This window comes from Prenolepis imparis, unplaced genomic scaffold (assembly GCF_030444845.1).
Source record: "Prenolepis imparis isolate NDT839.2.m4 unplaced genomic scaffold, iyPreImpa1.0 SCAF_17, whole genome shotgun sequence".
NCBI classification, from domain to species: Eukaryota; Metazoa; Arthropoda; class Insecta; order Hymenoptera; family Formicidae; genus Prenolepis; species Prenolepis imparis.
The window spans coordinates 1,772,306-1,910,021 of record NW_028141175.1 but is presented as its reverse complement, the minus strand read 5'-3'; the positions used below and the strand labels follow the sequence as shown (position 1 = coordinate 1,910,021).

Here is a 137,716-nt window from a genome sequence, read left to right as displayed (position 1 = left end):
ACCAACCTAACCTAACCTAACCTAACCTAACCTAACCTAACCTAACCTAACCTAACCTAACCTAACCTAACCTAACCTAACCTAACCTAACCTAACCTAACCTAACCTAACCTAACCTAACCTAACCTAACCTAACCTAACCTAACCTAACCTAACCTAACCTAACCTAACCTAACCTAACCTAACCTAACCTAACCTAACCTAACCTAACCTAACCTAACCTAACCTAACCTAACCTAACCTAACCTAACCTAACCTAACCTAACCTAACCTAACCTAACCTAACCTAACCTAACCTAACCTAACCTAACCTAACCTAACCTAACCTAACCTAACCTAACCTAACCTAACCTAACCTAACCTAACCTAACCTAACCTAACCTAACCTAACCTAACCTAACCTAACCTAACCTAACCTAACCTAACCTAACCTAACCTAACCTAACCTAACCTAACCTAACCTAACCTAACCTAACCTAACCTAACCTAACCTAACCTAACCTAACCTAACCTAACCTAACCTAACCTAACCTAACCTAACCTAACCTAACCTAACCTAACCTAACCTAACCTAACCTAACCTAACCTAACCTAACCTAACCTAACCTAACCTAACCTAACCTAACCTAACCTAACCTAACCTAACCTAACCTAACCTAACCTAACCTAACCTAACCTAACCTAACCTAACCTAACCTAACCTAACCTAACCTAACCTAACCTAACCTAACCTAACCTAACCTAACCTAACCTAACCTAACCTAACCTAACCTAACCTAACCTAACCTAACCTAACCTAACCTAACCTAACCTAACCTAACCTAACCTAACCTAACCTAACCTAACCTAACCTAACCTAACCTAACCTAACCTAACCTAACCTAACCTAACCTAACCTAACCTAACCTAACCTAACCTAACCTAACCTAACCTAACCTAACCTAACCTAACCTAACCTAACCTAACCTAACCTAACCTAACCTAACCTAACCTAACCTAACCTAACCTAACCTAACCTAACCTAACCTAACCTAACCTAACCTAACCTAACCTAACCTAACCTAACCTAACCTAACCTAACCTAACCTAACCTAACCTAACCTAACCTAACCTAACCTAACCTAACCTAACCTAACCTAACCTAACCTAACCTAACCTAACCTAACCTAACCTAACCTAACCTAACCTAACCTAACCTAACCTAACCTAACCTAACCTAACCTAACCTAACCTAACCTAACCTAACCTAACCTAACCTAACCTAACCTAACCTAACCTAACCTAACCTAACCTAACCTAACCTAACCTAACCTAACCTAACCTAACCTAACCTAACCTAACCTAACCTAACCTAACCTAACCTAACCTAACCTAACCTAACCTAACCTAACCTAACCTAACCTAACCTAACCTAACCTAACCTAACCTAACCTAACCTAACCTAACCTAACCTAACCTAACCTAACCTAACCTAACCTAACCTAACCTAACCTAACCTAACCTAACCTAACCTAACCTAACCTAACCTAACCTAACCTAACCTAACCTAACCTAACCTAACCTAACCTAACCTAACCTAACCTAACCTAACCTAACCTAACCTAACCTAACCTAACCTAACCTAACCTAACCTAACCTAACCTAACCTAACCTAACCTAACCTAACCTAACCTAACCTAACCTAACCTAACCTAACCTAACCTAACCTAACCTAACCTAACCTAACCTAACCTAACCTAACCTAACCTAACCTAACCTAACCTAACCTAACCTAACCTAACCTAACCTAACCTAACCTAACCTAACCTAACCTAACCTAACCTAACCTAACCTAACCTAACCTAACCTAACCTAACCTAACCTAACCTAACCTAACCTAACCTAACCTAACCTAACCTAACCTAACCTAACCTAACCTAACCTAACCTAACCTAACCTAACCTAACCTAACCTAACCTAACCTAACCTAACCTAACCTAACCTAACCTAACCTAACCTAACCTAACCTAACCTAACCTAACCTAACCTAACCTAACCTAACCTAACCTAACCTAACCTAACCTAACCTAACCTAACCTAACCTAACCTAACCTAACCTAACCTAACCTAACCTAACCTAACCTAACCTAACCTAACCTAACCTAACCTAACCTAACCTAACCTAACCTAACCTAACCTAACCTAACCTAACCTAACCTAACCTAACCTAACCTAACCTAACCTAACCTAACCTAACCTAACCTAACCTAACCTAACCTAACCTAACCTAACCTAACCTAACCTAACCTAACCTAACCTAACCTAACCTAACCTAACCTAACCTAACCTAACCTAACCTAACCTAACCTAACCTAACCTAACCTAACCTAACCTAACCTAACCTAACCTAACCTAACCTAACCTAACCTAACCTAACCTAACCTAACCTAACCTAACCTAACCTAACCTAACCTAACCTAACCTAACCTAACCTAACCTAACCTAACCTAACCTAACCTAACCTAACCTAACCTAACCTAACCTAACCTAACCTAACCTAACCTAACCTAACCTAACCTAACCTAACCTAACCTAACCTAACCTAACCTAACCTAACCTAACCTAACCTAACCTAACCTAACCTAACCTAACCTAACCTAACCTAACCTAACCTAACCTAACCTAACCTAACCTAACCTAACCTAACCTAACCTAACCTAACCTAACCTAACCTAACCTAACCTAACCTAACCTAACCTAACCTAACCTAACCTAACCTAACCTAACCTAACCTAACCTAACCTAACCTAACCTAACCTAACCTAACCTAACCTAACCTAACCTAACCTAACCTAACCTAACCTAACCTAACCTAACCTAACCTAACCTAACCTAACCTAACCTAACCTAACCTAACCTAACCTAACCTAACCTAACCTAACCTAACCTAACCTAACCTAACCTAACCTAACCTAACCTAACCTAACCTAACCTAACCTAACCTAACCTAACCTAACCTAACCTAACCTAACCTAACCTAACCTAACCTAACCTAACCTAACCTAACCTAACCTAACCTAACCTAACCTAACCTAACCTAACCTAACCTAACCTAACCTAACCTAACCTAACCTAACCTAACCTAACCTAACCTAACCTAACCTAACCTAACCTAACCTAACCTAACCTAACCTAACCTAACCTAACCTAACCTAACCTAACCTAACCTAACCTAACCTAACCTAACCTAACCTAACCTAACCTAACCTAACCTAACCTAACCTAACCTAACCTAACCTAACCTAACCTAACCTAACCTAACCTAACCTAACCTAACCTAACCTAACCTAACCTAACCTAACCTAACCTAACCTAACCTAACCTAACCTAACCTAACCTAACCTAACCTAACCTAACCTAACCTAACCTAACCTAACCTAACCTAACCTAACCTAACCTAACCTAACCTAACCTAACCTAACCTAACCTAACCTAACCTAACCTAACCTAACCTAACCTAACCTAACCTAACCTAACCTAACCTAACCTAACCTAACCTAACCTAACCTAACCTAACCTAACCTAACCTAACCTAACCTAACCTAACCTAACCTAACCTAACCTAACCTAACCTAACCTAACCTAACCTAACCTAACCTAACCTAACCTAACCTAACCTAACCTAACCTAACCTAACCTAACCTAACCTAACCTAACCTAACCTAACCTAACCTAACCTAACCTAACCTAACCTAACCTAACCTAACCTAACCTAACCTAACCTAACCTAACCTAACCTAACCTAACCTAACCTAACCTAACCTAACCTAACCTAACCTAACCTAACCTAACCTAACCTAACCTAACCTAACCTAACCTAACCTAACCTAACCTAACCTAACCTAACCTAACCTAACCTAACCTAACCTAACCTAACCTAACCTAACCTAACCTAACCTAACCTAACCTAACCTAACCTAACCTAACCTAACCTAACCTAACCTAACCTAACCTAACCTAACCTAACCTAACCTAACCTAACCTAACCTAACCTAACCTAACCTAACCTAACCTAACCTAACCTAACCTAACCTAACCTAACCTAACCTAACCTAACCTAACCTAACCTAACCTAACCTAACCTAACCTAACCTAACCTAACCTAACCTAACCTAACCTAACCTAACCTAACCTAACCTAACCTAACCTAACCTAACCTAACCTAACCTAACCTAACCTAACCTAACCTAACCTAACCTAACCTAACCTAACCTAACCTAACCTAACCTAACCTAACCTAACCTAACCTAACCTAACCTAACCTAACCTAACCTAACCTAACCTAACCTAACCTAACCTAACCTAACCTAACCTAACCTAACCTAACCTAACCTAACCTAACCTAACCTAACCTAACCTAACCTAACCTAACCTAACCTAACCTAACCTAACCTAACCTAACCTAACCTAACCTAACCTAACCTAACCTAACCTAACCTAACCTAACCTAACCTAACCTAACCTAACCTAACCTAACCTAACCTAACCTAACCTAACCTAACCTAACCTAACCTAACCTAACCTAACCTAACCTAACCTAACCTAACCTAACCTAACCTAACCTAACCTAACCTAACCTAACCTAACCTAACCTAACCTAACCTAACCTAACCTAACCTAACCTAACCTAACCTAACCTAACCTAACCTAACCTAACCTAACCTAACCTAACCTAACCTAACCTAACCTAACCTAACCTAACCTAACCTAACCTAACCTAACCTAACCTAACCTAACCTAACCTAACCTAACCTAACCTAACCTAACCTAACCTAACCTAACCTAACCTAACCTAACCTAACCTAACCTAACCTAACCTAACCTAACCTAACCTAACCTAACCTAACCTAACCTAACCTAACCTAACCTAACCTAACCTAACCTAACCTAACCTAACCTAACCTAACCTAACCTAACCTAACCTAACCTAACCTAACCTAACCTAACCTAACCTAACCTAACCTAACCTAACCTAACCTAACCTAACCTAACCTAACCTAACCTAACCTAACCTAACCTAACCTAACCTAACCTAACCTAACCTAACCTAACCTAACCTAACCTAACCTAACCTAACCTAACCTAACCTAACCTAACCTAACCTAACCTAACCTAACCTAACCTAACCTAACCTAACCTAACCTAACCTAACCTAACCTAACCTAACCTAACCTAACCTAACCTAACCTAACCTAACCTAACCTAACCTAACCTAACCTAACCTAACCTAACCTAACCTAACCTAACCTAACCTAACCTAACCTAACCTAACCTAACCTAACCTAACCTAACCTAACCTAACCTAACCTAACCTAACCTAACCTAACCTAACCTAACCTAACCTAACCTAACCTAACCTAACCTAACCTAACCTAACCTAACCTAACCTAACCTAACCTAACCTAACCTAACCTAACCTAACCTAACCTAACCTAACCTAACCTAACCTAACCTAACCTAACCTAACCTAACCTAACCTAACCTAACCTAACCTAACCTAACCTAACCTAACCTAACCTAACCTAACCTAACCTAACCTAACCTAACCTAACCTAACCTAACCTAACCTAACCTAACCTAACCTAACCTAACCTAACCTAACCTAACCTAACCTAACCTAACCTAACCTAACCTAACCTAACCTAACCTAACCTAACCTAACCTAACCTAACCTAACCTAACCTAACCTAACCTAACCTAACCTAACCTAACCTAACCTAACCTAACCTAACCTAACCTAACCTAACCTAACCTAACCTAACCTAACCTAACCTAACCTAACCTAACCTAACCTAACCTAACCTAACCTAACCTAACCTAACCTAACCTAACCTAACCTAACCTAACCTAACCTAACCTAACCTAACCTAACCTAACCTAACCTAACCTAACCTAACCTAACCTAACCTAACCTAACCTAACCTAACCTAACCTAACCTAACCTAACCTAACCTAACCTAACCTAACCTAACCTAACCTAACCTAACCTAACCTAACCTAACCTAACCTAACCTAACCTAACCTAACCTAACCTAACCTAACCTAACCTAACCTAACCTAACCTAACCTAACCTAACCTAACCTAACCTAACCTAACCTAACCTAACCTAACCTAACCTAACCTAACCTAACCTAACCTAACCTAACCTAACCTAACCTAACCTAACCTAACCTAACCTAACCTAACCTAACCTAACCTAACCTAACCTAACCTAACCTAACCTAACCTAACCTAACCTAACCTAACCTAACCTAACCTAACCTAACCTAACCTAACCTAACCTAACCTAACCTAACCTAACCTAACCTAACCTAACCTAACCTAACCTAACCTAACCTAACCTAACCTAACCTAACCTAACCTAACCTAACCTAACCTAACCTAACCTAACCTAACCTAACCTAACCTAACCTAACCTAACCTAACCTAACCTAACCTAACCTAACCTAACCTAACCTAACCTAACCTAACCTAACCTAACCTAACCTAACCTAACCTAACCTAACCTAACCTAACCTAACCTAACCTAACCTAACCTAACCTAACCTAACCTAACCTAACCTAACCTAACCTAACCTAACCTAACCTAACCTAACCTAACCTAACCTAACCTAACCTAACCTAACCTAACCTAACCTAACCTAACCTAACCTAACCTAACCTAACCTAACCTAACCTAACCTAACCTAACCTAACCTAACCTAACCTAACCTAACCTAACCTAACCTAACCTAACCTAACCTAACCTAACCTAACCTAACCTAACCTAACCTAACCTAACCTAACCTAACCTAACCTAACCTAACCTAACCTAACCTAACCTAACCTAACCTAACCTAACCTAACCTAACCTAACCTAACCTAACCTAACCTAACCTAACCTAACCTAACCTAACCTAACCTAACCTAACCTAACCTAACCTAACCTAACCTAACCTAACCTAACCTAACCTAACCTAACCTAACCTAACCTAACCTAACCTAACCTAACCTAACCTAACCTAACCTAACCTAACCTAACCTAACCTAACCTAACCTAACCTAACCTAACCTAACCTAACCTAACCTAACCTAACCTAACCTAACCTAACCTAACCTAACCTAACCTAACCTAACCTAACCTAACCTAACCTAACCTAACCTAACCTAACCTAACCTAACCTAACCTAACCTAACCTAACCTAACCTAACCTAACCTAACCTAACCTAACCTAACCTAACCTAACCTAACCTAACCTAACCTAACCTAACCTAACCTAACCTAACCTAACCTAACCTAACCTAACCTAACCTAACCTAACCTAACCTAACCTAACCTAACCTAACCTAACCTAACCTAACCTAACCTAACCTAACCTAACCTAACCTAACCTAACCTAACCTAACCTAACCTAACCTAACCTAACCTAACCTAACCTAACCTAACCTAACCTAACCTAACCTAACCTAACCTAACCTAACCTAACCTAACCTAACCTAACCTAACCTAACCTGACCTAACCTGACCTGACCTGACCTGACCTGACCTGACCTGACCTGACCTGACCTGACCTGACCTGACCTGACCTGACCTGACCTGACCTGACCTGACCTGACCTGACCTGACCTAACCTGACCTAACCTGACCTAACCTGACCTAACCTGACCGAATCTGACCTGACCTGACCGAATCTGACCTGACCGAATCTGACCTGACCGAATCTGACCTGACCGAATCTGACCTGACCGAATCTGACCTGACCGAATCTGACCTGACCGAATCTGACCTGACCGAATCTGACCTGACCGAATCTGACCTGACCGAATCTGACCTGACCGAATCTGACCTGACCGAATCTGACCTGACCGAATCTGACCTGACCGAATCTGACCTGACCGAATCTGACCTGACCGAATCTGACCTGACCGAATCTGACCTGACCGAATCTGACCTGACCGAATCTGACCTGACCGAATCTGACCTGACCGAATCTGACTCAATTTGATCTCCCGGTATGCTTGGATTATTCTTACGAAGTTCAATTTTTCCTACTTTCGATTGATTTACATCCCGGTTTTCCTGTCAGGAGAAGTGCAAATGTGCTTGTTGCCTTCGATGACCTGTTGTGTAATTTCAATACGCACCTCAAAATCTTTACTGATGGCTTCAGGGCGCTGGTTGCAGATAGACATAGAGTAGGCTGTGCGTTCATCGCGCCGGAGATAAACAATTATGGTAAAACGCGTATTAATGACCTTGCAACCGTTTTTGATGCTGAAGCTTTGGCCATAGAGGGGGCAATTAATATGATCCTGGATAATGGGTCATCTGAGACCGTCATTTTTTTTTTTTTTTTTTTTTTTTTTTTTTTTTCTTTTTTTTTTTTTCAGACTCATTAAGCGTACTTACCGGTTTACAGGCTCCTGGATGTTCTGTCTCTGCTAATCTTGTGATTTTGTGAATTAAAAAAAAAAAAAAAAAAAAAAAAAAAAAAACCTGCTTTATAACATTCATAAATCCGGTCTGAGCGTCAAATTGATTTGGTTTACTGGGCATTGCGGCATTTTGGGTAACGAACTGGCGGATGCGTTGGCCAGGGAGTTCCTTCATTTGCCTAATCCCTTCTTGATTTGTAAATGTCATTACACGAACCTGTACTCAAAATTCAAATGCTCAGCTAAGCGAAGGGCAGTGGACGTTCTACTAGAGAGGTCTTGCTACAAGGGAGCGAGATATTTCTCCCACATAGAGAAGCCTTTGTCCACCCCTTGGTTTCATAAGATAAAAGGAGGCCTAACGCGCCCGGTTGTTACCTTGATATCGAGACTTAGGTCCCAACATGTTGCTACACATGCTCATCTGTGGATTAAGAACATTGTGGATTCTACCTCATGTCCCTGTGGTGCGGAGTCACAGGATGCTAACTATATATTCTTTTACTGTCCTGAGTTTTCTGATCATTCTGAAATACTTATCACATCCCTTTTGAAGTTTAATCCTTTGATCCCTATGGATATTCTTAAAATAGCATTTTCTAGAAACATAAAAGCCTTTAAGGCGCTTTACGCTTTCATTGTGAATGCGGATGTTTCCATGTAACGAATAACTACGTCTGAAGTAACAAGATTGATGGCGTATAGTCTTATTCCGATAGGAAGCTTAATCGGCCAATAAGAAGAAGAAGTTATAACTTGATGGAAAATTAATTTACCATTCAAATATTCATAGATCAAATTGACTATTAATTGGTAAATCGTATTGCAAATTAAGCCTTGAAGTTGTTTATTCATCTGGATAATAATAATTCAGGGGCTAATTAAAAAAAAAAAAAAAAAAAAAAAAAAAAAAAAAAAAAAAAAAAAAAAAAAAAAAAAAAAATTTGATTTTTATTCATCGTTTGTGAATTCGATGCTTATTTGGGCACCAGGGATATGAAGATTATCTAAGCAGACTATGAGTTGATCTATATCAATAGTTCCTTCTAAAACGTCAGTTAGTAACCCGATAATTATATTTATAATTGAATTTGCGTCGTCGTTTGTTAATCCTCGGACGTCTAATTCAGTACATCTGGATAGCATTTGAATTAATTGGTTGAGGCAATGATGAGAATAATATATTTAATGCACATATAATTAAAGTGTACATATATCAATAATTTAGATAATTGTTATACTCATCTATTTCTAAAGAATTCTCAGGGAGTTGAGCTTTTAGTTGAGAGATTAAATCGTTAGGTTGAGTTTCTTCTTGATGGTTATCTGCAGTGTGATCTTCTTTTAAATAGCGTATGTTCTGACACCATTCAGAGAATAATATTAATTCTGGAGAGTATGAATTTAAGCCTGACGGTGAGTTTATTACAGGCGTTATTTCGTGTTCGTTAGTTAAGCTTCTTGGGGTATTAGTTTGAGAAGAAGAGATCTTTAAGCGACGCAATGTATCGGGAGAAAATGACACTATTTCACACGATTTGACACGCGGCTTAATTTTATGTGCCTTACGCTTAAACCAGCGTAAGGTCGATGCAGCGCGTGCTTCGCGCGCTTTCAAGCCGGCTCGATGATTACTTTTTATCCGACGTGCTTTTCTGTTTCTCGGGTTGCTTATCTACAAAGGGTCATATGATCAGAATGAATGGTTTATAATGAGTTAGAGATAAGAACTATCGTGAGATAACATGAAGGGGAACTAGAGAGAGTGAGATATCAATATCCGATACGTTTATTCTTTTGGTTTTAAATATGAATTCAAAAGGGAGTTCTGGGGGTACGGAGAATGTCTTCGGGCAAGTACGATGGATGCCTCGACAACGACGGGAAGTAGGGGAAATGGCAGAGAGTTGCTTGTGCCTACGGTAAAAATATGCGTTGCAACTATAGGTAAAATGAGGATTGGACCACGTCCAGAGCGAAATTAATTCTAGAATTCTATTTAAGAATTCTTACGCGATATCTTGTCTCTTGTTATCGATTTTATTAGGCGAGAGAAGGTAATGAGAAATTGTCTTCGGGCAAGTACGATGGATGCCTCGTCGACGATGGAGTTACGCAGGGTGTTGATGGGAGCTTTGTCATCGGGCAAGTACAATGAATGCCTCCATGGTATAAGTACAAGGGTATGCTCATTCCGTGTTCACCCACTGCGCAGTCAAAGTTTGACATCACACTCGGGTAACTCTGATTGGACTATAATTAAACACGGCGGCCCCCCGGTGCTGTTTATATCCGGAGAAACGTGATTGTGAAAGATTGTGAATATTACAATGTCCTGTTCTGTGAAAGGTTGTGGCAATTATTATCGAAAGACAAAATTGCTTGATGGGAACAATATAAAATATTTTTCGTTTCCGAAAAATTTTACGATCGCAGTTAAGTGGCTTGCAGCATGCGAAAAACAAAAAGTTAACGTTAAAAAAGGTAAGATTTTATATTTCTTGTAAATGTACAAATATTGCAAAGTAAACTGCATTTTTTTGTTTGTATTCAGCTATGATATGTTCCCAACACTTCGATGCATCATGCTTCGTACAGCCATCGAAAGAAAAGTCTCTTTTCTATTCTCAAAAAAGACTGATAAAATTAAGAGCGGATGCAATTCCCACGTTACGTTTAATGATTGAAGCGCCGCAAGTGAAAGCTGTTCATTGTGATAAAAGATCATTGGCATTAATTGATACATCGGATATGTCAGAATCAGCATGCAAGGACACATCAACTTTGGAATCAAAATGCAACGATACAGTACTACCTGCCACATTTGGCGATGATATACTTGTGTCACAAGGAATTCAGTCGACTCACATAACTACAGCGTTACCATCTACATCAAAGGATGTTACTGCTCTCTTGGAAAAACTGTGAGTTATAAATTAATGTTTAGAAACTTTTCAGTTCATTATATGAATAGAGAATGTCTTGTATACTTTCAGTAATAGTGTTGAAGAGCAATTAGCGGCGACACAAAAGGAGTTGCTTATGTACAAAGAGAAAGAAAGGAAAAGTAACGAAAATGTGGAAGCAAAAATGTACGAGATACTTGAAAAGATGTTTACTCCGGGGCAAATACGGATGTTACTAAATTCGTCTAAGAATCATATAAAATGGTCTTCAGAAGATATAGCAAGTGCTATATCGTTACGATCTGTCAGCCCGAAAGCGTATCGATATTTAAGGAATGTTTTGCACATACCGCTCCCTGGTCTATCAACACTCAGAAGGTGGGCAAGTTCTATCAAAGTAGAAACAGGTATTATATCGTGTGTGCTCGAGTATATGAAACAGAAAGGAAAATGCTTGAAAGATTATGAAAAATTGGTAATACTAACATTCGATGAGGTCTATTTGTCTAATAAAATTGCTATAGATCGCAAATATGAGCATGTCGTTGGACCTCACAAAATGTGTCAATGTGTCATGATACGAAGCTTGTTTTCCAATTGGAAACAGCCAGTGTACTATAACTTTGATGAACCTATGACTAAAAGCACGCTTCTGCATGTTATTTCAGAAATATATAATATCGCTTATACGGTTGTTGCTGTGACGAGTGATATGGGTTCGGGTAATATGAGATTGTGGTCAGTATTAGAAATAGGAATTGCACCTAAAAAATGTTACTTTTAGCATCCTGTTTGTATAGAACTAAAAATATTTGTTTTTACAGATATGCCCCATCTCATTAAGCTTGTGCGTAATCATTTCCTCGATAATGAGTTAAACGTGAACGGAGTAATTGTTAATAAAAAAAGTTTAGAACGGATGTTAGCAATTAATAGTAAGGATTTGAAAGTGGCGTACAAAATATCTCAATACCATTTAGACCTGCAAGGTACTGAGCGACAAAAAGTACTTCCAGCTGTTCAACTACTGTCTGCTAATACTGCTTCTGCATTACGATGGTGTGGGCAAAAAGATTTTCTTGAAAATGTAGAGTGGGTGGAAACATTATGTATAATCAAGTTGTTGAACGACTGGTTCGATATATTTAATTCAAAATCGATGTATGGCAATCATTCAGGAAAAAATGCGTACGGCAAGAACTTAGAGGAACAAAATGCAATACTTCACGAAGTGACGTCTTTCATGTACAAACTAAGAGTAGGATGTCACAAAAGTTTAATGTTATTTCAGAAAGGGTTCATCGTGAGCAATAATTCTTTGGAACAATTATTACCGTACTTGATCGAGAAGTATTCCACGGCTAATATTGAATATGTGATAACAAATCGGTTAAACCAAGATGTATTGGAAAATTTCTTTTCTTTTATAAGATCGAATGGTGGTGGTGCGAACGATCAACCATCAGCCTTAGATTTTAAGTATAGAATGAAACGCTACGTATTAGGAAAATTTTCTACAACTACTTTCTGCAAAAGTACAAATGTCACAGAAAGCGAACAAAATATATCCTGTTTAATATCTCCGCTTAACGATGATAATAATAATAATAATAATTGTGAAGAGTATACTTTAAGTGATATGTTAGTGCCGTACGCAAACGAAGACGAAACAATCTATCATCATGTCGAAGAACAATTGTTAATGGAGAATGAAAGTAATGATAAGGAAAATTGCGTTCCATGTTTTAATTCAGCATATATTCCTACTTTAGAAGAAGAACAGTTACTAAAATCATTAGATGAAATGGAAATTGTCGACAATATTGAGGCTCAAGGTTTATTATATATAGCTGGCTATGTAGCATACAGGTTCAAAAATAAACATGATACACTGGGTATTCGAACATGTGAGCTACCAATTGTTAATGACCAAGATTGGTTACAATTCATTTCCCGAGGGAAATGCATGTACCCATCGCCTGACCTTTTGAAAGCTGCACATGTCATGAACACAGAATTCTCCAAGTATCACGGTTCAAAGCTTAGCAAAGACAAATTCATCTTCAAGAAACTTGCGAATAAAATAGAAATTAAAACCTATCGAATTGCCAAGAGAGGTCTTGTTATGTCTTGTTAGGACAAGAACCTACATTAGAATACGGGAAATTAATCGAACCATTGCTATAAAAAATAGATTTAAGAATAAGAAAAAAAGGTTAACAAAATTTACGAATAATAAATCTTTTTCATAGCACTTTTATATATGTTGTTATTATTATTGTTGTCATTTAACTATCCCTACAAAGTTAGTATGAGGGAGGGGAGCTGTCAAACCTATGTAACCTAAGTTAAAATTTCCACTTCGTAACTTTTCCGAAGTTTATTTCGAAGTTTCAGACGAAAAAAATATTAACATTTTTATATATTCGTTTTTTATACTTTTCTATATTTATTGAGTTTTTAATGTTATTTATTTATATTTATTAATTCATAAACTATGACAGGATATTTATTAATTCATAAACTATTACTTCACAACAAATTTTTCCCTGCAAACTTGAAATCAAAATAATATATCTGACGAGAATGCTGCTAACATAAGCTATTTGGAAACAGCAGTTTTAAATTTACCGCTTATCTGTGACGTCACACTTTGACAATTCTGATTGGTAGCGTGCGCAAGAGCATACCCTTGTATTTATATCATGGATGCCTCGACAACGACGGGAAGTTGAGGAAATGATAGAGAGTCGTGTGGACCTACGAAAGGTACGTCCAACGGCTAGAGGTAAAATGCGGGTTGGACGACGTCCGACCCCATGTTCCGATATTACTGCCAGTACTGAAAATATATAATATACGTAACGTAAACTATAGCTTTTCAGTACTGGCAGTGTATATCGGAACATGCCCCGAGTAATATCAGGAGTATTGTTTCTACGTTAGTATTGCTAAATTCTGTTATTGATACCTTGAATAAATTATGGAAAGGTAGTTGGATTCTGATTAGATAAATATCGACTGATAACGGGAAACTGTTAGCTGCATGCAATGCTTAACAGTGGATTTCGTTTATTTGATTTTAGGAGAAAATAATGATTGAAAGAGAATTGTCAGTCTAGCGCAGCTTAGAATTGGAATTCGCGTAAAGCGGCGTATTAAATAGTCTGGGTAATTATAAGTACTTACCTTATGATAGACTGTGAACTTCAGGCAGTGGATTGTTATACGCTCGTTCACCTTCTTCCCTTCTCTAGGACCTCGGTCGCGGGATGTTTGGCAAAATCAACGTATTCGAGTTTCGATGCACAAGAGTTCTTTATTTAACCTTTACTTTATAATTCTATGCGCGACTAACAAATCGGGTATGTCAACGCAGTTGACGGCAAACGCGTGACTTTATACAGAGTATCGTAAGGCTACAGAAATGATGTGCTGTGTAGAGCTACGGTGAAATCTCGATAACGAGATGCCGTAGTGTTACGGTAAGATGCCGATGATGATATGCCGTAATGAAGTTAAGAATTAAGGGTTTATATACCCATCGAATCGAGAAAAATCTGAGTGTCGTGTGTAATTCCCTTTTGGTGGGGATTTCTAAGAAAGACGTTTTCTTGGAATATGTCACAAGAAATTGTACTAAGAGGTCATGATGCGATGACCCGCAAGAGTGAGCGCTCTAGCTTGTCAACTATCAATTTACGAGTTTTAGATAATCTGGACCGGATATCGAAGTTCGGCGGTGCGCTTGAAATGAGGAGCGACGATTCCAAGAAGCGTCTGATTTATTATATTCTTTTGCGGTTTGAACGCTAGCATCCGATAACGCGAGGGAGATAACGGACGAAAGCGGCTTGTCACCTACGATCAGCACTTAATTACTTGCTGATTTGTGAGCTAATTTTAGAGGGGTCTGCGCATAGATACATGTTAAAGTTTCTTACAGTTCGCCAAATATTCATTAGTACGTTTATGGAATCATTTCTTATATAATTTATTTTATGTTATTTAATTAGAATTCTTAATGATTGATAATTTATAATAAAACTTGAGTTTAATGCAATAGGGTAAGATTAAGTTATTTCTAAATTATAGAATTATGATTCCATAACGTAATATCGAGAATTTCTTCTTCTCGTTTGACTTAATTCTATAATAAAATATTCTCCTTAATTATACCTACATGGGCCTCATTTATAAGTCTCTCCATTTAATAATTTACTCAATAAATCTTAATGATCTTGGGTTCGTTATCGAAATCATTTAATGACTGAAATAAGGCTTTGTAAATATAATTGCGGATAGAATCTTAAAATATTAAGTGTTTGAACACTTTTAGTAATTCATCGAATGCTTGTCGCAGGTTTTGTCATTACAATAATGCATCGCAAGATAAAGATTTATGGGGAACCTTCCTCATAATAATTCTGTCAGTGATTAAAAATACTTCTAAAACTTATTACTGTAAGTCTTAAATTGTTAAGTAAAGTTCAACAAGTTATTATGTTTCTGATTCCATAAATAATATTATTATATTGTTTAATTAATATTGAATATTCATATATAGGTGGGTTAGTCATGATTAAAATATATTCTTATTGCTAAGGATTAAGGTGCCTTTTCATGCTGACGCTCGACGCTCATTTTTAGCGTCAAAAGACGTCACGTGACCAAAAATAAAGATACCAATTCGTCAATTTTGGTCACGTGACGTCTTTTGCCGCTAAAAATAAGCGTCAAGCGTCAGCATAAAAAGGCACCTTTAGTTTCATATAATAACAGCTGGTTAGTTGAAGTATACGCTCAGGGATCTCGGATGACGTTTGATTGATCGGATCGCTAGTTCCTGGTAGCGGCTAGTTAGAACTAGATAATTGAAGACCCTAGATTTGGTATGGTTAATAATTAATAATATAAATGCTTGATTTTAGTCTAAACAATTATATGTAAAGAGGAAAATCATTAATTATCCTTAAATTCCAAGTATCGGCGCAGGAAAAACAGTAGCGCGCAAAAATATGGTTTCGCGAAAATGACGGGACGTTACACAGGCAACAGGCAATAGGAACAGGAAATGAAAAATATCCACCAATAAGAGCAGGGAATAGATATTATTCCCTGCTTTTATTGGTGGATATTTTCTATTTCCTGTTCCTATTGCCTGTTGCCTGGGGGTCGATCATGTAACTTTTCTTTAGAGCGAAGACGTGAAAAGTGAACAATTTCACTATGGAACCCAATGCGTGATTGGCGGAACAGAGCAAAATTTTTCACTTTAGTAACGGGAATCGAACCCGACTCACAATCAGTAACGTGATAACCACGGACTTAAGTGTACGTACTACGAGTCGGGTTCAATTCCCGTCACTCGCACTTTTTTTTTATTATTTATGCAAATTAGAATATTTATTCATGTAAAACAAATTTAATTCAACAATTTTTTAAATTTGCGCTTTCAAATAACAATTTTTTTAATTTACTCAGGAAACTGGATATAATTTTTATTCAACTTATAACCTGCTTTTACACGTTATATTTAATATAAAATGAAACAAATAATAAAACGCTTTATTGATAGTGCAAATTAAAAAAATTGTTGAATTAATTTTGTTTTGACGAATAAATATTCTAATTTGCATAAATAATAAAAAAAAGTGCGAGTGACGGTAATTGAACCCAACTCGTAGTACGTACACTTAAGTCCGTGGTTATCACGTTACTGATTGTGAGTCGGGTTCGATTCCCGTCACTCGCACTTTTTTTTTATTATTTATGCAAATTAGAATATTTATTCATGTAAAACAAAATTAATTCAACAATTTTTTTTAATATACACTTTCAAAAAACAATTTTTTTAATGTACTCCACAAACTGGATATAATTTTTATTCAACTTATAATCTGATCTTACACCTTATATTTAATATATTTAATTTTTTATATATTGCCCAAAGTTTAACGTCATAAAATTTTGTCCTCGAATTACGTGGAACGCTACGGCGAGAGGCGAAATCTCGTGCCTGCCGCCGCACGAGTCCACGAGACGCTCATCGTTGGTGAGACAAAGCCAGAGCGATAAATTGTTGGTCCTTGTCTGACTCATCAGTTTGGTTCTCAACTTGATTCTTATCTGAGAACCATATCACGGATTCGAACCATTTACTACGTTTTTTACCGAGCGACGTTTATAACGTCGTAGTTTATGTCCACTTTCTCAGAGGGCGCATCAGTACACGCGTCCGCTGAATCGCGGTGGCCGCTCTCATGTTTCTCTCTGCTCTGGTTATATTGTGTTCTAGAGGAAGGGCTCGTGAGTTGGCGACACTGATTGCCAGTAGTAAGTAGTAAGTATGTAGTAAGTATGCGCTAGTACGAATGTGTAAATCTATGCGCAACGCTGACGATGTTGACATTTAATTTCTCATCGCGATCGCTACGAATATTATGTGGATTCAACGGATAATGCCAGAGTAATCGCTTCCCCGTAATAAGCGGTGCGATTCCGCGCAATTGCATTTTAATTCGATAAGATTCGCGCGAGTCGCGAGATTCCATGAGCCGTGAACATGCGATCTTTGTTCAACACACCAGGGCTTTGGCTCGATGCACGACACGCCATATTGGTTTGAAAGGATATTGTCCGAGTCGCGGTAGAATCTGTGTGGCGAGCGTATCGTTTTTGAATATCGCGAATGAACCCGGTGTGATACGCACTCCGGACGATGGAAGAGACGAAAATTATCTATCACATGGACGATGAGGAGACACCGTACCTAGTAAAACTCAATATATCGCCGGAAAGGGTAACCCTGGCCGATTTCAAGAATGTTTTAAATCGGCCAAATTACAAGTATTTTTTCAAGTCGATGGACGATGACTTCGGGTAAGTGGCAATACGATGTCGTTCATTCTCATATTTCTCATATTTCTCATATTGCTACTTGTTTTGTATATAGCGTATAGCAATATAGTACATTATGTTACGTTGTGTTAAATTCTACGTTTGCTATGCATGTAACAAATTGTGATTTTAATGCGAGTCTTTGCCCTGCGATATCGGTATTGTGACATTCACGTGTACACACATATATATTTATTCATCGTACTTATCTACTCATCTATACCTACTCTTAACTTGGGATTTATTAGCAATGTCGCAAATAATTCAACTTTCCCATTACAATGTTACGTAGATGATTGAATTATCTCTTTCGTTCGAAGACTATTATTATTCATACTATATTTTGCAATCTATAATATACTCTTACGCTACTTTAAACAATTTAACAAAACTTTGTCCCCTGATGTTGATATAACACGGTAGCGATATAACATTTTTAAAATAGTAAGAAAAATCATAATTACGATACACATTTAAAAGTTGACTTTGTTAAATATATATTGTGAAAATTATGCACAAAGAAATAAGGATTATTTATTAACAACTGTTGTATATTTGTTAGTCTTTAATTAGCAAATTTAAAATTATTATTAGATTCGATATCGATAATACATGCTTCTGTATCAAAAGTTAATTTGTTTTCTTGATTTATTAGCGTGGTAAAAGAGGAAATTATAGATGACGATGCTCATCTGCCATGTTTCAATGGTCGAGTTGTCTCTTGGGTAAGATTATTTAGAATAATATAACATATTTTTTTTTTAGTAATATTAAAATTTAAATTTCAAAACAAAAATAAAAACTTGGACAAAGTAGCGAGTATTATTTTTCAATATTTTCCTTTTCTCTTGACTCTGATATAAAATATGACATGTGTGTATATATACATGTTCTCATAATGGATTATTCTCTCTATTCAAAATACAATTTGATAGATATATATTTAATAAAATGATACTGTTTTATAACAGCTGGTATCCGCCGAAGGTAGCAATGTTTCGGATGGTGCGTCCCAATGTACGGACTCTATGGCACACAGCGAAGCGAAACACGATCGTGTAGATCATATGACTCCCGGACATGGTAACAGGGGAACAGCTCCACTTTCACACGACGACACATTGACAGAGACGGAAAGTATTATAAGCAGTCGACAAGGACATCATTTGCATAAAAGTTCGAGACATCATTCGGAAAAATATGAAAAGTACAACAAATATAATGGTACGCTACTATTAGAGAGATGTGACATTTTTATTAAATCTAGTTTATAGCTTTATAAAATCTAGTCAAATTATTTCATACATTTATAAAAGTTTATATATAAATATTCTTGGACATTAAGAAATATAACAAAAGATATTTAACATGAAATACTTTCTTTTTATATTATTTTGAATTGCAAGAAATTTTGTACAGGACTCCGTATAAATGGTCATTCGAAACATCGCTCTGGTCATGGATATGAAACTACTTCCATCTTGAGTTCGGATTTAGAAACGACAACATTTTTGGAATCTGACGACGACGCGACTAGTCGTATCACGTCGACGACGGGTCGGCACACCAATATGAGTAGCACAGTTGATAGAGGCACTCTGGGTATGAGTAAATTGAAACTATACAAAAAAAGAGTTGTAAAAACTTTTTATGAAATTGTATACAATGAGACCATGTCGCTAATAAATTTTTTTCTTTTATCTCGACATATGCAAAACGCGACTCCATACATTTTTTTTCTCTTACAGATCGACGTCGACCGCAAAGAAGACGGCGGCATAGATTACCACCCATGTCGCGAACATCATCGTTTAGTAGTATTACTGACAGTACAATGTCTTTAAATATTATAACTGTTTCGCTGAACATGGACACTGTTAATTTTCTTGGTATCAGTATCGTCGGGCAAAGTAACAAAGGTGGAGATGGAGGAATATATGTTGGTTCGATAATGAAAGGGTTAGTATGCATATTCCTTTCAAAATTTATTTATATTAGCAGAATAAAATGAAATTCAAGTTTTATCTCACCGATAATTTAGAGTACATAGAGTAAAATGTCTTTGTTAAACTATTGTGTTTAACATGAAACCTCTAAGCGAGTAATTCGAGGTATTTATTAATAATCTCTGTACTAAATTATGTGGGAACAGAGTAGATTTTGTACTTTCGTTTTGTATTATAGTTAGTATTTGTTCGTAGTAAGGCTGGTTGTCACCCACAAATTATGATATTTACGATCAATGCGTTATAAATAATTTTCTACCGTTTGCTGTACAATTTGTCTAAAATAGAGGAGCAGTTGCTTTAGATGGTCGAATAGAACCTGGTGACATGATTCTTCAAGTCAATGATATTAATTTCGAAAATATGTCTAACGACGAAGCGGTGAGAGTATTACGCGAAGTAGTGCAAAAGCCAGGGTAGGTATCAATTATGATATCTCTATAATATATGATTAATTGTTTATAGAATGTAAAGTTATATTCTTGTATCATTGTTTCTAGACCGATAAAACTTGTAGTTGCAAAATGTTGGGACCCAAATCCTAAAGGTTACTTTACGATACCTCGTACAGAACCGGTACGTCCCATAGATCCTGGTGCATGGGTAGCGCATACAGCCGCTATACGAGGTGAAGGTTTTCCGCCTCGTCCACCGAGTGCCACAACGTTAACTTCAACATCGAGCAGTCTTGCGAGCACACTGCCGGATACCGAACGTAAGTTAGAAGAAATAGTGTTTAACGCTCCTTGATTTCCTATTAAATTAACTAAATGTAAATTTTTAATATTAAACATTACAATTAAGTAATTCTACTACTAATTCTTAAAGTAATTAAAAGTTTCACGACTCTTAGATAAAAGTTTATTTTAAATTAAATGAGAGGGAAAGGAGATTTTTATTTTTATTTGTTTCAAACTTTGGATATATTGGTTTTTCAATGTTTTTTCAAAAAGTAAAACAAAATTGTTCGAATGATAGAATAGACAAGGGGGTGGGAAAGGGGTGACTAGATTTTATGTTATACTGAATAGGTTGACATATTTTTACTCAGGACCATTGGAGGAACTTCATTTAACAGTCAACACAGACATGCCGACAGTAGTACGAGCAATGGCTCGATCTGATTCAGGTTTAGAGATACGCGATCGAATGTGGCTTAAAATTACCATTCCAAATGCATTTATCGGTGCGGATGTTGTGGATTGGCTGAATACGCACGTGGAAGGATTTATCGATCGGCGCGATGCTAGGAAATATGCATCGCTCATGTTAAAAGCTGGCTTTATTCGGCATACAGTGAACAAAATCACATTTTCCGAACAATGTTATTACATTTTTGGCGATCTATGTTCAGCCATGAGTAGCATGAAATTAGATTGTGATACAGTTGGTCCCTTGCCACCGCCAAACGCTTGGGACATGCCTTATTCGGGAACATACGCACCACATTCGGCGACTGGTTACAGTCCCATGCCGTTTAATTTCACAAATGAACCTACCGTCTATGGTTATCATCGAGAAGAGAGCGTTCATAGCGGTTCGGGTAAAATTGAACATTCTTTCTTATTTGTTTTACATTTACAAAAGAAATTGTTTTTCCTTAAGACATATTTATATTTCACGCGCGTATATTGATATAAATAGGTGGTAGCAGTGCAGGCAGCGAACGCATATGCAAAGAACCTATTCACGATCTAAAATCGTGCTCTTCGGCATCGGAATCAGAATTACATAATCCATCGATGCCGTCGATGCCGAGTAAAAATTCTGGCAATGGTAATGGATCGAATGGAAAAAGATCTAACGGAAGTCGCAGTCGTTCTAGTGGTTCCGAGCAATCTATTCAAACAGGAACAGGATCGGGGAATCAGCAGAATCAGCAAGACTTATCTGGTAGTAGACAGTCATTTCGCATTGCGATGGGGAATCCTTGTGAATTCTTTGTCGATGTTATGTAGATGTTGTAAATAGAAAAAATAAGTAGTACAGGATATAGCTAACTATCGTGGACAAATACTTTGAATTATTTTACTCGCACACATGCGTTAAATCATCATTCTACAAAATCGATATAAACAAATCTATACTAGAATCTGTATTAGAATTTTTTTTCAGATTTGTTCATACTTTCGCTTACATTTTTCTATCTTAATAAATTGAGTTAAAGTAAAAGTTATTATATCATGCACTCAAAATTCATGCATGATTGCTATCGCTCATTTCATGTTCAAAGTATTTATTCACTAATTTAATTTAGCAAATTTGAGGATAGGAAAGTCTGAACAATTTTTAATTCATTTTATATACATAATATCTTTATATTATCGTTTGTATTTCATTCCGATTGTGCATCTTGCAGTAACGGTATTTTAAAAAGTTGCATTTGTTAAGATTGTTTTGAGATATATTTTGCATGTAATGGAGAAATATTATCTGAAAGTATTATATTTACGATATAAGAGTAAGCGAGAAAAGATAGTGTTTTGTGTTCACGGTAAATTATAGAACTTACGAGTGATTGTTCATTTTCTCGGGTAAAATTGGTATGTAAAATGACGTCTTTCCTATTTTTGATTGTCATTATATATCACTCGTCTAAATATACAAGCAGTTTTATGTTAGTATACTCTGTATCGTTAAAAAAGATCGTGGATACTCGTAATACTGTAATGCTAATAATTATTTAAATAAGAATGTAAAATTTGTATGAACATCAAATTTCGTTCTGACAATTTAATGGCAAAATGTTGTCTCTTTGCATGATGCATCTACTATTCTAAAATGTTTAGTGATTCATTTCCTGCGTCTCGTAGTACTATAAAAACATAATTACAAGTATCTCTATACCGTAACAATTTATTATATATTTACACACAATTGTGCACGCTTTATTGCAAATGTAATGTTATGTAACTATTATGTGGTAATCATTACTTTTTTAGCAGCACAATCGCACAAGACAAAGCACATAAATGATCATGTAAATAACATGGTTTACCTCAATGAATGGTTCAAATATTAAGATTTGCAACAATCTTTCTGCACATGCATGTAATTTATGTTATACGTATGAAGAGGTTATGTGCATATATCTATTAATATTTTTTAATTGATTACGTTTTAGGATTGTCTACGACAATGGGGCAGCTATTTCTTTAAAATCGAGAGGATATTGTTTCTAAATATCCCCCTTCCCCTCTCCATCAATAATTCTTTTTTTTTTATTATTTTGAAAATGTTTTATACATTTGAAGAAACATAAGGTTTGTTCTTTTTAGCTGATGAACTAGTGCAATAAGTTAGAGTGAAACTAAATATATTTGTCTCACTTTAACTTTTAACTTATTGCACCAGTGTGCACTAGTGCACCAGTGCAGCTAAAAAGAACAAACCTATATATGTTTGAAAATATGTATAGAAATTGTTTGTCTTCGTTAAATTGTTAACTGGTCGAAAACTCTTATAATGTCATCCACATATATGGACTTTTTTATATAGTGCGTGTATCCATTGATTATATATAAAGTTGTTATCCATTAAATTTTAATCATAAAACTATAAATTGTACTCTTTATATTATGTGACATTGTATTAAATTCAATGAAATGTACATATATGCAAATTATGCTCATACTAAATGTGCCATTTTATCAACGTTAAAAGTATAGAAAGCTACGAGATTTAATTTATATAGATGCTTGCGAGTGTGCATTCGTAGATTATTTTAGTGTCATTGTCACATGCATATTTTACAATTAGTAATAATACAACTTTCATGATATGTTTTAAGTTTTTAAAAGATTATTTTACTTTAATATCGTTGATATGCAAATCTCTTTTATTTACGCCTTATTATATATATGTATATATATACATATATATATATACACACACACACAGTTGAGCAGAAGAATTTTGTACACGTCAAAATTGCTCCTTTTTTTCTTTTTTGTATACATATAGATACAACATAATAATGGAAAGAAATATTTTAATTTTTGTTGCACATTCATATAGAATATAGAGGAAAGTAAACAATAGTTGGTGCGTATAACGCTCCATCATTTGATAATTTTGGTACAGTAATAATGAAATATAGCTTCACATGCATGTACATATATATACACACACAGTGTGTGTGTATTCATTCAAAAAAATATTCCGAAACTATTTAATATATAAGATATTTTTTATCAATTAGAAATAAATAAATTTAAATAAAAGTTAAATATTTTAATCAAAAAAGTTAAATGTTTTGACAAAAAGATTTTTGTTTTCATCATTGTTTCGTTATTAATTATTAAATTTTCTGAATTTTATTATCATGAAGCTATATTTGTGCGATATAAACGTTATGCAATTTTCCTAATTAATACAAATATATTTTTTATTTATATAAATGATTGTATAACTGTTAATTTCTTCTCTTATAGCATCAGGCGTAATAAAAAAAATTGACGTTTATTAAAATTGATAAATATCTATTCATATCACAATTTTTTTATTTTAAAACAGCACATTTATATATTGTATCAATGTTTTGTGGAAAATTGCATATGATACTTTAATTATAAAAATTACACATTTAATAACTACGATATTTAAATATTTATAATAAATGGATGTACAAAACTTGTGCATTACTGTGTGTCACATAATAATATCAATAATTTTATTATATATAATGTAAATCACACATATATTCATATATTACAGACAGATTGTGCGATACATTTGCGATAAATTTTAAAACTCTATTTTTGCCTTTTGTTGCGCATTAATTTAACATTGCAAATAGATAAAGTATCGATATAGATTTTTCTGATATCTTATTCATTAATAGTTTTTAGATTGCCTTTTATCGTGTTTGTATCGCCTCCCTGTTCTGAAGAAAATCTGTTAAAAATTTGTTTTCATATCTTTAAATATTATATATCGCTGGTATAATACATATTACACCATCTCGGATATGTAACCGAAACATTTTTATGCCTTGTGCTGCGCGTTGATGGTTGATGCAGGGCGACGTATGCACGAGGAGACTCATACGCAAACTAGTGATTTGGACAACAATAGCAGAGACGATATTTGTGAGTGCAAATTTATCATCTCGAGACATTTAATAAGTTTGCTATGCTTTTTACACTCTGTTTTCCGCTCGATTTATATCATCAAGTATATGATCATTGTACATGCACACAACTAAAGATTAAACATGCTAAATTGATTAAAGAGAAGGCAGTTTTTTAAATGTACATGTTATATAGTTTTTATTCGGAATATATCTTTTATATCTGTTGTATATAAATCAGTTATGTAACTTACAAAATTTTGTTTGCTCGATTGTACTTTATGTTCATTATTTTACATTACAATATGAAGTGTTCTTTTTTTATTCTTTACAGATGAAGAAGACATTTTGGAATACCAATTTTTACACAAGTGAGAAGATCTTTGTTAATGTATACATATGTAATGATGATAACATGAATCGAACAAATGATCGAGATATATTTCCATCGACTTTTTATTAATTGGATGGAAATAGCACACATGTGAAACATATATTTATATATATTTAATAGGCCAATTTTGATATCATAGTAAAAAATAAAAATTCATAATTATGATTTATATATACGTATATAAAAATATATATATATATATAACGGCTATACATAATAAAATTAAGACTATATAAAAATATCATTGTGGTAATTAAAGTTTGTTTAAGATGTGTTAGTATAACCCACATTTCATTTTTTTCTATTAAAACATTTACATTAAAAAAAAGAAAAGAATAATAGAACATAATATAAATTAGATATACTTGAGAAAAAAGAAGTACATTTATACATATTTAATGGTATTGAGAACAGGAATACAAGCAAACAATTGAAATGCAAATTATTATATCTAAAGGAGAAAAAGTTATTCGCGTACTATTTTATCATCAATTTTGATGTAATTTTTTTTTATTTTTTAATTCTTACATTATTAATATATTGTCGATAACACGTAAACAAATTGTAAAAATAGAATTGTGTAATTGATAAAAGCGTTTCCTATTTATGTAAATTGACGTTCGCGCGTCGCGCACACGATATATGTATAATATGAGCTGAAATTAAAAATTTCAAATATTTGTCAAACATTAAGCAATTTTTATCACCATCTAACCAAATTTATATATAGCGAGTACAGTTTCAAAACTCGATTATAGATTAGTAAAATTAAATATCAAAGTTTAAAGGATAAAGAAATCTCTGAAAAGAATCTTATATATATAATATATATATATATATATATATATATATATATATATATATATTCTGTACAATATATATATTATATACATATATATAATATGTACATATATATATATATATATATATATATATATTCTGTACAATATATATATTATATACATATATATATTCTGTACAAAAATGATACATTTTTAGTATCTTTCATACAAATTTATTTTAATAGAGTCGTTTATGTAGTCTTCTCAGCTCTACATATATATATTTTAGAATGTACAAAATATATTAAACGTATTATAAATTGATATTCTTTTTCTATTTTATACATTTGGAGATTGCTAGAAACTTTTTTAGGTGAACTAATAAAAGTCTGCTTATGAGCTGCGTTTTATTACGTACGAACTGTACTGCGGATAAATTGTGTCATATCGGTGCGTAGATCAACACGCAAATTGTGTTTCATATATACATATATATATATATATATATATATATATATATTTTACCATACCGAGCATTTGCTAACAGGGTTCATTGGAGAACCAAGAGGACAGTTAAACACTTGAGCAAAGTCCTTGGAATTGCATAGCGTGCCGATCACTCGAAATTTACCAGGTGAATGTACAGCTGTTTTCAGCTTATTTCTAGTTGCCTCGGGACGCATCGAACCGCACCAAACTTGAGCAAAATTTAAAAAGAATAATTGTTTGCCTGTCGCACTCATTCCGGGTAATGTCTCGTCCTCATCCTCTTTATTCAAACGTAACCATCTCTCGTATGCCTGCGGAGATATAAACTTTTTAGTTTGAAAAATTTGAATCTCGATTGTTAAAGATTTTTAAAAGCGAAAACTTGTAAAATTACTCTAAACGCTTGCTTAATACCGCCATTATCGGCAATATTTTCCCCTTGCGTATTAACGCCGTCTATTTGCATTTCAACTTCCGTCACGGTATAACGTGCATATTGATCTGCGAGAAAGAAAATCGATCGAAATAAAATCAAACAAAATCAAAAACATTATCATCATCTTATATCCGCATGTTAATTATTATATTTATATATAGTCCAAGAAAATTTTGTTTTATTTACCGATGAGACACTGCGCTCTTCGATGAAAACCATCGATCGCTTCATCTTTCCACCACCTATGAAGATTCCCATCCTTATCGAACAATCTGCCTTTATCGTCAAATCCATGAGTAATCTCATGTCCAATCACGACGCCAATTCCACCATAATTTAAACTTCGCGGAAAAAATCTATGATAAAAAGGAGGCTGCAGAATGCCCGCTGGAAACACTGATTGTGAGATAAAAAAAAAGCATAGAGAATACAAGTTTAAATAATTTAAAAAGATTAATTTTTCTTTTTTAATACATGTAAACTTATGCGAGAAGAACATGCTTTTTTTCTCAACTGACTTATCTGATTCTTGTTGCGACTGTAATAAGCGTTCACGATCGCTGGAGCGGTATTCCACAAAGTTTTATTGACAGTGTTGCCAAGGCGATCTTGTTCGACTCGAGTCAGGTGTTGCAAGATATTTAGAGTGTTTTCAAAATATTTATCTGGTTGTATTACAACCTGCGTCAAATATTAATAATATATTACTTTTATTTTTTTCATAAAATTATATGCTCTGAGAGAGAGAAAGAGCAGGGAACATATAAAGCACATAGTATTTATAAAAAGTATATATTACATCCTTGTAACGCTCATTCAATAGATGTGGTTGTAGGATAAAATCTGGATAACCGATTTTTAATGACATAGCGTTTACTTTTTCAGTCGCCAAACGCTTCGTATCATCATCGATCCAATTGGTCTTATTAAGTAGTTCTCTAAATGATCGCTGTATCTCTCGAGTCATCGACAATGTCTATATATTATTGATATGAAAACATGTTCTCAATTCATATTTAATAGTAATGATATACGATATATATTTTTTTATTTCTTTAATTTTATGGATATTCTCTCAGGATGAGATACTCACATCGTTTTTACTGTTTTCATCAAAATATTTTTTTACGAACATTGAACCAACCGCCATACCCATATTGGAATTAACTTGAGTTACGCAGTTTTTCCATCTTAATGGTGCTTGCTCTCTACCGAACAGAATGTAGTAAAATTTTTGTTTAACCTCCTGAAAACGATCGTCCAGATTATTCACTCTGTGCCGTACAAACCTCCATAAAAGATAATTCGCCACTGTTCTGTATAAAAATAATAAATTGTTTGTAACATTTTATACATGTTGAAAATATATTGTAAAATATTACAAAATGTATATAAAGAAAAATACTCAAGTTATAAAGCATAATATATTACCTAGGTTGTGTTTTTGAAAGTAAGACAACTAAATTTTGAATGTATTGCAATGCAAAGACGACAACTGGCTCGGAAAAATTTACTGGTCGAGTCAAGACAATCGATAAATAACGACGCCAATCAATTTGCGGCACGAGTGTCCTTAATTCACCTATACTCATTCGTTGATAGAGTTCCGAAAAATTTCGTCTTTCGTCAGGTGACGATGTAATCTACAAAATCCAAAATCAACAATTATAGCATCAAAAATTTAAGTAAAACTATCGCTAACTATAACATATATCGCGCAAAATACAATATGCGCATATATATATATATATGTGTGTGTGTGTGTGTGTGTGTGTGTGCGTGTGCGTGTGCGTGTGTGCGTGTGTGCGTGTGTGCGTGTGCGTGTGAGTGTGCGTGTGTGCGTGTGAGTGTGCGTGCGTGCGTGCGTGTGTGTGTGTGTGTGTGTGTGTGTGTGTGTGTGTGTGTGTGTGTGTGTGTGCAAATACATATAATGGAAACGAATGATATATATATGTACTGTTGCGAGCTGCGTTTCAAATTCAATTAATTCTTCAGCATGTATAGTCGCATTATCTAAAGAAGCACCGAGTAAAGTTGCAATCTTTATTAAATAATCTGTGTAAGCCTCTAAGTAAACCGCATTGGATGGTTGAAGAAAATAGTCCCTCGTAGGAAGACCGAGTGACGTTTGATCAAACTGTAAGAGAAATTTTTTAATATTTTGTGGCAAGACACGACAAGATAAGTTGCCGGTTACCTGTATCACGTATTTATCGCTGTTTTTAAAATCTGGACCGACCCATTCTGAAATTAATACGTCATTATTGTACAATCGAAGTTGTGCAGTCAAGAGAAGCCAGTCAAATTTATTCGAGTCCCAGTCTGGTCTTAGAATCGGCCAACCGCCGAGTTCGTCCAGAAATTGGATAAGTGGTCTTTCCATACGTTGCTCCAAAATCTCTAGCCACATTCTTGTCGTATTAAAAGTGATTCGCGCAAATTCGGCGCAATATTTTTTGTGCTTATATATATAATACCTACCGTATAGTTCATGCAGCTTTGAAACAAATATTTCGCCTTTACCGTAGCATCATCATCGACATCTAATTCATCAACATTATGCGATATCGGATCCTCTAGCAATTCTTTGAGTACAAAATCTAGTGATTCTCTCAACATCTCGAAGGTATCGTAACCAGCTTTGTCTTTCGGGATAGGATTGCGTTTCGCCCAATTACCACAAGCGTATTGATAGAAATCCTCACATGGATCTACACTCTTATCCATATATTTCAGCATTGTTTGTGCTACATTTAATAAATTCTTTGTAGTTCCGAGACAAATAATGTATGTATATATATGTATTATAAATAGTGCGGAATTATAAAAGAAATACTTTCGATATATACCTCGAGCTTCTCTAATACTTTTAGCAGTTTCTTCGCCTTTCCAGAATGTATGACAATCAAACATTTTGTCATCCTCGATAGCATCAGTCAACGATAACCATGTACTTTCGGTGTCATTGGTGAAAATTGAGAATCCATCTTCCTTTCTCAAAACCGACTCCTCTTTCAATTTTTCTTCAATATTATCATATTTATTATAATATGGCATCGCCTCTTCGTTCCTTCTGGAATATTAAAAAATTCATCACGATTAAAAAATTAATTAGAATTTAAAAGAAAAAGACAAAGTCAGAATAACGAATCAGAGTATTGATTATTAAAGTATTACATTGATTCGGAATACTGATGGTGATTTGTTCCACTACTTTCATATGTATCATCAATTTCTACTTGTGGATAATAATCGCTTAAGAAATTATCTAGCTCTCCATCAACATTCTGCACGTTACTCGTTCCGATTGTGTCGTCGTTCCTTCTCACCACCTATATATGTATATCATTGATAACCATAGAATTTTTTCAATCAAACTAATATCATCGCAAACAAATTTTGTTTCTTCACATACAAAATGCATAATAGAAAGAAAAAGAATGGTTGCAAATTAAAAATATGGCCGACTATATCTTTGATGGATTTTTTAAATATAATAAAAAAAAGTATTAAAAATATATAGCTATAAAAGAAATACATTAAAGATATTTTTAAATTTTAAGCAAATATGCTTCTGGTAATTATACATGTAAGAATTACTAATAATCGTGCGAGAATATTATTAAATTTTCTAAGCGCAAGAATCGCATATATTCATGTACCTTATTTATTCCTTCGATATAATTTATATTATGTGAAAGAGATCGTTCCGCCGTATCATTTTTCCTATCTAATTTTTCCCTCAAAGAGGAATCTGTCAATTTGCCGTTAAATAAATGTGCACGTAATGAAGACATCACTCGAACGTCCGGCGATTCGATGCCATCTCTCGTATGATTCTCCTGAAAAGGATCGTCTTCGGGATACTTTCTTGCTCGTGCCGTGTATATGGATAAATGCAGACTCAAGGATATGGAAACAGAACCAGGAAGAAGAAAAAGAACAAATGTGATGAACAGACGCGGTATAAGAGGAAAGAAAATAAAGGATAAAAGAAGGTTTAAAATTTTTTAATTAAAAACCCAAATTTGGGTTTGGGATTGCTTTAAATTTGCTTGGAAGTAAAGTACCCCATCGATGTCTCTCTTGCGTCGCTGGGATGATTGAAGTGGAGGATGCATATCTATAGGCACGTAACTCGTTTTCATATCGGGAAGTAGAACCCGATCCTCGTCTTCGGTTTCTTCAATCCCGTGCTCTATGTCATTGCGACTAGTAGCTGATAACGTAAAATTAATCATTCACAGATGTTCTTCGCAAGAACATGTTTAAGATCTTTTATCCCTATAATGCATTATGGAATGATTCAATATGGAGACTAAACGCTCTCTCCTTTTAATGCAATTTTTTATACAATTTGATATAATATTGAGTTATATTTTTTATATATGCTTTAATATATTTTATATATGTCTTTTATTTATAATTATAGCAAACAGGGGGCTAATTAACTTTTTAGCTTTGCTTGCGTTATGCTGCGTGCGTGGTACGTGCGTACGTGCATGCGTGCGTGCGTGTGTGTGTGTGTGTGTGTGTGTCCGCTTGTATATGTGTTATATAATATCTCTATTAATATATAAGACAAAATACCATTTAATTATCGGAATGAATTTGATTTTATCATAATAGTAATTGTTTTAAAAAAATCGCAAATTTTTGCATGTATATATGTTTATCGATAATAATGGAACTTCTCTTAATTTTGTTTCGGTGTTCATACAACTATTTATTATATATATATACTCGCAACTATAAAACTTACACCAAGAAATGTCATCTTCAATTTTTTGTTTGTCTTGTTCCTGCATTCCATAGATGGGAAATGTTTGCGGTTCGGAGACTTTAGCTGTAGCTTGGAAACGCGACAGAGCGATACACACTATAGTAATCGGCAACAATAAAGCGGGTATCAGGAGCATTAATTTAACACGAAAACGCCATGTTTCACTTCCGCCGGTACACCATCTGCATATTTTACAAAAAATTCACACACATTGATAAAAATACAGGAAGTTTAAATTTGAAATTTGTAAGAAACAATGCAGAACTTATTGGTACACACTTGAGTCTCCCAGTTTCCTTGTTGATAGCCAATCTGCATGATGGGCATGGTCCATCGCTAAAAGAATTATCGTCGTTGAACTGATTCAAACTAGTACCATTTCGCATTTTTTCTGAAAATAATCATATACATGTCATGTTCGTAAATAAAAATTAATATATAATAATTTGTATATACATGTATAGTGTGATCTGATGGAGAGCTTATGCTGACCGAGAATCGCTGAGCGAGATGGATATAAAGAGCGAGCAAAATGAGCTATATATCATTCAAGTATTGCGGTTGATCGAATGAACATAAACGTATATATCTCGAGATTCGCTCGTTCGTTCGAGAAAAATTCCGAGTTTTTCCCCGACCATTTTTGATTTGCTTCATTTTTTTTTATGTTTTTGTATTGAAAGTATTGAAAGTATTCGGTTAAAATTGATTAAAACACTATTAAATTTTTTTAAAAATGTTTTCAATATTTTTTTTCGAAAAATACATTCAAAGACAAAAAAAATGACCATCTTATCAATGACAATATTTTTATTTTTCTTCAAGTTATAAATATTTAAAATTTTCGAAAATTGTTAAAATCAATTTTTTTTTAATGTGTAACTCGGAAACGATAAAGATAAAAATCTAAAAAAATTCATGGAAGCTACTTTCAATGGATACAAAAATATAAAAAAAAAATGAAGCAAATCAAAAATGGTCGGAGAAAAAAGTCGTTGATTTGGCGTGGAATGCCCCATATATACAGGGTGTTTGTTTATAAGTGTCCGAGCAAATATCTCGCAACTGATCAAAGTTACAAGAAAGTTTAATAAGAGAAATTTGCACGGCTTTGAGTCAGCTATAAAGTGCATGTAAAAAATTTTTTTTTACTCGTGACCTTTTCGAGTTATAAAGGTCAACATAGTTTTTTTAAATGAATACCTATAATTTTTTTGCATATTTACATAGTAGAGATTATTTGCAATCAAAATCATATCTAGTAAAAAATTGCTACTATGCATCGTTTACGAGATAATCGACATCTTTATTAGTATGTAAATAGTAAACTGGATTCTAAGGATTTTTGAATTTAGATTGATATTCGAAGAGGTGGAAAGATTGAAACAACTTTTTTATGAAACATTTATTAACTCATAAATTGCTCGAAATTTTGCCCATCATGTTCGATACAGCATTCGACGCGATTTTATTCTTTGGGGTTATATTAAGGACATTGTCTATGCAACTGTTCCTGAAAATGAAGAAGATTTACGACATAAAATCACTAGAGCTGTTGAAGGCATTACAGCAGAAATGCTGCAGTCAACAATGAGAAATGTTATAAAACGCGTCGAATGCTGTATCGAACATGATGGGCAAAATTTCGAGCAATTTATGGGTTAATAAATGTTTCATAAAAAAGTTGTTTCAGTCTTTCCACCTCTTCGAATATCAATCTAAATTCAAAAATCCTTAGAATCCAGTTTACTATTTACATACTAAAGATGTCGATTATCTCGTAAACGATGCATATAGTAGCAATTTTTTACTAGATATGATTTTGATTGCAAATAACCTCTACTATGTAAATATGCAAAAAAATTATAGGTATCCATTTAAAAAAACTATGTTGACCTTTATAACTCGAAAAGGTTACGAGTAAAAAAAATTTTTTTACGTGCACTTTGTAGCTGACTTAAAGCCGTGCAAATTTCTCTTATTAAACTTTCTTGTAACTTTGATCAGTTGCGAGATATTTGCTCGGACACTTATAAACAAACACCCTGTATATGTATATGTATATATTCTTTAATATAATAAGTATCTTTAAAATTAATTATTATATAAATTTTATTTACTCTTTTATAATTATATCTTCTACAATTTTATTCAATGTAATAGTTATATACCGGGTGTCCCATTTTAAAGGACCCACTCAAATATCTCAGAAACACTGCGTTAAATCAAAAAATGTTTCCTACAAAAGTTGTAGGGTTTCGAGGGGGACATAACATAGTAATATTCATATGACCTTGGGCGGCGTCTCCAAGGTTAAGTGAAGGTGAGAATACATTTTTAAAATGGAAACCCATATTTTTTATTATAACATCTTTTTCTACTAATTAATTTTAACAACTTTTATCTGAAGCATTTTTTTATTTTCTTCAAAATTCACCTTCTCACCTTCACTTGACCTTGGAGATGCCGCCCAAGGTCAAATGAATATTACTATGTTATGTCCCCCTCGAAACCCTACAACTTTTGTAGGAAACATTTTTCGATTTAACGCAGTGTTTCTGACAATGAGATATTTGAGTGGGTCCTTTAAAATGGGACACCTGGTATATGTAGCAAAATACAGTAAATTTTTTTCTTATAAGAGAGAATAAAGATACTATAAAAAATTTTTTAAATATTACATTGTTTCGTGAATTCAAAAATTAAGGAAATCAATAAAATGATAAAATAGCTTATTATATATACTCAATTGCCTTATAATTATTATTTCTTATATAAACTTACAGTATGCAGCATTGCTTATTAACTGTCATACATATAAATGCACAATAAGTAATTAATGATTGCGATTAAAAAAATTTAATTAAAAGTAATAAAAAATCCCGATGGAAGTATAATGTATATATATGAATATGTAAGAAAATTCGAAAAATATATATGTATATCCCAAAGCAAATCTCAAATTTGAAAAAGAAAAACATTTACTTTATACGCATAAATTTTCATGTTGAATTTTCTTTAATTTTTCTTAATAAATTAAATTTTGACTACGCAAAAAATAACTGTGATCTATCGAAGAAAAAGCAAAACTTACCAAATCTTTATTTATAGTCCAATTATTCAATTTACTGTCGCGCGAACGCAGTATGTACAATTGTTTATTCACACTTCAAATTAATGAATCTCGGTGTGTGCACTGTACTTTTGAAAATGTCACACGAAATCTGATATTTCGGAAACGAACGAAAGATATAAATATGCGCCAAAGTCGAAAAGACTACTGGACAGATTATTACGCGCACTCGATCAAAGCATGAGTATTAATGGAACGTCGAGTATATACGATATGAGTGCTCGTATGAGAATGAATCTGTCAAGCGGACATTTGTAGAGAGTAATTTACATACATAAGGTCGTCCGTGCGACACCAATAGCGAGAGTACAACAATTAAGCCGGAGACACTTCTTTATATACATATATATAGATACGCATGCACGCATACACGGCGAAAAACGTTTTACGCGCTCCTTAGAACGAGTTAACTCGTCAATCGACCCTAATAACTAGCGGTTATCGTTCAATAACACCCGCCGTATTTCACATTCTATGCGCGACCTCATCATCGTTATATTGATGAGTCTTTATCCCGTCGTAGTGCATCCGCACGATTATTCCCTGTTTCAACTTCTATACATTTTCATCGCGTAACATTTTTACAAACATGATATATATAAAAATTGTATATATATTAATAAACATATATATAACATGTAATGCTAATAATATATTAATATATGTAGAATATTTCTTTTTTTTTTTATTAAAAATTTTATTAAAAATTGTTTTTCTTGGAATTTAAATATTTTATAGACATACGTATTAATATTTATATTTTACTATATTATCTTTCACTCACTTTCAATATTATCATTCTCTTCGATGAGATAATCGTCTCATAGTTGGATAAAATATTCCAACGAAATCTATTGCAATTATTTGTGCTAAACTTTCGTGGGATGACCTTCATATTTTATTTATATTAAAATTCATCTGTGACAGAACTATGAATAATATGTATGTATGTACATACGTATGTACAGTCGTGGCAGAGATTGCGACACTTTTTTTAAAAATTTATAAATATGCAGTAAAATTCAGGATGTGTGTGTGTGTGTGTGTGTGTGTGTGTGTGTGTGTGTGTGTGTGTGTGTGTGTGCGTGTGCGTGCGAATCATTGTCATGTGCTTATATGCGCGATAAATGATCATGATGTTGTCAAATTTGCGTATATAGTGTGTAAATTTATAATAAATTAACATTAAATTCAATAAATATAAAGTGTCGCAACCTCTGTGTCCACGACTGTACATACAAACTACACAAATGTCTAATTTTTCGCACATGCGTATAGAGAAAAACATAAGGACTAAAGGCTGGATTATAGAGGCCGTAAACTTTTTCCGTAACCGTAAATTTAAGGATTCAACCAATCGCGTTGCTTGATTCGGCAACGTGATTCGTTAAATCCTTAAATTTACGGTTACGGAACAAATTTACGGCCTCTATAATCCAGCCTTAAAGCCCCTTGCACAATGCCAGGCAACAGGCAATAGGAACAGGAAATAGAAAATATCCACCAATAAAAGCAGGGAATAATATCTATTCTCTGCTCTTATTGGTGGATATTTTTTATTTCCTGTTCCTATTGCCTGTTGCCTGGCATTGTGCAAGGGGCTTAAGGACCGAAGCCCGAAACACAGGCTTTTGCCTGTGACTTACGCTGGGTCCACAATAGGTGATTTAAGCCCTAAGCCTAAAGCCTAGTCTACAATGGCAGTAAGCAGTATAGAGTAAGCAGTAAGCAGTATGAAATGGGAATTGCCCATTTCGTTACTCCCGGTCTTTACATCCACTAAAAACAGTATACTCTCTATTCCTACAGCCTTGTTATTGCCATTGTATACTGTTTTTAGTGGATGTAAAGACCGGGAGTAATGAAATGGGCAATTCCCATTTCATACTGCTTACTGCTTACTGCTTACTCTATACTGCTTACTGCCATTGTAGACTAGGCTTAAGAAATTGACTAATCACAGTCAAGTATTCTTCTCATACTTGATTGTGATTGGTCAATTTCTTAAGGCTTAATTATCTATCGTTGACCCGGTTCAAGACATGAAATTTTAAGTAAAGTTGTGCATAGCTCCGATTATCTCCTTTCTCCGCAAATATAACTTATATATAAGAAGAACAAATGGATCACTTCAAGACTCTGGGTGCTTTCCAGCAACGACACAGTGCGACACAGAGTATCATTCAATCTTCTTTCAATACGAGTGAACAACAAAGATAGAATGATACTCTGTGTCGCACTGTGTCGTTGCTGGAAAGCACCCTCTATACCATCATCTCCATCATAATTAGTGATATAGAAGAAGTTACTAAACCTCGGCGTTTTCCGTAGTGAAAACCCGACTCCTCAAGATAGTAAAACGAAAACAACTGAAGATAATCTGGCAGCATGAGCAGAACCAAATAAGCAGTCTGCCCTTTGCTAATAAAAGAAGAACTGAACTGAACTTTAAAGTTGTGCAGCCTGCGCAAAAGTAAGCGCGCAGTTTCTATACAGTTTTTTAGGTTACGGTTTGCTGTTTTGTTTGATCCATTTGTGTTGGACATGTATCGTATCGCGTTCTTATTGTAGTGTAGATCTGTAGATTATATCACGCACAGTTCGGATAGAAAATCTTTATAATTGTATTCATTAGTAAAATTATTATATTTTCGTCATAGTTGCATCAGCGGACGGAAATCCATAAAAGAAGAAAAGAAGATTATTATATTATCAAATTACAGAGACTTTTTTGTAATATTTTGATAAAAGAATCTCGCAAAAGACATGGATTCAAACGGCTGTTCGTTAACGTGCACCGTCACGATGGAATGGTTAAATTCTCAGGGATCTATTCTAAGGAAGGTAACTCACAGAACGGCATTACTACGCCTGATTCGTAACAATCAGCGCGAGATGCTCGTCGAAATACAGGCAGAAAAAGCGAATACCTCCTCCACGAAATTACTTCTGAAAAGTATATCTGTTTTTAATAAATTTATGACCGAGGGAAAAGCATCCATAAAATTCAAGGAACAAAATTGCACGTTGTTCTTGTCGAATGCACCTTCCTCTCGATTGATAAGTTTTTTGAAAACTATGTTTATCAAGATGACGGATCGAGAAGGAAAGACGAATCCTATGAAGGAGAAGCTCTTGGCAAATGTACAACTCGGTGTTAAAGATATTAGTCCAGCTACTAGCGCAGAAATCAACAGAGCAAAGGAGCAAGCTATGGCTATATCGCGTACAACAGTCACTACTCCTTCACCGAGTGTTGTCAGGAAACGGAAATATTTTAGCGATGACGCTTCTTCTAAAGTGCCAGCAGCGAAAAAGTTATATTACAATCCTACCGCTGGAGAATTGACCGAGGAACAAATTAGAATTTTAAATGCAGTACTTGGTGGAAAGAATGTGTTTTTCACTGGAAGCGCGGGCACTGGTAAGTCATTTCTTTTGAAGAAGATAATTTCGGCTCTTCCTCCGGATGTAACAATGGCTACAGCAAGTACTGGAGTAGCAGCCTGTCATATAGGTGGAATCACGTTACATCAATTTGCTGGTATCGGTTTGGGTACCGGTACCGAGGAGAGATGTTTTCAGTTAGCTTCTCGCCCGTCCGTAACTTCAATGTGGAGAAAGACCAAACATTTAGTTATAGATGAAATTTCTATGGTAGATGCAGAGTTTTTTGATAAGATCGAGGCAGTGGCGAGACATGTACGCAGAACGGAAAGACCTTTCGGAGGAATACAGTTAATTTTGTGCGGTGACTTTTTTCAATTACCTCCCGTATCTAAAATCAATGACAAAGCAAAATTCTGTTTTCAAAGTGAAGCTTGGCCACAATGTATTCACTTTAACTTTGAATTACGAACAGTCCATAGACAAAAAGATGAGGCATTTGTAAAAGTATTAAATAATATTAGGATAGGTAGAGTTACGGATGATATTGTAAACACTTTGAGAGAAACGGCGAAACAACATATTGAAAGTAATGGGGTATTAGCGACTAGATTGTGTACGCATGTCAAGGAAGCTGATGAAATTAATGAATTCCAATTGAAAGAACTCAAGGGTGAAACTAAAATATATACAGCGTTAGATTCTGATAGTTCTATGACACTCATGTTGGATCAACAGTTGCCTATACCTGGCAAATTGGTTCTGAAAATTGGCGCTCAAGTTATGCTGCTGAAAAATATAAATATTAATAGCGGATTGGTAAATGGAGCTCGAGGTGTTGTCATCGATTTTAAAAATGATATACCAATAATTCAATTGCGTTCTGGAGCTCGTTATGAGGCAATGATGGAAAAATGGACTATTAAAAGCAGTTCTGGTGTTCTTATACACAGAAAACAAATCCCGTTAAAATTAGCATGGGCCTTTTCGATTCACAAAAGTCAAGGTTTAACTTTAGACTGTGTTGAAATGTGCCTGTCGAGAGTATTTGATGCGGGCCAATCTTACGTAGCGTTATCAAGAGCTCAGAGTTTACAGAGTTTACGCGTTTTAGATTTTAATAGCCAACAGGTGTGGGCTAATACAAGTGTACTTGAATTTTATAAAAAATTCAGGAGAAATTTGCAAGAAATAGAGATAATTCCTTTAGGCAAAAAAAAAAATAAAATAAAATTAGAGACGAGTAAAAGATAAATATATACTCTCTTTTACTATCTACATGTACAATTCGTGTGTGTGTGGAAGTAACTTTCGACATACATACGCGCGAGTAAAGAATTATATGACATAATTTCATTAGAGAAAGTAAAATTTTATTTTTATACATATGATTTATACGGCGTATCGTCTCGAGTTTTTCTTTTCTTTTTACAAATATATTAGTATATGATATTGATATTTAAATGGACAGCGATGTTTTAATAGTCATCGACGGTTATTTCGATAGATGGTATATACCGCCATGTATGTCCGGCATTTGCAAGCTCTGAATAAAGTATCGGAGAGGTTGGAGCAGATTCTTTACTAGTGCATTGTATATCTATTTTATATTGACCAGCGGTGAAAAATACTACTCGACATTCGTGGTAGGCTCTGCCACATTCCTGTAACTATTACTTGATTATAATAATATAGGGAACAAGTACAGCGTGAAGCTGCATTATAAAAAGTTATAACTTACAGTAGGTAACATGACCTTATTTGTCCCAGCTATGGATAATCTCGTTTCTAATTGATAATTATTAACTCCATTATGATGATCTTGATAAAAATTAATAGACAATGTAAGATCGTTCAGCGTATGTTCCAAAGCGTTGCACACTCCTACGCCAACGCTGATGCATTCACCTAAAGCGCACGATAACTCATCTTGCGCTTTTACAATAGTATCGTTGATAGTTATTTCTGGAAAAAAAAATAATTTTATTCCATTTATTAATTCTAATTTCATAATCTTAATTTTATATATGGATTGCGTGCGTGCGTGTATGTGTGTGTGTGTCAAGTAATATATACGCACCCCACTGTAAAGGACTCATTCTAACTAGATCTAACATATCTTGAGTTAAAGTAATACCAGATAGGGTTGCTTTTCCCGTTGACTCTGTACCTAGTAATTGCCAACGCAAATCAACTAACGAAGCTATATGTTCGCCGCATATTTTTTGAAGTTCACTGATATCACCAGCACCGTTTAACTAATAAAAAGAAAATGTATAAAAGTAGCAATGTTATATTGCAATGTTCTTTTAAATAAATTCATTAAAATTTATATAATATATATTTAATTACCATAGACAATTTATTGAGTGGACATCGGTCAACTGGAACAGGAATTCTACATGATTCTTTACCTTCCATGGATATACATTTATTTTGTGTATAATGTAATTCCATTTCATGATTTGTCATATTTGTCACATCCAATACGAGATAAAATTGCAATGGTCTATAAATTGTTACAAAGAGATTTTTTCTTATTGATAAAAAACATGATCGTTTGTAAAAAAGAGAGCTACACGAATAAATATTATTTTACAAAAAAATATGCCAGTGTTTCAACTTACGTTTCGGCCGGTAATACATCCCAATTAGTAATTTGTACACTAGCTAGCATCTCAATGGTTACAAAAACGGACGAAGTTCTGCAATAACCAGCTGTTAAGCCTGCACCTCCTGAATATTTTACATTTAATTGACCTTCGATAACATTAGATGTATGTAAAGGTACTGCAAGTTTTGACAAACGTGAGCTCGTTAAGGAAGAATAGCCAGAGTGTGAACTTATTCCTGATCTGAAGGAAGAAGTCAGTTCGGATTGTCTTTTCGTATGATGAGATGGAGAACTTAATCTAGATGGTAGAGAACTGTGGCCCGAATGTGACATTAAGCTGTTTGGTTGACTAAGACATGTACTAGTACTAGGATCTGAAAAAGAAATTATTATATTAAAACGAAACAAAAAAAAAACCAAGACGATAATATACTCTAAAATCTGAATATTATTGCACATGTTACCATTTCTAATAGAAGATGCTATAAAATCTGTTGCTGCAAAGAGATATAAAGTAAGACTCGCACTGTTGCCAGATTGTAAAGGCAATTGTGTCGTCAGATTCTCTTCGCTCCATTTAAAAATTTTACTTTCAGTTACAGCATCTAAAGTAGATTGTACCGATAGTTCGACCATTTCAATGGGAACTTGTCCAATATTCGTTATCGTTATAGTACACTCGGCGCTGCAAACAAAACCATGTTTACACCAATCTTGCATAAAAATGATAACATTAATAGGAACATTTTTTTATTATAATAAATACGAACCTCTCACCACCATAAAGCGATATACTCGCGCTAGTAACTATATTGTCGCCAGAGCTAAAACTGGCAGTCTGAGGCAAACTAGTTGCGACATTGATTCTTGGTAAGGCCGGAATGACTTGGACCGTATATTGAGGATGTAACATGCCCTCCATATGTCTCAATCTACAGTTAGATTTAACTCCTAACGTGTGTGTACTAAAGCCAAGTATCTCTAAATCACCAATTTCTTTGGGTCTGCCTGCTAATGTTACCGCAATTGGACCAGACTCGGCAGGCAAGTTAATACTTTCCGGTATTGATTCAAATACTACACCATTTGTCAAGAGTCTCATATTAGACACGTGCAATTCAAACGGTAAAGGATTTATAAGCTGCATCGAAACTTCACAAACGTCTCCTTCTACCCATAAATAATCTGTTGTAACAAACAAAAAACTTGACATAGAAAAAGAGAGGGAGAGAGAGTGTGTGATCAAGTATCGTATATCGTAATAAATTATTAAGCTTAACAATCACATCGCACGTACCAACTTTACTTTTACAAGTATTTTTGCGTTCCAACGATCCAAAATTAATTGGCGTAAACAAAAATGGACCATGATCTTCCTTTATTCTTTCTATCTTTTGAGGCTGTAAATGTGGCTGCATGTTTCTCAGAATAAATGATCTTGTCTTTGGTATATTTATCAAGTTAGCCGGTGGTATAACAGTACCAGAATCTAAAACCTGTTATAAATTGTTGTCATTGTTTATTCTGTACGAATAAATTATCGATATCTTGATCTGGTATTATTTGTATCTTCATAACATACAAGAGGGACTGGTGCACCCTCGCACTGTTGCGATACATTTTGAAGTTGTAATGCGATATCTTTCCGTTCGTTAAAAGTTAAATGATTGTACATTGTTTGAAGTAGAAATGTTAGATGCCTTGTAGCAAGTGCTGGATTACCCATTCGATTTGCAGCAGCGACAAGTTCATTTATTATTTGAATCTGTATAGCTGGCCATCCTCTTCCACGTCCATCTGTGTAAGAAGAACATGTTTGAAAAGAGATTGAAAAATGTTATTATAATCCACAAAAATAAATAATATTAAAAATATAATTTTGATGCACACATGTTTTATATGCATACATGTGTGTGGGTGTGTAAAATTTGAAAGAGTATTTTATATTTTATATTTTGGATCATATGTGTTTAAAACAAAAAATATGAGATAAGAGTAGCGTGTAATGAAGAGAATATTTTTAGAATAAAAGTTTTATGAAAAAATAAAATTACTCGACAATCAACACATGCATAGTAATTGTAGCCTATGATAACCTGGTGACATATCAACCGGATCCAAGGATAATTTAAATCCACATGTTGCCTGTAACATGAGGTTGTAACATTGCTGCCAGTCTGGATTAGGATTATTTTGCGATACATGTCGAGTGGCAGCTAATCGTAAACAGAATGAAGCTTTTCTATCAAAACCAAAGCTTGTGTATAGATCGGACAATGTGGTGAATCTATCAATCTGAAATATTTTATACATGTAATAACTTATGTCCTTTATATTTTGCAAGTCTCTGCAAATTGTATAATGTTATCGCTACGTACTTTTTCTTGTTCGCTAAGAGGCAGATTAATCAATACAACATTATTTAGATACGACGCAGCCTGTAAGGTACAGTTCTGCTCTATAGAGATTCTTGTAGCTTTGAAACTAGCTTCAGTTTCAATTATACCTGCGTATTGATATTTACTATAATGTACAATGGCTTCGCGATATTTTTTAGATATTTCCTCCGGTAATAAAATATGTGGCATGTTAGCCTTTACTATTTCTATACTAGGTGGAGATGGCAAAACTGTGGCGACGGCTTGTGATCCTCGTCTAGAAATTATTATTAGATTCATTCGCTCACATTATAAAAATCTCAAGTTTTGCGATAAAAGCAGTATAATATTGATAAAATAAATACTAGTATGCATATTTCAATTTTAACAATAATTGACAAAGAGAAAGATAATTTTATTTCTCAAGAAAATAATGTATCATTGCTCAAAGATTATCTCATACCTCTGCTTACTCGGACTTCCTTCCTGTAGAGAGGAATTTCTTTGCAATGGAAGACTTCGGCACATATTAGGATAAAGAATTAAGACCGAAGCGGCACAAAGACCTTCGTATGCCGCTCCTAGCCACAGCCAATCATTGACCGCTTGCAGAATGTTGGCTGCAGAATTATAATTATTCAATCCATCGGCTGGTAGTCCGGCTTGAAGACACAGATCTCCTAAATGCTTTGTCATACGACCCACGCATCTTTTTTTATTATTTCTAGATTCGAGATCTAATCCTATAAAATCTTTCTTCTCAAATGGAGCCAATAGAAGAGAGACACGATCTATCTTTTCCCTAGAACGCTCCAATCTTTTTGATTCCAAGATCCAAAATAGGAAATTAAGATACTCGGCTATTTGTGTTTCCAGATCAGGACAGGTTTCATCTGCGTAGAATACTGCCCGCGTTTTAAAATTGCTGGGCGTAGTACAGCCTGGTGGTGGCTCGTGACGACTATTCGATTCAAAAGGGCCAAAGAGGATAGCTCGAGAATCGTATAAAGTGTTGCCGTATTTTACCTTCAAGGTCTCGTGCACCCTACACAGCTCGTTCAACTCTGCTTGATTATCGTACTTGCCGAATGTGATCAGACCTAGCAATCTTCTATGAGTCTGAAAATCTCCCCAATCGTTGTTCTCCACAGGATGTTCTCTGACAAATCTGGCTAAAATCTCCCGGGTGCCGCCACTGGAATCAGACACGGAAAATCTGCTGCCAGCTTTAATGATCCTTTCGCATAACCTACTAACTGTCTTTGGCTTGATTTGTGTACCGATGGGTCTCAATAATAATAGCAGAGCAGCATGATCGTGAGCAGTTTGCTCGTAATCGGGATGAGACATTTTGTTGTCGGGCACCGGACTCGACAAGATAACGCTGATGGCCGAGCGCATTTATGCCATTGATTTGTTCGAGGGTACCCCCGATTAGTAGTACCTAGGCGCCTCCTCCAGCTGATTCTGTCTCATTTCTCTCTGTCGTCGTTTGTAGCGAAAAACATGTGCACAATGTTTTGTTCATATACGCATAAAAAATAAAAACTTTTATTTCATAACATTAATAATTATTCTCTCATCAGCGGTGAACTGCGCGCTAAAGGTCGCCTTATAAACTCACAATCGCAAGATGCTGTTCTCAGCTTTTTGTATATATCGTATTTACGACTACGAACCTAGTGACTGACGAGTATAGCATATTTATCAGCTGAATGAGACAGGTTGCGGTCAGGGAGACACTACAAATGTTTCGAAGCGTTCGATTGACCAATCGAAACAAAATGAGAATGATTTCTTTATCCTGATTGGCTGTAGCATCTTCCTAAGCGGCCATAGTTACGTATGTACGTCACACGTCACGTGATATGTCACGTGACCTGCTATAGCGGGCATCAACAGTCACGTGATCGCTGAATCGAATGGATTCGTTCGCGACGCAGCAGTGATTTATAAACACATTTTATTAACATTTTTCGCGTAAAAATAGTATTGTGTGTATTTCTTTTCAGAGACTTTTATGTATATATAATTATGGTAAATATTGACAAAAGGGGACCCAGCCCCAATCACCTTGACCTTGACATATGTTGTCAAGATCATAGGACTGACAAGGAAAGGTACCCAATTGTCACTCACGGATTTTAATGAAACTTTGCACACTTGTAAAACTATGCAAAATAATAGACACGTATTTTTTTTTATGGAGGAGAAGCCATTTTAAGGGCAGACTATACCACAAGTAGGGATAAAACAAAAGAAACAATTAATGAATTAAATTCAATATACTAATTGTTATTGAAGAAACTATTATTGTATGCACTGTTAAATTTAATAAAAATTAATTCCAAATAACTTGTTTAACAAGACACTTCATGTACCTTTAAAAATTGTCGACCAATAATACTACAAATAAGAAAAAATATGATTTTCGCCACAAAGTACTCACAAAGTATGGGCGTTATATTTAATCAGCCATTTTGTATTTTTAAATTATAATGACAGATTCGAATTCTGCGACCCCGCAAACTTCATAATACCTCGGTTTTCAAAAAAATTGTCAAGAATGTATTTATAACGTGAAAACCACCCCATATATACAAGGGGTTGTTTCTGCCCTTAAAATCGCTTCTCCGCACATAAAAAGAAATACGTGTCTATTATTTTGCATAGTTTTACAAGTGTGCAAAGTTTTATTATAATCCGTGAATGATAGTTGGGTACCTTTACTTGTGAGTAACCTCCAACAAATTTTAGCCGTCGCTTGTTGTTTAATAAAAAGTTATTAATAAAAAAAATTGCAAAGGAAATATAAAATATCAGAAACGTATATGCACACACACACACACGGGGGGGGTGCAAGGGGGGCATTTGGCCCCCCCTCCCGCACCCTTCCCGCCAGTAGGGGATGCATTGCGAAGAGTTCAATCACAATGGACACATGCTGTAAGTTGTAAAGCGAGGTCCACCCTGCCTACCGGAGGGGCGGGTGCGGGAGGGGGGCCGAAGGCACCCCTTGCACCCCCCCGTGTGTGTGTGTGTGTGTTTAGTAAACTGCCACATACGTTCGACATACGTTTCTACATACCTTTGTATTTATATTTGACGTTTCTGCAAGTTTTTCACTGTTAGACTACGTACAAATTTTAATTTTTACAAATCTTTTTTTTGTTAATAACTTTCTTCTTAAGAAGGAGCGACGGCTAAAATTTGTTGGAGGTTACTCAGGCCTATGACCTTGACAACATATATCAAGGTCAAGGTGATTGGGGCTGGATCCCCTTTTGTCAATATTTACCATAAGTTTATCTATATTTTTATTTTTAATTTTAGAATACGAATTTATTTTTATTATATTACAATATATACGTCTAAAAAATGTATACATTAAAAAAATAACAAAAAAGACACTATGAGCACACTATAATCAGCACACTGAATTCTGGCTGACAAGCACAAGGGGAAGCGGCTGAAGAAAGATTGAAGTGTAATATTGTAACATGGCGATATATATATGTGTGTGCTTGTATTACACAAGCAGGGATAATGAATAAAAGTGGGGTAAATCAGTGACGGATTAATATTTTCTAAAAGTTCCAGATATAAAATATTACTGTATACATTAATTTCTCGATCATAATTTTTATAACCTAAATTTGAACATTTAGAAATATTTGGCAAAGATTTGTATGATTATTATATGTATGAAAGATTTTTATATGAAATCATTTACGTGATATTGCATGATATAAAAATTATCAATGTCATATTTTATTTTTCATAAAATGCTAGTAAATTGATTGTTATAGTATTAAAGTTGCTTTTACTCATATTATTTTTAATATTAATATATAAGTCGCATATAAAATCTTAATATTATACGTATATACATTCGTGTGTGTGTGTGTATTGAAGCAATAGTATATACTTTCATCTATTTAGTTTTTCAAATTTTAATTAATTTTATTTATTCTATTACATGATACTATCTGATGTGGCAATCTAACAATAAAACAAGATCTGGTGAATTCGTCACGAATCTGCTTTGTGGTAAGTCGATTGATCCAGCACTGTGCTGTGTGTGTAGTAGCAGTGTAATATAGTGGGAGAGAAAGAATAGAGAGCGGCTAGCGGCTCTCTGAGCTGTTTATATCGTAGGTAGTGCGCAGTGGTAAAAGCCTTGGTGCGCACGGGCCGTGGTGAACATACACAACAGGTGTCCTGCAATCGGTTCTTTCGCGGTACCGGTTTGGTTCTCCATTTTGCTCTCCCATCTGTTTATTCCTCTTCGCCTTTCACTCTGGAACGAGTGAACAGAGGTATAACAGAGTGTGGACGCAAGAGTGTGCTGAACCCAAGTGTGCGGATCGGCGTAATATGATGTCGGAGACCGTGGTGACGATGGACGGTTCCAGCAACAATGCCAGCAATAATCCACGGCAGGTACCGCCGACGGTGAAGACGGAACCGGGTCAGCCGAACCCCTTGGCCGGCATCAGGTTGAATGTGGCTTATTTCAAGACCATACCCGGTATCCTCAAACTAGTGCAGCTGGTAAGCATGCGGTTTATTTTTTGCTGTTTATTCATGTATAAAGGTCGCAAGAGACGAGACAGTTAGAGGTTTCCGTGCTAATTGCATATGCTGAACTAGTACATTATATAGTTTGATAATAAATTTACGCTCCGATAACAAATTCGAGTATTATTATTTAATAAAATTTTAAATGATACGGGAAGGTACTGATGCTGTAACATTGTGTCTCTATATTATATGGTATCGTATCACTGTTTTTTAAATAGAATAACCTAGCGATACACAATATATGTATATATATACCATAGCAAATAAACTAGTAAATTTTTTTATTTTACAGCTTGCTAAAAAAATAATGCTAAAAAAAATAATAAAAAACTATAGTAAAATTTATATAAATTTGATAATATTAATTGTGATATTACAGAGTTTTAGAATATTATTTCGAAATCATAAAGAAAGAGAGTAATACGATACTAATATATTAATTTACTGACACACACATACACATACACATACACACACACACACACACACACACACACACAAGTAGGTATTATAGAATTATATAAATTATAAATTAAATTTTATATATATATAAATTTTTTAAAGAAATTTAAAAGTTTACTTTTAATAAATTTTTCTTTTTATTTGATTTTTATTCAATTAAATAAATTTTAATTTATTATAATTAAAATTTTAAGTTATAAATATATATTGATAAAATTACGCATGATGAGAACTTGTGTGTAATATGAAAAATATTCAGTAATTTTTTCCGGATATTACAAGAAGACATAAATTATTCTCCGATATGTGAGATTTATTAATTATCTGAAAATAATAATTTAATAATCGAGTGAGAGCAGAATTATTTTTATATATAATAATATATGTTACCATGTTACTCACATATATATATATATATATATATATATATATATATATATGGGAAATAATAATCACAACATGGTAACATATACTTATATACATATCATAAATTCTCTATTTTCAGCTTATAGATTTAGTTTACGATAAATTTGATGCTTATCATCACGTAATGGTTAATAATAGAATAGAAACTTTAGAGTCACTTGGTGTATATTTTTGTAACATTTTGTAACAATCTTTGATATACTAATAGATATATTATAAGGTGCTATGATCTCATACACACGCACACACACACAAAGTCAGAAAACTGATTTTATTTATGATTAGTACGTTCTATTTTATTTATATGAGTTATATAAATGTAAAATAATATGAGATATATAATTAAAAATATACATGTACATGTATATGTACAAATATACATATTTTTTACATGTTAATTTAATGATTATAAACATTTATAATCTATTATATTCTGTACTGAATGTTGCCAATTGGCAACACTTTATTATTAAACACGCGATTCAAGATTAGAATGCTCGACAGAGAAGTTTCTCGCTTTTGCTTTCGCAGATTTTCTCTCTTCATTGTTCCATTTTGGAATATTATCAAACACATACATATTAAATCATCATATAAATAATGATCATATAAATGATCTCGGTTTCTTCTTTATAGCATTTCAGAGTTACCGATCGATAACAATTCAAACGAACAAGGAAAAAGATTTTAGAAATAATTCTCTCGATAATTTTTACATTCAAAGAGATTTTATCTTGCACGCAGACGAAATGATATATGTTACGTAACGCTACACACACGTTATCGTTTACTTAATTCGCAATTCCTTGCTTATGTGATGGATCATATAAAATGACTACAACGGATTTTATTATATCACAGAAAACCGCGGATTTACATTGGAAAACGATATTCTATCTCGTGATCTTTTCTACATTTTAATATTTAATTCCATGTTTTTGTTTCTCTTATACAGGGTGTCCCGGGAGGAAAGGTTACTACTCTTGCTAGGAGGTGATAGTATCGGTCATTTTAAGCAAAAAATTCATATAAACACGAGTGTCCTATTCCGAACGATTTCCGAGATAGAACTATTGTGAAAGTACAGTAGCAAAATTACTGCCAAGAAAGAGATACTTTTCATAAATAAAGTTTTTAATACATAAAAAATTATATTTTTTACAGTTTATAATAAATTTTCAAAAATTCTGCCGCCAACATTTTTAATAACACTTGTACGACAGTTGTCTTCTAAAATTTATTGCCAGTATTGGAAATCTCTATAGTATACGTAACGTGAACTATATAGATTTCCAGTACTGGCAGTGAATTTTGCAACGCAGCCAATATCACAATCAACTGACTTCAGGCGTAATAATATTGCGCACAAATCGTTCGGAATAGGACACTCGTGTTTATATGAACTCTTTTGCTTAAAATGACCGATACTATCACCTCCTAGCGAGAGTAGTGACCTTTCCTCCCGGGACACCCTGGGTTGCGTTCGGAAACGTCACCGAGTGCATTCCCTCTCTTTCTATATCATTTCTCTCTCAGTGATATAGAAAGAGAGGGAATGCACTCGGTGACGTTTCCGAACGCAACCCTGTATGTGCCAATGTGTTTTTAATATTTTCGATATCTTCATATCTCGATATTTCGATATCTGTAGAGAATTTTTTTTTCGACATAATTAATGCACTTTGCTAAAATAAAATTTGTCTATATATAATAAAAATGAATTCATATAAAATTAAAGATTGTGTGTGTTGATTGCCAACAAGAAAAAATCTAAAGATTAATATTTTTTATGACTATTTCCGCAGCCAGTTCAATGATTAAGCTATTTAATTATTCGCGCATGTGTTATTGATTGCTACCTAAGATTTTAATTTCTTTAATCTTGTTACTGATGTCTACCCAGCGAGAAATGATTGGTCGAATCGACATCGATTCGACCACCATTTCCCACTGGGTATAAAAAAAGTTAATTAAAAAGTTAACGATGCTTGATGCTTTCACTCATTTTTAGAAATGAAATAATGTCGTTTGCATTTAAGCGTCATTTTAATAGCCAGAAATATGCCAAGGACTAGTCGCATACCGCCTACTTATACCGTACAAACATATACCAAGTGTATGGTCAGAAACGTCGTAACTTTGATAAACGTTTTACGTTTTTAATCTTTAAGACAATTGGAAAGAATTCTTTCTTCGGTTTATTCAATTGGGATAATGATATTCTATGAGAAAATTTAATTTTCTCAGCAATTTCGATCTAGATATTTGTTTTCAACCACTATGATTATAGAAAATAATTATCACTCAATGAAATTGATTTTAAAGATCTAAAATATTTATATTATTTCTACTTATTTAAGTATAAAATTAAGTATATTATAACTTTTGAATGTGAGCAGAGTTTAATATTTTATTGCTTAACCAAAATGCAATCTCTAAACTATTGTTTAAACATTTGTTTTAAGAGAGAAAGTATGTTTAACTGTTTGTTTTTTTTTTTCTTATTGTGCTTTTTCTATTTTAATTTACATATTATTAAATTCATTGCTATTTGTTATAAATGTGTTCATTCTTTATACAATTTTCGTATATTCCGAGTATTTTAGTTTTTTGCAACTAAAATGCGTATTATTATTATTAATTCACGATAATTTTCGACTGAAATCTCTCTCTCTCTCTCTCTCTCTCTCTCTCTCTCTCTCTCTCTCTCTCTCTCTCTCTCTGCGCGCGCGCGCGCGCGCGCGCGCGCGCGCGCGCGTGTGTGTGTGTGTGTGTGTGTGTGTGTGTGTGTGTGTGTGTGTGTGTGTGTGTAAGATGCTCAATCATTGGCTTCACAGAATTTGCATTCCCTTCGCTCATCATTTTTAACATATATTCGTGATACATTTTCCGCGTTGAAATTTGCGAAATTTATGATTTTCAAAGCAATTGTGTTTTATTCCAAGAATCTGCGGATGCTCTGCACGTTTGTGAGAAACAGACGCAAAATGTATAAATATTATTTGTGTACAATAATCTATAAGAGATGTTATCCCAAAGTTTCCAAAATGTTTCTGTAGAAAAAGTTGTTTTATTTGAAAACCTAATTGTGATCTTCAAAATAGTTTTTGAACATAAGAAGGGAGTACACAATGATCCTAATGTTTTTCTCATGATTGGAAGCCATCTTTGAAATTGTTTTGTGTTAGTATATTCTTATTTTTTGCCATTTAAAAAACCATTCATTTAGATCTCCTTTATCTATTATCGATATTTTTGGTTTCCAAAAACATATCTTTACATTTTCTTACTCGCCTGAGTTCGATCATGACATTTTTGCTCTTCTTTAAGATGAAAATAAAGTTGAAAGATTGAAAAGATTTAATGATAGCGTAAAAAAGATTTAATATTAATACGCTCACATAAAAGGATTCCTATGACGATTTCCGATTATGGTAGAAAGTTGATGAAATCGTGTATATTCATCTCAACTAGTTTGAAGACAAGACTTTGAATGAGGCAACTTCTTCGGATACATTTGGGAAACTTTCGAGTAGCACCATATATATATAGGAAAATATTGATTTATTTTTTATTGTGTCCACAAAAATGTAATATAAAAATATTGAATTTGCTCTTCTATATACACACAACATTAACATATTACTATAATACATGTACACACACACATTTTTTCTTTCAATTGACATGCTAAATTTTTATTTTTTAAAATATAAATGTTAAAAATCTTAAAACATATTTTCATTTAATATTAATAAATATTAACAAAGGCTTTTCAAGCTTATATTAAATTTATTATATTATTAAAAGTATTAAGTAAAGAAGGGGAAGAGAAGAAAGAGTTAAAATATAATAATAATATTTTATTCCAATGCTTTTTTCCAACTAATCTAAAGGTACATGTGCATTGTATATATATGTGCACATGTACATCACATGTATCGTACACACACATCATTATGACGCACGATCGGCTAGCTGCTAGCTTATACCGTTGAATCTGCAGTGGCATAACCACACGTAACGGTATTTCTCTTATGGAGCAGTTAACAAAACATTTTTACTTTATCTTTGCCAGATTAAAAGATGACTTTTGATACTACAACATTACATACGTTAATTTATCCGAAATTGTATTAATAATGATTGCGATTATATATTGACACTTTGCAAAATTTTTTATAATTTATTCGTAAAAACAATGTTGTCTTGTTGACTTTGCAAAGTTTTTTATCATTTATTTGTAAAAACAATATATTCGTAAAAACAGTCTTGTTCTTTAAATATTTTTATTATAAAATATACATATATATATATACATACATATATATGTATATGTATGTATGTATATATTATATTATATATTATATTATATATTATGTGTGTGTGTGTGTGTGTGTGTGTGTGTGTGTGTGTGTGTGTGTGTGTGTGTGTGTGTGTGTGTGTGTGTGTGTGTATAATACCAAATATTTCGATTACTTACTCCAAAATAACAAACTAGAGAGAAAACGAATAACTTTAATTATTACAAAAGGTATGAAAATTATATTTAAAGAATTTTTTCTTAAGTGAGAAAAATATTGGTCCGAAAGTCGCTGAATCGGGAATCGAACCCGAGTCTTTCGCTTTCCGGGCGACTGCTCTTACTTCTAAGCTATTCAGACCCTTCGAAACAATACTTCTCTCTTTTTGCTTTTATATAGTTATTTGTAAATAACGCCTTGTATATCCGCCGGCGTATACTAAACAGTTGGAAAATCATCTATACGGGTAGGCTCCATGATTAGGTCCAGGAGCAAATTTAAATATGTTTTTTATTTTTTATATATCGCTAGTAAATTAAAGTCATAACTTAGACAAATTCATTGGCTAGTGTGGTCGATTAATTTAACTACCCTGTTGATTAATTTACTAGCGATATATAAAAAATAAAAAACATATTTAAAGAATTTTTTTTAATTTACCAATTTTTCTGTTTTTCTCAATTTGAATTAATGTTTGGAAAAAGTATCATGATTTAAACACAGTGCCTATGCAAGAAATTGTTACAAGTGTGTATTACTGTAGTGTGTGACTGATATGTATGCGATTTACATCACGTATGTTGTGTACAACTTTATTGCAAAATATTTACATATTTTTATTCGAATACATTTTTTTATCATTATAAGATACCTATGTGTGTGTATGTGTGTGTGCGTGCGCGCGTGTGTTTGTGCGTGTGTAGGTGTGTATTATTTCATTGTTAATTTTGATATTATTAGAGAAGCTTAGGTCAGCAAGCATTATTTTGGTTTGTCTTTTAAATTATGTGTCTTTGTATTTTTCTTTTCACCCCAAGTACAAGGTTGCATATTATTTACGATCGATAGAAGTTGAAGGAATGTATATTGATCTAATGCGAAATAATTCTTATAATAGCATATGGCTTTACACAGCGTTGGCGACACTTGTGGCGGGAAATGAACAAATACATAAAAGAAATAGTAATAGAAATAGTAAATGCATTTTGAATGCATTTGCAAATTTCTGATTTATTGAACTAGAATTGCGATATTTATAAAACACTTACTTAATTAAGTAACAATACTTAATTTTAAAAAACATTTGATTTTGTGTGTATGTGTGTGTGTATTATATATATAATATATAATTTTTCAACGATTTTAATATTAAACGCCGTTTCTAATATTTAATTAATTAAATTTGAATATTTTTTTTGAAATTAAAAACAATATAAAATTTTATTTTATATACACTACCGTCAGAAAGTTTAAGACCAAAGTAATAAATAAAGATCCTCGAGAGAATAATTTATTTTTACACGTTAAAATATGACATTCCGCCGATTGTTTCTTCTTTTTATTAATATAGCTAGAAGATCATGTTATAACACCAGTAGTAAAAGTAAAAATAGCTTGCATTAATTTTTGGGAAGATGTGATAAATTAAATTTACAAATTTTTTTGGTCTTAAACTTTCAGACGGTAGTGTATATGTACTTATATATAATACAAATGTATGTATATATTTAGCACATGCATTATATTTCAAAATAATTGCAAATTATAAAAAGAAAAATAAAGTTGTTGTGAAAATTAAAAATAGATATCAATGATATAAAAATTATAGTTATGCTGAGACGAGATAATACATAGGTATAATAAATATAACATTTGTATAGTATATATAGTATTGTATATTTAGATAATACACATATTTGTAGTATATATAGTATTTGAAATTCGTGAGGCTTACGAGCAACTGATCGTCGAGATATAGCGAGATAAAGAGTGATCATCAGACGATTTGAGATAATGTGCATAAAACTCAAAAATTTTCACAAATGCTGTTCTCCTGCCGTACAAATATAGAAAATACATGTAAATGGTCTTTATTGCAGCATATTATAACAAATCAAATTATTTTTTGATAAAAATTGAATATTTATTTTCTAAACTTTGGTTTATGTTATGCGCTACATTTTTAAAGAAAATTGACTTATTTCCTGTTTAAATGTAAAGAAAATTTGACAGTCATGATTGAAAAGGATTTTAAATATATTTAAATGATGCACTTCTTAAGAGAGATTCAAGAATATAAATCTTAAATCATTTTTTAGTTAAATTTAATTTTATGTGATTTATCATAATATTTAATTTGATATAAAAAGAGAAAAAGAATCAACATATAATGTACTCTTTAATTAAATATTTCCCAACATTCGTTTTTTTGCATTAATTGAAGATAGACTTTTTTTTATACTAAAATAAAGATGTAGGAAATATTGGAAATTGAGAACTATACAATATACTATTGCAAATTACATTCTTAAAAATCACGAGTTCATATAGATCCTCCTGTTGAATTTAAAAATATAATAACCATTATTTTTTAATTATTTTCTAATAATGAGTATTAGATAGCAGAGGAGTTAACCGAGGGAAACGAAACGCTAAAGAGTTCTTCCAATAATCGTGCAGATGATAAAGTGATAAAAACAAAAGAGCTAAGCATGCAATCACAGTTAGGATCATAAAAGGTCAACATTGTTATAAAGTGATAATATTTGCGAATATTTTGAGAAAAACGGCGCGAGTTTTTGGAGAAAGAACCGGTTTGCGTCGACAAGCGATTGGGTGTGTAACTAACGAAAGCTTATGAATAGTGGTGAATTCGATGTTACGCACTTCGCTATGCTAGATTGCACGCGATGACCATACATGTTCATCCAGACGACTCCGGTACCATACGCGGAGAGCGTCCCACATACGCGGTACCATCAGCGCCGCGCCGACATTGCTGTGACAACGCGATAGCGGAATGTCACATTGAGAATGTGTCCTTTAATTCTTCGACCATCTTGCCAGACGAGTTTAATAAACATGTCGCTACCGGATGTTCGCATGTTACGACCACATAACTATTTGACCGAAAAGTCTCATCGATAGATACTCGAATAGAGTCAGGTTTAAAGCAAATAAGGAATACGAAAGAGATATACATATATATTTAATATTTTGATACGTATAATATGAATAACTATACCAATTATCGAGTTGTGTTAGTTAATTGTAATATTGTTAAAGAGTATAACGAGGAGATCACTATTGTTTATCAAACTTCATTCCGAAAACTGTTGCGGCTAAATTGACTTAATCTTTCTAATATATATACTTGATGATTTTTCATGAACTTTGTTGCAAACAGTAAATAGTCAAAATTAAATATTTAAAAGAATATAGTTTAACATTAAAAAATCCATCTATATATACACATCTAAATTATTTATGCGTGCAATATTTTGAAAAAAAATGTATTTATTAATTAAGTACACACTTGAAATACAACATATAAACTATACAAATATTAGAAAAACTCTTTATTTTTCTTAACGTTGCCATGTTAAAAATATACCATGTTATATATAATAAAGTTATATAATTGTCTTGCTGAAATTTTAAACGATCTATTCGTAGAAATTCGTTTACTATAGAAAATGAGATTGTGGTTGTATGTACAATATATATATATCGCAGGAAGAAACATATTCATGCGCTCGAATGCATAAAATTAGTGTAAATAATAATTCTTGACGTTTATCCTTGACATTGGTGGTCTCTTTATTACTATTTAAATATACATTGTGTAACCGAAATAATCGTGTTACTTACACATCACTAATTTATCACTGAAAATTAGTTAATTTAAAGAATTTAATTTGCAATAGCAAAATGCATAAAAAAACTATATATCACATTTGAAAAGTCTATAAAAATTATTTTCAGAACAGTATTTGTAGTTTTAAGTTTATTTATTTTAATTTCTTCGGTTCTTTCCCTTTTAATTTCCGTATAGAAATAGATTCCGATATAAATTTCTAACATAACTTAGAATAAACAATATTGTTAGATCGCAATCATTGATAATATATTCATCAAACTTTAATTGTCATGAAGCTTACATAGAGTTGTTACGAGTTCAATAAATAATTATCACTCGTAAATTAGGTCACCGTGAATCCTTGGTTTATAATAATTAATGCCTGGAATCGTCATGGAATTGCGTGCGGAATAGAAGCAAATTGATATATTAATTTTGCTGGCATAACAATGCTGCATAATGTATCATCAATATACTTATATCATATCTATTCATGTATCCGTGTGCGCATAAGTAAATATAAGGAAATATAGAGTACACATTATGTGCAAGAAAAAAATAATTTGTTCTCATTGGCAGAGTGCGATACTAGTAACACCAGCTATTATAATTAACATGGGTGTCAATATGTGTTGGATAATTACAACTTTTAAACATCTCCTTTAGGAATTCTATAAATAATTCTTCATATAACGTTTCAAAAAATTTCTGCGATGCCAAGAGCTAGCTTGACGAAATATTCTAAACTTGAACTATTTAATAATATTTAATAAAATAAAATTATATTTAAAAATATGTTGTATATACATATATGTATACATATACATATACATATACATATTAATCGTACTGACAGTAATATCGATTGAACGAAAAGATGCTACTATTAGATTTAACTGATTACGTATTAATATTTTATGCCAGCTATGGTTCTTTTTGTTCATTGTGTGGATAAGAAATTATATTACACGCGCGGTAAAATATTATGTAGTTAAAATTATACATTTGCAGAAAAACACTCTTTTTTGATGTTTTCAGCCTTACCTTTTCTTTTCTAATTGTATGATAGAAACTTCCACGTCTAGAAAAGGAAATTCGTGCAGCAAGCATTATATTCTTTTAATAGAAAGACAGCATATAATTATATATTTATATTACGTTTATATAATGATGTTATAATAATGACATATCAGCTTACTTATTGTGTGTGTGTGTGTGTGTGTGTGTGTGTGTGTGTGTGTGTGTGTGTGTATATCTTTACACGTGAATTATAAAATTTATTTACTTTGACGATCCTTATTAGAGAAGTTTTAATATTCTGAATCATGTGCTCATAATATGACTTGTATAACGTTCAATAATGTGACTGAATCATAATCATCGCAAAGAGAAAAATATACTTATATAAACACGTGTTAACTATTTTTAGAATCGAGTTAAATATCTTTTCTAGAGTCGTTATTCTTCTTAGATTACTGATACTTAATCTGTTTATTACAATAAAAATGACATTATTTTAAAAATCATAGAAGAAAGATATTCATATAAATTGAGAAATAAATTGGCTACAAGAACCGTACGCGGATGTCGGTGCGTTATTAAGATATTCATATATGAATTTTTAATATTTTTGAGAGAAATAAGATAAAAATAGAGAGAGAGAGAGAGAGAGAGAGAGAGAGAGAGAGAGAGAGAGAAAAGTTGCGATATTTTAATTTTATTTAGAAATAAAATATATACAATATATGTATATACATATATATATATAAAGAAATTGTTTGTAAATACATATATAATCAAATACTTTACATAATTTGTATAATTGTTCTTCTTGTATAAAAATTGAGATTTCGTATATAATTATTTTGATTATAGGCGTTTAGTAATTGTATGTTTCTGTGCTCATTTCTTTCAATATATTAATTACATGCAGCTGAATTATTATCTGGAAAGTACTCACCACATACTCAAAGTATATTCATCGAATGATATAAATATAACGCTGTCATGTCATACACAACGTAGCATTTGTGTAAAATAAAATATAAAAGCTACATTTTATTCGGCTATATATATATATATATATATATATATATATATTCTTTTGTTGGCTTCCATAAAAATTGAAAGAGCTTCTTGGAAACCACAGGAAATAACATTGTTTGATCGATATCGAGAACCATTTGTGGCTAAACTGCCCCAAGAACGGCTATTATACATGTCATCATTACGAGCCACGAGAATGATGTTGAAGAAAGTGATCAAATACCGATCGAGTTGGATTCTGCACGACGAAAATATCGAAAATGTGGAGCACGTTAACCTTGCTCCCCAAGTTCAGCGAGAACTGGGTTGTTTGGTCGGCGAGCATGTATTTCTCGAATATCCTTGGGCTTATGTATCGCGAGAAACTGTTTTGAGATTCGCCAATATAGCGGGTTCATCGCTGGAGCTATATCGAGACAAGATTGAAATTTATAGTGGCGATACTTTCCTCATGGGTTATTCATCCACTCGATTGATTGCTTGCGACTTTGTCATCTGCTTAACGGAGAATGCAAAGTCAGCGATAGTGAAAAGAAATTCTGACATCAGCAAGAAAATCCGGAGTGAAATTATTCGGAAGATCAGAAAGACCGGTGGATCCTGGAAGTCCCTCGGAAGTGAGACGACGTTAAATGGGAATTTAATCAAAAATATAAGAGAGTTCTTTGAGATGCAAGTATGCTTTCCAATTAAGTCTTTGGGCTTACATCGAAACCTCTGTGACAGATCATCAAAGAAATCTTGGGATAGTTACGTAGAATTAATTCCATACGAGAAATTCGAGAATATCAAGAAAAAATGCATTTCTAGGATGATCCAAACGCACTTCGGGCCTCGAGAAATCCAAGTACAAACTTATCCCGGTTATCCCAAGGACGCCTGGACTCAATATGTTTACGAAGATACTCTAAAGCCGGATGTTGATAATGATGAATTTGGAGAAGAAGAAAAAGAATCAGCAGAGAGGAAATCGGAGGAGTTTGAGTACTCAAACGAAAAGAAAGAGAGTGAAGAGTCTAGAGAATTTGATATCAAGGTGGAGGAACAAAAGTCAGTGGATAATAAAAACTTGATGGCGCTCTTCTTGGAAGAACACGCGCAAGTAATGATCGATGCCGTATGCTATAACACAGTCGTTAACGTACACATAGACGATATCGAGACGCTTACACGACAAAAGATAACTCGACTGCGAGATGAGATTACTTACGAGGAACGATCATCCCTTGTCGACTTGCGCTTGACGATAGGCAAAATTATCTCCAATGTTTCATGGCATCCGTGTTTTATCGATTATGTGGCTATTTCCTACGTTACCATACCGTCGCGCAAAGTTACCCGATTCTCGTCGGGTATCGAATATAACTTTGTGTCAAAAACGGAGCCGATGGTGTTGATATGGTCTCTTACGGATTCTCTTCGGCCACGATTGTTATTGCAATGCGATCAGGAAATTTACTCAATCTCCTTTTGCCCGACGAACGGTGATTTTGTAATCGGCGGTTCTGCGTCGGGCCAAGTAGTCGTTTGGAATATTCACGAACAAATACAAAATCAAGCAAACATCAAGCTCAAGTTTTGGATTCAAAATGTTGTACCAGTAGCGGTAGTGTCTGATCGAGATCATTCGCACGAGTTGCCAATTCGTCAGATACAATGGCTCCCTGATAATTACAGGATAGAACCATCCGGAAAATTAACGAAACTGTCCACTTGTTCGAGTTGTCAGTTTGTGACGATTTCTGAGGACGGTACCATTGCCATTTGGGATCTTATGAGATACTCCATTATTTCCCAGCTAAAGCCAAGTGATTGCAAAGATCTTCATGAACTTTTCCGACCGACGTATCGCTTGAATGTTCGATCTTATAACGATCCATTTTTTACACCTCTTTATTTGTGTCTTCCATCAGTCAGTGTTTTTCAAGAAAGCGATAAGCGTCAGGATGAATCGAATTTGACAAATAAAGATCGCATAAAAAGATTGTGGATTGGTACGGCGCAGGGACATTTCGCTTGCGGCACCTGGGAAAACCAGGTGTTCGACACGGATGAAACGTCCGGTATAGACGAGTGCAAGTTTCTAGATTGCACTTCCGCACACGATGGTCCCGTTGCGGCGATTCTACGATCGCCGTATTTTTCAGATATTCTACTGACGATGGGCGGTCACGTTTTTGCTATTTGGAAAGACGATTACTTAAACTTACCAGTGTTTAGACGAAAATCCGATTGCGCGTATACTGCATGTTGCTGGAGTAATCGTCCAGGAACTTTTTTAATGGGTACTAGCTTAGGCGATCTGGAAATTTGGGATATCGAAAGGAAAGCAAACGAACCAGTGCTCACGCAGACTATCTCCAGAATGCCGATAACCCTTTTGTCACTTCGGGAATTGTGTAAGCAAAACTGTAAACTGATCGGTGCTGGTGATTGCAACAGTGCCTTTCGTATTTTTGAGGAACCAGCGGAAATTAAGGATGATATACTTGAAAAAGTGGACTGGTTTGAAGAATACGTATGGAGGGAAGTAAGAAGGAAAAAAATGTTTTCTTCGTGGCAGAAAGATTTTCTCCAAAATGACGCAATCATCGTTGCTAAAAGGCAAGCGAGAATAGACGAGGAACGTAGATTAAAATTCGAAATGACAAGAATAAAACTTCATAGAGAACATGAGGAACGATTAAGATTGGAAGCTAAAGAGAAAGTATGTAAAGTGCCAAAATCCAAAGACATTATATGGAAACTGCGCCAGCAAGCAAGAATGAAGAAGGTCCTTTTAGAGAAGAAGAAATTTGTGCCACAAAAATTAAAAGAAAAAAGATTACCGCTAATTTGTTTAACTAAAGAGAGAAATCTAAAAATGAACAAAGCAAGGAACGAAATTGCGTTTCGAGACAAGTATTTTGACAATTTTGTTTCCCTCGAATTCTCTGATTACGATCACGATTTAGAAGGAGACAAAATCTCAAAAAAAAGACATGAAACGATAGAGGACGAAAAGATAATTAATATATATTTGCAAGAATTTTATAAAATTATGGACGAGACGCGTAGGATAATGGCGGAGAAACCTGTTTTAAAATTTGATTGGAACACTTGTAAAGAAAGTAAAAAGCTGCAAAATGTGAAAAATTCATAAATATATAAGTGCAAAGCTTGAAAAATTCTCTCAAGAGAAGTGATCTTAAGTTTGTTTGATGAATTCAGGTTGTGTTAATATTGATAAGATGAAATAATCGAAGGGGCTGGAAAGTTTTTTGAGGTTGCAAATTATATGTAACTCTTATTAACTAATGAATATAAAATGTGTCATGTTGCGTGTATTAAAATTGTGATTAATTTAATCTAATTAATATAGACATTAATGAGAAGGTAAATTATATAGAATAGGATAAAGTTCTAAAACAGAATAAAAATTAATGATACTTACACCGGTATACTTTACAAAAAGTAAATTAAATTTTTTAGAAATTAAAAAAAACAAATTTCGTGCGCAAAATAAATTTAGTGCAGATTTATTTTAACAATTAATTAAATTGATTTAGCTACAATGTAATATAAACAGTCGTGTAATAAGAGCCAATTGTTTTGTTAATCAAATAAATCAATAAATAAATGTGTGCGTACAACAAATGTAAATCAAGTTTTTTTTTTCAACAATTTTCATATTTTATTTTAACTAGAACAACACAAGCGCGGGCTTAGCGCGCGATTATTCGACATCGGAAGAACCAATCAACATTACAGAAAAGCGGTGACACGAGCTTCGATATATGCGCGAGTATCGACTTTACATGCTCTTTTTAATAATTTTAATGTTTTTAGAAAAATTTATTTTTGTTAAAACAAATTTCAAGTACAAATCTAATCACCGTGCAGTTATTTATTTTATATATATATGCACATGTATATATATATATAATATATATATATATATATATATATATATATATATATGTATAATGTTAATCAAAATTTGAATGTGTGGAAGAATATCATTAATTCAGTGCAGATGCTAAGCTAATTATCATTACTTAAATAAAAAACTGTCTTGTATTGGCATTATTAAAACTATTTCTTTTGTTATGCAATATGGATAATGGAAGGCATGTGATACATTTTCCAGGGTCTGGGCATAATATGTATGGCATGTGCTTCTCCGGCGTATGTAGGCGCGACACATTGGTTTCTGTTCGTTGCGGTAACGTCCTTTATATCGACACTCATATGGTGCGCCGTGTACTTTCTGTCCCTCCGGGAGGTACTTAAGGTGCCCATCAACTGGATCTTAACTGTAAGTGAAAATTAAAAAAATATTGTAAAATTATGCAAATCGTGTCTTCGAAGCTTTTCTTTCCTCAATATTCTGTGCTATATATTATGTATTTTATTTGATTCAAAAAGATTTAATCTCATATTTAATTTATTCATTTGATTTCTATTAGACATAAATAATTTAATCTTTTAAGGATTTCTGAGAATATATTGATTTATTTTTTAAAGATGTGCATGATATTATTTATATCTTACAATTATAATAGATTAATATGTTTTTTCTTGCATGAAAAAATCTGATATTTAAATATATATATATGTATATGTATGTATGTATGTATGTATGTATATGTATATGTATATAGACATATATTAGAAAATTAATTTTAAGAAATGTAATAAGGCATGTGTATGTTCAATTCTCTAAAATAATTTAATTTTTTCAGGAACTTTTAAATACGTCTATAAAAACCGTACTTTACATGATTGCATTCATCGCCCAGCTGTCGGCTTGGACGGCTTACAGAACTTCATCATCAAACATCGCTGCTGGAGTGAGACTCATTATTGAAATATTAATAGTTAAAAAGAGTAATTATTATTATTTTTTAAATATATACATTCAACATTGTTTATAGATATTTGGAATCTTCAATACCATTGCATACGCCGCCGGGGTTTATTTCCTATACATCGAATGGAAGAGTACTAATACACAATAAATATCGTCAGCCTGCAGAGAAACCAGATACTTGAAGAGCAACATCAAGAATTGCCTCGACCGTGACTTCTCACCGTCTGTTTATAAAGGTTTTGGCATACTAACAAAGATTGTGCTCGACAAGAACGTTAGCGCTGGAAGGGGTGGCTTAAAACTAGTCCGGCGCGATCCTTCTCAGATCGTGTGTTCAGCTTAAAGAAAAACTATTATACAATGTGCCTTAAAATTATAGTTATTTGTCGAGATCTTCGTCGTTAGAAACCCGGTGCCGCTTTGAGAAGGATCATACGAACGAATAAAGTGTGCTACACATTCAAGATATTGTATATCCGACGACAATTACATATATCAAACTCGTGAAATTTTGTACAAGATCATTGAACACGCGAATCTATAATTTTATTTAAACTGATATATAACAAATAAACGACAAATAAGTGACATTTACTTTTTTTAAAATCATTTCTATTTAGAATGAAAAGAATATAAAGAAAAACATTTTATATAAAAATTGCAATATTTCTATTTAAGCATCATTAGTTGAATATTATATATATTTAACTTGTTTATTAATAAAGGAATAAATATATATCCCTCTTTAGATAAGATACACAATGTTACAAATTACAAATACTAAATTATATTTTGTAACGAATAATACATTATTCAATTTTTCATACAAATGCTATTGTTTTTTGTCCTTATAATATTTACTTGAAATTTGTAATTATGTATATAAGGACATTTAATTATTATTTTATTATATAATAAATAGCATTTATAGTACCTAATATGATAAATAAATTTAATTTTTGTTAAACATTTTTTAAACAAAATTTTTGTCTAATTGTTTGTGAGGCATCATTTCAGTTGTACTTTGATTGTCGATATAATCCTCCGGACAACAATGAAATAAATAGTTTTAAGAGATCTTATATCAATGTACGATGAATTTTCAGGGCGATATCAGTTGTGCTTTCACACAATCAATATAAATTATTAAAGACTCGGTGCTTAATTTTTTAATCCGAAATTATTTAGGCAATTATTGTGTCCATATTGGATAGCTATTTCGCCAAGTATTAATTTATAAACTTTTGATGATTCCAATGCATCAACTTTTCATGTATTTAATAAACATGCGTGAAATTTCTAACACTATTTTTTAAAACATTTTTTTATTTGTACTTTTGCGCGTTATATTACAAGAAAGATTATGTTTATATACAATACATGTATATATATATATATATTTCTTTATGCATGTATATATAATTTATATGTGTAGTGTGTAGATAAGACACACACAAATATATTCATGTTCTCTAGATTGGATGTAGTATAACTTTTCTTTTATATTTTTTCTCATTCACATGTAAATCATAAGCCTCAAATGCACGCGTTAAATACACATATATAAAAGAGTCTAGTAAATCGAAACATAGAATATTTTTTAACATTGTACAAAACTATTTATTCAAATAAATAAACAAATAGTGTTTGTTTAAAAAATATATTTTTGATAATAAACTTAAGATGAATTACAAAAGATATTAAAACAGAGAAACTGTATAATGGCGTTCTAAATAATCATGCACGCGCTTACATATAGTGGTCAAAATTCAGTTTTCTCTTCATAAATTATCTAAAATAAAAAATAGATATTTAATCGGCTTTTTTAGCTTTATATTTGTCATTTTTGATTCACAATAGTTTTTTTCTAATTTTTATTTTTTTTCTCAAGGAGTTTTCGTAAAGAAAACAATTTTTTTTATAAAAACTTAATTATTTAAATTCAGATTTGTTTGGTTTTACAAAAAAATAGTTTTTAAAAAGTTGCTTCGATATTAAATATATTCTATTTTTCAATTTATTAGATTTCTATAATTCGTCTTGTTTTAACAGAATCAATTGTGGGTATATATTACACATTAATTGCTCTATATTTTTTATATTTTATGCAGAGGCAAGATATTTATGCATGTTAAGCTCTTTATATACATATTTCTCAAGGAAGGTCGGCGAGATAATTCCGAATCATGTCGCGTTTATTATAGCGCTGATTAAAACTAAAACGGACGTTATGTTTAAGATTATGCTACTTTTTTGCTTATCACACTTATTATAAGTGTTGATGATGTAATTCACTTTTGTTTATCTCTTCTATTTACTCATTGTCCCTCGAATGAAGGAAAAGCTACATAGACATATGTATTTTTTATTTTTAAGAAACTGTATTTCAGTATTGTTGTTGTTTGTTTATATATGTATAGTTACACATGTTAACATGTTAAAGTACATACATAATGGCATACTATGATAGCGACATCATCGTTAAAAGCTACAGAATCGCAGTATACAGATATTCTATTCGATTTCCACATACATATGTGGTGTATACTGTATACATTACACACACGCGCGCGCGCGCACCCGCGAGCGTGGTGTATTTTATGCGTTTTTTTGGACGTTTTTAAAATTTTAAAATTTATTTATTTTTTTTAACTATAAACGCTAAATAAAGTACAATGACATATTACCATATTTGGATGTGTTTTATTATTAACATTAATGTATTAAACATTTTTTAAACATTTTATTCTTACTATTATTGCATGTTTAATTTTTAAAAATTGTTTCCATAGGTTATTGTGTACGTACATATGTTTCTGAATAACACCTAAAAATCATATTATATAAGATAAAATAAAAGATATAAAATAATAGGTATATATATTATATATTTTGTTATACACGCTGTGTGTTGTAAAGGTAATGTTTGATAACCTTGTTCCATGTTTTCACATTTCTTATTTTTACTTTTATTACTTTTCATAAGCATATATGTATTATCTATGTGTGCGGGTGTATGATATCATCGGTGACGTCATCTTTGGTACTATGCTAAAAGGCAGTGCTTCAGCTTCAGTCAATCGCTGACAGCCAATGTACAACAACGTGCTTTCTTCAGGTTAGTACAGTGTTTTTTCGATTGTGTGTATCAAATATATATTGCAGCATTATCATATAATGATATTTTTAAATGAAATGTTTATAGTGTCAAAAGTGCAAAAATGTATCAAAAATACAATAATAAAATGGAAGATTACAATGTGAGCAAAAAATATTGTTAGTATTGATAAAATATAATCGGCGGCGATTATATAGGAGATAATTTCTGTAATCTTTGTGTGGGCGAGTAAACATTAAATGAGAATTAAGCGAATTGATAGATAAATTTGTGACTCGCACCTTATACGTATTAATTCCCTCGTGTTCTGGATATTTAAAAATAACCCGTGACTACGAGTGCTTTTATATATACATGTATGTGTGTGTGTGTGTGTGTGTGTGTGTATTTTCACTCTTGCACTTTCTCAGCGTCAAAAAGAACGTGCGTTCAACTGAGTTATGACGTCATAAGTGAGAATTATCTGAGTTTTGATGTAAATGAAAAGCAACTAATATTGCGCACTAAATTTAAATTATTTCGGAAATCGTTCGAAATAGAGGTCACTCGTGTTTATATGAACTTGTTTGCTTAAAATGACCGATACTATCACCTCCTAGAGTAGTGACCTTTCCTCCCGGGACACCCTGTATATAATATATGTATATATATGTATACATATGTATGTATATATATGTATATGTATGTATATATAATATTTAGAGATATAAATATATGAACGTGAAATTTGAAAAGAGAAGTAAAAGAAATAAGAGGAGTTATGATATTTCTATTTTCTGAAAACGAGCAGTAAAAATCTTTGCTGTAGGTTATATCTTGAAAACTTGACATTGTCATAGCACCTGACCTACTTATCATACATTAGTGTCTTCATTTATATGTGTTAAATAAAATAAATTTTAATAAATTACGATAAATGTACAATATATAGAAAAATTATCTTTATCTTTTTTTTTCAGAGTTGACGTTAAAATAAGGCAACAATGTCTCATTCTGTGACAATTAGAACACAAACAGTGACGACCAATTCGTCGACGATTGTCATCAACACTGACTATTTAAAAAGTTGGAGCGGTATTTTAAAGTTCCTACAATTGGTATGCACTTTTCTTACTACATTTATTTCTTCACATCGATTATCCTCATTATAACATCTTTATCAAGTAAAGTATCTATTAATATACTCACCCATAAAAACAAATAGGCCACCAAATTTTAGTACAATTTTTTGACATCTTTGAATTACGATAAGTCAGTAAAAAATATTTTTTTCAATAATATGTATGATACACTTTTTTAGGATTAATTGTTTAAACTTTGCATTTATTTAAAGAAATATTTATTACCGGCAATTTTTTGTTTATATTGACAAAAAATTTAAGATTTTAATTTCTTTTTAAAATTTTTAATTTCTGAAAAAGTTTTTAATTATTGAAAAAGTTTTTCACGATAATTTGTTTCTGAATTGCAGATTTTATAAGAAAAGGTTTATTTTGTAACATTTTCTTTAAAACAGTATAATTTTATCAAAAAAGGTCGTAGAAAAATATTTAAAATATGGATTTGTTTGGAAATAAATTAGCTTAAAGATTCATACATTTTTGTATCGATTTCCTTGAGCTATATAAAAATTTTTTAAATATATTTTTTCCCCATTTTTTAACATCTATCTTCAATGTCCGCCATTTTATAAAACATTTTTTGTAATTCAATTTTGATCTTTTGTATGGATTATTAAGAGAAATGTTCAAGCTTTAATTTAAGCTTTGGTTTATCTCAATATATTTTTTTACTTAGTTATCGTAATTCAAAGATGTCAAAAAAATGTGCTAAAGTTTGATGGCCTACTTATTTTTGCGAGCGAGTATATATTTTAATATAAAATATTTGCTTTAATTAATTAATAATGAATAATTTTCTAACAATATTACAACATACTCTATAACATAATTTTAAACACGAATAATTTTAAAGTTTAACAATTTTTGCCGCGTGTATATTTAATTAACAATAAGATAAATATTTGACGTTTAAATAAAGAAATCAATAATATTGTTAATTTAGTGTATATAATTTATAAAAGATATTCAGGAAATCTTGTAATCTTTTTAAGTAGTATTACTCGCATTATCGCATGTGCTTGCGGCAATATCCGGTTTTAGCTATAATCGCGCATACATATTTACTTACGATAATAGTATGAGTAACGTAAATTCTAAATATTTTAAATATAATTTCAAATATATTTCTAAAACATTTAAAATATATAAAATAATTATATTTATATTGAGATATATTTTGTTAATTTTATATTAGTATAATTATAATTATTATAATAAATATGCGCTTATTATATATACGTTATCAAAACTTTTATAAATTTATTTTTAAAAATAAATAAATAAATATTATTTATTTAATTGATATTTCCATTTTTTTCAACAGGCGCTGGGTATAGTTTGCGTAGGCATTATTGGTAACGAATTTAATACTGTTTATTATCGAACTACGGCCGAATGTTTTTTTCTTCTTATAACGACCACTTTTATGATTGGCACTTTCATCCTTCTTCTCAGTTGTTTGATGTCCCTTTCTACTGCATCTATTATATCTAAAACGATTTACGTAAGTATTTTTATAATACATGCAAATACATATATGTATACATTTTTGACTTGTATTTATATAAAGAATTATCTCCATTTCGCTCGTATTGTACTACGATTTACGGTACATTTTGTATAAGTATGTATATTCTTTACACACACATCGAACGTGTATATAAAAATTATCTATTACATTTTGTTTAATTTATTAGATTACTTATACTCTATATGACTCAATAAATAAGAAATTGTTAATTTTAGAAACAAATGTTAAATTGCGTTAAAATTTATTTAAATAATATCAAAAATATGAAATTTAAGAAACCAATTGTTTCGATCAGAATTTATTATGCAACATTATGTTTATTGACATCAGAGATTTTGAACTTTTAGGAACTCCTTTATCATTCCATTGCATTTGGATTATTATTTGCGGCGTCATTGACACTTCTGGTATATGTCAGTAACAATAAGCATTTATATTCCTACGAATTGTTATTAGGCGCATCTGTAAGTACAATATTATATTCACAAAAATTCAAATTCTTAATCGATACGAGAAATGAAAATTATATTAGTATAGAGCAATTATAATAATAATGTTTTTTTTTTTGGATTATCAATTTATATATTATAAAGTGTCGCAAATTTAGTAAACTATCTTCTATGTATAAATTTTCAACTATAAAATTATGAAAGATGAATTATTAGGTCTGTGCCTATATATTTATTATATATTTATTATATATTAAATTTTTATATTTTATATAAATTTTATGTATAAATGTAAATTTAAAGCAAATATGCGTATGTAATATACATATATAAAATAATTTTACATTTATAACGTTATATTAGATTTTTATGTAGAAATAATTTGTTGATTTTTATTTAGATTTGCGGTCTAATAAATGCCGGTATATATCTCTTCAGCATGATTCTTGCTCTTCGCACTTATAGAGGGATCTAAGAGATTTAATTATATAATTGCGATGTTTTGAAAAGTGAAAACAAATGACTCTTATTATGTTTGGTTTTTACAAGCTAAATTTGTATATTGTATAAGAATTTTAATTAAATTAATGTGCATGTTTAATATAAACTACATATATAATATAATAAATTTTAAATACTTATTATACATTTTTAATATCTATTTTAAATCTATCTATTATTAAATTAATGTGCATATTTAATATAAACTGCATATATGTATAATATAATAAATTATAAATATTTATATATTATAAATTTTTAATATCTAATGTCGGAATATTCGATATATTTTTTCGGATTTTGAGAGAATGATGAAGAATATTTCTCCGTATTATACATTTTATAAATCTTTGAAATAGCATTCTTACATTTTTCACTTTTGTACGGTAATCATTGATTTGTAGACTAAATTACAAAATTGTAATACTCACTAGAAATAGTTTATTATTTTAATTGTAAGTATTTAAAAGAATTCATATACACTTGGGGAAAATTGTTTCTTTTTCTCATAAAATAAATAGTATACGTTATCTATTTTATATTATTTCAATTAATCATTATTTGAATTTCTTATTGTGTATATAATGTATATTATATACAATAAATATGTATATAGATATATATTACGATGCTTCTGATTGTGATTCTTACAACTATATCTTTATATATCAATGTAAATATATTCTTTTATATGTGTACATAATATTTATGTCTGCTAAATGTAATAATACAATCGAATGTGTAAATTTATATGATTTAATTTCTATTATAATTTAAACAGAAGAGATCAAACAAATTTGATTGGCAAATTACAAACTAATCTATCAATTATAGATTCGGATTATAGATTATTATGTTGTTATTATTTTTTCTTTGTATATTCAAAATATTATCAAAGTGACGACACAAAATTTTCTTAAATCTCATAGAATATAAATTCCTCAAATTGTGTACGGTTTTTTTCCATACATTCTATGTATAATAAAAAATAAAACATGTTTTAAAATATAACATTGCTGTGTGATGAAATATGTATCATCCTGCATGTCATTAGACCCAGTACAATGTTCAACACAAAATGACTTTTTCTCGAACACCGCAATGAAACTAGTCGTTTCTTATAGTTTTTTGGACGCTGAACCCGAATCTGGTTTCCAAATTGCTCCATCACGTCATAATTTTGAGAAATTTGCAAAAGAGGGCTATTTTTACGAACTTCGTCATATTATAGCTAATACAATATGTGATGTGCTGGAGAAGTTTTCTTACAATGAAAATAAAGTATATTGTTAGGACTTTCAACACTCAAAAGGAATTTATGGTGTCGGTTATGGTTAATAAGATATCCATGGTTAAATATGAGGTGTATTGCGGAAGTTAGCTGTGACTCGTCGCATTAACGATTTATCAAGTAGCTTTTAAATATGTTTATTTAAACTTAAAGTTCTTTTAGATCGCTGAATACGTATCCAATGTCAAAATTGTCAAATTTAAAATGATGCACTCAATATGACGGACTGACGGATGACAAAACTTAAAAAATGTTTAGATTGCAGTCTAAATATTTTTTAACATTTAAAGTTCTTCATTTTGAATTTGATAATTTTGACATTCGTATTCAGCGACCTAAAAAACCTTAAGTTTAAATAATAAACATACTTAAAAGTTACTTGGTAAATCGTTAATGACGAGTTAATAATAACTAACTTCCGCAATACACCTTATTTTTAATCATGGATATCTTATTAACCTTAATTGATACCAAAAATTCTCCTTTTGAGAATCGAAAGTCCTAACAATATACTTTATTTTAATTGCAAGAAAACTTTTCACGTCACATATTGTAGCTATAATATGACAAAGTTCGTAAAAATAGCCTTTTTGTTACAACTTTAATTGCAAATTTCTCAAAATTGTGACGTGATGGAGCAATTTGGAAATCAGATTCGTGTTCAGCGTCCAAAAAACTATAAAAAACAACTAATCTCGTTCCGGTTTTTTTTGTAGAACAATGTTATTTCTAAAATTGTCCGCGAATATTCAGAATATTCAGAATTATATATGGGTAACTTTATAAATTTTACTTGTGTATGTAGAATTTACAGTATTGCCTAAGAGAGTAGACTATAGGGATTAATATTACCAATAATTCAATTTATTTGTGTCACTTATTTGCGTCAATTTTTAAACAATTATATACTATTCTTGTTTATTTTCTGAATGATTGCCTATTCCGAAAATTAAAGAATCTAAATAACCGTACGATTTTTTTCGAGGCATCAATAATTTTCGAGTTATTGAAAAACTATTGAAGAGAGAGAGAGAGAGAGAGAGAGAGAGAGAGAAATAAAGTTCCCACAAATTAAATTTTATGAAATCCTAAAATGTTAACAAAATTATATTCTTTAATTAATTTTAGATAAAATTTACTTCAATGAAAATTTAATTGAGATTTAGTTATATAAAGGTATTGGATGATTGCAAAAGTTCGTGCCCGATTTGAAGTTATTACCACCATCTATGCAAATCGGGCACGAACTTTTGCAATCATCCAATATATAATGGAAAAATTAATTTTTTCTCAAAATTTTTGTTAAAGAAAAATTAATTCCAAATTGATCAGAATATTTGTTATTACAAGAATATTTAATAATTTTGGGACACTACACACACACACACACACACACTTATATTTTTATTTCTTCTTACATAATTTTAAAAATATTAAAATTTTCAATATTTGATTTATGTTGCATTAGCTTATTTAAATTTTTACATTCAAATTATGATAAAATATCAATTATTTTCTTGATATTGACAATAAAGGAATTATGTAAATAAAAATTACAAACATATATTTATATATAAAATTTTGCGAGCACTTATATGTTTATTCATATATTGTAAGAAGAAAACAAATAAAATAAAATTTAATAAAATAAAATTGAACAAAATAAAATTAAAGCAATATATGAAAGATATTTGATATTATCTTATTTTTTCGAATGCTTTGTGTTTCCTCTTGCTGTATAGTCAACCGACAAAACATTCAGTGTTTGTAGCATGTGCCAGAAATAGATGGCAATTTCCCTCGCGTCGAATGCTATACGGGGGGTTGTAACACATTCAAACTGTGTAGATGCATATGTCTACATCCTCAGTCTGTTTAAAGCTATCGTTGATAGCAGTCGTTTTCTGTTTTTCTAAAAATTCTCTCAGAGAAAACATAAAATTTACAATTTACAATTGAATTTTAAAAATATTGAACTTTTATGTAAGTATGTATAATATTTTTTTTTTAATCACTTTTTAATACGTCGAAAACTTTTGATTAATCTTTTATATATTTAAGTTTGATTTAACAAAATTAATTTAAAAAAATTGTTTTTGTGTATTTTATCTTTGTATATATGTAGATATATTTTAATAAAAATACCTACATTTTATTGCGTATAAAATTCCATTGTGTATAAAATATGTTTTAATATTTATATTAAAGAAGTTATCTAAAAAAAATTATTTTTATAAATAAAAGTAAACAATTCTAGTGGTAAAGTCAATTTTTTTAGAGAGAATTCTAGTAATAAAGTCAATTTTTTTAAAGAGAAAGAAAGCATGTATAAATATTCAGTATAAAAGAATTAATAAAAAAAAGTAAATAAATGGATTTACATGGACGAGACGGTTTAATGAGCATTGTGAAATAATTTAAATTATCTATTTAAAATACACAAACGAGTATTAAATTAATTTATTTGTAATATAGAATCATGGGTATAAATAATGCCGGACCGGTGATTAGGATACCGTCTTCTAATACGCATAGCGCAGGCGGTGTCAGTTGCTGCTGTTTCAGATGTTGCACATGCATACATATAGAATTCTTTAAATCATTACCTGGAATTGTAAAAATTTGCGAAACGGTAAGTAATTACAATGACATATATATCTAATAACAAATGTACAATTTGAGAAAAAGAAACGTATATGTATAAGAAAAGATTGTTACATCTATGTAATAAGAATTTGATATAAATTTGATTATATGTGTTTGCTTAAATTATTTCACTTCTATCATATTTCTCATAAATATTTATATATCCTAATATTAATGTAATTATATAAATATAATGTATAGTGTGTGTGTGTGTGTATATATATATATATATATATATATATATATATATATATATATATATATGTATATATACACACACACACACTATATATAATATACATACACATAATTTAATATATTTAATTTCAGATAATCAGTGGATTAATACAGAGCTTGCTTATCAATTATGGTCTGAAATATAGCTCATCTATTGGTTCGGCTTTTGAAGGATCATTGACCGCGGCATCTGCCTGCTTCTTAACTTCCGCTCTGTTACTTGCTTGTTATACAATTTCTGAAAAGACTTACAGGTTAATTCGTTCATCGTTGTTTGTATGTATATATTTATTTATATAAGATAAAAAACATTATACCAACAAAAGTATAAACTCGCATTATTTTGAATATTTTATTCTCTTTATATCTCTATTCTCTCATATATGTATGTGCATATTGCTTATGTTCTATGAAGAAAATATTATAATGAATATACATAATAAATTTTTTTTTAATTCTTTAATTTACTAAAGATTATGTATATTATATATTCTTATAATTAAAATTTTAGGAGATAATGTTCAACTCTTTAGCCTGCTTCCTGTACTTAAGCTCAGCATTCTATTTAGCATTTGCTACAAAATTATTTCTAATGACTGAGTATTATGTGAGACCCGGTTTCGACGTTTATCCTGCTATGACAGCTGCTTACGTAAGTTAATTTTCACACTAACACAAATCATAAATTTAACTCTTTCACTGATTTGCGTCATTATATTGTCATCATTTGTCTTTATAAATTATAAGACAAAGAATTATTATATAATATAATTATATATTATATAATATTTGTCAAATAATCCTAAATCTTTAATATGGCATATCTTTATGCTAAACAATAAAGCAAAAATTATATTAATAAAGAAAGATTAGTTTTGATTTTATGGAACTATAACATTTGATTACTCGTGATAGTATTTCATTCGAAGAAATATTAAAAGTGAGTCATGTGTATTGTAGATTTTAAGTGGCATTGTGGGAGTATTGCACGGAGCAGATGCATATTTATCCTTTGTGCATTACAAAACTGGAAGATAAATCAATTCTATTCACAGACGAGCACAAATTTTTTCAAAGAAAGATAAAACAAAGCAACAATCGAAAAAGCTTTGATTTTTTTATCATGATATGATTGTTAACCATATTAATGTAAATGAATAACATAGGAAAATTTTTTCTTATATTTTATAGAAATATATGTCCATTAATGATAAAGTTTTAATTATATTAATAAACAATATTCAGTAAAGTACTTTAGTACTTTAGAATTAGTAAAATATACACACACATACACACACACGCGCGCACATATTATACATATAAACATGCACACACATCAATAAGTTACATACATATTAGAGAAATTAACACACGCTACACAATTTATTGTATATTATTCTTACTTCGTTATTTTTATATTAATTTTTTCAAAAATAATTTAGATTTTATTCAATTGTGACAAACAAATCCATTGAAATCTGGTGCATCATAGTACTACTATATTATATGCACGGCGTAAAGGCTACTATTCGAAAAATAATACATTTACGTGGATTTACTCATTACGATAATATATATATTGTATATGTATTTTATTATATAAAAATAAACAACACACAATAAGAAATACGATAAGTATTTACTAAAATTAATACTTTGGCGTATTAATAATTTCATAAAATGTCAATAAGTATTATTTTATAAGAATCACTCGAAGTTAGTAAAACAGTTAAGTAATAAAATATTTTATTTTAAATATTTTATCACATGTCAAATAATATTTCATTTGTAATATGCGTGTAGCGCTATTTTAACATATTTTATTTTATATTTTATATTAATATAAATTATATAAACAGTACAATAATTTATTTAATTTTTACAAAAACTGTTATTATTAATCATCTCAAATAAGACATTAAAAAAATACAGCACAAACTTTATTTATTTAATCAAATAAAGTAAATGTTTGTAATATTTATATTTGTAAATACAAAAATTTATCAGATATTGTTTTGTTTTTAATTACAACGATATAAAGGTATAATTTTTTCTCTTTCGTCAGAGACTTTATTATACAAAAACTATCAGGCACACTGCGAGTACTAGCTGTCGGTTTAATGTCATAAGAATATATCTGGCGACCTTGCTAAATGCAGAATGGGACCAGAAATTGCATGATCCTCTCGTGGATTACGAGAATTACTTACGTGATGCCTCCGTGAGATTTCTCTTTCCGCTCACCCTCTTTTCTCCACTCTTTTTGAGAATCATGAACGAGCACTCTGTCTTATTTTTTCAAATGTTTTCTTTCTCTCATGTCGCCGCCTTCATTCTTCTCTCCGTTCTTCTCTCTGACATCATTCGTTCTGCCTTTTTGTCGCTCTCGTTGACGCCTCGCCAAACATATATTATACGTAGATATGTGGCTGACAGTTTACTCTAGGATCTCAATCCGAACGACACGCGAAGCATCGAAACTATTCCGAACGTGTAATTGCGCTTGCTTGCTTGCCTTTTGTCGATTTTGTTTTCTCTTCTTGCAAAATCGTATATATTGAACAAAAAGTGAGGAAAGAAAAGTAACGCAAAGATGGAAACGTACGTTAGAAATGTAAATAACAGCGGAAACACTACAACGACGGAAGGTATGATAAGAAATGTAATATATAAGTTTGATATATAAGGATAATAAGTATATAATAGAGAATAATGTAAGAGAATATTAAATTATACTATTTAATATGTTATAAAAACTTAATAGATTTTATAGATTCTAATTATAAGTTTATGCAACTTGTGAAGTTATTAATGTGTCTGATATTATATATGCAATATATTACAAAAAAATGCAGAAAGTAAAAGTTTTTAAATACAATATTAGTAATGAATTATCAAAAAATATGATTGAGTTAATTTGCAAAACTAAAAAATATTTAGATATTATTTAAAATATAGATTTATATCTCTAATTCTGCAAGAGTTGCAATAATTAATATATGTGTACGCTTAGCAAATAATTAACAAATAATTATTCAAAAATAAAGAATAATATAATATATTAATAATATTTAAAATCTTGAAAAAACTGTATTTTTTTAAAGAGAAAGTTAAACTTATACTTAAAAACAATATAAAAATAGTTTTACATTGAAAAGGTTAAAAAATTATGACTGTTTTAATAATGGAAACAAAGATGTGGTGAATGTTTCGTTTTTTTAAGTATATTTTTATAATCATCGCTATAATGATATTGTTCTCGATGGGTATCTTCATAGATTGCATACATCACAGTACGTAAGAATAAACATTTATTTTTGTATTAGCTTTTAATTTTCAATATCTGCATTTTGTTAATCAACCAATTTCCGCAAATAATAGCAAAGTTATTATTTACATTAATTATTACATACGCAGATAATTTTCTTTTATTCAAGTAGATTGTAAACCTGGGTTAATATAATGTATTTATATATGTATGCCATCAAAAATATAAAACGATAATAAAAATTAATAATTGTTATACAAACAATGAACGACGTTGTTGCAGAAAAAAAGATTCTATAAAAAAAGGAAACTAAGATTAAAAATGCCACCATTAGCACGAAAAGACGAAGTGAAAGCTTTAGCTTCGGACATGTCCAAACGCTATAGTGATATCGAATTCAGAGTGAGGGATGTTATAGTCTGATGTGTTTGATGAGGGATATAATCCTTATTTTATAAAAGATTTATGGAAGATCTGAAAAATATATATTTTTTATTATACAATAAATAGCTAGTATTTAATATTAAAGTCTTAGAAGAAATGAAGAAATACGTGTGCACACGTCATTGAAACACTTTTCAGATATAATTCTCAAAGAGATATGTTTATTGTCAAATATGTCATACGCAATTTATTTATTACTATATATTTATTTAATATCTACACTTCATAATAATTAAGATGGTAAATTCGCAGAATAATAGATTTACGGTTAAAATCAAGACGTCTTCAAGATGTAATCAAGATATTTATCTTATGCGACAAATAAACATTTATTTAAACAAGTAATTTTTTTATAACGTATAGATATACTTTTTGAAGATTTAAGAAAAAAACAAGAAAGTTTTTCTTTGACTTCTATTTAAGAAATAACATTTAACGAATTATTTTCAAATAAATTGTAAGATAAAAATTTTTCAAGTAGTAACTTTCATTTATTGAAATTTTAACTGTTATAATATACAGAGTATCCAGGGGACCCAGAGTATATACAGGGTCCCAGACCTACCATAAAACCTGTTATATTAATGGCAAATTCCTGAGATTATTTGGAGACGATTTTTATATTACTAGTGATATTTTTGTATTACTAGTGAAATATTTTATATTACTATTAATTTTATTATTATTATTTATTACTATTATTTTTTTATTATTATTATTTTATTATTTAAATAACACTATTACTTCATAAAATGTGTTTATTAAAATATGTTTATTTATTTTAATGACCTCAAACAAAATTTGCATAATTTTGCTTATTTCTGAAACACTTATAATTACAAAAATTCAAATATAACTATAACATGTATACATATATGTGTAATAAATCTTTATCCATTAAAAATTATCATTAAATCTTATTTTATCATAATTTTCTCTAAATATTCTCTAAAAATTCTCTAATATTTTATTACAGTATATATATGTAGATATAAAATCTTTCTTTATTATTTTATAGCATATGGAAAAATATACATACATATGTAAATTATTACTGTAATAATTATTGTAAATTACATTGTGTATAATGTATTATTTAATAAAAAATAAAAAGTAGAAAGCATTTCGGAAAAAAATTTATTCGTTTTACAAACAAACAAAAAATGTATATAAAATTATAATTTACAGTTAACTGTATTAATGTAACATCAGAGTTATCAGTATATGTAACATCAGAGTTATCGTTACGCTTTTGTTAACTTTACAATATTGTCGCTAAATCATTTATCGCAATAGTGGAATGCTGGAATTTGGCTTTAACGAGTGCGTCGCAGTCTGATTAAAATCATTGAATTTAAATGCATTTCTTGATAAACATTAATTAATCTTCTTCTTCAAGTTTTTTCTTTTTTTTAAATTGATCAACCCGCAAGAGACAGATCACGGTTAGACCAAGCGCGTCCTAGAACTATAGCCAGCAATGCCATACGTACATAGACTCCATTTTCAGCTTGTCGAAAGTAAACAGCCCGTGGATCGGTGTCGAACTCTGTACTTATTTCAAAGACACGCGGCAGAGGGTGCATCACCACCATTCTTCTCTTTGCGCGAGACATCAGTTGCGGGGTGACTATAAAATGTCCGCACATCTGTTGCATATAATAATTTTGTCAAAATATAATATTATACAAAGCTAATTCAAAAGTATAGTTATAGTATAAAGTATAAGATTTAACTTGAGGTCAAATTATAATTATGTTAATTATACATATATGTATATATATTAATAAGGCTTGTCTTTATATTAGTAGCGGTGTATTATTTATGTTAAAAAAAAATAGATAAAAAATGATTAATCAATTTAATATCGTGGTATTACTATTCTTGTTTATCATATAACTGTGTTTCAAGACCAAAAAATTTATTTGGCGCGCAGTTCGATGAACTTGAAAACAATAGTATGTAAAATCAAACATTAAATATTAGCACGAAGCTCCAGCTATAACCGAATAAGGCTTGTCTTTATTAGTTGGTGTATTATTTATGTTAAAAAAAATAGATAAAAATTGAAAAAACCCTTTTTTATTTTTCTTTATTATTAAAATAAAAACTTTTTTTTTTTTTTTTTTAAACACCCTAATATATATCTATATCTTCTCTCTTTTTCCCACACATACAATTTTTAATAAAAGAATGATTATTTCTAAAAGGAAACGCTGCACATATTTTTACTAATCTATTATTTATCAAGGGCATCAATTACGCTTACAGAGGATATTTTAAAATCCTGTAATTTATGTAAGGATTAAATTTATGTAAGGAAATTAGTGTGTAATACATGAAACAGTCGACTCCTCTTTTATTATAAATTTAATAAAAACTGAATAAAATGTCTTAAGACCCACCTGATGATATTCCTCTTGTGTATCAAATCGCTCGTGTTGTATTCGTGTCATATAAAGAACATCGGTGGCGGGCAGAGCGTCCTCTAAGGTTGAAAACTTTTCTTGGTAAATTTGACGGTTAGACACGTAATTAACGATATGATCTGGCATGTCTAGGCCAGGTGGATTCACATAGCGAAGCTCCACCTTATATAGAGTCAGCAACCTGTGTCATTACCATTTAATAAATAACATTTAATAAATAATGCATGTTAAAGAAAAATATTTTTAGTCCGATTAATGACTGCGTGGGCGAGAGACATAATTGGCGCACATAATAACCGAAATTACATAATTTTAGAATTTATGTTTCTAAATCAATTAAACATTTTGTATAATCTTGTTAGTTAGAATTAGATGTATTGTTTGATTCTTATATGAAGATATTGCATTTCTCTATATTTTACAAAAAATTTATATTTTAAATTTAAATTTTATTATTATATAAAAATATATTCAATATTCTCTATAGATTTTTATTATTTATTGTAAATATTAATCATGCTTGAATTTAAATGTAATCATGTTGTAATTTTATTTTTACATTTTTTTATAACACAGTCTTAATTATAATCAAAGATTCTCTAACAAAAAAAAATTGAATTTTCCTTAGCAAAAATGTATTATCCCACTTTATATATTTTTATATATTATGGAATATTTTATTAATATACATTTTAATGATGAGAATATTTCGCAAATACATTCAAGATTAATGTAATTAAATGTAATTTTTTATAAGACTGTATTTCAATTTAAAATCGGTTGCATTACCTTGCAAGGGAATGCACGGTCCTGCCGTGTTTCAAATCCCCTACCATCGTAATTGTAAGACCATTTACAGTTCCGAATTCATCTCTAATTGTAAAAATATCGAGCAATGCTTGTGTTGGGTGTTCACCAATTCCATTACCGGCGTTTAACAATGGTTTCTTACAATGCAGCACTGCTCTCTGTAAATTATTATTAATATCGAAAAAATATCAGCAAAATATCGGCAAAATGCATATACATATATACATATATGGAAATATTTCTTATATTACTAAAACTTATAACTCTCTTATACATATACATATAAGATAAATAAAAAATCTATAATAATTATTGTCTTACACTGTATGTTTAGCTATATTAAAAAAAATAATTAAAATTAAACATTAGAAATTTTATAAATAAGTTTATTGAAAGTGTAATTCTTTTAATTATAATTATAATATGATTTGAAGAATTGTGTTGCATTTTTTGTACACACGCAACACACACACACACACACACACACACACTTATTTGTATATAATTCGAATACTCACAGCTACCGCCTCCGGCTTCGAGTGTCTGAGTACTATTACATCCGCGTATCCCGCCATGACTGCTATAGAATCTACAAAAGCAATAATTTAATAAAACTCATTGAATATGTGATAACAAAAAGCTTAGATTATGCATTTTTTCATAGTTTATTGTTTGTTTTATAATTAGTTCGCAGTTTGTCATAGATTGTTCTTGCACATTGAAAAAATTATAACTGGGATATTCTCCACCCTAACATACCCTTCGAGGGGATTGTATTTTTTTGTTGCGAAATCTCTATCTACAGACCTTCTAAGGTTTCTCCTTTTTTTACCGATGATGTGGAATTATCCATGTATATCACACGACCACCAAGACGTTCCATAGCGGCAGCAAAACTGCATGATGTTCTTGTGCTGACTTCGTAAAAGATAGAAGCCATAATTTTTCCCTAAATATAACACTTTTATATATTATTTTCCTTTAAAATATATAAGAAAACAGACATAGATTTGTATATTATTTAGAATCAAGATAGTATTATCATAAATTTTCTAATAGGTTCCATGTACTTTTTTGGAATTATTTACGTCAAAAAAGCTATGTATGGCGATAAAATTGTAATATATATTTTAAAATAGCAACCTGTGCATATACAAGACAAATATGAAATCAATATTATCAATATATGTATATATCTCCCTATATTGATATATTTGCCACAATTTCTTATAACAATATATTTATTAAGTTTTTATAATTTTTTAATTATATATATTTTTAATTACCTTTAAAATATGATCCAACGATCGCTCTTTTCTAATAGCATTTCGGAAAGTTTCCGCAAGATGAAATATATCTTTTAGTATTTCTTTATTAAATATATCTACAGAAAGTATATGATGTCCGATTAGATTGCTGCTTGCATGAACGATCGAAACAGATGCAACAGCAGACGTAAGAAGATTCGGATTACTATCGCTTTTGTATCTGGTGACATTGCTAATTGGCAATGGTGAGATAGTCCTTTGGTGAGAGGGTAATACCTTAGAATGTTCTCTTATATCATTGTCTAGCGCGAAATGTACACTCGACTTGTGCGATGCCAGTTGCAGGAGATGAGTAAATGATTCTAACAATATAGAAAATAAACTTATATAATTTTGCATTATTTATCTCTCTGTTTATTATAGAGAGCTACAAACTGTTCTTACAGTGGTACAAGCAGGCACACATGCAAAAAGTAATAAAATTCGTGTTGCATTTGGTCTTTTATTTGTATAAATATTCGATTTAAAAATATAACAACATATCTTGACATTATTATACATGTACACAATTATATATATGTATACTTATACACATATACATATATACAATTATACATATACATGTGTATTTATATTTATATTATGGTCTGATAAAAAATGTAAATTAATATCAATTGAGAGAAATTTATTCATATGCAATACGGATTTATTTCATTGTAAACTAAACTAGACAAGATAAAATATAATTTAAAAAATGTAATAATATTCAAATTCTTTCACAAAAGATTTTTTTATTTATTGATTAGCAAGTAGTAATTCTTATATATATATATATATATATATATATATATATATATTGTCTTACCAGTTCGTTCCTCTTCATATGAATCAGCGACACGCTCAGCATGTATGTTAGATTTTTCATAATTTGGTGATAAAAGACCGTTCAATAATGACAATGGTTTACAGATAACATCTTGACTGGATATCATCGGTATGTGATGATGCGTTGGTGGAACTATCGTCTTGTATTGCATATCCCTAATGTTTTGACCGAATCCAGGATTTACCAAAACTTTTCCCTCGACGTAAGCAACCTCGCCTCTTAAGACTACTCTGTGCACGGAACCGCGAACCTTAATGCCAGCAAAAGGCGTCCATTTTGATTTGCTAAATGGCATTGCTTCCGGAATGACCCATTCGTCGTCTAAATCTACTTCGACATATGTGTTACGCTGATCCGGAATAGCAAAGATTCTCTTGGGATTTCGGTATAATCTGTCAATAATATCCTGCACAATAAATAAACACAAATAGTTTACAATAGTATAATTCAATATTTTTTATATTTTATTTTTTATTATATAATAACTATTATATAATTTCTTTGTTGGAAAGAGAAAAAGAGAGAGAGATAGAAGGAGAGCGTTCATAACATTATTCTCTCATCATATTTTATATGAAATACATTATTATTTTAACCCAATTTACAATATTAATATTCTATATATAAATTTAATAAAATGATTAATAAGAGAGCGTAAGTTTTTCCCATTTTTATTATCAGTGCAGCAAATAAATCTTTGCGATATTTACCAATGATTCATCATCACAAATAACATTCGTTTGTAATGGATAAGAGAGTAAACACGCAATTCACATACTGTCAAAAAACATGCAAGTATATTAAATTTGAAGTATATTCAGGTTTCGATTTATTGCGCATATATAATTAGAATATAAGTTATCTATGAATAAAAAAAAAGGTAAATATTGACAAAAGGGGATATTGACAAAATTTGTTGGAGGTTACTCAGTCCTATGACCTTGACAACATATGTCAAGGTCAAGGTGATTGGGGCTGGGTCCCCTTTTGTCAATATTTACCAAAAAAAATTATGACAATAATATGTCCATTTTCAAAATTTAGTTGAAGGATTTTGCTTTACAACAAACTTCTTTTAAATATCTTGACTTATTACGTCATGTTAAGTATGAAAATTTATCTCTCCGAATCATAGAATGACGTATATAACAGCCGCGTTCGTTATCGAGAGTAAAATGCTTATCAGCATTCCTTACTCCTCACGTCAGCCAAACACAAAAAGTTTACCTGTATAGTCAACCTTCCTTCATGCACACCATTAAGTAACAGCGGTAGCATAGTTTCCAACCCGGGAAATCCTGGCGGTGGATTTTCGGAAGTTTTTTCTTGCACGGTGTGTGGAGCTTAAAGTACAAATAAGCGTTTCAAGACAAAGATATAAATTATACATCTCATCATATCTCGCTAAAAATTATTTACTTTTTATTTAAATAAATTATACACACACATACAGTAAAAAAAATTTTATGAATTATCAAAACATTAATTTTTATCATAACACTAATTGCTTAATTGCTTATTATTTCTAACTAACTGCAAATATCCGATATAATATCAATACCTCAGGACAAAAGAAATATTCTTGTATGCTTTAAAAGCAAAATAAAGTAGATGCTATATAAACATGAAACATTCATTTTTTATCTTTGAATCATAAAATAAATTTGATTGTTATCATTTGAAGATATTAATGTATATATTTTACTTTTTAATTATAGCGTAAATTTTAATTTAAAAAGTACAATTTGTATCACGTAATTATAATTATACAATTACAAAATTAGAGAAATAATGATAAAATCTTCACGTACCATGATCGGTTGCGAAACAATCAATAACATCTAAATTGTCCCAAAGAGCCTGTTGGTCCTCTTTTGTTCCTAGAGTAGGTCTTACCTGACCTCTTTTGTTGCCTATCCTATCCAAATCATCTTGACAAAGAAATAAGTGATGCGGACATACCTCGCACGTAACTGCCAATCCCTGCAAAAGTATGCAATATATAAATGATATAAATAAGATTGACATCTTTAACAAAAAGAGAGAAATATCTCGTAATTTAAAATATAAGAATAATTTTTAAAATCTAAATTTGTATATTTAAAAAATTTTTTAAATATAAAATTTATAATCACAAATTAACTACAAATCATTAAAAATCAACTAAAAAATCAACTTTTAATCTTATTACTCATTCCTATTACAATATATTAGCACAATTATTGCTATTTGTTATATATTTTATATATACAATATATATATATTGATTTCTCATAATTCAGTTTGGTTTGTTTCTCTTGTTAATAGACGCGCGTTGTTAATATACTCACGTGTTCTTTGGCAGCGCGTATAATTTGAATTTCGTCTTTGCGTGCCACATGACACACATGAATCGGTCTCTTATGGAAACTCGCTAACAAAAGGACCGCAGCTGTGGTTTGTCCTTCCGCATGCACGCATAAAGGATATTTTTTAGGCCAGCTTTCAAAATGCTTAATCCAAACACTAAGATCATTGAGACGTAGTGTCGTAAACGTCTCGTTCAGGTACATTTTTAGAGCAGCAGCATGCGGTGCTATTTCTCGTATGGCATTATAGTTGTCCGATGAGGCACCGATAAAGAGTGCATAATCACAACGTGAACCAGCCACAGCTCGCTATTTCAGTGTGAGTAATATAAATAATTTCATTATCTTATTACAAAAATTATAGTTTTAAAAAATATATATATATATAGTATATTAATTAATTTGCAATTTTGTAATTTTTTTTCAAATTGTGAAACTATTTGTAATTTTGGAAAAGAAAGTAAAATGTTTTCCTTAGATAATCAAAAAATGTACGAAATTAAACTAATTTTTAAATATTTATGTAAGATATATTTTTGCGCGCGCACTAATATGTAAATAAGCATACTTATATGAATAGTTTTTGACGTGTGTGAACAATTTTTTAAATATAAAAAGCTTAATATTTTTCAAATAACGATAAAAAATATATCATTTCTCAAGTTATTGTTATTATATGATATCATATGATATCAAAAACTCGCTTGCTTCAGCGATCGGTTTTAAGATATGCGCGACGTTTAGATTTCAAATTACACATTGCATAGCTATAGGAAGAATATTTTTTTTGAATTGCACTTTTAAAATATTTTTTACATGTTACTGTCGTCTCCTCCTAGCCACTCATAGCTACTTTTAATTGTAAGTACTCAGGAAGTAAAACGCTCTTTGCTTAATGACCTAATTACATTATATCATAATAAGACGAGAGAGAATAACAGAAATAATTTTAAAAATTTTAGAATTTGGCACGTTACATGTTCTCCTCGGCATCAGCAAGTATACTAAAAGTCCTGATATTTGTTAACTGTACTCAACATTACATATTTGATAAATAATAATTAATATAATTGCAAAAATATATGTATGTATATAGTTGGAATATTTCGAGTTAATTTTGCTTTTTTCTTGACAACTTTTAATAAACGCATTAGTATATTATATGTATATGAATATATAGTGACAATTTTTTAATAAATAATTTGTTGAATATGTTAAATAAATATATTCGACTTACAACGAGGAAAAATCAGTTTAAATATTTTAACATTTCGATATAAAAATGGCAATCGGTGGATTAGTAGAGATAAGGAAGTCGGATGTCCAAGATTAATTGAAAAATTTGACTAATCTGACTTATTTTTATATTATTAAAAACAAAGTAAAATGGTACTTAATTTTTTATATTTGTGAAAATTTTTTACACGCGCTTAAATTTAAAAGCTTTTTTACTATTTATTGTGGTATTGACTTTTTAAATTTAAAATTTAAAATTTTAAATATATGAACTTAAAATTTTATATTTAATTATTTTTACTTGAATATTAAAATATTTCAAAATTTTGCAAAAATTTAAATTTATGCTTAAGATTTATCTAATTCTAATTATAAAAATTTCTTACTGTGCACATATATATATGTATATTGCGTATTTTGATCAAAAACGCATATAATATTATTTGCAAATAAAATATATATAATTTCTTTTCTTATTCGACATGAAAAAAATGCGTTTGTAATCTATTTTATCATCTATGTAAAAAAATTATAAATCAATTTCTCGCACATTATATGTATACAAATAAATTTTGCTGGAAAATGTACAAATTCTTACTTCTTTGGCAATGGCAAAAGTCTGATGATCTACCACCGCTGGATTAGTGTTAGGCATCGCGAAGATCATTGTGATGCCTCCGGCGAGCGCTGCCGCAGTACAAGAGGCAAAGTCCTCTTTGTGAATCGCTCCAGGATCACGAGTATGCACATGCACGTCAATGAGGCCAGGTAGTCTGATCATTCGGCGCGACGACAGACAATCGGTGTATGTTTTCATCCGCGGTGCTTTTCCACCAATCATTCTCATCGCCTATACAGAACATAAGAGAATACATAGAAAATTGTACGTTGCAATTTACCACAGATATTTATATTATCTACATAATAATTATATAATTTATTTATAAGTAATGCAAAGTTGTGCGTGCTTAGCAATCATCATATAAGTATAATGTATTTGAATATAATAGTTAGCAAGAGATATATGTATGTATATTGTTTCTTCCGATAGAAAATTATTTACGAAACTGAGTTAAAACTTAATATCTTCTCATTATATAATTCCAACATATTATTATACGCATCATTATTTTTTAAAAAATTTTGAATAAACTTTTATAAATTTTAATAATAATGATTTTTTATATAAAATTTCTTTTTTTATATTTTTTAAAAACTAATTATACAATACATATTTTGCAATGCAGACACGCCATGTCGAGAAAACTAGTTATATTTTTAGCTGTTTAAATAAAAAAAATATTATTCCTTTATATGTTATATATATGAATAAGAATGACTTAAATAGAAAATAAAGAAATTATCAATAATTTTTAAACAATTATTTTTACTACTTTGTACATATAATTTTTAATAGAAATATTATATTTATTCAAATAAAATGTATGCTTGTGTCATAATTTTATTACAATATGATTAGCATAATATGATTAATTATTTGATATTAGTAATATTAAATAGTAGCAATAAGAGATGGTTACACTATGCATTTTTATGAAAGAAAATAATAGCTGTTTTTGAAACATTAATATACATATAAGAATATCAGATAGAGATTTGAAATAAACTTTGATTTTTAGTCATAAAATATTTCTTTCTATTGTATAAATAAAATGATATTTTGCGTTTCGTAAATAAAAACTAAGAGAAGTTCTGTCAAATTCTAAATTTTAAAATGTTTGATTCCTCTAAATGTAAACTTTGCACCTAATATATATATTATCTGCAATGTGAACGAAATTAATATACAAGTAAGAATGAGTAATACAATCTTATTTATCAAAAATGATCTTTGATCAATGACGCGAGGGTGATATAGAATATAGTTTTAAATGAAAAGGTAATGATTATATCTATATAAGCTTATTCTACTCATAATGTTAAAGTTTAATCAAATTTTACTTTTTGAAATATATTTGGTACTTCAAATTTATTTGTATATTTATTTGTATATTTATTTGTATCTTTATTTAATATTTACAATATTTTATTTAATACTTTTGTAGATTTTAAGTACTTACCTCGACTAGAAGTTTCGTACATTTAACATCCGTAATTAAAGGTACCGAATAATCGACTGCTAATCTTCTCGTTCGATAACCATGTGTCATAAAATTGGAAACACGTCGAGCACCACCGTTTCTCATCGGCAAATTAATTACAAGATCAAATTGCTTTTTTGACAAAAAGTCAGCAAGATGTCGAAGTTGGCTCGGACTAGAATCCTCGTTCACAGCGATGTTTTCAAACGTCCATTGCACTGGTTCCACCTACATTACAGAAATTCATTATAAGATATAATAGCAAAGCTTAGATAATTGTTTATAATGATAAATACTCCAAAATTGTGATAAATATATAAGATAATTTTCAAAGCATACATACAATTTACCCGAATACCATACATACAATTTTATGCTGTCAAATGCATAATAAATGCGTAATAAATAGCATAATAAATGCATAATAAATAGCGTATATATATATATATATGTATATATGGATAATTGAAATGTAAGAATTGAAATGTAAATATTAAAGAAATTTAGTATTTGATAAAAAATATATAATTAAATATAATTAAGGTACATTGTACCTTAATTAATAAAGGTATATGGAAAAACAATATGTACCTGCAGTTGTGCATTACATTGCTCTAGAATTAATTTGCAAATTTTGTCAAGTTCTTTTCTGGTGGGAGTTTAAATTAGATAATAATCGCATTTTTATCCATAAGACGAATTAAACTTATTATTTGTGTGCATTACTATAACTTTACAAAATAATATAATATTATATTTCAAGAGGCAACGCAAGTTTGCGTTTAGGGATAACTCGTAATTATTTCTTCAATACTATTTTAATATTATCATTATAAATCAAAAGATTAAATTATAATATCATGAAAATCAGTTAATTTTTATAGATAAATTGCCACAATCTATTGCTTGTATAAGATTGGCGCATTTTTTCAATCCCCCCTCCTCTCCCTCCTCCCTCCCCCCTCTCTCTTTCTCTCTCTCTCTTTCTTTGTAACAATATATTTTATTTGAAAATAAATTGGCTATGAGAGCCAATTTCTAAAAATATATTTTATATTATACTTTTAATTGTATATATTTTCTTATCAAAATAAATTATTAGTAAAAAAATTTACAATAAGTAATTTTGCTTTCAGTTTCTTATCATTATAAACTGTGGTTCACTTACAATTATAGAGGCAATATATTAGCCATAAATAATTTTTATTTATAACTCCGCGTTTTTTTATGTTAATAATATCTGCTAGAATACATAAGTATTATATTATATAAATTTTTATTTATATAATATAATACTTATGTATTCTAGCAGATATTATTAACATAAAAAAACGCGGAGTTATAAATAAAAATTATTTATGGCTAATATATTGCCTCTATAATTGTAAGTGAACCACAGTTTATAATGATAAGAAACTGAAAGACACTGGCAAGTCCGGTAAAATATCAGAGCTTTATCGTATCGACATCGCGATTTTTCACAAGTATTTTATATCAAGCTTGTTTGTCGATATCCGATAGTATAAGCGGCCGATTAAAAACGCCCTGCTCGATAACGAGATAGCTATTTATCGATACCGTCACCCTGAGAGAGACTACTATCTTATTGATCATCGACGTGTTCGTACGTATGCATATATAATGCTGTTTCCTCGTTGACCTTGAAATTAAGATGAGAAAGTTTTGGTGACATATATAGTGAACCTAAGTGATCCATTGTTGGTGATTGTGCGCATCTACTATAATTGCTGAAGACGCGCTTCTCACGTGGAGACACTCGCCACGTGGCCGTCTCTATAGGGTGCACTTTGTTATACTATTGAGTGAAAGAGAAAATGGGAAATTGGAATTCAATAATTGATAGAATAAGAAAAGAAAAAGAGAAAAAACCAAGCTCGAAACTACAACGTGACATACCCAGCAAACAGGACGAGTATAAAGAGTTGGAAATTAAATTATTGAGGAATTCCATCGAAAAAGACCCTGATAGCTTTATTTTAAACAATCTCATGATGTGTATCCAGTTCTTTGAGAATTATGAAGAGTAAGCACATAATATTTTTCACGGTGATTTGTTGCAATTGTGGGATAATAATTCGCGGCATTCGTGAATGCACACAGAATTCATAATGGGATTCAATTGTTATTAGTTATTAATATATTAATAAAACAGCTGAGAATAATTCTCACATAATACAATTTACTATATATATATATATATATATATATATATATATATATATATATGTATAATAAATCTTATATTGGTAATAAAATTTAAAAAATTAATACATATATATCCATACAAATTGTTATATTTATTAATAAACAACGCTTCAGAATGTATAACTAGTGCTAATTTATAGTACATGATCCTTGTACATACATACATACTATCATCTGTATGTACTTCATATATTATTTGTATCATATTGAGAAATTTTTTGAGAATACGTGGGAATTCTTTCGTTGATGTTAATATTGATTCAAGGAATAACGATATCATTTACCTTGATTCTTTAATCTAATCTTCAAATTTGCACTACACATAAAAAATATTTTTTGGCATGATATTCAAGAGTCGTCAAAGCGAGTATATTCGAATTCTTTATATTGTTCGTGATAATTTTAATTAATTAATTAATTGCTAATATAATTAATCGAGATTATATAAACTTCTCTTAAAATTAATGACCACGCGTGTTCCCGCAAACAGTTATCTTTTTTAATTTATATATATAAATTAAAAATATTTTTTATATTATTATCTACATTATATTATTATTAAATATTTGATTTAAAATATTTAATTAAAAAAATAATAAAGTTCTCTTGTGAAACACAAATTTAAATTTCCTAAGTTAGTAAGAGCCAGACGGATAATAGTGCGTCAGTTTAAAAAAAAATTAATTTTTTTTTCAAACTGAATTTTTGTGCACGGGGCACATATTTTTGTGTGATATCAAAAGTAACTAAATAAATCTCAATTCGAAGTTTTTTTATTTTTAATAAACCTTTTGGACTCCCTTAAACAGGAATAGATTAGAAAAATATCAGAGTAATGTCGAAAAATATTTAACTTAATAAATTGTTACTCAATAAGCTTATCACACGTTGTAAAGTTATACTATCCATTATGTTTCTCTTATTATCTCACACATATTCCAATAGAAAATTACTGAATAACAAATTTCTTTTAATATTTACCTCTATTTTTATGTTAATGTTTTACTAAATTACAATACAATAAATATGCACTTCACCCAAATTTCAGTATAGACATATATAAGCTTTTGTAATTACCTATATTATAAGACGATAGATTATGTTACAACTAACTATTGAATTTTTTACAGAGATATACTTCAAATTAAGGAAACTCTGGCATCGTCTTCCGAAGCTGAACTAAATAAGATGCTGCCATCTCAAAAGCACGTTTTATTACCAGACATTCTTCAGGAATATATCGCACACAATATCACCTTCACTTCGAAGAGGCAAACTGATGATCTTATTATTGAACCGCTGCAACCCGTTCGCATTTATGTTGTGTACGACAATATCGAAATTACAGAGCAACATTATCAACCAGAGTACAGTAGCCTGAACAATGGAATCACGTATAATATGATGGTACAATCAAGCGAACATCCAGGTAGGTAAACTTGTTCCAAATCATAAAGTTTGTATAGATTGTTTTAAATTTTCCATACTTTCTTTCGCGCAATAGATTCATGTTTTACTCTAAATTTGTTCTTACCAAGAATTTCGTGCAGTATCAATAGTTTTTGAATTAAAGACATTTAAAAAATCTAAGAATTTTTTAAACCTTTTAAGAAAACAAGTTTAAAATAAAAAATAGGTAAAATAGAAAAGCTCTCTCTCTTTTTCTATTTTTAGTGATTTGTTTTTCTAAGAATAGACATATATAAAATAACAAAAATTTAACACAATTTATAGTACGTATAGTACTTACTGAGGATTTAATCTTTTAAATTATTGTAAAAGATGACAACGCCATATGACATTGTTTGCTAAGAAAAAATTTATTAATAATAGCATTTTAATAGCATTCTTTCGACTATAAAATTACAAGTATTTTGTCGATAGGATACGTACGATTACGATGTCTCGATGAAACGCCGTATCCGAGAAATCTTAACAAGAGGGATTCTTCATTAATAACGGACGATGATGAAATATATTATGGTGAGAGCATTTACGGCGACAGCATTTACAGTCGTAATTCAAACATGATGCTTCCACGTCAGATAAAAAAGAAAAATCTTCAGACGTCTATGGTCTGTAATACTGGATCTTTGTCCCATCTACACGATAACGAGATGATATATAAAGATCAAGTATCCCTATCTCATGAAAATATTTACGGAGCTCGATCTAATCCCGACATTAAAACTAAATCTGATTGGGAGCACATATCTTCGGTAGACAACCAAAGAATTTACGGTAAGAAAACGAAGAGCGAATTGAAGATCAGGAAAGACAGTTATCAACAGTTAAACCGAACTTCAAACTCAATGAGACCAAAAGTCTGTAGGCCACCGAGCAGTTCGACTACAGATTCTGGCTACAGATCCGGAGTTTGGGACAGTGATAGCGACTATAGCTATCGCATTGTGACTCCTAGCGTACAGGCCACTTGTAATACGAATCACGATAAGATGGACATGTCAACTAAGATATATTCAAACGCGATGATTCCGGCGCAATGCTTTAGGAAAGTCAAGATCACTAACGACGGCAAGATTTACACAATGCGAGGGGAAAGGAAACAACCACAAAATAGCAAGCAGATTCGCCTTATGATGATCGATAGGCAGTACGATTGCGAGGTCTTTTACACTAGTAGTAAAAGGTTTATGAAACATTTTTGCAATCTCTTCGTGAATCAGCTGGCGAAGCCATTGGGTTTTAAACCGGATGATCTAAATCACGTGGAAAATTCGGTTATTCATTGCGACAAAATAATAAAATCGCACAGCCTTAAGTATTGTAAGTCATACGAGATTACGCCGACGATATGTCTGCAGTGGCCGGAGTTTGCTCAGGAATGGTTGGATCGACCGAGAAGTACGTGGCCTGATTACAATGATATCAGCAAAGTGAAGGACTTTGGTTGTTATGTGATACCCGAAAACTCTCCACCAAGAAAGAAAGATCTTTTATTAAAAGAGTTCAGACATCAAAATTTAAAAAAAAGCATTCAACAGGAAACCGAATGGCAGCTGGCGTTTCCAGCCGCAGAACGTTATCTAGAGACTTGTATGACCCGTTCGCAAGTACAAGTATACTTGATCGCGCTGATGCTTCATAAGACATTTTTAAGGCCAGTCCTGGACACTATGTATGGCCTAACAACCTCTCATATCAGAAACAAGCTGTTCTGGTTGATCGAGGAAAATGATAGGCCCTCGAAGTGGCCTGATAATCGAACCGGTGAATGTCTAATTAAATTGCTGAAGAGTCTTTATTGCTGCATCAGCCAAAACGAGCCGACTCTGCCTGATTATTTCATCCGTGACAAAAACATGTTTAATAAAGTGCCGTGCGATTATCTGTTGCATAGTCAGAAACAACTAAAGAGAATAATTGAGAATCCTATTATGTACGTGTTCCACGCAATGGAGAACATTACGCATAACGATAAATTTTTTCCGCAATTGGACTTTGCGATGCTATTCAAAATACTAACAGTAAAACCGTGGTTAGGCGTGGAATCTGGCTTGAATCCAATCCTAGACATGCCGAGAACGACAGAAGAATCCTACAGAGAAGAGATCTACAATAAATCTGATAGATCCTGGGATAACGCTCGAATAAAGAATCACCCAAACTATGGTACGCGAGTAATTACGAGCAAAACGGTCATCACACCGCGCAAGGCCACGGACTCTATTGTTGAGATCTCGGTGAGTTCCTCAAGCGATAAGATTATTGATTGGAGTTCGTATAATGATCAATCCAGCGTGGCATATTACTATCGTAAACGATTATGTCAGACAAAAAGTGCCAAGTTGATCCATGATGTTATACGATTTCCTGCAAATTTAATCTTATCTCTATTCTCCGTGTCGTGATTAGTAGATCAAGAGTCACACGGTTAACTCACATCTTTTATTTTTCTTCTTCTTTCTTTTTTTAGGAACGCTGCGCCGAGTTGAAAGGTTTAAGACTGGTCGATTTGTTGAACTTTTTTGTTACACATTTTATAAAAATGGCCAAATGTTGTCATAGATACAGGTCTTATCAGCAGAAAAAGGTTTATCTCGATCAAGCGGATCGACTCACGATTATCCTATCGGATCTGACCAGATACAAGGACGACGTTAAAGCTTATCACGATGAGATCTCCGCTCTAAGAATGAAAGTGGCGACAAATTCAACGAGATTACCGAACGAGCCACCAGAGACACCCAAGAGGAATGTAGAACCTATATTCACCAGTACTTTGAAAGATCGTTACACGCGACAATTTGCTGAGGTTCCGATGCAGCCAAAAGATGAACAATCGCACTCTAGGCATGAATATATGGATACGAAAGCAATTATTCATGAAGTACGGTTTAAAGATGAGAAAAATATGAATAAAAAAGCAAACACTGTAGCAAATGCGACAACGAGCAACGAAGATTCTTATATATCGAAGAATCAAAGATGCGAGTTGGCCTTGGATATAAATCAAAGAGTGGTCTCTCTAGCGGATCATCTAAGTGAAACGACATATATATGATATATGTATTTATTAAGATTAGCGTGTAAATAATCTACTGAAAAGTTAAATGTTAGTATTCAATGTTTAAAGCGGACTTCCTGATCAAAATAGTATTTATTATTATATTTCGAAAAAGAGTGATCGATAATCAATTTAGTAAGTATTCAAGGAAGACTGATGTGAGCGTGCTAAAATTCACGGACAATTTTCTAGCAATATCATCATTTCCGATATCTTTCATTATCTTTTATAATCTCATTATTTTTATCGTCTTATTAAATGCTTTATTATCGCGATTAAATATGATATCTCTTAAATAAAATATTTATGCTATAAAATCAGAAGAAAAGAGTAAATCTAAGATATCATGTATTTTACCATTTTATAACTTTTAAATTATAAAAAATTATTTGAAAGAGACAATTAATCAATTATTTTTGTTATAAATATTTCATTTTTTAAAAACTATTTTTGTAAATATAAATGTAAATAATTTTTCTTCTCATATATGTAATTGTGCGCAAAATAATTAAAATAATTAAATATTACATTCAAACAGAAGTAGTATAATATAATTTGTTAGCGGTATCTGATGTAGCGGGATGTCCGTGGAATAAGTCACCAGTATATGTATTATGTTATTATTTTCGTGTCGGGTCATTGTCGTGTTTTCGTGTATGCTTATCTGTCCGTTGCCTCGATTTTATTGTATACCTTTGACGAAACGTGCCATGCCGTGATTGGCTTCATTTGAAAGGATAAGCGTTTTAACTGAGTGTTTATAAACGGCGACCGCTCGGTCGAGCGCGTCTCTCTCTCTGAGAATTTACAAGAGTAACAATAATAAAGAGTTTATACGATTTCTGAGAATTAGAAAGAGTTAAGAGTTTGAATAGAATATACATATCTCTCCTATCGACATCCTATCGACTACAAATTAATAAATTTCTTTACTTACTTCGACTCCATGTTCAGTGTAGAAATCGGCGGTACCCATGCTGGCATATAATTTGTATCCCATGTTTTTCAAATTTCTGATAGAATCAAGCAATTCCATTTTGTGCTGAAATGTGTGCAAAATTATGTTATCTTCGTTGAATATTTTTTCTTATTAAAAAATGTATTGTTTTAAATACGTTTTAAAAACTTTAAAAGTGACAATTGACTGTGCTTTATTGTATAAAAGTAAAGGGCAGTCTACAATGGTAGTAAGCAGTATATAGAGTAAGCAGTAAGCAGCAAGCAGTATGAAATGGGATTTGCCCATTTCGTTACTCCCGGTCTTTACATTTACTAAAAACAGTATACTCTCTATTCCTACAACCTTTTGTTATTGCCATTGTATACATGTTTTTAGTGGATGTAAAGACCGGGAGTAACGAAATGCGCAAATCCCATTTCATACTGCTTACTGCTTACTGCTTACTCTAATATTACTGCTTACTGCCATTGTAGACTGCCCTTGAGAGATTTTCATTGCAAATATTATCGATATTTCCAAAGAAATGGGATATATGTATATATCTTCCCAAAGCAAATATATTTTACTTGTTAGTATATGTATATATATACATATATGTACACACACACGCGCGCGTGCGCGCGCGCCTTTGTTATTTATGAAAAAAAGAAATTTTTTCTAATATACAATCTAATTACCTTAAAACTTCCTATAGAGAGCAAGATACCCCTTTGAGGAATGTGAAAACCGGTGCTTATCATGCCTTTTAAATAAGCTTCGTAGCGATTTTCACCGAAACAGGCTACTTCTCCAGTAGATACCATCTCGACTCCCAGCATCACATCAGCACCTTTAATTAAGTTGTATTAACAATAATATTATTCATTATACATATGTAAAATGATTAAAAAACGAAGAAAAAGAGAAAATGTACGCGTACGTATGCATGTTTTGTATAATACGGCATAAAATCATGAAAAGAATTAACAGTTATAATCTGTTTTACAAGATGTGTGACGACATAAAATATTATAGTCAATATTACAACAAAATAATAATAATAATTTCCTGCTTAATATCATTTCTTACACAATATATATACAGGGTGTTTGTTTATAATAAATGTCCGAGCAAATATCTCGCAACTGATCAAAGTTACAAGAAAGTTTAATGAGATAAATTTGCACGGCTTTGAGTCAGCTATAAAGTGCATGTAAAAAATTTTTTTTTACTCGTGACCTTTTCGAGTTATAAAGATCAACATAGTTTCTTTAAATGGATACCTATAATTTTTTTGCATAATTACATAGTAGAGATTATTTGCAATCAAAATCATATCTAGTAAAAAATTGCTACTATGCATCGTTTACGAGATAATCGACATCTTTAGTATGTAAGTAGTAAACTGGATTCTAAGGATTTTTGAATTTAGATTGATATTCGAAGAGGTGGAAAGACTGAAACAACTTTTTTATGAAACATTTATTAACCCATAAATTGCTCAAAATTTTGCCCATCATGTTCGATACAGCATTCGACGCGTTTTATAACATTTCTCATTGTTGACTGCAGCATTTCTGCTGTAATGCCTTCAACAGCTCTAGTGATCTTATGTCGTAAATCTTCTTCATTTTCAGGAACAGTTGCATAGACAATGTCCTTAATATAACCCCAAAGAAAAAAAATCGCAAGGTGTCAAGTCCGCAGACCTCGGTGGCCATCGTATAGGGCCGTTAGTACCTATCCAACAATTAGGGAATCTATCGTTTAAAAAGTTTAAAAAGCGATTTTTTTCTTTGGGGTTATATTAAGGACATTGTCTATGCAACTGTTTCTGAAAATGAAGAAGATTTACGACATAAGATCATTAGAGCTGTTGAAGGCATTACAGCAGAAATGCTGCAGTCAACAATGAGAAATGTTATAAAACGCGTCGAATGCTGTATCGAACATGATGGGCAAAATTTCGAGCAATTTATGGGTTAATAAATGTTTCATAAAAAAGTTGTTTCAGTCTTTCCACCTCTTCGAATATCAATCTAAATTCAAAAATCCTTAGAATCCAGTTTACTATTTACATACTAAAGATATCGATTATCTCGTAAACGATGCATAGTAGCAATTTTTTACCAGATATGATTTTGATTGCAAATAACCTCTACTATGTAAATATGCAAAAAAATTATAGGTATCTATTTAAAAAAACTATGTTGACCTTTATAACTCGAAAAGGTCACGAGTAAAAAAAAATGGTTTACATGCACTTTATAGCTGACTCAAAGCCGTGCAAATTTCTCTTATTAAACTTTCTTGTAACTTTGATCAGTTGCGAGATATTTGCTCGGACACTTATAAACAAACACCCTGTATATTGTATATCAATCAATAATATCAATGTATATAATAAATAATTCAAAAAATTCGAGTTTAAACTAATAAAAGTCAACTTAAAAGGGAAATTAAACAAGAAAATGTAAATTTATCTGACAAAAATATAAAGAAATATCAATATATAAAATCACAGAAAAAGATGTAAAAATAATATAGCATTAAATATGCATTTAAAATTGCTACTCAAGTTGGAAGAAATTTTTCTGTAAAATTGCAAATATAAATAACCGAAATATTCTTACCAGCAAGCCGAGAGAAAGAAAATTGCGGTACTTTTACTCCAACTTTTCCGCATCCAGCTAAAACGTCCACAGGCTCAATTGTTTCGCCGACGATTAAACGGGTTGCCGTCGCGACGAAGTCATGATCTAAGGTTTTCGAGACGAAAGGAAAAGATCTGGATACTCTTACGTTACACTCAATCACTTTCAATTCATTATCCTGCATAAAGATATTTATAATTTATTAGTTTTTTCTGTTAAAAATAAAAAAAATGTAATAAAATCTAAGAATTTCTTTTCTCTTCTTCCTCTTTTCACTCTCTTCATACGTTTAATCATTTTAGTGTTTATACAATAAAAATACGAAATTAATATGTAATTTGAATAGTAAGAAAAAAAAGAAAAAATAAAATAGATAATATGAGGTTGTTATATTATTTAAAAGATATACAATTAATATTATAATAAAATTTAATTATTTGTTTTTTTTTTAATTGAATTGATCAATATATATTAATCTTCAAACACATAAAAATCTAGTAATTTTTTCTACTTACCTTCGCAATTAGCTGCATATTGAAAGGACCTGTGACTCCCAGGGATGCCGCCACTGCTTTCGAGATACTTTTTATCTTCATCAAAGTTTCCGTATTGATATCCTGTGGCGGCGTTACTAATGTAGCATCTCCTGAATGAACACCAGCATTTTCGACATGTTCAGATACTGCCATGCATAGTATAATCCCTTCATAAGCGACGGCATCGACGTCGATTTCTTTCGCCTCGAGGATAAATTTCGATATCACTACAGGATGTTCTTTACTAACTTCGCTCGCGCTTTTCAAATAAGACTCGAGATCCTGATTTGAGTTGGCAACGTTCATTGCGGCTCCACTTAGCACATACGAAGGCCGAACAAGACATGGATAGCCAACTTCCTCGCAAAATTCAATGGCAGATTTTAAATTTGTCAATTCTTTCCATCTAAAACGAGAAACAATTATATACATTATACATATATATACACACACATATATATATATATATATATATATATATATATATATATATATATGAAAATCGCGCGCACCTTGGTTGCGATATACCAATGCTGTCGAGCATGCGAGAGAATTTAAAACGATTTTCGGCGCCATCGACGGACTCTGGTGATGTTCCAAGGATTCGAGCCTGCTGTCTGTGCAAATCCATGGCAATATTGTTTGGTAATTGCCCACCCATCGACAGTATTATACCTTCAGGGCACTCACAATCATATATGTCCATTACCACTTCGAAAGAGATTTCCTCAAAATACAATCTATCGCTCATGTCATAGTCTGTACTGACCGTCTCCGGATTGTAATTGACCATTATTGTCTTACGTTCAAGATTTCGCAATTCGCGCAGACAACTCACGGCACACCAATCGAATTCTACTGAACTGCCGATTCTGTAAACCCCGGAACCTAAAAGAAATAAATTTTGTTATCCTTTATATAACAATATATTATACTCTTATATAATATCTTTTTATTTACTTAATATTAAATTTATCTCTTAATTTATATCGATAATCATTAGTCGCGCATCTTTTCCCTTTTACATATATGTATATATAAGTAATTATTATAATATAAGGAAAAGTCGTAATAAAATTGTAAGATTTGTTTCAAATTTAGTTGAACATATACATACAATGTTAAATTAACAAAATTGTATTTTTTTATTAAAATTGTGTTTGTTACGATTACAATTACAAAACGATTACAAAACGATTATGTACGTATAATAAATATATATGTATACGTATATATATACCTATCACCATTGTATATCCACCAGGAAATTCCACATCGTGACTAATGCCATTGTACGTTAGATAAAGATAATTTGTAGTGGCCGGCCATTCAGCAGCGACTGTATCAATTTGCTTGACCATTGGTCGAATATTATTCTCCTGTCTTTGTATTCTGACAGCTAATTCGGAGATCTTCACCAGAGCGGCAATCTGTTTGTCCGAAAAACCGTTCTGCTTTGCGCCCAGCAGCAAGTCCCGCGAAAGTTTTGTATGATCAATGTTTTCTAGGACCACATAATAATCGATAATGTTCTTCATCTTTTCAAGAAACCAGCGATCAATTTTGGTGAGTTCATATAACCGATCGATTGTGTAACCGGCCTTGATCGAAGCAGCGAGAACAAACATTCTTTCATCGGTCGGTTCCTCCAATTCTTCATCGTTGATCGCCTTCACGTAAGGATCGAAGCCATTTACATTTTCGTTAACCATTCTCAATGCCTTCTGAAAAGCTTCCTCGAATTTACGTCCGATCGCCATTACTTCACCTACACTCTTCATAGAACTGCCAATCTGAAAAATATCCAATATTAAAGATATAAAGAAACAATTAATTAAAATCAACTATAAAAAAAATAATTATATATAGATTTACATTATAAATAAAAAAATGTGTAATTTTTCTAATCAATTAGCTCTTTTACTTTATTGTGACTCTTAAAATATGTAATATATACATATATGTATATTATTCTCTTTCTTTTTTAAATATAATAGATAATGCGGATATAATATATAAAGTCGTAAAAAGTATTTTTTTTCGTATAAAGTATTTCTAAATTATCTAATGTTTAATGTTCATTCAAAAATTCAAAATTAAAGAATTCTTATCCATTACCTTGGTGCTGACACGATGAAATTTGCTAAGATCCCATCTGGGTATTTTAACTACACAATAATCAAGACTCGGCTCAAAACAAGCTGTTGTTTCGCCAGTGACAGAATTACGAATATCCGATAAGCGTATTCCAAGGGCTAATTTGGCAGCGACATAAGCCAGAGGATAGCCGGTAGCTTTGCTAGCTAAAGCCGAACTTCTAGACAGTCTAGCATTCACTTCGATAATGTAATATTCTTCCGAGAAAGGATTGAACGCGTATTGAATATTACATTCTCCGACAATGCCGAAATGCTTAATGACCTTAATAGCGGTTGTTCGCAGCATATTGTATTCTTTATTAGACAATGTCTGACTTGGCGCAACGACGATAGATTCACCAGTATGAATGCCGAGAGGATCGACATTTTCCATGTTGCATACCGTGATACAGTTGTCATATGCGTCGCGAACAACCTCGTACTCTACCTCCTTCCAGCCTTGCAATGATTTGTCAATTATTAATTGGCTGGAGTGAGCTAAAGCTTGTTGCGCTAATTTTCTCAGCTCTTCCTTCGTATTAGCAAAACCTGATCCAAGACCACCAAGCGAAAACGCAGCGCGTGCCATTACAGGATAACCAAGTTTTTCAGCGGCTTCTAATGCCTGTTTAGAAATAAATGATATATTAAATAACAAACATATTAATTTAACATTTAGATATAATATTTTATTTTTACAAAATTGCGAGAACTACTGAAGAATCACAGATCTCTTAATCGATTCAAACATCGCAAATCATTTTTCAGTAATTAAAAATTTTATTAAATTTTATTATTTCTCTGTGTAAAATTGATGTATAAGGCAATCTGTTGCACATATCATTTTAATAAAATTGTAATTTTACAAAACTGTAAAAAACATTCTAATCTGTAAAAAAATGTCTGTCATTTATATACCTTACCTCTTGAACGGAATACACGGCAGCACTCGGTGCGACTCTTTCATTTATCTCGCTGACACGATCTGCAAATATCTTTCTGTCTTCAGTTTGTATGATAGATTCGATTGGCGTTCCTAAAATTTTAACATTGTATTTCGCAAACACGCCGTTTCTCTCAAGTTCTACGCCGCAGTTAAGGGCGGTTTGTCCACCAAATGTTAATAGTACGCCATCCGGTCTCTCCGATCGTATTACCTAAAACAGATTATAAACAGATATTTTAAAAACGTTCTTTTTTTCTCTTATAAGAGGATTCTTAATATGATATATCCGCAGTTAAATATAAATATCCGCATATATTTAATAGTATAAACGAAAATTTACACACAACAGAGGACACTCACGTGCATAATATTAGCGATATTGTGAAAATAATAACAAATGGCTTTTTTATATATATTAGTTATTAGTGATAAATCTCATTAATTAAAAAGTTCAACCTTTAAATGTACTCTTTAAATGTATAATTTGGCTTACCTGCTCGACATATTCTGGTGTAATTGGCAAGAAATACACTTTATCAGCCAGGCCTTTTGATGTTTGTACCGTGGCGATATTAGGATTTATCAAAAGAGTCTTTATCGATTCTTCCTTTAACGCTTTTATTGCCTGAGAGCCCGAATAATCGAATTCTCCGGCTTGGCCGATGCTGAGTCCTCCGGAGCCCAAGATTAACACTTTCTTGGGCCGTTCGAGTGTAATTAGAGCCGAAGATTCATAGATTAGCTTTTGAGTGAGCCTATCTTTTATAGAGATCCAAGGCAGATTCTCGATCTCATCTTTTACGCTCTCCAAAAATACATCGAAGAGACATTCGAGATCTTCAGGTCCTGCTGTGTGCTCTGGATGAAATTGAACGGAGAAATATGGCAGATTTGAATGAACTATACCCTCATTACTGTTGTCATTAGTGTTGGTAAAGAGTACTTCCCAATCAGCCGGTAATTGAGCCGCATCGACGCAAAATCCGTGATTCTGCGAAGTCATGTAACAACGTCCGGTACCGTGATGTGTCGCCGGTTGATTGTGACCTCGATTGCCATAGCTAAAAAATGAACATCACATCTGTATAGTAATAATCTATCATACTTATTGTATTGTATGACAGGAAAATACTTGTACTGCATATTCGTATTCTGATGAGAAAATATATGTATATAAACAATCATATTTCGAACGATGAAAAAGGAAATATCAAGATCAAAATATTTGGAGCAAAAAGTATAATCTATCGTATTAGTAATTTCGGGAATCTGTCTTTTTTTTGTGTAGCAGTATTTGCTAATCTGATGAAAATAGTGTATTGACATAATTTATATCGTCACGTACTTCATTTTATATGTGACGCAACCAGCGGCTATGGATAGTAATTGATGTCCAAGACATATGCCAAAAATAGGTGTTTTCTTTTTTTTCGTAAGAACCATTCGAATATTTTTTATGGTTACTTGGCACATGTTGGGATCACCCGGCCCATTGCTGAGGAATAGACCGTCGTATTCGGTAGCTCCCAAATCATTGTCCCATGGTACAACGTCCACACGAGCCCCACGCTTTAGCAGACACCTTAGTTGATTGTATTTTAATCCACAATCAACCACGCATATTCGAGGATTTCCATTCGGATTATATATTGGATATATGTTTGAAATCGGCTAAAAATTATTGTATTGTATAAAGTTTGTGTGCAAAAATAGTATTGTCGATATAATGCATTGAAAAACTCTAATTAAACTGTATTAATATTATTATTAATATTATTCATATTATCCTGTAGTAATATTATTGTATGTGAAAGAATATTAACGTATTTGGAAAATAATTTAATATTAAATAATTTATTTAATTACTATTTATTTAATTATACTTGTCATAGACATATTGCCAAAAATTGAAAATTTAAAATTATTCGACAAAATAGTCAAGTGTTTTGAAATGCACTTTATACAAAGAAATGTTATATTACCAAAGAAACTTCAGCAACAAGATTTCTCTTGTTGGGATCTTCTATCGGAGGTATTATTGGCAGAGTGCTTGAGGATGGTTGACCGAAAATTATCCTCCCCAATATAGTACCTTTTTCGCGAATAACTTTTGTCAATGCTCGAGTATCGATCTCACATATTCCAGGTACATTTTGTTCTTTCATCCATTCGGATAGCGTCTTGGTTTGACGCCAATGACTGGGCTTTTCGCAAATTTCTCCGACTATTAGTCCAGCAGCCCAAATGCGGTGAGACTCGAACCAACTATGTCAAAATTAATATTTTTAAAATCAGTATTTTTTTCAAACATTTTTAAAAAATTTGCCCCTTTCTCTCTCTCTCTCTCTCTCTCTCTCTCTCTCTCTCTCTCTCTCTCTGTTTGTTACACACACACAAACATTATTTATAACATATTATTCTATATTATTTCTCAATTTATTAACATTCTGCTGAAAATCTAAAATAATTGTTTGCATAAATATATTTTATGGAAGATATTATATTTTGTGATTGTATAGCATTTTTTTGTCAATTATAAAATAAATAATAAAAAATTTTTAAACAAACATGATTATAAAAATATATATATATATATATATTTAATTATTGTTATAATGCATATAATATAGATAAATATATTTTATTTTTTAAAAATTATATTTTTTAATTATATTTTCTTATTATTATTCTCTATCAACGCATAAACTCAATGATTAAAATATTTTTAAAATATGCTCTATATATTAATATTTGCTATATAATATTTAATGTTATTTTATATATGTTAATATGTATATGTATGTATATATATATATATATATATATATATATATATATATATATACATATACATATACATATTAACATATATAAAATAACATTAAATATTATATAGCAAATATTAATATTGAACATCATTATAGAAACTGATACATTGCTTTTGAAAAAATTTCTCTGTCTCATCCATCACCTCCTTGTCATTACAAAATGATAATGAGCTTATTGTCCAACACCAAGGCCTTCTTGAATGATGGTTGGTTCCTCCATCATAGAAGGTTTGTCATTTTCGTAGTGACTATGAGGAAGTGATTGCGGAGAAATGGAAAACTTTTTTCAAAGACAATATAATCGGGTTCTTAACAATAGAAAAAATTTGTGGTTCTGCAGGATTTATATGTAAAGAGAAACTAATAAATGTGCCCAGTTTCAACCATTTCATTCTTTTCTTTATAACCGAAGGTATGAGAATTTTATGAACATAAATCTCATAATACAACATACAACATAATCTCTCGTATATATTTCAATTCTTTCCAGTGATTTCTACACGCATCTGGAAAATATTTATCGCTATTGTTCAAGTTGGGCATTCAACACGCTAATTGTCACACAACCTTATCTTTTCTTGCAAACGCGCTAAACAGTGTGTTATTATCGTATTTTATTTCTTTACTATTGTTAATTACTTTAAACATGATAAAGATATATTACTATTCTTATTTTATATATATCTTATTTTATATATATATAGCATAAGGAAAAGACTTTTACACTACGACAGTTTTAATTCAATCGATTCACATGCAAGATATGATGATTAACATTACTTTATATTAAGTTTATTAATAGTAGCTAAATTAAATTTTATTGCAATCACTTACTATGGTATGCCATTCTCGTCTTTTTCGTCACCAAAAACACCATAATTTCCTATGAGAGGATATGTTAGCACCAAAATTTGAGCATGATAAGAAGGATCCGTAAGTGATTCTGAATAACCGACCATACCAGTCTGGAAGACTGTAAAAAATAATAATCGCATTTTTATATTTGCACAAAATATATAATATGTATACATAATACATACAATATGCTTTATTATTTCATTTGTATATTTAATATTTATGTTTAAACGCAAATCTAATACATCTAAAAGAAATGCATCTCTCAAACACTGTCACAATTAAAAAATTTGATAAATTTATATTATTGATTCCTGTGTTTTATTTTATATCACTAATGGAACGAATAGAAATTTAACGTCGTAAAACATACATCTTATTGCTAGTATTTTATAAATCGTAATTATATTCTAGCAAGAAAGTGTACTCGCGCATGTCTCGAGGACTTTGATTTTGATCAATTTTGATATTTCCACCCAGGTAGAACATAAAACTCATAATGACATCATGATGACGTCATTTAAAAGTGATTTGGAAAAATTTTTTTATATATTACAGTTATTTGTTTATTGTTCACACATATTCTAATAACAATTATTCAAGCAACATAAACTTTTTAAAAGTCATATAATGCAATTATTTTATATTAAGGGGATTTAAACCTAATGATTACTTTTGTCATCTTTAAATCATTTTTGAATAATTTTTGTCCAGATAACTTTTAAGTGATGAATAAAATCATGATGATGTCATTATGACGTCATTATGAGTTTTATGTTCTACTTGGGCACTTATTGACGACGATTATCACATAATATGTATTCTAAAACGTTAAATTAAAAGTTGATAAAATGTAAACACATGAAATTGCAAAGTCCAATTACTATCTATATGTATATTTAAAATCTATATTATTACTTTTAATTTTTCAGGATTTACAACTTAACAAAAAGATTAATAAACACTACAATTGTGTTAGCAAAAAATCAATCAATGTTCAATCTTTAAATCAGAATTTATTTTATAATATAGTCATATTAATTTTCTATTTATTTTTATTGTTACACTAATGCATCATCCAGATGTGTACATACATATATTTAAATAACTTTTTTTATTAAAAAAGAAATATATATATATATATATATATACATATGTATATAGAATCTAATTTTCATTAGTTACATTACAATCTCCTAAAGAATTAAGGATGAAATTTGAAAAAATTGTTTTTAAGAGTAATAATAGAAAAAATTAATATTGACAGTCAACGCATCATGAGAATGTTGTTACACCCCAAAATTACGAAAAAAAAATTATTTGACGTCGTCAAAAGATTAAAATGTAGCTATATGTCTAACAAAAAAATTTAATTGACAAATAAAAATTGATAAAAATTATTGATATGCACAATTATTTAAATTTGTTTGAATTAATTGAATTTTGCTTGAACTTTTTTTAAAAAATTAAGAATAATGACCAGTATCAAATCATCCATAATATTTAATAAACTCTAAAAAATATTGCAAAAATCATTGATACAGTTTTCATTATTCTGATTTATTTTGATATAGGTTTTTATTCTGATTTGTATATATATTCATTACTCAAACAATTTATTGACTTGATTTACGTTTGAAAACAATCCATGTTAAAGTAAATTAATATAAAATGACAAGATTGAATTAAATTAAAAACAATCGTTACGGCTCTGCTAAGTTTTAATAAATAGTTAAATCTCAAATTGAGTTGGCTATGAGAGCCCGGGCGCAGTTAATAAAGCGCATGCTTATTAGATTGAATATATTTAATATAAAATTACATAGATGATGATAGCGATTACATAATTAATAATAGCGAACGTTTCGGCTCTTTCTTTGAGCCTTCTTCAGCGCATACAATAGATGAAGGTATGAAAATTAAACGGATAAATTAATTGGTGATGTTCAAGCCGCGAGGAACTGTATCATTCCGCAAGAAGTCATCTAAAGTCGACGTTTTTTTCCCCCTTCAAAATGTGTAGATCTCATTATTAATTACCTGCGCCCGGGTTCTCATAGCCAACTCAATTTGAGATTTAACTATTTATTAAATTAATATACTGTTCAGTCACACATATCTACAAATGTTTATGATAATTTGACATATATTTTATTTATCATTAAATAACAATCTTCTTACATGGACCACAGTGTTTAATTTTTATTTAATTATAGTCACTCAGTAAAGTTCAACTTCTACAAATATCTAAGCTACAATAATTTTTTTAAATCTAATTTTTATATATTTAATATTAAGCAATAACATTGCCCGCAAATATACTTATAATAAAATATGTGAAAATTTTCTGTATTTCTCAATTATGAGAATCATACAACGAAAAAATAATATCACTGATATATTCGCAATATGAATATCATTAAGTCTTTCTCATCTCAATGAGAACTTATCTCGTAAAAATCGTGCATAATATACTTTCTAATCCATATGTAGGAAGTTGACTCTTGGAAAGAAGCGTGCACGTTTACGCGTACAACTCCAATTTGTAAAAAAGGAACACATGTTCAATACAAACTCACCAATTTCACCATCAACGGATACATCGGCACCAAAGCGTTTCCCCAAAAAAATATTACCGTCTTCTAAAAGAAGATAACTATCGGTCGCTCCATTGAGCCCAATGGATGCGTAACTGGGCATTTTTAATTTTTCTCGCGTATTTCCTACGCACGTGCTTCCAACACACTGCGTGCGTCGCGAGCCGGGAGCACGCTTTTAGCATATTAAGCGTCCAATGGCTGCTCCTACAAAGCGATATGCGCACCGTTAAAGAGCCAGAATTGGGGGTATACGACCAATTGGCGAGCAACGTTCTCGCTTTGCTGCGCAGAAATTACAACGCAAGTCATGTGACAAGAATCACTGCACAATCATTGGTTGCTTCGCGTAACGTCATATACGTTGTTACATTGGCGGGAAGACCAATTTTTACTGATTGATACTTATACTTTTCCAATCAAAAACATTTCATCTTTTTACATGATCTAATTCTAATTTGTAATTTTAGAATATTTACCTAAAAGTTTGTATATATATATGTAAAGTAAAAGCAATATTTTATATAATGAAATATCTTCGTATACATGCTAAAAAGAAAACATACGTATATATACGTAGGAATAAATGTGCTAAAATAAAAGAATATAGTATAATACAAAAATGTGCCAAATTGAAGAATATTATTATTAATACATATAATGATTATATGTAATTTAATATATGTCTAATTTATTATCTAAATTTTTTTATTATGCATATATGTGTATATATATTGTGTGTGTTGGATAGATATCTAAATTTTCAGGAAACTTTTAACAAATTATAACAAATTACATAATTAATACTTACGCGTTTTATTATGCTACATAAATATATGCATGTAAAATTAATATGCTCAAAAAAATATAAAATTTGATATATTTTATATAGTATATATTATTGAAATATAGAAAAAACATTAAAACACACGTTAAAAATCTATATGGATTCTAAAAAAATTTATGTTGCATCTACATATATAAGTACAAATCTGTCATGAAGTAATCATGTGCGTGATTCACTATTTGAATAGAAGCACGATTTCACGCAGTCTATTTTTAAATCGTTATCAAAAATGTATTGTTACTTAATTCATTATCATAACATTACAACCCTTTGCTAATAAGTATTAAATAAATCTTGAATTTTATGCATTTCTCTCTTGTGTATTGTGCAAATGATAAAAAGTCAGATTATTATTTTGGGAAAGTTTAATGTGTAAACAATCTTACAAATATACATATAATTGCATCATAATTACTAATAATATATATACTAATAATATAATACATAGTAATTAGATGTAAAATATAAAACAACTATGTATACATATAATAAAGTAAAAATACCCAGAAAACAATATGTTATCAAAACGATTTCTAAAAGGTACTATCACATTTCTGAACCTGATAACTTAGAGAGGCTTCTGAAGGATCACATAAAGATATCAGAATGTTATCTAATGCGCCGTTTTTTGAAGACATAAAGATATCACGAAAATGATGTCTAAAAGATTTCTCAAATCGGATGTCTTTAAGATATCTAAATTATGTCAACATATAGAGTTCTTATTTATGATATCTGAAAGAGATCTAACATATGTTCATATGAGTTTCTTATTTCTGATATTTAAAAAATAATATTGTAAAGACTGATTGTCCCAACTTCTTGGTAAATTTTACCCGACAGATAGCATATGTTCGTCTTTTTTTTAACTTATCTGAAAAGAGACGAAGATATGCTACGCTCTGTCGAGTAAAATTTACCAACAAGTTGGAACAATCGGTTTTAAATTAATTATATGATTTAGGTTTTATTTTCATGCATTAAGAGAATATTGATCTTTAATAGAGATTAATATGGTATATATATATATATATATATATATATATATATATATATATACCATAGTTAATGCGTTTTACTTATTGCGAAATGTCCCGTTTATTCTGTATTTTATTATATCGCACTAGCACTTGTTAAATATTTTCTATTATTATATATTGTACTAGCAATAATTGTATTGTTAGCACTAGTACATAAAATTTTGTAGGTTAAACTTACCTCTTAAAAATGTTATTTTTATGATATTTTCTCAAATGATATCAAATGGATCTCTCATTAAAGATATCATAATTTTGTCTAGTTTCTGAGCTGCCCATATAACAGCGCATGCGTATTTGGAGGCTCAGAAATCACACAACATAATGATATCTTTCATGAGAGATCAAATTAATATCATTTAGCATGATATCAAAAAAATAACAATTTCAAGAAATCTCTCAAATGAGATATCTTAAAGAATTCTCTTAGCAGATACCTCTAGTAAATGCGATGATTATGAGATATCATCTAGATATTATCATTTTCAAGATAACTAAATATTTTCCTTAAAAAGTTATCTTAAAGTTTTCATTCTGACAAGCGTGTTATCTGAGTATGGGCATGTTCCGATATACACTGCCAGTACTGAAAAGCTATAATTTACGTTACGTATATTATATATTTTCAGTACTGGCAGTAATATCGGAACATGGGGTATATAGGACAAAAGAATAAATTAAAAAATTATGCCACACAGTAACACAAAGAACTTTTGTTCTTAATTACAAAAGAAGATATTTACATTTATATGGTATAATAATATTTATATTTATATGTATTATAGAAAACAGAAACGATTGCACGTTTCAATGAAAATTTTGATCTGGCAAAATTATATATTGATAACAGTAACATATACTCATACAAAACAGACACAATTGAATGTATCAGCGTATAATAACAATATCGTATAACAGTAATTTCTAATTTTGATACAAAAGTCACAATTTTGGAATGCGATGGACATTGTTTTTTCTTTCGTTCGATTTTTAATATTCGAGAATATATTTCGTTGGTGGAAAAATATTTAACAGATAATGCTTATCTGAGTAACTCGATTAAAGTTTTTAACTAATAGTAGATTTAATCCAGTCAATATGTGACGAAATTTTATCGTATAATCGAGGCCTTTCAATGCCATCTTTCGAGCAAGCTATTCTCCAATTACCAATACCAGCCAATGCCCATCTTCGACTATTCGCTTCAAGGCACAACATTGGACTGCCAGCGAGTTCTTCCTCCTATTAAAATTTAATAATAAAATGCTATTTTATATTATTAATTAAAATTTTGTCTAGTGTTTAAAATTTATTGGTATTTGGGGTTCGATGTAAAACTTTTTACTAAAAGTGGAAAAAAAGAACAGGAAACTGTTTAAAAATGCAAATGTTTATGTAAACAATGCTTTACTTACATTGCAATCGTCCATGGAATATGCCTGCTCAGTGCAAACACTGTTCACCGAGGGGATACTAATATTTTCGCACTTTTCCATTGCACTGTGTTTCAGCTGTACTCTTTGTAGTAAATCACCTGTCAAAAAGGGAAAAATTCTTTACATATGTATTTCAAGAATTTTTTGTCAAAATTAATTTAAGATATGATGGGGGGAAACACACACACACACACACACATATATATATATATATATAATAAAATTTTAAATAAATAAAAAAATATAAAAAATAAAAATTTATATATAATAAAATTTTAAATAAATATAACGGAAAATATTTATATTAAAACATAAAAATATTACATTCTATATTTTTTTTAAATTAATGTATAATTTGATAAAGAGAAAGTTTGATCAGGTTTTTATTTACTATCGAAATGATATGTTTAATGGGTACATATTTTTTAATATGTGTTAAATATGTTATCAAACACATATCGCGATAATATGAAGTTAATTCTTTGAAATTTATTTTTAATATTCAGAAGAATGTCAAACATTTTAAATAATCTAAATTTCAATCAATTATAGGCAATAATTAACGATTAGTCAACGTACGATTTCTCGCCCAACCCAAAGTATTGCATTGCGATGTATTGCTCGGTGAGTCTTCGTTGAAGGGCAGGCAAATTGGTCTCACGAAATCCGAGAAGGTTACTGGTCTATCCAGTTTTACCAGAACAGTCGTACCTTCCACCGGTGATTTAATCATACCAACGATTCTGCGTTCTTGTTGCCAAGGTGATGTACTCGAAAGTCGTACGACACCAAGTTTAGCCGACCATTCTGCTTTGGGTTGACTGCAAAAAAAAACAATAAATTTTAAATTAAATATAATGTTATATATTCTTTTAATAAATTTTTTATTGTAAACTGTATGTTACATCTCAAATTTTAATTTTAGTTAAAATTTTAACTTAAATTAAAAAATTTTATTGTTATATATATATAACAATATTAATATGAAATAAGAAAATATTTTTAATATAATAATATCTTTTTCGTAGAAATATTAAATTTACCCTTGGAAGCAATAAGCAGTTGTGAGCAACCAATTATCCGCCACGAGAGTAGCATCGCAAACATGAACTCCCTCCTTGAAAAGTGCAACATGCCAAGGCCAGTCACCAGGTTCTGCCATCTTATTAAGACTTTGAGTACCGTCGTTTGTACGTAAAGGTTGTATTCCACATTCTAGTTTTCCAACAGAGATAATAAAAAATTATACAAGTTTATAAAATATAATTAATAATCCTACATGTATTCTCCCATGGAAAAATATATATGTAAAAATATATGTAGAAATATATGTAATATATTATATATATTTTGAAATATATGTATAATATAAATACATATTTGCATAATATAATTTATATATATATTTAAAAAATATATGTAAGTAAAAATATAGTTTTATTATATTGAATTTGAATATAATCTATAACAAATAAATATTATATGCACATATATATATGCTATATATTTTGAATAATAATTTGTATATATTATTATAATTGGATTTTTCCATATATGTGTGATATCACTTAAACTGTATAAAGAAATATATATATATGTGTGTGTAATATATGTGTATATATTTCTATCATATATATATATCACATATAATCTTTATATCCTTATATATCTTATACATATATTAATATAGGATTCTTGCATATATGTATGGTATATATTAACTTTATAAATAGAATTATATTTACATTATATATATATATATATATATATATATATATATAATATATATACAAATATATATATTATATTTATATTATGCATATATTTTTGCATATATTACAAATATCCCAGACAGCACAGAATATCAATGGACGTCCAGTTTTGGTTTTTATTTAGTCCAAATGTCCATGGATATAATATGAATGTTTTAAGAATATCCATTATTAGACGTTCAAAGTATATTATATTTAGACGTTTTAAAAACATTCATTTTACGTACAGCACAGAACATTTCATTTACATTGCAGCAATATTATAATCTTACAAGTTGCAACGTAATATTGGAGAGACATTATAAGAACATGTAACTGTAATATTTTAAACGAAATATTACTGTAACATTCCAAAAATATTATAAAAACAGTATTCATTAATCATTAGTTCTTTTATTTACCGCTATGTGACGCACGAGGCGCTATCTTTCCCGTATTTAAGATTTGTTATGAGAATTATATATAAAGCTTGCAAATATTGATTATTAAGATTATATAATACGCGAATATCTAAGTATTACGGATAAACAAAATGAACTTACACAGTTTCAACAATTTTTTTTCTTGTTTCTTTTGGATGTTTGCAAGATTTCTGCAATTTTTTGATGCTGTATGTGTACTAAAATAGGTATATTCAGTACTCTAAACTCTAAACATATAAATTTACATATATACCTACACCTATCTACTATAAAATATACGTTCAATGTTCGAAGCAGGTCCAATTTTAGTTCGTTTAATCCTTAAAATGGACATGTTTCGATTGTCCAGAAAAGTAACACTGGACATTTCTAAAATGTCCTAAAGATGTCGAAGGCTCTAATATGGATGTTATAAATACGTACAAAACGTCCAATATGTACATTTTTAATACGTTTTTAAAACTGTGTCACTGTGCTGTCTGGGTATATTCTTTACTTATATTTGTTATATAACCCTAAACGGCAAAAAATGATTAAATTTTGTATATGCAAATTTATATTTCATATATATTATAAATATATTTTTACATATATATATAAATATATTTTTGCATATGTATAAATATCTTTTTGCATATATACATAAATATATACTATTTATATTTTTTAATAACAAAAAATTATATAATTTTGTATATGCAGACTTATATTTCATATATACTTTTGCATATATTATAAATATATTATAAGCGGCAAGAAATGATTTAATTTCTTATATGCACTTATATATTTTATATATGTATTAATATATATTTATATATGTATAAAATATATTTTAGAATATATTTTTGAATATATATTTTTCCATGGGAGTTATATATGTAACGTGTATAATTGCGTGCAAAAGATCTATTTAAGATAACGTTTCTATTGTATGTAATATATTTAAAAAATAGAGAATTTTGTATACCAAGATCGGAACAACGAACGTATAGGACTTCCTTGCTAGGACAAGGAGCCCTGACAAAAGTAATTTCCGGTGCTGATGGATCTTCCATGTATACATACGGGACATCTTCTTCGTCATCAATTCTTACTTCAACAAGAGCTACGCCACTACATTTAAAAAATTATAAAACATAACGATTTCTTTTAAATTATTATAAAAATTTTTTCTAAGTCTACATGAAATAAAAATATAAAATGTGACTAAATCTTAAGTTATGCACAAAGCAAAATTACAACTCTAGAAATAATACTAATAAATAAAATCACAAAGAAACAAACATATTTGACGTCAATTAATATCTATTTATATATATATATATATATATATATATATAAGTTTTGTTAATTAATAAAATAAAATAGAAAAATTTATTTTGATAATTGTAAAATAATAAACAAGAAGGACTCTAGAGATAGCTAATATATTAGCTAGATGTGTTTTGCGTAATAAAAGTTATGAAAAGTAAAAGTATAATAAAAATAAAGTTTTCGATTAATGATAAAAAATTATCAAAAAAGAGACCGACAAAAAAGATTTTACTTTTATTAGATCTTTACTTCGTATCTCTTTGGTATGTTTCTTTAGCTTTTTCTAATCTTTTTTTTTTGTATTTTAAAAATCAATAATGGAAAAGATATTTAAGTGTAAAGTACACTATAAGACTCTTACATATATGTGAGCAAAGTACACAGTGAGCTTGCTGCCGTTTGAAGAACATTATCCATTTCCGTTTCTGGTAGGGTAGCATTTAGATTTGCCGTACAAAGTTTGCCAATCGTACCTTTTTCACTAAATACAACGTATCCCTCTTTATTGTATTTTGCGACATGAGGTGTGCTCCAAGATTGTGATTTTAATACGTGCACGCTCGGTGCCAAAAGTACTGCGATAAATTCACAACAATTTATTTATTCATCTATTTATTTTTGATAATTTATATCACCATTATCTCTGTATTAAAAGTAAATTAATATATATTTTTTTATGTCTTATATTATTATTACTTACGACAATCTTTTTCATCGCTGCCATTCGGACAGTCCACTTTGCCGTCGCATCGTTTTGTGTGCGGTATACAGGTTCTTCCTACTCCGCAATGCATATAACCATCTCGACAATAGGCACAATTTTTTTCATCCGAAAGATCCGGACAATCGATTACGCCGTCGCAAATTCTCGGTGATAAAGCTTTGGATTGAAGTGCTTGCACACATCCTATATCCACATTGATTCATTCATTCATTAAAATAATTCATAGGATAGTGCGTTTAACATCTCGTCTTACGTAAAGAGAGATCTTGCTTGTGTAATAAAATTTACGATATTATACTACTTTTGACAGTTAATCACACCTGGCTTTGGTCTGCAACTACCAGGACCGATATATTCGGGAAAATTGGAACAATCCAAAGCGCGTTTTATCTTCTCAGAAAGACGACTTCCGCATCCATTCCAAAATTCTCTGCAAAAGCTCCTACAAGGCAACTGCAGCACATCTTCCGGATGACTCAATTGACACGCAGGCTGCAGCACTTGACAGATAAAGTCGTAGGCCAATGGATAGCATTCCGCGTCCACTAGTTCTCTAATTTCACAATATTGATTAGATTATTAAGCGTATAATGTATGGTGTATTGTTATCAATTTAAATATATAATGAAAAGACATTATTAATTATCATTATTAATTCTCGGCAAATATTATAGAATCTTTTGTAATCTTTATAAAAAGCATCGCTGTGTATAATTAAAACGAATATAAAATTTCTTTTTATACATAATACTATTAAATTGCATATATTAATTAAGTAAATTTTTTTTTCATTTCTTAATAAATTTTTTTTTCTTCTTTTAATTTTAATAGGTTTTTTTTTCGTAAAATTACTTTTATAAAAGCTTTTATAAAAACAGAATTTATAATTTCTATTAAAGTTTCTTTACATAATTTTTAAAAAATTAAAGTTCATAATTAAGCAAGTAATGCATTAATGATAAATTCGCTTTTGTAATTTATCTGAATTTTCTCTAAATTTAGTCCGGGCAAAACATACCTAAAAGCAATAACATCCTCCTCGACATCTGCCAACGATCTATGCTCCAATATATTTGGATACGAGCTAATATTATAAGGAAGATGTTTACAATAAGGCAAGTCCAGCTTGTTGCATTTTCTTGGCGGAGGTGCTGTCGTTGTAGGCGGTAACGTCGAGATGATGGACGATTGTGAATTAATTTGCGCGTTTAGGGCTTTTAGACTTTCTTGTACTTCGAGACTCTTCATCTCTATTGTCAGATTCGCCAAATAGCGCGAGGTTTCAGGATTTAATTCTCGCGACAGAATGTCCACGATATTTCCAGTAGTTATAGTCTGATATCGCGGATCGAACCTAATCTCGAAATGCACCACCAAATCGTGTCCTTCCACCCTATAAATATATTTTTTTATGTAATAAATATAAATGTAATAAGTATAAAGTACATATATATGTTGAAAAATAAACAAAATTTTTTAATTTATTTAGCAACCAAAATAATGTTTGTAATTTTTTTAATATTAAGAAGAAACTACACAGAATGTTATGATCTTTATGTATGTACAATATTTTTTTCATAAAAATTTCTATCAAGTATAATATTGATTTTTAAAAAAAATTTGAAAATTTGTGATTGTTTTTAGGAATTTGAAGAAAGAAATGGAAATTATAAACTTCTTTATAATTCCTTTATAATTTCTAATTTCTGAACAATGCGATTTTATAGTACTGCAACTCATTTCGTATATGGCTGTTACAAATCGATATTACAAGCTTGAGCACGATATTGTTGAATAATACATTATTGATGAATATAGTCGCAGTAACATTTCATTGCGCGCTGAAAGCAACAAGTATCGTGAAACTACGCGCATTAGAAAGCTGCGAAGCGATATCGTCCGATTTCTCTGCCGCGTACAGCCCCAAGCTGTTTTCATCAGTTTCCATTATACAGAGTGTTTCAGCAGGAATGGTCAGCATTCTAGGACTTGATTGTACACATCGTTTTAAGCAAAAAAAGTTTATATAAACATGTGTCTTATTCTGGACAGTTATAAAGATACAAAACGTATTCAAGTTTAAGAACGAATACATTTATTAAGTTAGTAGAACCAAATGCTATGAAACAATTATATTAAATTTTCATATTTCATAGAATTTAAAAAGACAAAAAGGCTCGTATAATGCAACGCAATAAATAATAATAATGGAATATAGTGAAAGGCCAACTAACGCGCAAATAAATAGATATAATATAATATAATAAATTCATTTAATCATGCTCTTAAAATTAATAACATGTAAATTCTTAACATGTAGACGTTTCGACTTACTTAGTCTTCCTCAGTACAAATTCTAACTTAAACAAACGCTTAAATAATATAATAATTAAAGTATATCAAACGACCATGACGAGCGAAATATCCATCAATATTTTAACATCGGTGTATATCCTGATAATAAAATTCTGTTTTTTATCAGGACGCATTGTAAGTTAATTTATTTAACATTGACCTATAATTTTACACAATTGATAATGTTTAGTTACAGTTTAATACAAAGATACAAACCGGTCTGTTACTATGGAACTCGCATTTATATTGATTGACAAATACATTCAAACTGACAAAATTTGGACAAATCCTTTCTCGCCTTCAAACGAAGAATGGGTTTAAAATCTCTCATTACTAACAAAAGCGTTCCATAATGATAAGATGGGAAATGTTATTCTTCCTGTGCCTCTTAGAAAATACACCGATGTTAAAATATTGATGGATATTTCGCTCGTCATGGTCGTTTGATATACTTTAATTATTATATTATTTAAGCGTTTGTTTAAGTTAGAATTTGTACTGAGGAAGACTAAGTAAGTCGAAACGTCTACATGTTAAGAATTTACATGTTATTAATTTTAAGAGCATGATTAAATGAATTTATTATATTATATTATATCTATTTATTTGCTCGTTAGTTGGCCTTTCACTATATTCCATTATTATCATAGAATTTAGTTCTAATAATAAGTTAATGAATGTGTTTAAAACTGAATATGTTGTATCTTTCTAACCGCGTCCAGAATAGGGCACATGTTTATATAAACTTTCTTGTTTAAAATAATGTGTACAATTATGTCCTAGAATGCTGACCATATTCCTCCTGAAACACACCCTGTATACTGTATATATATATATATATATATACACTCGTCAAAAAAATTATCGCAACACGTAATTAATATCAAAATTTAGCATAAATTCAAATAAGCATATGTCCGCGAAAAATTGTCGTATTTCAAAAATTTTTTTTTGGTTTTAAAGGGTAAATTCTCTACTTTAAGGAACTTTCGTTCGATTTTATTTTCTCCCCCTTTATCCATCCCTTTAAAAGAAGGGACGTGATTTTTTTCAAAAAATTGCATAGTTTGACGAACTCTGCGGAGTGTACTAAATTTTTTTCGCAAATATCATCATAACTATCGTAAAATATGGACTTTTCTCTCCAAATTTTAAAAAAAATTGAATACCGTACGATTTTTTTTCGCGAAGTTACAGCATATCAAAGTTACCTATGCATTTTTGCTTATATATTTAATTACCGCCAACATTAGCATTACCCGATGGGCACTGCGGGGAGGTTGCTGGTCGGATTTTGCCTATCGTGTGTGTGCGCGTGTGTGTGTGTGTGTGTGTGTTGGGACAGGGATATATGTGTTCGTATTTAAAATTGTATATTTCTGCCTCGTCTTCGGATGACCTCTTGCAGGCGCTCACGCATATTAATGCAGGCTCTAATTGTGGCTTGCAGAATTTCGAACCATATTCGATGTAGGGCTGCTTCCAATTGCTGGAAATTGGTTGGTAGTCTTTCAAAATCATGCAGCCATCTTCCCATAAAAGGTCATCCGAAGACGAGGCAGAAATACACAATTTTAAATACGAACATATATCCCTGCCCCAACACACACACACACACACACGATGGGCAAAATCCGACCAGCAACTTCCCCGTAGTGCCCATCGGATAATGCTAATGTTGGCGGTAATTGCATACATAGGCAAAAATGCATAGGTAACTTTGATATGCTGTAACTTCGCGAAAAAAAATCGTACGGTATTCAATTTTTTTTTAAATTTGTAGAGAAAAGTCCATATTTTACGATAGTTATGATGATATTTGCGAAAAAAATTTAGTACACTCCGTAGAACTCGTCAAACTATGCAATTTTTTGAAAAAAAAACACGTCCCTCCTTTTAAAGGGATGGAGAAAGGGGGAGAGAATAAAATCAAAATCGAACGAAAGTTCCTTAAAATAGAGACTTTTCCCTTTAAAACAAAAAAAAATTTTTTGAAATACGACAATTTTTCGCGGAGATACGCTTATTTGAATTTATGCTAAATTTTGATATTAATTACGTGTTGCGATAATTTTTTTGACGAGTATATATATATATATATATCTCTTTTTTTTTCTTTTTTTCTCATTTCGTTTAACTAAAGGAATATAATGACGCGCGCGAAACGAAGTTATATTATCCTTTGATAATAAAATCTTAAAAATTGCAACGTATGCGTAAAAATTATTATTGCAATCAATGCATAAAAAAATATATTAATTAATTATGCAATGCATAAAAATTCAATATTTAAATCTTTAACAAAGAACAAAAAAATATTTTCTACAAGAATCTTTTGATCAAAATACCTATGCTTTTATTAGACTCGCGCGTCTCCATATGTCTGCGACGCTGCACGACTCGCGCGAGACTGCAATGATCATCACACGAGAATCAGTCCCGCGCGAGAGGCGCAGCGTGACGGACGTATGGGATATACTAATCTAATGGAAAGGCTAGAAAGAGAGAGATGTTTTCGCCGAGTCCGATTCATTCTTGGCTGTGAAGTTAGGTTTCGCCGTCAGGTGATGACACCGCTGCTTAAAGTCTTGCGGTCAGTCTCGCGTGAAACGTGCAGCATGGTGGACGTGTATAGACGCGAATCTAATAGAAGCGCAGATATTTTGATCGAAAGATTCTTGTAGAAAATTCTATTTTTTTGTCCTTTGTTAAAGATTTAAATATTGTATTTTTATGCATTGCATAATTAATTAATATATTTTTATGCATGCATTGCAATAATAATTTTTATGCATGCGTTGCAATTTTTGAGATTTTATTATCAAAGAATAATATAACTTCTCTCGCTTCGCGCGCTTAATTATATTCGGTATTAGATTAAACAAAATGAGGACATAAAAATACATATATAGAAAGAGAGATGTGCAGAGTGTTTCAGGAGGAATGGTCAGCATTCTAGGACTTGATTGTACACATCAATATTTTAAGCAAGAAAATTTATATAAACATATGTCCTGTTCTGGACGATTATAAAGATACAAAACGTTCAAGTTTAAGAACGAATACATTCATTAACTTAGTAGAACCAAAATGGGCTATGAAACAATTATATTAAATTTTCGTATTTCATGGAATTTAGTTCTAATAAGTTAATGAATGTTTGTTCTTAAAACTGAATACATTGTATTTTTATAACCGCCCAGAATAGAACACATGTTTATATAAACCTTTTTGTTTAAAATGTGTACACAATCATATCTTAGAATAATTGACCATTCCTCCTGAAACACCCTGTATATCGGCTATCTTTTTCTTTCTATATGTATAAGAGCTAACTTTTTGTAACAAATAGAAGAACCAATCAAGTTTATGACATATATACATATATTGTTTAAATTGACTAATTTTTTGCTCTTATACGACATGCTCCACGTTGAATGTTATTGCATAATTTAGTTTGCAAATAATTTTGCTAATATCTAAATGTGTCTCATTAGCCAATGCGAAACAATATCAAGAGATGAAATAAATAGCTATCCAATTATTGTGGGAATGGAGTAATAATAAAATTTCGTTACCCATCAAGCGCCAAAACATCTGCTGTAAGAAATGATAATTTCAGCCAGCTGCGGCGAAAGATAAGATTAAAGCGATCGCGATATTCTCGCGACCGTATCCGGAAAGTTTCAGTAGAGGGATCTGCTAGGTCTGCAGTGAATGAGTCACCTTTGGTAACTCGGAATGTTGCGAGAAATATTTGATCGCCCGGTGAATCCGAAGTGAGGAACGTGTCTAAAATAAAAACAAATATTTAACATTAATTATTATTAGTTATATTCTGCGAAATAGAATGAATAATAGTTAATAATAGTTAATTAACAAAATAGAGGCTAATACTAGGGAAATAAAAAATTCAAATGTCAAATAAAGAATTCATAATAGGTGAGAAAATGAAAAAATCAAATCTAAATACACTAAAATTTTGTATATGATAATAAGAAGGTACTATATAAAAATGTTTATATAGATTAGCATAATATTTATTGTTGATAAAAAGATAATGCGCCTTTACAATTTCTTTTTATTGAAAGATTCGCGAATCTCGTTTTTCTTTTTTCGATAGAATTTAATCCATGTTTAATTACATATTTACAAAATAGATTACAGTGTCGCGGGATCAAAATGCTTCAAGGACACGGATCCCCACTTTTAAGGTCAAACATTGGATTGGGCATATATCTATCAACTAAACAACTCGGTCAGACCGTTATACGTTTACTAGCTGGAAACCCTCAATGGACTGGCACGTTCATGCAATATCTTCCATGACCTCTTATTCCTCTCGCTCGTAAACACGAATTAAGCGACGATAGGAATTACTAATCTCGTACTGTATCGCATGAGTGTATAGTGTTACTCATCTATTAACTAACTAATTAAGTTTAAGCGTAGTGTAAATCATTTAATTAATTTGCGCGATAGTTTTTTGCAATATGTATTTGTAAGACGGTTGCATTAAAGTAAAATTTATAGCACGAGAAATGGATATGTAATGTACGTCTTTAATCAAAGCCATACGACTGAAGAAAGGAAAGCAGGAAGAAGGTGATGCGGCCAAAGCCCATTGAGGTCTTTCAGCTCGTACGCATAACGGTCTGACCGAGTTACCGAGTATATTCGAAGTAGTGTTAGTATATATATATATATATATATATATATATATATATATATATACAAACTTTTTTCCCAGTAATCAAAAATTAATTTTTTTTTATCGACATTATTTTTTTAGAAAAATGAAAAAAAATATTATCAAAAAATTTTAATCACGTCGAATTTATTATTGTTCTAGTCTAATCATTTTCCTAGTTACATATATACGCATATGCATAGGTGTGTGTGTGTGTGTATGCACATTTGGTATAACTAAAAATACACACACACACACACACACACAAATAAAGATAATTTTTCATATTTTTTGCATAAAATTTATAAGACTTGTTATGAAATGAAAAATTTTGGAAACTTTTTTTATACTCAATTTGCATTCTTATATCTTTTGAAATAACAATTTTAAAAAAATTGAATCGCAATGTGAAATATTACGTAAGAACAACTTTTCTTCTTCTATCTTGCTTATTGTGATGTGTACCGCATGTTTGATATATGCGCAAGTATATATTTAATCAAGGTGAAGTACACTTTGACAAGAAAACGTCGATCATTTAAACAAGGTGAATCGATGCCGATTGCACTTTACAGTCCGCGATTCGTGCACCGATTCATGCATATCTGTCCTGGCAAACAATCATGATGCGCCAGGATAATTTCATGCTCACTAGGCCGCCGATTGCCAGTTAACTATAGAATAATTTTATTTGCATCAGTATCCTCTGCGCTTATGTATTTATATATACGGCAAGTGAAAGTGGGGCGAACGTTTACGTGGCGAAAATGTATCGCCTCAATAAATGTGCCCAATATATGTATGTAGATAAAACTAAAATAATAATTAAAATAATATCCACAACACATTCCAGGATTAACACGGAAACAACGCGAGGCGTTAGTAAAGTATACTGAATATTATACGTGATTTATTATTACACTAATATAAGTGTGCATGTATGCACTATGAAATTGATTAAATCCTTTAATAAAATGCTTATTTTTTAAGAAAAATCATCACGCGAGTGCATCTTGAATGCATTTTCTCACAACGATTTCTGTACTTTTTAAGATTGTAAAAACAAAACTTTGTTTTATATTTATACCGCGATTTGAGATTATAAAATATTTGCCTTCATAATTTTCCTTCGAGAAAGATTATAAAGGCATATATTTGAAGAACATTTTTTTTATAAACACAAAAACTAAATTATCTTTTAAGATTTTATATTAAAAACGTATTATATTTATATTGAACAAAAGATTTTTGTATATCACGAATCAAATATTACTCAATTTAAAGATAATTTTATATAAAGAAATATGTTATCGACATCAATATGTAATTACTATAAATGTCAACTTTTGTCATAAATAATAAATAAAAAATAATTAAAAAATTAAGAAAAAACGAAACATTTAATTAAGCAAGAATAATTTTAAAAATGAACTTTTTAAAGAGCTATCTTTTTTAAATATCTTACAGACTTTTAGATTGATTTGCTATACAATATCTGCAACGACGTACTTACAGCCGAGGTATATAGAAACACCCGAGAAGAGGAGAAAGAATAAGAAAGCAGCGAGGACGCAGCATCCGCAGCGATATTGGCCGCCCAGTTTTCTCGTGAAACGGATGTCGCTGTCGGATGATAGGATCGAACTTGGTGTTCCTGCACGGCTGAATCTTCTGGTACTCACTGTACTCACTGAAATCTACGAATAGAAAGATGTACTTGTGTTTTCAATATCGACAATGTTAATGTACATATATATTAATGTAAGATTGAGAAAGAAGCAGATATACTATATAAAATATAAATAAATATGCCGCTTCAAATAAACACTTCAAATAAGATATCATACTTTTGCAATGATATAATTCTGCAGATTGAATCAAATACTAGCAATGAAAAAATTTGAAACTATTGCGTTTACAAAAATGCGTTTGACAAAAATTGAAATTGTATATAGCAACAAAAATTTTTTCATAACATTTTTTTTTTTTAATTTCTATTAGCTAATAATATTTCCTAAGAAAATTCCTCAAAAAATGATTGTTTTGAACAATGTGTATCATATTATATAATAAATATAAAAAGATTAAAATAAAATCATTATAATAATAAAAATATATTAACTGCCAAAGAAACAATCAATCACATATCAAATGTAGCTAAGAAGCTATAAAAGAAATGAGATAAATTTTAATTATGATTAGTCATTTTTTCTCACATCTCACATGCATATAACAATTATCTTTATACAAAATACACGTAATACCAAATAACGTAAACTCGAGTTATTTATATTACAAATATTGCATTTGATTCTTATATATTTGTGACAATATTTTCTGCAATGAAACAAAGTCTTAGTAACGGCAAAGAGTATTACGAAAGCAAAATTGCGCGCGCTCTAAACTATCAGTAAGTAATATCTAGTAAATAGTGGGCGGTATATCTCTCTCTCCGTTAATGAAACATTCCATTCTTTTGTACCATCAATATATTTTTACCAATCCAAAAGAACAGGGATTACTGTGATTATAACACGACTTGCATCAACGATCGCATTACTTCCGTCTCAGAGAATTAAGATAAAACAATACAATCCGAATCGGTTGCAATACAACCGCAAATTTAAACAAATTCAATTATGCAGGATGAATTATTTAAGAATAAAATTTATAATGTTGTTTAATATTTGTTGCTTTTAACGCAAAAGTAGAAATATTCAGAAAGAAGAAATAAAAAGTTTGCACATACACGCAAAAAAATTTCTAGATGTCGCAACAAAAATTATCGCTATTTTCTGTATCTGATAGAATATCGTTTGTCACAGATAGAATTATCGTTTGTCACAGATAGAATTTTTTAGTTCTGTCTCTGTCATTTAGATTGATTACGTGCAAAATATATACGATATTACAATATTTGCTAATTGTTTATCTACCTCAGTTAATTTTTCGCACCTACAAAATTTTTGCTATAGTTGCAAAATCATTCTTTTTAGTGTATGAGCGTGCGTCTAGCTCAGAATGAATAAATGCAAATATCCATGGCCTTAACATTTTATGCCTTCGCTTTAATTACAATTGTATTATGCAATTATATATATAAAACGTATGTGAGTGCGCACGCATATGTGTGCATGCGAATCATGACACGCGTCATAATTGTGACATGTGAGATGGACACACATTACACGCGTGTCGATAAATCCATATGACTCGATCAACGCGTGAATTCACGAATACGTAATTATTCCTAGTCGCACCTTTTCTGCTGCATGCAACATGCAGTCACAACAATTGCATAGGCACTGCGATGCCTACGCCTTCGTTCATTCGTGCAAATGCTACGCCTGGCACACGCTCCGATACTACGAAGGATTACGCTTGCAATCGAGAATATCTGGATAGTTGCTCTCTCCTGCTGCAAAGGTCATATAGAACTAAAGGTCAAAACCCACCTAAATAGTGCGAAATACGTCATTCCCATACATACACACAAGTATAACGAGCGTGGATTTTATTCATAATGTTTCAGTACAAAATTGAGATCAAGTGTAGTGAAAATCTTATTGTATGTATATTTTAATAAATATATGTTTAATATATATATATATATATATATACAAGATTTTTATTATACTAGATCTCAATTTTGATATGTATAAAAAAATTCATTTTTAAATTCATCTTTAAATCAAGTCAACTAAAGTGCTAGCGGCGACTTAAATATTAAGTAATAGTGAATATTCAAACGACGTTCGTGAAAGTCAACCGATTTTCGCACGCGATTCGTATACATATGAGAACCGTGCTTAAGCATAATATTACGTATATTACATAGTTACCAGCTGGCAAACAAAGATATTATCTCGAGTTCTGTTTTCAATCATTTCCGGAATGCAATGTCGTAACAACTATTATCTAATTACGAGACTTGAAGCAATACGGATACACTTCCATAATTACAAAATATATATTTATTAAAATACAACAGAAAAATTTGCAAGTTAATGAATTTATTACATTTTTATTAATTTTTACTCACAATCAGATTTATAAATCTATTAATTTGAGAATACATACATATGTATGTACAATATTCTAATAATAAGGAGAAAAAAATATTGAATAAAAAATAATTAAATTATGGCAATAATAAGCTGTAAAAATAAAATATTTTAAAGAAGAGATATGGAAAAAAATGGTTAATAAATATACGTATCTTTACATATTAGTTATAGTCAAAAGACTTTCAGCTGACATATAGATATGTGTGCATGACATATATTATCAAGGCCACTATTCCGAGTAATCTTCAACAAATATTAGTCGTTTTGCTTTCATTGTTTATAAAAAAAATTATTAACAAATAAAGATTTGACTGTTTGAGTATTTATTCTTTAATAAATAAAAATAATTAAAATTAATAAACAAGATTTATAATTGTACGATTCCAAATGGGATTGCAACTATACAATAATATATTAACTAGTATAGTAACTAATTAGTAGCAACTAACAGTATGTATAATGTATACGCAAATCGAGATTCACTACTGTGTGTGTATTTTATTAAATACGCAGTTAATTTATATCATGTTTTGCGACATACAGTATATGTATATTCACAAAATATAATACCATCTACATGTGTAAAATATTTTCTCACGAAACCGCAAAACCACATTGGGAGAAAAGGTTTTTCTATCGTGTTATATAAAGGTAACTTACACACAAAAATGTACAATGCCTATGCTGTTATGAAACTGACGTTAGAATGAAGAACTGAATGCGAGAAGTTGCCTTTCATTCGTAGATATCAGCTTCGTGAACAATGTTTAGATTTTGCATGAGTTTTATTTAATCCGCATGATCGATTCTGATGTAATATCAAAACGATGTAATTAATGATGTAACTAAAATACTATTAGAAATGGCAAATACCAAACATTTAATGTTTGTTGAAATTGTTTTCACATAATTTGTGATAGAACATTATTAAATATGCATTATATAATTGATTACATTTAATAAAAAATAAAATATTGACAAACATAGATGTATAAAAAAAATAAAAATGTTATCTGCATAAACACAATAATATATCTGAATTTATAAGAATTTATCTGAAAAATATAATTAAAAATCGGATATTTATTTTATGCAGCTTACATAAAACGAAAATAAAAGTCTCCGACTTGTGAGCTACTTGTAAATACGTGCACTTTCATAGCATTGATCATTGGACACGAGCGAGGCTAATGTTTTATTTGCGAATTTACAACGGTGTAACCAAGCAAATCAGTGTATTTCTAAAAAAAAAGTTTATAAAGAAGAAAATATAAATATCAAGTAGTAAATCGACACAATTGATTGTAGTTGTAAGTTTCATGCTGATCTTGATAATAGGCCGTTTCGCGCTTGAGATGAGCTGATCCGATCTAGACGCACTAGATTGGAAAGTAGAATTTAGAGTGGATAAACGTAGTGCTTCGATAGCGGTTATACGAAGAGATTAAGACACGCTTGGACTGGACAACGTTTCGAACTCTTCCGTTAATACGCGGTCAACGACTTTAAGACCGGGAAAAATTAGACCTTACTGATAGAAAAGCGCTTTCCAGAAACTTTCATGAAAGTTTATGCGAACTCTCTCGCACAGTACCGGCTTCTGGTTCCAGTACAATAAACTTTGCTAATAATTAACCGATATTATAAATGAACGTTGAAAAAATGCTATCAATTAAGATCTATTATAAACTGCATGCTCTTCCAATGAATAGAAATTGCTTTTATTCCCGGTAATAAGAAGATGAGTCAAATTTACTACTTCCGCATGAAGCCGTGTATAAAAGGAAACTTTATGTTTATATATTTTAAGACTTTAAGTGATGAGAACGAAGGAAGAAGAGTACAGTATTTTAATCATGCCAGTCTACAATTTACAGTTTAAATCGATGATTTTTTTATTAAATAATAATCTCTTTATTAAAAAGATAATAAAAATAGATAAATATGTCATACGACAATATAATAATGATACCATCCGCATCGAAAAAAAATACAGAATATTATGATAGTTGTACTTTTCTTGTACATTACTTTTCATGCAATATGTTTAAGATTGTAATTTATAATAAATATAAATTACATATATTGTGTGTGTATGTGTGTGCGTGCATGTATGTGTGCGTGTGTGCGCGCGCGCGTATGTATGTACATGTGTATGTGTACATATTAATATATAAATGCAAATAAAATTAATCATAGAAATATATGACAATAACAATAATGCAAGATGACATAACTTTTGTTGTATCAAGAAATTGATCATGTTGTCCGATTATCAATTTGCTAAAAAAGTTAGTGTCAATGACCGACTGGAAGAATCTATAAAGCGTCATTGAAGCTACTGTTCTCTCGTGACTTTCTTAACCGTTACAACCGTTATACCAAACACCAGATTACCTTTCCAAAAGAACAAGAATCTAGGAACGAGTTTCTGACCGTTTTAAATTACAATCCGTTCAGTTTCACACACACAACACACACATGTACCGCACATAAAATATTCAGTCAGATCTTTTTTACGCGATACTAACTTGAAAGACAACAACGTATCTATAATTATTGAAAAGCAATCACATCGTAAAAAATAATAATGTAGTTTATTTCTAATGTATAATGTATATTGTCCTCATATCATTAAGATTGTTAACATATGTATTCTATGCAGCAAATTATTGTATTTGAAATTATTTTACATTCCATACTTTGATCATATCATTTAAGGGAGAGGAAAGGAGAGAAAACACATTCCAAAACAGTAGATACATCTTTAATGTTTAACTGTTTAAGTAATGCAGTTTTCAAATAAAAAAAAAAATAAAGAAGATGTCTCTCATCATGTACTAAATTTTTAAATAAATAAATAGTAAGTAACATCGAAGCAACATAGGAAGACATGAGATCGATATTAAGACACTGCTCGATATTCATACTCGGCTAAACAAGGTGACATTAACCATTGCATGTCATCTAAACGTGAACAACAAGACGGCGACAAGCGTCACATGCGATCTTGAAGAATACCAAGCGATCGGGTGCTCTTGTAAAGTAACGGTATCGAGGATAGAGCAGATGGCCCAACCCAGACAACCCAACCCACCTAACGCATCGTTCTCCATTCCGGCCAGCCTAGTTCTTCATAAACTTGCTACTGAGTGCGTAAGTATATGTATTTGTACGTGACTCGGGGTCATTGGAGAACAAGATCAAGTGGTCTGTGGAGATGAAAATCAAACGAATGAGACTTCTGCCATCGACGAGAAGAAAGTAAACCAAACGTATAATAACAATTGAACGCAGTTATGCAATATGGAACTAATCACCAATTTTTTCGATTTCGAGATTTTTATTGTAAATTGTGCCTGAATGTAACAGGATTACTTGTGTAAATATGTTTACACTCATAATCAGTATCACCGACAAAAAAGTTTTGCAAATTAAAAGATGTCATTTTAATTAAACTTTCTCGACAATCCCGCTGGCCTTTTGAAGGCCTTTATACACACATCATAGATTGAGAGAATCGATGAAATTAATCAAAGAATGAAGGCAAACATTCATGCACGTGTTGGTACGTAATTGTTAGACCTGCGATGCGACTCATACCTAAGTTATTGTGCAATTAATTATTCGCAAGAAAATATTGTTTTTTACAGCTAGAAAATTACTGTGATCTCTAAGAACAGAATTAATTTCGTTTATTTTACTCGCGAATAAAAGAATATTATAATAGTATGCGCCGTGAAAGGTAATTAAACTTAATCAGAATTGCGCTCTCTCTCTCTCTCTCTCTCTCTCTCTCTCTCTCTCTCTTTCTTTCTTTTTTCTTTCTTTCTTTTTTTCACTAATTTGTCACGAACAATACGCGAGATCAAATGTTAGCCCGAAAGTAGCAACTTGTGAAACCGATTATTTCATGTTTCATACTGCAACGCCCGCGATTGTTTCTAGATAATAGCTGAAGAGATGGTATCTTTTCCATTTTTGAAATAATTTTTTTGCAAAATCTATAAAACGCCAGCCATGAAACAAAAACATAACTCTGTATTAATAAGCGATAAAGTTGTTATAATATTAAATTAAATAATATTACATGCTTTTTCATGTTTTCTGTTCATACAAGAATCCCATAATAAGATTATCGAAATTAAACTGCTAATTGAAACCAAAAAGGTGCACGAACGTTTGTCAAAGTCTTATTTAATAAATAATTTGAAAATGCATACAAATTTGGAATCAGGCACACATATTTGCATTTATTTTGAATTATATCTGCTCTGAAGATGTTGAAAGATTAGAGATCGATTCTTTGACAAAACTAAATGTCTCGAGCAAACACACAATGCTGGCTCCATTGCTCATATCTTCGCTATAACAAACAATGCATTCTTCCGTGCACAAGTCATATTCTAGTACTTTGCATTTCCCCTCGGTTCATTGCTTGAATCACAACATTCTCGCATGAGGGCCTACTCCCTAATTAATGACGCGACAGGATAATGAAGAAAGCATATACCACGAAAGGGGAAAGTGCGCTACATATTCGAATCTCACCTTCGAGTCCCACGAACTCTTCCGCTTGTGCTCCATCGCGACGGTCATTTTTTTATCTATGATCGTTCTCGAGCTTCATTAGCGCTTCTTCTCCAGAACTTGATTAGCTCGAAGAGCCATGAGGTTCATTGTGGATTCTTTTTTCTCGAACGTGTGCCTTAACGGTATTGGATGACTATACGGAAATAATTATCTTCCACTCGTGTGTGTTTTCGGTTTTTAGGAATTGCAAGATTGTCTATTGACAAGATGCATTTCTTGTACGCCTCTCACTTGTCTCTTGCGAGCGAAGATATTAACGTCTCGATCGCTGTAAAAAAATATTTAGAGCAAAATAGTTAAAAAAGTTATTTTCTGAAAATTATTTAAGTTTATAAAGCGACTCTCACAATCAGTTTTGAATGAATACGTGTTGACCGCGAAGAGAAATGAGTAAATAATACACAATGGATTTATCTTTATTAAAATTTCCGCTATTTCTTGACACAAAGCGCCACTCCTTGCATCAAAGAATCTACATCTAAATTATTTCATTGTTTTTAAGTTCTCAACTTTATTGGCTAATATTTGTTTAATTTAGAAATCATATTTATTAAAATAATAATAAGAGTTTTATCGAGAGAAAGGATACCATAGAGACAAATTTTGCTAACAAGAAAAATTTGATATTAATATGAAAAATATATTCCACATACTAAATACTTTTTATATTGTATGCTTTTTAATACTTTGTAAACATTTCTTTACATTTTTTTAAAGCAGAATTTCTCTTATATACTTATATTAATAATGTTTTAGAATATAAACTGCCAGCACATGTTATGTATTTAAATAACATTTTTGCATAATAAACAATAAATAATAATAAACATTGTACATGTGAGAAAAGTATCGAACAATTTAATATAATTCTGCAATAAACAGTAATATAAATGTTTATAATGTTTTTAAAAAATCTCGAGAATTACATATATGTGTGACATGATGTTATAATATTTATACTTATAATTTCTGAATTTTTACTTATCTAATTTCTAATTACAAAACTTAGAAAAGATACACAAAAACCACTGATATTATAAATTTGTAAAATATATCAAATATGCATCTTACAGTTAATTAAAATAAGAATCATAGTTTGATATACAAATTAAATAATCAATTAAATAACTAATAAAAAAAAAGGAAATTAGACGCAAGTCCCCGAAGAGATGCATCAGGCGCGTATAAAAGACTTATACACATATACAAAACTAATTGTGTGTGTGTGTGTGTGTGTGTGTCTGTGTGTCTGTGTTACATATGTATAATTTTTGAAGCATAAAATAAGATTTATTTTATAGAATCTATAAACTCTTGTGAGAAAAACACCAATTCCTTTAATGACATCTGTTATTTTTAACTATTCGTTTCTTCTTAATTTAGAGAAGCATCTAACAATAAGTAAGAGTTTATATGTAATTTTGATACATTTTATATGCACATTTCATGAGCTAAATATATACATGTATATATCTCTTTTATGAATAAAAAAATTTAGAATGTCATATATACATTGTATATCATATATACAAGAAATACAATATACAATTTATAGTAAAGTAAGCAATAATTTTTTTTAGTTTTTTTATACATTAAATCATACAATCTTAATCTTAATTTGTTTTATCACATAACAAGCATTTAAAATGTAACAAAATGGATTTTTTCTCTGTGTGTATGTGTGTGTGTGTGCGTGGGTGTGTGTTACCGGTATTTATTATCAATAAGTGTGCTACACAAATAAAATTCGAACCTTTTCGATCGACACAACACCGCGTTTTTCACAAAATTACGTTGAAATCACCTCACCAAAAATTATTCAGAATTATTCACTTTGAAAACTTTGGAACACGCGTATTAGTAAAACGCAAATGCGAACTAGCCGAATCGCAACAATGGTGAAAACGTGAAAACTCGAAGAAAAGAAATGACTGAATGATCGCGCGATGAACGAAACGTTTGCCACTTGAGTCAGGCGAGCACTTTGAGCGTCGAAAGGCGGACAATTTCTCCAGCGGTACTGCGGCCACACGATCCAGAGGATTGTTCCGAACGTGGCGATATTGCCAGGAGAACGGTGGTCTGTCTGCCTGCCTGCCTGCCTGCCTGCCTACCTTCTCACTCGTGGATGCACTTTCACGTCATTACCGGTTCTCCACGGCGTCCGTGCGTACAGTTATGGACTAGTTTGGAGCAAGGACGCCTATCTCTCATCTCTTCCTCATCTCTCCCTCATCTCTCCCTCTCTATTCTATCTTTTCCTATGTTCACTCATATGTCTTTTTATTTTCCGAATCTCTTTTTTAACTTTTGATTTGCCTTTTTTCTCATTATTTCTTCTTATTTTGTACTTTCTTGCTGTTTGCTCCATTTTTGTGACTATATTTGTTTCTCTCTTCCCTTTTGTATTTATATAGCTCTAATCTTTCTTCTATCTTTATGTTTTCCTCTCTCTCTCTCTCTCTCTCTCTCTCTTTCTTCTTTCTCTTTTTTAAACCTTTGCTATTTTTTTCGTTTATTTTCATATACTCGAGCTATCTTTTTACTCTGTATTTTTCATTTGTAGCTACTTATCTTAATATTATAATGTTCATTTCCTTTGTTTACACTTAGTCTTGTGTTTCTTACCGTTTCTTATCTATATTTCTCTTTTACCTGCTGTTTTCTTCTTTCATTAGCTAGTTTGTTTTTCATTATCTTATCTATAATTCTGCAATTTGTTCTAATTACATTACATGTATGACAAATGACATTTATAGTATTTGATGTGTCGAAAGTATATAATAACAAACCTCGGACACAAATGTCTCGCAGAGATATTTAAAGAGACAACTATATACGATGTCGCAACAAGATCAATCTTTTAATGAGCCGAAGATAGTTTATGACAATTTACTCCCACGATCTTAAGTTAGGCGCGACCTGTAATTGTTCTGGAACGGTGTTATGGATGCACTTTCACGTTATTATCGTTGAGGCGCTCCGACATGTATGTACAAAGACAAATATGTATTTAAGTAAGATACCGTTTTTCGGATCTCCTAATAATAAATTCTACTAAAAGCTGGAGTGCGTCATTATAATATTTTAAAAGCTGTATCATATACAGAAGCTGTTTTGTTTTCGAATTTTTATATTTCTTTTTTACTTTTTAGGAATGTTTTGACAAATTATTTAGTCTTTTTGTACAATATATAAAATCAATTTATCAAATATAAATGCAATCATTTTATTTTTATACAAAATTATACTTATGTTTATTAATTTCCACATGCCTTTTTGATATAAGTTACTTTTCGATATACGAAATAATATAAGAAATACTAAAACATACAAATTAGATTCTAAACAACATTTGTCTTGCTTGGAAAAATAATGACTCTAATTTAACGAAATTATTTTCGATCTAATACTTTGAGTAACATTTTTTGTTAGTGCAAATTGTTATATTTCAAGGGTAACGAGACAGTTTTAATTTCATTGTCAGTACTGACAATGAAATTAATATGCGTATATTAATATTCTCGTTTTAAATTAGGTATATATGCATCGATAAAATAAGATGTTAAATTAAGCGTAACAAAAAAGACTTATAAAAATATATTCCTGAAATATAACAAAAAAAAATTATTTTTTCACGTCATTGTAAATTCTTGTAATATGATAATATTTACTCTAGTGAGTTATTATCATATCATATACATGCTATTAATTTTTCTACAATAAGATTGATATAATTATTATATAATTATTATTACTAGGAAAGTAAGTAAAAATAATTTTATTTTAAATAGATTCATCTAAAAGTATAAGGTCTCTAATTTTTTATATAAAATATCGGAAAATTTTAGAGAGAATGTTTCTTCAATAATGCACATATATATGTATTATTAAATGTAAAACTCACAACGCCACTAATAGTGTTTTAAAAATAATATACATAAAAAACGCGAGAAAAATCTCTTTTTCTCTCTCTCTAATACTTGACATTTCTATATCGTCTATCTTAATTTCATGTCCAGACATGCTTTGACTTGATTACAACGGTAATCCATGCGCCGCTAATGAAATGATATGTATAAGAATAAGTATACTTGCAAATAGAAAGTACCTTAAGAGAACCACGATTATATATATATATATATATATATATATTATAAGTCAATATATTCCAACAACAAACAATATGAAAAGACGAGTTAAAAGATGCTAAACGTAAAAGAAATGATAAAGCAAATTATTATCTCTATATTTTT

General features: G+C 30.9%; 12 protein-coding genes across 15 annotated transcripts; 8 read left to right on the top strand and 4 right to left on the bottom strand.

Moving 5' to 3' along the window:
• Positions 1-17,692: 17,692 nt before the first annotated feature.
• Dsh (Segment polarity protein dishevelled) lies at positions 17,693-26,445 on the top strand. 2 transcript variants are annotated; one of them, XM_083056169.1, is made up of 11 exons: positions 17,693-18,243; positions 18,917-18,986; positions 19,233-19,485; positions 19,681-19,863; positions 20,010-20,220; positions 20,555-20,683; positions 20,768-20,982; positions 21,319-21,810; positions 21,912-22,160; positions 25,289-25,357; positions 25,673-26,445. In XM_083056169.1, exons 1-11 carry the CDS (start codon positions 18,083-18,085, stop codon positions 25,711-25,713), a joined length of 2,073 nt encoding a protein of 690 aa, XP_082912295.1. In that variant the 5' UTR covers positions 17,693-18,082; the 3' UTR covers positions 25,714-26,445. The 2 variants fall into 2 exon arrangements, with proteins under 2 accessions (XP_082912295.1, XP_082912296.1); XM_083056170.1 differs by lacking the exons at positions 25,289-25,357; positions 25,673-26,445 and adding an exon at positions 23,392-25,280.
• A 291-nt stretch (positions 26,446-26,736) lies between these two features.
• On the bottom strand, positions 26,737-36,576 carry LOC145946642 (neprilysin-4-like). The gene is given in 19 exon segments (XM_083056398.1): positions 26,737-27,314; positions 27,398-27,504; positions 27,626-27,835; positions 27,958-28,120; positions 28,239-28,415; positions 28,533-28,647; positions 28,729-28,755; positions 28,871-29,082; positions 29,397-29,576; positions 29,637-29,837; positions 29,921-30,186; positions 30,289-30,512; positions 30,617-30,771; positions 31,102-31,281; positions 31,510-31,658; positions 32,202-32,404; positions 32,502-32,613; positions 36,140-36,176; positions 36,179-36,576. Coding segments are annotated over 19 exon segments (3,069 nt in total). The 5' UTR covers positions 36,251-36,576; the 3' UTR covers positions 26,737-27,035.
• Positions 36,577-37,562: 986 nt separating this feature from the next.
• Pif1 (Pif1 DNA helicase) lies at positions 37,563-40,023 on the top strand. The gene is made up of 2 exons (XM_083056400.1): positions 37,563-37,828; positions 38,016-40,023. Exon 2 carries the CDS (start codon positions 38,122-38,124, stop codon positions 39,994-39,996), a length of 1,875 nt encoding a protein of 624 aa, XP_082912526.1. The 5' UTR covers positions 37,563-37,828; positions 38,016-38,121; the 3' UTR covers positions 39,997-40,023.
• Positions 40,024-40,156: 133 nt separating this feature from the next.
• Brun (trafficking protein particle complex subunit brun) lies at positions 40,157-45,756 on the bottom strand. Its single transcript, XM_083056397.1, has 12 exons — positions 44,198-45,756; positions 43,735-44,011; positions 43,453-43,651; positions 42,939-43,153; positions 42,654-42,852; positions 42,127-42,541; positions 41,821-42,041; positions 41,370-41,730; positions 41,095-41,251; positions 40,823-41,000; positions 40,484-40,707; positions 40,157-40,412 (listed from the first exon to the last, which is right to left on the bottom strand). The coding sequence occupies exons 1-12, from the start codon at positions 45,133-45,135 to the stop codon at positions 40,221-40,223; spliced, it is 3,576 nt and encodes a 1,191-aa protein (XP_082912523.1). The 5' UTR covers positions 45,136-45,756; the 3' UTR covers positions 40,157-40,220.
• A 2,127-nt stretch (positions 45,757-47,883) lies between these two features.
• LOC145946645 (plasmolipin) lies at positions 47,884-67,009 on the top strand. Its single transcript, XM_083056401.1, has 4 exons — positions 47,884-48,288; positions 63,545-63,712; positions 64,140-64,247; positions 64,332-67,009. The coding sequence occupies exons 1-4, from the start codon at positions 48,112-48,114 to the stop codon at positions 64,413-64,415; spliced, it is 537 nt and encodes a 178-aa protein (XP_082912527.1). The 5' UTR covers positions 47,884-48,111; the 3' UTR covers positions 64,416-67,009.
• On the top strand, positions 57,580-63,320 carry LOC145946643 (dynein axonemal intermediate chain 3). The gene has a single exon (XM_083056399.1). It carries the CDS (start codon positions 59,588-59,590, stop codon positions 62,555-62,557), a length of 2,970 nt encoding a protein of 989 aa, XP_082912525.1. The 5' UTR covers positions 57,580-59,587; the 3' UTR covers positions 62,558-63,320.
• Positions 67,010-67,271: 262 nt separating the features above from the next.
• On the top strand, positions 67,272-71,130 carry LOC145946570 (uncharacterized). Of its 3 annotated transcripts, none has more exons than XM_083056258.1 (5): positions 67,272-67,385; positions 68,345-68,482; positions 69,831-70,010; positions 70,385-70,501; positions 70,887-71,130. In XM_083056258.1, exons 2-5 carry the CDS (start codon positions 68,369-68,371, stop codon positions 70,959-70,961), a joined length of 486 nt encoding a protein of 161 aa, XP_082912384.1. In that variant the 5' UTR covers positions 67,272-67,385; positions 68,345-68,368; the 3' UTR covers positions 70,962-71,130. The 3 variants fall into 3 exon arrangements, with proteins under 3 accessions (XP_082912384.1, XP_082912385.1, XP_082912387.1); XM_083056259.1 differs by lacking the exon at positions 67,272-67,385 and adding an exon at positions 67,473-67,527; XM_083056261.1 differs by lacking the exon at positions 67,272-67,385 and adding an exon at positions 67,569-68,189.
• Positions 71,131-73,905: 2,775 nt separating this feature from the next.
• Positions 73,906-76,923, top strand: Sing (MARVEL domain-containing protein sing). Its single transcript, XM_083056145.1, has 5 exons — positions 73,906-74,261; positions 74,754-74,910; positions 75,255-75,437; positions 75,673-75,813; positions 76,122-76,923. The coding sequence occupies exons 2-5, from the start codon at positions 74,758-74,760 to the stop codon at positions 76,197-76,199; spliced, it is 555 nt and encodes a 184-aa protein (XP_082912271.1). The 5' UTR covers positions 73,906-74,261; positions 74,754-74,757; the 3' UTR covers positions 76,200-76,923.
• A 268-nt stretch (positions 76,924-77,191) lies between these two features.
• LOC145946640 (uncharacterized) lies at positions 77,192-79,088 on the top strand. The gene is made up of 3 exons (XM_083056396.1): positions 77,192-77,823; positions 78,385-78,458; positions 78,720-79,088. The coding sequence occupies exons 1-3, from the start codon at positions 77,755-77,757 to the stop codon at positions 78,850-78,852; spliced, it is 276 nt and encodes a 91-aa protein (XP_082912522.1). The 5' UTR covers positions 77,192-77,754; the 3' UTR covers positions 78,853-79,088.
• A 908-nt stretch (positions 79,089-79,996) lies between these two features.
• Rudimentary (carbamoyl-phosphate synthetase 2, aspartate transcarbamylase, and dihydroorotase rudimentary) lies at positions 79,997-110,371 on the bottom strand. Its single transcript, XM_083056110.1, has 25 exons — positions 110,183-110,371; positions 107,583-107,721; positions 105,903-106,185; positions 105,266-105,591; positions 104,414-104,981; positions 103,898-104,131; positions 102,955-103,599; positions 102,077-102,629; positions 101,349-101,724; positions 100,816-101,242; positions 100,280-100,478; positions 98,345-98,496; positions 97,644-97,748; positions 89,932-90,180; positions 88,449-88,700; positions 86,597-86,923; positions 86,078-86,249; positions 85,494-85,609; positions 84,246-84,672; positions 83,399-83,742; positions 82,920-83,061; positions 82,631-82,701; positions 82,092-82,270; positions 81,279-81,483; positions 79,997-80,522 (listed from the first exon to the last, which is right to left on the bottom strand). Exons 1-25 carry the CDS (start codon positions 110,301-110,303, stop codon positions 80,295-80,297), a joined length of 6,840 nt encoding a protein of 2,279 aa, XP_082912236.1. The 5' UTR covers positions 110,304-110,371; the 3' UTR covers positions 79,997-80,294.
• On the top strand, positions 91,458-97,562 carry LOC145946502 (uncharacterized). The gene is made up of 4 exons (XM_083056111.1): positions 91,458-91,996; positions 93,309-93,607; positions 94,063-95,882; positions 96,116-97,562. The coding sequence occupies exons 1-4, from the start codon at positions 91,788-91,790 to the stop codon at positions 96,701-96,703; spliced, it is 2,916 nt and encodes a 971-aa protein (XP_082912237.1). The 5' UTR covers positions 91,458-91,787; the 3' UTR covers positions 96,704-97,562.
• Positions 110,372-112,109: 1,738 nt separating the features above from the next.
• Positions 112,110-135,692, bottom strand: LOC145946568 (atrial natriuretic peptide-converting enzyme). Its single transcript, XM_083056256.1, has 13 exons — positions 135,214-135,692; positions 133,419-133,728; positions 126,314-126,497; positions 123,689-123,902; positions 118,774-119,148; positions 118,076-118,308; positions 117,732-117,938; positions 117,393-117,606; positions 116,685-116,830; positions 114,564-114,735; positions 114,100-114,341; positions 113,500-113,618; positions 112,110-113,326 (listed from the first exon to the last, which is right to left on the bottom strand). Exons 2-13 carry the CDS (start codon positions 133,464-133,466, stop codon positions 113,153-113,155), a joined length of 2,328 nt encoding a protein of 775 aa, XP_082912382.1. The 5' UTR covers positions 133,467-133,728; positions 135,214-135,692; the 3' UTR covers positions 112,110-113,152.
• Between the last annotated feature and the right edge of the window lie 2,024 nt (positions 135,693-137,716).

Bases quoted from the DNA above. Each gene is read 5' to 3' on its own strand.
- LOC145946643 (XM_083056399.1), top strand. From the start codon at position 59,588: ATGTCATCATTACGAGCCACGAGAATGATGTTGAAGAAAGTGATCAAA.
- Dsh (XM_083056169.1), top strand. From the start codon at position 18,083: ATGGAAGAGACGAAAATTATCTATCACATGGACGATGAGGAGACACCG. The intron at 19,864-20,009 runs GTATGAGTAAAT...TTTCTCTTACAG, and splicing joins AGTTGATAGAGGCACTCTGG to ATCGACGTCGACCGCAAAGA. The intron at 22,161-25,288 runs GTAGTAGACAGT...TGGTTGATGCAG, and splicing joins GAATCAGCAAGACTTATCTG to GGCGACGTATGCACGAGGAG.
- Pif1 (XM_083056400.1), top strand. From the start codon at position 38,122: ATGGATTCAAACGGCTGTTCGTTAACGTGCACCGTCACGATGGAATGG.
- LOC145946568 (XM_083056256.1), bottom strand. From the start codon at position 133,466: ATGACCGTCGCGATGGAGCACAAGCGGAAGAGTTCGTGGGACTCGAAG. The intron at 118,309-118,773 runs GTATGTTTTGCC...TTGTGAAATTAG, and splicing joins GAGGATGTTATTGCTTTTAG to AGAACTAGTGGACGCGGAAT. The intron at 114,342-114,563 runs GTAAATTTAATA...TTTTTTTTGCAG, and splicing joins ACTGCTTATTGCTTCCAAGG to TCAACCCAAAGCAGAATGGT.
- LOC145946640 (XM_083056396.1), top strand. From the start codon at position 77,755: ATGGAAACGTACGTTAGAAATGTAAATAACAGCGGAAACACTACAACG. The intron at 77,824-78,384 runs GTAATATATAAG...CGTTTTTTTAAG, and splicing joins CGGAAGGTATGATAAGAAAT to TATATTTTTATAATCATCGC. The intron at 78,459-78,719 runs GTAAGAATAAAC...GCAGAAAAAAAG, and splicing joins GATTGCATACATCACAGTAC to ATTCTATAAAAAAAGGAAAC.
- LOC145946570 (XM_083056258.1), top strand. From the start codon at position 68,369: ATGTCTCATTCTGTGACAATTAGAACACAAACAGTGACGACCAATTCG. The intron at 68,483-69,830 runs GTATGCACTTTT...TTTTTTCAACAG, and splicing joins TTTTAAAGTTCCTACAATTG to GCGCTGGGTATAGTTTGCGT. The intron at 70,502-70,886 runs GTAAGTACAATA...ATTTTTATTTAG, and splicing joins AATTGTTATTAGGCGCATCT to ATTTGCGGTCTAATAAATGC.
- Brun (XM_083056397.1), bottom strand. From the start codon at position 45,135: ATGCGCTCGGCCATCAGCGTTATCTTGTCGAGTCCGGTGCCCGACAAC. The intron at 43,652-43,734 runs GTACGTAGCGAT...AAAATATTTCAG, and splicing joins CTCTTAGCGAACAAGAAAAA to ATTGATAGATTCACCACATT. The intron at 42,853-42,938 runs GTATGTTATGAA...AATTTATAACAG, and splicing joins AGGGTGCACCAGTCCCTCTT to GTTTTAGATTCTGGTACTGT.
- Rudimentary (XM_083056110.1), bottom strand. From the start codon at position 110,303: ATGCCCAGTTACGCATCCATTGGGCTCAATGGAGCGACCGATAGTTAT. The intron at 97,749-98,344 runs GTAATTAGATTG...CACACATTTCAG, and splicing joins TCTCTATAGGAAGTTTTAAG to CACAAAATGGAATTGCTTGA. The intron at 81,484-82,091 runs GTAATGCAACCG...GTAATGACACAG, and splicing joins ACCGTGCATTCCCTTGCAAG to GTTGCTGACTCTATATAAGG.
- Sing (XM_083056145.1), top strand. From the start codon at position 74,758: ATGGGTATAAATAATGCCGGACCGGTGATTAGGATACCGTCTTCTAAT. The intron at 74,911-75,254 runs GTAAGTAATTAC...ATTTAATTTCAG, and splicing joins TTGTAAAAATTTGCGAAACG to ATAATCAGTGGATTAATACA. The intron at 75,438-75,672 runs GTATGTATATAT...TTAAAATTTTAG, and splicing joins TAATTCGTTCATCGTTGTTT to GAGATAATGTTCAACTCTTT.
- LOC145946502 (XM_083056111.1), top strand. From the start codon at position 91,788: ATGGGAAATTGGAATTCAATAATTGATAGAATAAGAAAAGAAAAAGAG. The intron at 91,997-93,308 runs GTAAGCACATAA...AATTTTTTACAG, and splicing joins TTCTTTGAGAATTATGAAGA to AGATATACTTCAAATTAAGG. The intron at 93,608-94,062 runs GTAGGTAAACTT...TTTTGTCGATAG, and splicing joins ACAATCAAGCGAACATCCAG to GATACGTACGATTACGATGT.
- LOC145946645 (XM_083056401.1), top strand. From the start codon at position 48,112: ATGATGTCGGAGACCGTGGTGACGATGGACGGTTCCAGCAACAATGCC. The intron at 63,713-64,139 runs GTAAGTGAAAAT...TAATTTTTTCAG, and splicing joins CCATCAACTGGATCTTAACT to GAACTTTTAAATACGTCTAT. The intron at 64,248-64,331 runs GTGAGACTCATT...CATTGTTTATAG, and splicing joins CATCAAACATCGCTGCTGGA to ATATTTGGAATCTTCAATAC.